The sequence below is a fragment of the Oncorhynchus gorbuscha genome, linkage group LG23, assembly GCF_021184085.1.
Source record: "Oncorhynchus gorbuscha isolate QuinsamMale2020 ecotype Even-year linkage group LG23, OgorEven_v1.0, whole genome shotgun sequence".
In the NCBI taxonomy this organism is placed as follows: Eukaryota; Metazoa; Chordata; class Actinopteri; order Salmoniformes; family Salmonidae; genus Oncorhynchus; species Oncorhynchus gorbuscha.
Genome location: NC_060195.1, coordinates 18,662,361 through 18,784,256, shown reverse-complemented (window position 1 = coordinate 18,784,256; position 121,896 = coordinate 18,662,361). Strand labels below are relative to the sequence as shown.

The 121,896-nt window shown below is 43.7% G+C and overlaps 5 protein-coding genes and 1 long non-coding RNA gene across 14 annotated transcripts; 2 read left to right on the top strand and 4 right to left on the bottom strand.

Annotated features, from left to right (window-relative positions):
• The first annotated feature begins 5,398 nt into the window (after positions 1-5,398).
• Positions 5,399-9,065, top strand: LOC124011007 (UBX domain-containing protein 1-like). Of its 4 annotated transcripts, none has more exons than XM_046323906.1 (10): positions 5,399-5,485; positions 6,142-6,204; positions 6,309-6,362; positions 6,481-6,611; positions 6,770-6,854; positions 7,032-7,223; positions 7,823-7,874; positions 7,992-8,111; positions 8,304-8,487; positions 8,726-9,065. In XM_046323906.1, the coding sequence occupies exons 2-10, from the start codon at positions 6,146-6,148 to the stop codon at positions 8,764-8,766; spliced, it is 918 nt and encodes a 305-aa protein (XP_046179862.1). In that variant the 5' UTR covers positions 5,399-5,485; positions 6,142-6,145; the 3' UTR covers positions 8,767-9,065. The 4 variants fall into 4 exon arrangements, with proteins under 4 accessions (XP_046179862.1, XP_046179863.1, XP_046179864.1 ...); XM_046323907.1 differs by having other exon boundaries at positions 5,446-5,485; positions 6,085-6,204; XM_046323908.1 differs by having other exon boundaries at positions 5,451-5,485; positions 6,099-6,204.
• Positions 9,066-9,114: 49 nt separating this feature from the next.
• On the bottom strand, positions 9,115-15,837 carry LOC124011006 (pre-mRNA-processing factor 39-like). Of its 2 annotated transcripts, XM_046323904.1 has the most exons (14): positions 15,730-15,837; positions 14,915-15,156; positions 14,572-14,697; positions 13,652-13,770; positions 13,319-13,486; positions 12,947-13,109; positions 12,654-12,758; positions 12,253-12,519; positions 12,021-12,147; positions 11,668-11,939; positions 11,247-11,431; positions 10,483-10,557; positions 10,152-10,329; positions 9,115-10,065 (listed from the first exon to the last, which is right to left on the bottom strand). In XM_046323904.1, the coding sequence occupies exons 1-14, from the start codon at positions 15,791-15,793 to the stop codon at positions 9,991-9,993; spliced, it is 2,166 nt and encodes a 721-aa protein (XP_046179860.1). In that variant the 5' UTR covers positions 15,794-15,837; the 3' UTR covers positions 9,115-9,990. The 2 variants fall into 2 exon arrangements, with proteins under 2 accessions (XP_046179860.1, XP_046179861.1); XM_046323905.1 differs by lacking the exons at positions 9,115-10,065; positions 10,152-10,329; positions 10,483-10,557 and adding an exon at positions 11,042-11,093.
• A 1,137-nt stretch (positions 15,838-16,974) lies between these two features.
• LOC124010537 (neutral alpha-glucosidase AB-like) lies at positions 16,975-47,310 on the bottom strand. 4 transcript variants are annotated; one of them, XM_046323068.1, is made up of 22 exons: positions 47,093-47,290; positions 34,612-34,722; positions 34,271-34,379; positions 33,994-34,121; positions 33,476-33,655; positions 32,217-32,292; positions 27,293-27,371; positions 26,978-27,074; positions 24,892-25,072; positions 24,590-24,743; positions 22,867-23,102; positions 22,565-22,691; positions 22,354-22,433; positions 22,136-22,276; positions 20,522-20,720; positions 19,982-20,290; positions 19,786-19,862; positions 19,592-19,666; positions 19,311-19,424; positions 19,100-19,212; positions 18,901-19,001; positions 16,975-18,673 (listed from the first exon to the last, which is right to left on the bottom strand). In XM_046323068.1, exons 1-22 carry the CDS (start codon positions 47,170-47,172, stop codon positions 18,564-18,566), a joined length of 2,877 nt encoding a protein of 958 aa, XP_046179024.1. In that variant the 5' UTR covers positions 47,173-47,290; the 3' UTR covers positions 16,975-18,563. The 4 variants fall into 4 exon arrangements, with proteins under 4 accessions (XP_046179024.1, XP_046179025.1, XP_046179026.1 ...); XM_046323069.1 differs by lacking the exon at positions 47,093-47,290 and adding an exon at positions 42,698-42,878; XM_046323070.1 differs by lacking the exon at positions 47,093-47,290 and adding an exon at positions 35,015-35,258.
• Positions 46,843-60,707, top strand: LOC124010538 (phospholipase A and acyltransferase 4-like). 2 transcript variants are annotated; one of them, XM_046323072.1, is made up of 6 exons: positions 46,843-46,900; positions 57,008-57,107; positions 57,362-57,470; positions 58,693-58,829; positions 59,645-59,776; positions 59,979-60,707. In XM_046323072.1, the coding sequence occupies exons 2-6, from the start codon at positions 57,093-57,095 to the stop codon at positions 60,108-60,110; spliced, it is 525 nt and encodes a 174-aa protein (XP_046179028.1). In that variant the 5' UTR covers positions 46,843-46,900; positions 57,008-57,092; the 3' UTR covers positions 60,111-60,707. The 2 variants fall into 2 exon arrangements, with proteins under 2 accessions (XP_046179028.1, XP_046179027.1); XM_046323071.1 differs by lacking the exon at positions 46,843-46,900 and adding an exon at positions 47,366-47,508.
• Positions 60,708-63,144: 2,437 nt separating this feature from the next.
• On the bottom strand, positions 63,145-85,746 carry LOC124011069 (N-terminal kinase-like protein). The gene is given in 19 exon segments (XM_046324042.1): positions 63,145-64,386; positions 64,509-64,587; positions 64,758-65,063; positions 65,438-65,524; positions 65,687-65,832; positions 66,679-66,885; positions 68,760-68,835; positions 71,550-71,738; positions 78,693-78,848; positions 79,026-79,139; positions 79,257-79,364; positions 79,738-79,896; positions 80,035-80,190; positions 80,353-80,443; positions 80,597-80,817; positions 83,320-83,368; positions 83,370-83,440; positions 83,752-83,892; positions 84,775-85,746. Coding segments are annotated over 19 exon segments (2,592 nt in total). The 5' UTR covers positions 84,883-85,746; the 3' UTR covers positions 63,145-64,258.
• A 26,618-nt stretch (positions 85,747-112,364) lies between these two features.
• On the bottom strand, positions 112,365-116,226 carry LOC124010464. Its single transcript, XR_006834440.1, has 2 exons — positions 114,176-116,226; positions 112,365-114,060 (listed from the first exon to the last, which is right to left on the bottom strand). It is a non-coding gene; the product is annotated as an uncharacterized LOC124010464 (long non-coding RNA).
• Positions 116,227-121,896: the final 5,670 nt, after the last annotated feature.

Genomic DNA, 121,896 nt, shown 5'->3' with positions numbered 1-121,896 from the left:
AAATAACACATGGAATCATGTAGTAACCAAACAAGTGTTAAACAAGTCCAAATATATTTCAGATGTTATATTCTTCAAAGTAGACACCCTTTGCCTTGATGACAGCTTTGCACACTCTTGGCATTCTCTCAACCAACTTCACCTGGAATGCTTTTCCAACAGTCTTGAAGGAGTTCCCATATATGCTGAGCACTTGTTGGCTGCTTTTCCTTCACTCTGCGGTCCAACTCATCCCAAACCATCTCAATTTGGTTGAGGTCGGGTGATTGCGGACGCTAGGTCATCTGATGCAGCACTCCATCACTCTCCTTCTTGGTCAAATATCCCTTACACAGCCTGGAGGTGTGCTTGGTCATTGTCCTGTTGAAAAACAAATGATAGTCCCGCTAAGCGCAAACCAGATTGGATGGCGTATCGCTGCAGAATGCTGTGGTAGCCATGCTGGTTAAGTGTGCCTTGAATTCTAAATAAATCACAGACAGTGTCACCAGCAAAGCACCCCCACACCATCACACCTCCTCATTCATGCGTCATGGTGGAAACCACACATGCAGAGATCATCCATTCTCAAATTTGGACTCATCAGACCAAAGGAGAGATTTCCACCGGTGTAATATCCAATCCTCATATTTCTTGGCCCAAGCAAGTCTCTTCTTCTTATTGGTGTCCTTCAGTCGTGGTTTCTTTGCAGCAATTCGACCATGAAGGCCTGATTCACGCAGTCTCCTCTGAACAGTTGATGTTGAGATGTCTCTCCGCCGATAACAGCAGCTCCACTGGAACCCTGAGCTATTCCATATGGAGATGCTGTTACAGCCAGCGAGCACCAGACACTGGAGCTACATTTCACCTTATCACACAGCCATAAACACACAATATTCAACAGTAAACCATTTAAGTACTGTATCACAAGTCTCTAGGAGTCATGTCATGTAGTGTGAGATTAGACTGCCTCCTGTTGGTCAAGGAGAATTACAACACAGAGCTTCAAAATTGATACATACATCATGTTGTTACTTTTTGATCTAGCTTTTTGTTCATCTTCAATACAGATTGTGTATCACTTATTATGGCAATAAAATAATGGTGATTATCTGAATGATAGAATATGACTAAAGGGCATGGTGATTATCTGAATGATAGAATATGACTAAAGGGCATGGTGATTATCTAAATGATAGAATATGACTAAAGGGCATGGTGATTATCTGAATGATAGAATATGACTAAAGGGCATGGTGATTATCTGAATGATAGAATATGACTAAAGGGCATGGTGATTATCTGAATGAAAGAATATGACTAAAGGGCATGGTGATTATCTGAATGAAAGAATATGACTAAAGGGCATGGTGATTATCTGAATGAAAGAATATGACTAAAGGGCATGGTGATTATCTGAATGAAAGAATATGACTAAAGGGCATGGTGATTATCTAAATGAAAGAATATGAATAAAGGGCATGGTGATTATCTGAATGATAGAATATGACTAAAGGGCATGGTGATTATCTGAATGATAGAATATGACTAAAGGGCATGGTGATTATCTAAATGATAGAATATGACTAAAGGGCATGGTGATTATCTAAATGAAAGAATATGACTAAAGGGCATGGTGATTATCTGAATGATAGAATATGACTAAAGGGCATGGTGATTGTCTGAATGAAAGAATATGACTAAAGGGCATGGTGATTATCTGAATGATAGAATATGACTAAAGGGCATGGTGATTATCTAAATGATAGAATATGACTAAAGGGCATGGTGATTATCTAAATGATAGAATATGACTAAAGGGCATGGTGATTATCTGAATGATAGAATATGACTAAAGGGCATGGTGATTATCTAAATGATAGAATATGACTAAAGGGCATGGTGATTATCTAAATGATAGAATATGACTAAAGGGCATGGTGATTATCTAAATGATAGAATATGACTAAAGGGCATGGTGATTATCTAAATGATAGAATATGACTAAAGGGCATGGTGATTATCTAAATGATAGAATATGACTAAAGGGCATGGTGATTATCTGAATGATAGAATATGACTAAAGGGCATGGTGATTATCTAAATGATAGAATATGACTAAAGGGCATGGTGATTATCTGAATGAAAGAATATGACTAAAGGGCATGGTGATTATCTGAATGATAGAATATGACTAAAGGGCATGGTGATTATCTAAATGATAGAATATGACTAAAGGGCATGGTGATTATCTGAATGATAGAATATGACTAAAGGGCATGGTGATTATCTGAATGATAGAATATGACTAAAGGGCATGGTGATTATCTGAATGATAGAATATGACTAAAGGGCATGGTGATTATCTGAATGATAGAATATGGCTAAAGGGCATGGTGATTATCTGAATGAAAGAATATGACTAAAGGGCACGGTGATTATCTGAATGATAGAATATGACTAAAGGGCATGGTGATTATCTGAATGAAAGAATATGACTAAAGGGCATGGTGATTATCTGAATGATAGAATATGACTAAAGGGCATGGTGATTATCTGAATGAAAGAATATGACTAAAGGGCATGGTGATTATCTGAATGATAGAATATGACTAAAGGGCATGGTGATTATCTAAATGATAGAATATGACTAAAGGGCATGGTGATTATCTGAATGATAGAATATGACTAAAGGGCATGGTGATTATCTGAATGATAGAATATGACTAAAGGGACAAAGGGCACGGTGATTATCTAAATGATAGAATATGACTAAAGGGCATGGTGATTATCTGAATGATAGAATATGACTAAAGGGCACGGTGATTATCTGAATGATAGAATATGACTAAAGGGCATGGTGATTGTCTGAATGATAGAATATGACTAAAGGGCATGGTGATTATCTGAATGATAGAATATGACTAAAGGGCATGGTGATTATCTAAATGATAGAATATGACTAAAGGGCATGGTGATTATCTAAATGATAGAATATGACTAAAGGGCATGGTGATTATCTGAATGATAGAATATGGTGATTATCTGAATGATGACTAAAGGGCATGGTGATTATCTGAATGATAGAATATGACTAAAGGGCATGGTGATTATCTGAATGATAGAATATGACTAAAGGGCATGGTGATTATCTGAATGATAGAATATGACTAAAGGGCATGGTGATTATCTGAATGATAGAATATGACTAAAGGGCATGGTGATTATCTGAATGATAGAATATGACTAAAGGGCATGGTGATTATCTGAATGAAAGAATATGACTAAAGGGCATGGTGATTATCTGAATGATAGAATATGACTAAAGGGCATGGTGATTATCTGAATGATAGAATATGACTAAAGGGCATGGTGATTATCTGAATGATAGAATATGACTAAAGGGCATGGTGATTGTGCCCGCCAGTGCAATGTTCTCAAAGGGTTGGCATCAATCAGCACCATAGGTAGTCTGGGAGTCCTGCAAAGGGGATTCAGTTATTCAACTTCAATCAATGAAATACTTTTTTTATGCATTCATGAATTAATTTCAATTACATTAATTGAATTGAGAGGATTTCAAACAGTATTGAACTTACTATGATAAACATAGTATAAATCCTAGACCTTCTCTAGTTCCAAAATATTAGGCCTTCTCTTTTTCGCTGTCCTTCCCAGAATCTTTCTAGACTTTGACTCACTGATCTTTACACCCACCCTTCCAGCTTTGCAAAACTAAAACAATAAAAAAAAATCACAAGAGAGTGACTTTGGACCCTTACTGCCTCCTTCTACTTTGTTCACCTTTCTGTCTTACATGTTGCTTTCTTTCTATATTTTTGCATTAATTTGAGTTTCTTTTTCTGATCAGTGAATTCACATATCACAAAATATAATTGTGTAATCATTTAGAATTACAAGTACTTCATCCGTTAAATCAAGTACGGAAACAAGTTCGGAAATTAGCCGACTTTCTCTGTGTCTGTCAGTTACAATAAGAGAAAACCACAAGATGAAAGGCTACCAGTGTTCTAAATAAAACTGACTATGGATGGAATGATCTATTGCACTTTACTAAATTTCTTAATCACATAATGTAGACAGGTTGATTTAAACATAAGAATTTGAAAACAAACTGAACCTACTCACCCTCAGGAACGAAAGTTCAGTAAAGGACTGGTCAAGGAAGTGAGTGAGGGCTGCTTAAGGCTGTGAGAGGGAGAGATAAATGAATAATTATATGTACAGTAAATATGTAACAGGCCCTGCCCATAAACTCTGCATCCTGTTTGAATACCTACAGGTATACAGTCATACAGTAAAACCTTAGCAAACACACAAAACCTACACACATGGGCGCGCACACACACACACACACACACAAACACGCTCACACACACCCTAAACCCAAATAGTATCAGTAAAAGCATGCTCAGGAATCTTGACTTTATATATAATACAGTGGGCAAACAAAAGTGGAGATTACCCATAATGAAACTATAATGTGTGTGTATGAATCACACAGTGTTCAGAAAATGTTAGAAAGTCCCTGTTAGTGTAGTGTTACCTGGCTACCCCATTCACATCGCTCCAGCCAACTGTTTCTTCTCCGTGATCGATAGAGCAGCAGCAATTCAATTCAGAGTGATGTCAGGGATGTGTAAGGTCCACTAGACAGGGATGTGTAAGGTCCACTAGACAGGGATGTGTAAGGTCCACTAGACAGGGATGTGTAAGGTCCACTAGACGGGGAGGTGTAAGGTCCACTAGACAGGGATGTGTAAGGTCCACTAGACAGGGATGTGTAAGGTCCACTAGACGGGGAGGTGTAAGGTCCACTAGACAGGGATGTGTAAGGTCCACTAGACAGGGATGTGTAAGGTCCACTAGACAGGGATGTGTAAGGTCCACTAGACAGGGATGTGTAAGGTCCACTAGATAGGGATGTGTAAGGTCCACTAGACAGGGATGTGTAAGGTCCACTAGATAGGGATGTGTAAGGTCCACTAGACAGGGATGTGTAAGGTCCACTAGACAGGGATGTGTACGGTCCACTAGACAGGGATGTGTACGGTCCACTAGACAGGAATGTGTAAGGTCCACTAGACAGGGATGTGTAAGGTCCACTAGACAGGGATGTGTAAGGTCCACTAGACAGGGATGTGTAAGGTCCACTAGACAGGGAAGGCTTAAGGTCCACTAGATAGGGAGGTGTAATGTCCACTAGATAGGGAGGTGTAATGTCCACTAGATAGGGATGTGTAATCTCCACTAGATAGGGAGGTGTAATGTCCACTAGACAGGGAAGGCTTAAGGTCCACGAGATAGGGAGGTGTAATGTCCACTAGACAGGGTAGGCGTGAGGTCCACTAGATGGCAGCAATGAGCTATGAATGAGAATGTTTGGAAAATGTGGTCACTTTCTTTTATCCTATCGGGCCTCCGTACTTGCATGTGGACTGTACGGTCAGAAAGCGGTGTTGTGGGTTGACTGATTCTGAACGTGAGTTGCTAACGTTAGCTAATGTTGCACAAACAAATAATGCTATTTAGTAAAGTAACGTTTATGAAATGGTTGAGCGCCATCATTTTCACAAGTGCAATGTAATAGTCACCCTATATATATTTTACAGGCCATCATCAATTTACTCTGGAAACAGTGTTCTTGTTACAAGCTAGCAGGAGAGTCTAACTGAAATTAGCCATCTCATTCCTCCATCATACTAGCTACCGTCAGTTTACAGCTAGTTAGCCCGCTAGCCAGCTATATGGGAACACAGATAATACGGCAAAGTTACTGGACACATCTTAATTGGTTTGTGAATGATTTTCATGTGATGGTCTGTAGATACTAAAATGTTTCTTGCGGGACGTTACCTAAGTGATGCTGCTTTGTTAACTTCATAGCCAGTTCAGTCCAGACAAGTACGTTAGCTAATTTAACGTTACACAACTTGCGAGCCAGCACATTCTGGACCTATGTAACAGCCCATCTAACTGAACTAGTTATACAGGTAGCATGTAAGTGGTTAAACCTGAATCACAATCATATAGACATAACGATACGTGTTTGTGGCCCTTGGATCTACTTCACATGCCCAGCTACTTGCTTACAGTATCAGACTACAAAGTGAAACTTCTTCACTGTCATATTCTCAGCAAGATGGCAGAACAAACAACATTGGACAGCCTGCTGGAAATGGGCTTTGACAGAAACAGGGCGTAAGTAGCTAACTGAATTCATGTGGCTATTCTTCTACAAACTGAAGATCACGATAAGATGATGTGATCAACTCTAATCCTGTCCATATTTATTCTGCTTGCAGGGAAAAGGCTGTGGCACACACAGGAAACCAGGGCATAGAGCGGGCCATGGACTGGTAAGTCAACTGATAGGGGCATTGGTGAGCTAGTCTCTGAGCATTTTTCATCCTCAGTAAAGTTATTCACATTGGATAACTGATTCATGATGTATCTTCTATCATGCTTCTTCCACAGGTTGATGGAACATGAGGGTGACCCAGACATTGATGAGCCCTATGTACCTCCTGTGGGGAACGTGCTTGGAGGAAGTGACCCACAACTGCCCAGTCCAGCAGCCCAGCCCACAGCAGAGGGAGCAGACCCTGGTAAGTGGTCAGTTGTCGTGACAGCATTTTGTATTATAGTTACTTATATTGTTATGATCGAGTTATAACAATGGCTTCCCATTACATCGGTTAACATGGTTGTTGGCTTGCATTGTCTTCTTGTCCCTCACCTCTTATATGTTAACTCTACCTTTTAGCTACAGATGGGGGTGACCAGATGATCAATGACGGGGATACCAAACAACCAATGACAGAGGAGGAGAAACGTGAGCAGATAAAGAGGTCAGATAATTAACCTCTACCTCTGTTTGCATACTTATCTTATTCTGTCAGAAACTGGGGTTTGGTCAAAAGGTGTTACTCAATGAGATCAGCAGAAGGGTAGGCCTTCTGTTGGAAATACAAAGAGATGGCATACAATGAAACCTGTGTGTGTCTGCCTGCGTGTGTGTGAACCAGGCTAGAGGATCTGATGCGGGTGAAGCAGGAGGAGCGGAGAGAGAGGGAGCGAGCGGAAGAGGTGGACAGAGAGAAGCAGAGGAGGAGGCAGGGCCAGGAGCTGCTGCAGGTCAAACAGAAACTGCAGGAGGATGAGATGAAGAAAATGGTCGACCTGCGCCAGAGAGAGAAGAACGATGACAAAATGGCCAAGTAAGCCATGAAGTCAATGGGCTTGTTAGTCATTTCAGTCAGCATTGCAGGTGACTGCCAATTATCTGATCTACAAAATACTTATTATATTATTTGTAGATCATTTAGTCAGTCACAATTTACCCACAATAAATCACGGATGGATTTGATGCTCTCGACATGGCCAGTGGCTGTTGTCTCAAAGCACATTGGAGGAGAGGATCCAAGGTTCCTCCCTCGAACCTCTTCCAATGAGCTTGGAGAGGAATTTAGGAAACAAAAATAGCTAGTAATGTTTTCAGACACAGCCAATAGTTACTTCTTCTAAACGGCTTCGTGCAAATTAGGTCTATTCCCACTCCACAACTCTTCCCTTGCTCCCGAGTGGCACAGCGGTCTAAGGCACTGCATCTCAGTGCAAGAGGCATCACTACAGTCCCTGGTATAAATCCAGGCTGTATCACATCCGGCCGTGTTTGGGAGTCCCATGGGGCGGCGCACAATTGGCCCAGCATCATCCAGCTTTGGCCGTCATTGTAAATAAGAATTTGTTCTTAACTGACTTGCCTAGTTAAATATATATATATTTTTTTTAATCAAATGACTGTTCTCTCTCTCAGGCAGCGGGTGCGAGACAAGATAGCACGCGACAGAGAGGAGAGAGCACTTAAGGTACAGACTGCACCTACAGCATCTGACTCGTATGCTGAACTGTTGCTGAATAACGTCTCCATGTCTTTCATATAAAGAGTTGAACGCACTAACCCGTTCTACGCCTCTCTTCTCCAGTTTGGAGGTGGTTCTTCTAGTAGAGCTGTAACCTCCCCTTCAGCAGAGGGCCCTCCCTCCTCTCCGCCCAGTCAGGGCCCGCCTCCCGCCAAGAAGGACTATAACGAGTGTAGAATCCAGGTAAGGGGCCATGGATGTCTATGGCTTAGTTCTCATTCTGTCCATACTCGCAACAGATGTACAATGCATTTGAAACAGTTGTAATACAACAGATCTTTTTTAATTAGTTTGTTTGCACAATAATCTTTAGACAACCGTTGTTTGGTGTCTCAACAGTCAATAAAGTTTATTCATTCATCCTCCTGTCCGCAGGTGCGTATGCTTGACGGCTCGGCACTGACCTCCGTGTTCAAGGCCCAGGAGCCGCTGGCTGCCGTGCGTGTCTACATCCAGATGAATGGCGACGCCCCCGAGGGCCAGGACTTCACGCTGCTGTCCCCGTACCCACGGCGCGTTTACACAGAACTGGACATGGAGAAACCTCTACAGGAGTTGGGTGAGCAGACAGGATGATGCCCTTCTTACTGGGCTTGTACAGTTACAATAGTCCAAAGTCACTTCCTCTGCACAAATCTGAAAGGACTAGAGGCCAAAACCAGCCAAAGACATATTGCTTTCTTCTATGCCGTGTTGCAGTTATAGATGAATCTAATATGAGATTGAAGGTGTGTTCTAGTTTGTGTAGCGACCAATAACATTTGATACGGTCTTAAATGTTTTGTGTCATTGTTCAGGTTTGGTGCCTTCAGCTGTGCTGGTCGTTGCGAAGAAATAAGGACCTGAAGTAATAAGATGCTTTATGAGCCAACATCATTTATCACCCCCAACAGGACAGAGACCAGGATGTCAACTATGGATTGATTCTCCTTCAACAAACACTTTGAACTTTAATCTGAATCTTTAATGGCAACACAAAATGGATGACTGTATTGATTATCATGGGGCCTAAAGTTAGACCTGGCTCGTTGACACTGTCCACTGCATTGTAAATTGTAGTTTTTCAAAGTTAAATCATTTTACAGTGGTGTTATTGCATACTCACTCAAACTTGGAATAAACTTACTTGGAGAGTAATGTGGTGGACTGAACATACTTTCCACAGAGAATGCAACAACTCAAAATGTACAGGAATAATCTTATTTTTTATGAAGCTGCACAATCCAGGGCTCCAAATCAGTTTAACAGATACTTAATCTACATACATCGAATTCACATTAAGCTGCACTGAAATGGTTTATTGAGCAATGTTAAAAGTGGAGATTAAAAAGTTACATTTTCAAAAACAGTGATAAAGGCAAAAGTTTGGTTTAAGTGGATTTTGACAAACATTTAACAGTTTCCTACTCCTAAAATTTTACCAAACATGACCAATGCTGTTAGTTTTGGAAATGTCCATTAGGTACAGCACAGCGTACATCCACTTATTACGCCTTGCTTAACCAGAGGCACTGGTACCTGCATACAACAACATGGCTTCCCTATCTTCTGTCTGGAGGACTCAACTGGGCAGAAACTTCAATGGCGATCCTCAAGATTTGAATGAGGGACAATAGATTGATCTTAACCTGCTCGTATATGAAAGAGCTCCGACTTCATACTATAAAACACCATTATGTACATTAGAAAAAAAGACTAGCCTATACTTCTGGAATGATGCAAGACTTTAAATAATACAGGACCTGTGGAGAGAGGGGTTTGCTTAAATTGAAAGGGGCTGCATGTAGAAGAGAATACAAAAATAGTTTATCGTTAAAACAATGTACAAGAGCACATTTTCAAAGACCAAACAAGTAGTAGATGTCACACCCCTGTTCCTGATATTAGTTAAATCCCTAATGGCAACCTATTCCCTACAAAGTGCACTACTTTTGACCTGGACCCTGGTCAAAGATAGTGCACTACATAAGAAATAAGGTGCCATTTGGACTCATCCGTGGAATTTAAAGTGAGGTGGTGGTGAGTTCACTGAACAATGGTGTCACAGCATTTCTCCTCCCCCTTAGCTGGGAGGGTAGTAACCCTGATTGTAGTTCCAGGGTTGCTGGTAGCCTCCGTATCCCCCGTACTGTGGTTGCTGAAAGAGAAAAAAACATTAAATCAACACTTGAGTGCAGGGGTATTCAAATCTTACCCTATGAGGTTACCCTATCCCTGTCGTACCTGATACCAGCTTCCATAGCCTGCGTAGCCTGCGTGAGCCGCACTCATGTCCCCACCCATCATGGGTGGAGGTGGTGTCGTCATGGGAACATGGGGCATTGTGGGAGGGGCCGGTGGTGGAGCCGGCACAGTGGAGCCGTCTTCTCCTTTACTCATCTTCTCTGGGTCCTCGCTGTCTCTGCAGATCAATCAATACAACAACTACGTCAATAACCAATCCATGAAGTTTATACATTTACTTCTCCATGGTTGACTGTCAAATCTCATTATTGAGTCACTACATCACACTATTTTATTGGTAATGATATTGACAGCTGTGCTATAATCTCACCCGTTCTCAGCCCTTCTCTTCTTGTTGCCAAGCTCTTTCAGCAGCTTCTGATGCTCCTCATAGACTGTTAGCACACTGCAGGTCAGAGGACAGCAACAGTAACATTTAAAACATGGTATGCTCTTCATAGACTGTTAGCACACTGCAGTCCAGAGGACAGCAACAGTAACATTTAAAACATGGTATGCTCCTCATAAACTGTTAGCACACTGCAGTCCAGAGGACAGCAACAGTAACATTTAAAACATGGTATGCTCTTCATAGACTGTTAGCACACTGTAGTCCAGAGGACAGCAACAGTAACATTTAAAACATGGTATGCTCTTCATAGACTGTTAGCACACTGTAGTCCAGAGGACAGCAACAGTAACATTTAAAACATGGTATGCTCTTCATAGACTGTTAGCACACTGCAGTCCAGAGGACAGCAACAGTAACATTTAAAACATGGTATGCTCTTCATAGACTGTTAGCACACTGCAGTCCAGAGGACAGCAACAGTAACATTTAAAACATGGTATGCTCTTCATAGACTGTTAGCACACTGCAGTCCAGAGGACAGCAACAGTAACATTTAAAACATGGTATGCTCTTCATAGACTGTTAGCACACTGTAGTCCAGAGGACAGCAACAGTAACATTTAAAACATGGTAAATTGCATTTCTCCCAGTTTCATTCATTCAATAAAATGCCTTGACGTGTTTATTTTTCTCTGGGTTCCTGATTGTATCTAAAAAGAACAAACAATCCTGTGACCCCTGACCTTTGCACAGAAGTCCCATAGTCCTCAGCGTACTGTAGGCCCCTCTGGGAAAAGAGGATCTTGGTCCGTGGGGAGAGGGGTGCAGCCAGCGCCCGGGTCACACACTGCTGCACCCCCTCGGGTGACCCTCTGGGGTCACCAGACACCTCCAGCTCCAGCAGGTTCAGGTGCAGTTTACCGTTATCCTGGGAAAGGGAGAGAGAATAGGTGGAGAGTAAGGGAGGAAAGAGAGGGACAGAGAGTTATAGCCTACTGCTTGGTCAAGAGATCATCAAGAAAGGGAGATCTGGCATCAAACCATAAGTGATATCTTCTCTGAGGTTTAGGTTAAGGCTTCATGTAAAAGTTAGAGCAAGTGATCTTCTTCCCCTCTGTACTAAAAGCTTCCAGCTGTTATTCCCTCAATCCCCCCTTCTCTCACCGGGCTAATCTCCAGCGCCTCCTGCAGGACACCCCGGGCCTTGCTGGGGTTCTTGCAAAGCTTCAGCAACAGCCGGGCTAGTTTGATGGAGTAGAATGCATGGAGGTGAGGAGTCTCTTTGGCTTGGTCCACCGCGTCCCTGAGCAGAGCTTCTGATTCATCTAGCCGGCCCGCCCGTCTCTCTAGCCCCGCCCTGCGCAGCCGGACCATGGCCAATCCTGGGATAGAGGTTTCCAGAGATTCTAGAACACGCCGTGCCTCTGTTAGATCACCTGAGAGGAGGGGAGGAGGGTGTGAGTGAGCTACAACACTGGGTGATGATATCCTGTGTTTCATGTCTCTTCCTCTCTCACCATGCCTCTCCTCAAAAGTGGCCCACTGCAGGTGCATGGTGTGTTTGTGTGCCAGGTGGATCTCACAGGCTCGCCTGAACACTCCCCGTGCCTCGTACAGACTCTGAGGTTCCAGGTACTGAACATACTGAGAAATAAGCATAAAGCATATATTAGTTACACTGACATACAAACATGTTACTGACACACACACATGCGCATCCACACACACACCCCTGCAGCCCCTCCATACCTTGGTCCAGAACTCCTCGTAGAGCGCGCAGGCAATCAGACAGCGCTCAAACAGGATCCGTACCCTCCGGTCACCCCCGGCAATGATCCCACTGCTCTTTGACCCCTCTTTTTGCTCCTCTTCCTGGCCCTCCATGGAGCCTGGTTCGGTCTCCACCTCCTTTTCACCCCCCTCTCCCAGCTGGGTGAGCTCCCAGTCCAGGTAGGAGTGCCAGGCTTTCAGCTGGGTCCGGTCCAGAGGCTTCACGTGGAAATAAGGACGCTTGATCTGGAATGGAGGGAGGAATGGGAACAGAAGAGAAGTGAGTCAATGTTTCCAACCAATGAAAGTATCACACTTCAATCGTAACTTCGGAGTTGCACATAGAAGGGATGTGTGTGTGTCTGTCTGGGGTAACTCACAGCTTCCTCAAAGTTCCACCTCTTCCTGACCTCTCCCTCAAGGTCCTGGTACACCTTCTCCCTGCGAGCCAATAGGAGTTCTCGCATCTTCGGAATCACCTCTTCCTGATTGGGTGAACCATAACATGACAGTTATAATGACAGACTTTTAAATCAGTTTAACAGAGTTAGATCCTACACCGTAACCTCACTCCACAACTTCAAATGTCTCCACTATCTGCTATTTTGGCAGCATCTGACTTTCATGTTAAATCGTCTCCAACACTAGCAGGGATTTGTTATTTGTAAACCACCTCTGTAGGTTCCTTCTCTTCCCCAGGTGGTAACTCATCTTCCCCCTCAGCCAACTCAGCCTTCTCAGTCTTGTGTATCTGTTTAGATTCCTCAAGCAACCCATCATACTCCACTGCTGAGAGGACGTCCTTGGGCCCATGAGCATTAAGATGAGTCTTGAATCTGTGAGAGAGGAGGGATGGAGAGAGTGGATACGATTCACCAGGTCATCAAATAAGAGGTCTGCATTAAGAAGTGAGCATGATAATCATAGAATTATCAAAACCTAGAATTTAATAAAATGTTAACATTTCATAATTTTGACTGATTTGAAGCTCTACTATTTCTCTTAGTAGAGAAAATGTACTGTTTGTGACTGTGTATAGTCTCACTTCTCATAGTGGCTGCTGTACAGCTGAGTGGGGACTCTGAGGATTCTGTCGTAGACTCCAGTGGCAGCCTTCATGTCTCCCTGCTCCTTCTCCCACTCGATGTACAGCTCCCACAGACGGTCAGAGTGGAAGTCTAGTCCTGCCGCTGCCACCGCCTCTTCAAATGCACTGGGGAGAAGAGACAAGAATCAGTCAATCAGATTGATAGAAACAATTGTTGAACAATAAGTACTGTATGGAAAAAGGTGGTGTTCTGGCTAGAGTTGAATGTAAAGCTGGCAAAAGAAGTAAACAAATGTGTATAAGTGTGACACTGAGTTTAAGAGTGTATACCTGCGAATGCACTGAGAGGACTCTGGCAGGTTCATGTTCAGCGTGCCCAGTAGCAGGTTAATGTAGTGGATCCACAGATCTACGCTCAGAGGGATGGCCTTCAGACCCTGAACACACACCTGGAACAACACAAAAACATTATGAAGCAATCATGTCACTTACATAATTTCCTAGTGCCAAACACTTTCAAAGAATGTAGCACTGCGGTACGTGCCCTTTGTTTAGTCAATGGCTATTAAACATAGCAGATGCTGGTTATTAAACAACTAATTGACAGACATCGGTTCAATTACTGGAATTCCATTTAATAGCGAGAGAGCGAGTTTGTGAAAGTATAGCTTATCGACTTTGAAAAACAAGTAAAATAATTGTCAGACACACTTAGGCAGGCTAGTTAAATAGGATGACTACTGACAGTTCAGTATGGGGAGCACAGAGATAACAGTAGATTGTTGGCTGGCAGGATGCTACTGCCTGTGCAGAGATTAGTCAAATGTTTTATTTAACTAGGCAAGTCAGTTAAGAACAAATTCTTATTTACAATGACGGCCTACCCCGGCATAATCCGAACCCGGAAGACGCTGGGCCAATTGTGCGCCGCCCTATGGGACTCCCAATCATGGCCGGTTGTGATTGGGAGTCCCATAGTAATTTCCTTTTTTTCTATATGGACCTGATAGAGACAATTAATATTTTCATGTTTTAGCAATTGAATGTTTGCTATTTTTGGCTTTCAAATTTCCATTAAATAGATATTTCATAATGCATTTAATGTTTTAAAAAATAATTGAAAGAGAAATCGAAAACAGTGATTGTTTTTTAAATAATCTAACCAAAACATTTTTTTTAAATCACTAATCGCTTAGCACTACAAGACACACATCCGTGTCACTTTTACCAAGCACTCTTCTTCATCATACCTCCTGAGCTTTGTTGGTGTAGCCTGCACGTCGCTCCAAGTCGGCAAACTTCTTCCAATATCCGTAGCACAGGGGGTATCGCGCCAGAAAGGCAACCAGCGCTCGACGTGATGCTGTCATGTGACTCTGGGGACCATTAGAAATCTGGGTTAGCTGCAAATTCACTAAGTAACAATGAGTTTAGTTGTCATCATTATTGATGTGAAGTGTTGGTTTAAACTTCAACACTGCATTCCTAAACAACAGTGGTACGGTTAGCTACGCATTAATTATTCATGCAGAAGATCTTTGGTTATGTCAAAATGCCAATAGGAATATTGTCTGTCCCCTCAGCTCTTCTCACCTCTTGCTCACTGTACTGCAGCAGGTCAGTCCAGCTAGAAAAATCCTGTGGATTGTCATGGGCCAGCTTCCAGAGTCGGTCAAAGTCCGCCGGCAACTCTCCGTCCTCTTCCTCCTCATTCTCCACCAGAGGCATGTTGTATGCTGTCGCAGCTGCTGCTTCTGAAGCCTCTTCTCCACCATTCTCCTCTGATACCTCTTCCATCTCTGTTGGATGATGGACAGCCTCCGTGGCTTCCGGAGCTTTCAAATGAGAAATTTAGAAAGTTACACAGGGAAGAAAACTGTTTTATCTATAACACAAAGAAATGGCTGGCCTGCTCGATAATACATAAGCAGATGTCATTTACTGACTAAATATAAATTAATGCCCTTATAAAGGAAATTTCAGTCACTGATGTTGTTTTTAGCCATTCATTCATTAGGATTTCAACATACTACACAGAGATCATGACGTCGGCAATGTCAACAAACGGCATAAACTTCCGAAATTCTGCAGGGGAACAGCGATGTATGTCTGCTTCTACAGTCGTTAGATCAGATTAACATACCATAACAAAATACTCGGGCTAGCAAGTACTAGCTAGTTGATTTACTCTGGTACTAGCTAGGGGAAAGTCAATTTCTGTTTCGCCAGTTTGCGCACCAGAAATGAATGTTAGCCATGTCGGCTAGTTAGAAAGCTAGCCATCGTTTCACATGCGTCCTTGCGACTGATAGCTGACCTGTGAAGTTACAAACGACTATTCATATGATATCTACGTCACTATCGAATAGCTTCATCAATATATTTGTATTATTTTATGTTTTTACAACCCGAAGGACCCTCCATTAGCCCGTTGCTGCTCAGGTCTTGTAAATCCGAGCCTTCGGCCGCCATGTTTGAAGATTACAGAATAACGTCACTCCTATGCGACAAGTACCTTCTGCAAGAGGTAGTCACTAGTTACCACAGCCACAAAGTAAAAACCCCACCCATTTCTAACCCAAACCCTATTTATATTATTTAAATTTTTATTTGAACCCGAACCTTAACCACTCTGCTAACCTAATGACCAGCCGTAACTTTACATTTAGACTAAAAATATGTTTGTTTTCATGAACGTTGACGATATAGCCCATTATACTTTGTGGCTGTGGTAACATTGGTCCGTGCTATCCGGGGTCCTTGGGACAGCCATACTCCATTGAAGTTGACATTTAAAATGGGTTAAGGTTAGAGTCGGTGTTAATGTTCCGGCACAAACCGTGCAGTATGAATATAGGCTAAAACTGCTTATTCAATAGAAATCCCCGATCACACTTGTAGGCGATGTCATTGCGACGTTGGCTAGCAAAGCTCATGACGTCTACCACAAGGCTGCTGAAGGGAGATCGGATCTTAATAATGGCTTGGAATGGTATCAAACGCATGGAAACTGTGTTTAATGTGTTGGATTCAATTCCATGTATTCCGCTACAGCCAGTAATATGAGCCCGTCCTCCCTAATGTAGGTGCCACCGGCCACCTGTGGTGAAACAAGTAATCGGGTCTAACGGTCGTCTCCCGTCGAACTGCACATGTGCAGTCCGTCAAATCAAAACTCATTCGATATAAAGTTGTTTTTGACGGAAATTAAAACATGTCACTTCACGAGGTTGGAGAAATAACACGTTCAATTACTTAATTGGCTCGAATCTTGGTTGTGCTTTTAGATTTCGAGAAAATGATCTTAGGGAAGAATTTTTCACTTCTCTCATTGACAACTCAAACCCCAAACACGGGCAAGTTTTTTCGGAAGTCTCGCGATGTTGCATATCTGGGTTACGGTTTAGGATAGTAGATATGTTCCTAGGTTCCCGAAAAGCATTGACCGAATACAATTGGCACCGAGCGTTGTTTTAGGGTCAGTTGACATATTTCACAAAAAGTATTCATAGGAATAATATAAACCAGCCTTTCTTAAAAACGTCCGGTATTATTGTAGTCCAAATTCGTATTCGGCAGAGACACAATTGTATTGAAAAGCTTTAAGTTTACAAAATATATTTCTTATGTACAATAAATCAACAGACATTTGATTGGGAATGTAGTTACTTTATTATTACCCCTATCTACGTAAGCTGCATGAATTCATATGATTAAAAACAACAATGCTCTCTCACATTTGGTCAAGTTTATTTTCACTTGGTCTGCCATCTTATCACATACAACTGGCCTCCTTCCTTCCTGGTTCCAACACACTTGCTGAGAATGTTGCATTAAGATTTTAATTCTCAACCACAAAATAAATCAAGAAAAACTATTCTAAAATCCTTTATCGCCAAGGACAGTAGGGAACGCAACAACCCCATAAAGAGGTACTATTATCAACCAGGACCGGTCCCTTGTCTCCAGAGTGAACTGCATCTTTGTAAACTAACTGAATATATAATTATTTCCTTAGTCACATTTAATACATTGACACATTTTATGAAAAATATTAAGAGCAAGAGACACTGGACCGTGAACCCCAACCCACAAATTAACCCCAATGCCTGACCCTAACTGCTTTGAGTTCAATCTGGGAAAAAAAAGCTCTCACCTTCCTCTCAAGTGCATTTGATAATCAAGTAAACAAATTGAACAAGTCAGAACAGAAACATGTTATTAGGATGAGTTTCCACAAAGTCAGTGGTCCTAACCCCTGAATAATTCCAATATGAGCAAACTTAAAAAGCCAAATCCTCTTCCATTAAGTTGTTACTGACCATGTGTCTGTCTTTTACCACCAGTACATAAAAACATGGCATAGTAATGACTGATGTAAGTGCACACAATCTTATCAGAAACTAATTTGGGGATAAATTAGGAGGAATGAGTAACCTTAAATTAGGGATATCAGAGGTGAGACTCAATACACCTTATGGCAATAAGAAGAGAAATGCCACGACATTTACAGATGGTCTTGGATCAGTGCTGCATTGTTGCTTGGTAGAGTTTCTAATAAAACTAAATAGAATGTGGCACGAGATGAAAGTAAAGGGAGCGGTTTGGCTATCCTGTTGATTGCTCTTCAGTAATTACAGGGGGTAATGGAATGAAAACATGAAATAAGAAGAAATAAGAATTTAAAGTCATAAGACATGGCCAGATATGGAATTATTAACACATACTAACTACACTACAGCCTCTGAATGAGTGTCTTCATTTTGTTGTCAGCAAATCTATTCAATGATCTCTTACATCTAAAGCATACTTGACGGAAAACCTAAAATAATCATCCATCAGACTTGAATGTCTTTGAGTACTTCTAAACATTCACTACAACATCATGATTTGAACTGTGAAGAATTTCCCTAAAATGCAACTAACAATAAATCTACCTAGCAACCCTTCAGTAAGTTGACCAACTGTCAGTTTGACTGAAAGCAAGATGGACATGGAAGAGACACGGTTTTAGATCTACAGGCAGTGTTTGTATGCAAGCTTGGTATGAAATATTGTGTGCTTGGTATGAAATATTGTGTGTTTGGAGAGTCCTCTATCCCCTGTCCAGGCGGTGTACCACATTAAAGCAGTTGGTCAAATATCTTGCTTGGTGCGTTACAATTGCAACCCGTGTCCACTAAGTTCCTCCATCTCTCGTTCAGTCCGGTTCAGTCATCGTCGTCCTCCCCCTTCTCCATTGTTACTGAAGCACCACAGTCCAGTCCAGCCCTGCGTTGACACCCGGCTTGCGAAGGATTAACACCGACATGGAGGCATCAAACTCAAACTCCAGCTGACTCTCCTTGCCATCTACAGAGAAAAGAGATCATAACAGATCAATAAGTCATTTGAGACAGACCTGCCATTATACACACACAGTAATCAATAACCACAAAGAATGACAGGTTATTGGCCAACTGTTTCCATCTCATAATTGCCTGGGTGTGAAAACAGGAAACATTCAAACACAATGACTTACTGGCATCTTAACTTGGTACACTAACCCATAATATGAATAAGACACTGGAAAAACTCACCAGGAGTCTTCAGAGTGGCCTTGCTGGGCTTACTGGCCCCCAATATGACAATCTTCTCAACCCAGGAAAAAGTGGTGAACTGAGAGCCAGGGGCCAGGTTCCTGCAGGGAGAGAGAATTCAGTTACATTCAACATAGACAAAAATCAAGGAGAGTAAAAACAAAAATAAACAGAATATGTGAGAAATTATTTGACAGACCTGGAGGACAGGGCGTTATTGGCAAAGGAAAATCTTCTGTGGATGAACTGCTTCTGTTTGTCAAAGTTGAAGGTGTGGCCGTCGTCTATGTAGAGCTCACCCTGGGCAAATCGCTAACAGACATAACATTTGAAAATGTTTAAAGGTCAAATCCTGAACCCATCCAAATTTGGGGCAACAGTATAAGTGACAAAGTGTGTGTTTGTGTTACCTTGGGGCTGAGAGCAACGAATAAGGTGTAGGGGTCGTGTTCCATGCATGAAGATGACCTTCGAACCCGGGCCTTCCTGGGAATAATGGAACCACCGCGTTGGAATACCGGAATCTGGTAAGGAGAGAGAGTCAGTCAGGGAGTGTCTTTCCAATCTTACCCAGTTCTCTCAACAGAACTTTCAGGATATGGTCTTAACTGCATGTGACTGTTTAACTAAGCATGTAGCCCCCTGGGTGTGACTGACTGGTTGTTAGTGAGTGTGTTGTAGAGTTTCTTACAGAGCTGATGGTGACAGGGATGTAGAGGTTCTGGGCTCCGTTGTGTTTCTGGAACGTGTGGACATCAAACCAGACCTGAAGGACACAGAACAGAGCAGCTAGGAGAGGGTTTCAATTAGACGGCTGACATATAACCTACATAAGACTGTTATAATAGTGACATAATGTTATGACAGTTCCTGAGAGAGACTCACCTCTCCTTTTCCAGGCAGGTAAGCAGTAACACCCCTAGCCCCCTCCTCAGTCACAGGGTGCACCAGCAGATCTCTCCCTGAAACAGCAGGATTGAAGGAATGTGACTCAGTCATGGTATCAGTCATAAAGGGTACATAAAGACAGGAATATCTATTGACACTGAGCTATACTAGGGAATAACACAATCTCACTCACCAAGCAGGAACTGGTCATCCATGGAGAACGTGGCCGTATCCTGAGGATACTCCACCCACAGAGGTCTCATGACGGGCTGGCCAGAGTGGTGGGCGTGGTAGAACAGCTGGTACCAGTAGGGTAGGAGGGCGTAACGCTGGCGGACAGCCTCCCTAATCAGAGCAGTGTTCTCGGGGCCAAACAGCCAGGGCTCCCTGCGGGGGTTGTCCAGATGGGCATGGGCTCGGAAGAAGGGCTGGTACGCCCCCGTCTGGTACCAACGCACCAGGAGCTCAGTACTGGGAGACTTGAAGAAGCCACCCACATCAGCTAGGAGAGGGGGAGAGAGAGGAGGATGAGGAGTGGTACAGAGATAACAATGTAGTGAGGTGTAAACAAACAGGCAACAAACCGTAATAATGTAATGTAAACAAGTCATGTAAAAAAGCAGATAACACCAAAATAAAATGTAGCAAAATATTTCTGATGTATTCATTGTTTAGCTGTGGCTTTTAGTAGAGGGGGAAATAGTGGTATTAGCTAAGATTGAGTCAGACTCACCTCCACAGAAAGAGACACCAACCAGGCCCAGACTGAGACACATGGGGATGGAGATCTTCAGATGTTCCCACTCAGCAGCGTTATCACCTGTCCACACAGCACCGTAGCGCTGGGAGCCAGCGAAGAAGGCTCTGGTCAGGACAAAAGGTCTCTCCACTCCCCCTGAGCGCTCAATCAGACCCTCTGCTGTGGCCCTTTGCTGAGGGAAAGAGAAGAGGTGGTTACTGCAAGTTCAAGCAGCAAAGCTCGGTAGAAACATTAACAGTCATTTCTTTTTTTTAAAAAGAGGTAAAATGGAGGTCCTACTACTACAGAGGGAGGCTTACTGGATATCCTGTCTAAAAACATTGACCCCTAGTGGTCTGAATATTGACTTTGATCTCAGGCCCTTCTCATGAACAATTATTCTCTCTTCTTTATGAACAAATCTAATAAATTATTATTATAAATGTGGTGGTTTGAACCCTAAATGCTGATTGGCTGACAGCCGTGGAATATCAGACCGTATACCACGGTTATGATAAGTTATTTTTACTGGTCTAATTACATTGGTAACCAGTTTATTATAATAGTAACAACGCACCTCGGGGGATATATTAGCCATGGTATATTGGCCATATACTACACCCCCTTGGGCCTTATTGCTTAAAATGTCTTCTTTCTACAGCTTACCAGCGTACACTCAATATGTTCCCCCTGTTGGTGATGCTTATTATGCATCATGGTTGAACCAAATGATTACATGGAACAAAAATGACATTGGAAACAATTAAATTAAATGTTTCTGTTATTTTACCAGGTAAGTTGACTGAGAACACGTTCTCATTTGCAGCAACGACCTGGGGAATAGTTACAGGGGAGAGGAGGGGGATGAATGAGCCAATTGTAAACTGGGGATTATTAGGTGACCGTGATGGTTTGAGGGCCAGATTGGGAATTTAGCCAGGACACCGGGGTTAACACCCCTACTCTTACGATAAGTGCCATGGGATCTTTAATGACCTCAGAGAGTCAGGACACCCGTTTAATGTGCCATCTGAAAGACAGCACCCTACACAGGGCAGTGTCCCATTGGGACATTTTTTATATATATATTTTTTTAGACCAGAGGAAAGAGTGCCTCCTACTGGCCCTCCAATACCACTTCCAGCAGCATCTGGTCTCCCATCCAGGACCAACCCTGCTTAGCTTCAGAAGCAAGCCAGCAGTGGTATGCAGGGTGGTATGTGAAATTAAATTAAACAATGTATGTTGATGCTAATATTATGTAAAATATCTAATTATGTTTCCATATGATAACAGCCTAATATATTCTATATGCTGTAACCTATTGTCTTTTAACAGTTTCACTCAATTCATTCTAATCAACTTAATAAATATGACACACCCTTCTCTATTGTCAATGGTTGCACTAATTGTATATTTTGTCTACATAACCTGATTCAAGCATTCATGACATCACCCTGAAGGCAAAATGATGCCGAGACGGTGTTTCACCCAATACATTACTGGGTTAGATATATAATGTGCTATTATTCAAGAAAAAGTCTACCATTGCAAGTCCAAGTTCTACTAGAGTGACGATGTGCACATACAACACAGGCAAACACTCACCACGTATAATCCGTAGAGGTTGTGGAGGTCACGGTTCTCCCAGTTCCCATGCAGGGCATCTTTATGCATGGTGACCTCTGGTCCATTAAACACTGACGGCTCGTTCATATCGTTCCATGTATACATGTTCTCCATGGAACCCTGAGATCAGAGATGGGGGAAGAGATATTTCATCAATAGAACGACACATAGGTCAAACCTAGGCAGAATGGACTTACCTCATACTGATCGTAGGCAAACATACTGGCCCACCAAGCTCTCATCTCAGGGTTGGTAAAGTCTGGGTAACCAGAATTACCTACAATAGAATGAGGAAAGATTAGAGGGAGATGTTCAGTAATTGCAATGTGTTTTTATGCAATGTGTAGCTGCAATTCATTTCCTTCCCTTTCTTTGATTGTGGGTCAGACCAATTTCGCCATCTCTTACCAGGCCAGCACCAGCCCTCATAGTCTCCGCCATCTTTGCTTTTGACGTAGAAGCCTTTGGAGCGGATCTCATTGTGGATCTTGTAGCTGCTGTCCACCTTGATGTGGGGGTCCACAATGGTCACCATCTAAATCGTACAGGGAGAACATGAGGGAGAAGGAAAATGGCAAAAATGAAACGAGATGACTTGTCAACGTGTCTCAGAACCTTTTACTTTCTCCATTCATCCAGTCGACAGAACCCAGAAACATCTACTACAAGGGAGCCCTGGCCAGACAGCTGTAACACATTAATGTGCTCACCTTGCGTCTCTTGTCTAAAAGACCCTGCAGCATGTCTTTGGGCTGGGGGAACTTATGAGGGTCCCAGGTGAAGTAGCGCTTGCCGTCCGTGTGCTCTATGTCCAGCCAGATGAAGTCGTAGGGGATGTCGTGGTCATCAAAGCCCTGGTCCACCGCCGCCACATCCTCCTGGTCGTTGTAGTTCCAGCGGCACTGATGGTAGGCCAGCGCAGACAGGGGAGGGAAGGCCTGGGTACCTGGTGGGGGGGAAGAGAGCTGGGTGGTCATATACAGATAGTTGTATTATGAGGGACCCTGGTGGCAGGCCAGCGCAGACAGGGGAGGGAAGGCCTGGGTACCTGGTGGGGGGGAAGAGAGCTGGGTGGTCATATACAGATAGTTGTATTATGAGGGACCCTGGTGGCAGGCCAGCGCAGACAGGGGAGGGAAGGCCTGGGTACCTGGTGGGGGAAGAGAGCTGGGTGGTCATATACAGACAGTTGTATTATGAGGGACCCTGGTGGCAGGCCAGCGCAGACGGGGAGGGAAGGCCTGGGTACCTGGTGGGGGGAGAGAGCTGGGTGGTCATATACAGACAGTTGTATTATGAGGGTCCCTGGTGGCAGGCCAGCGCAGACAGGGGAGGGAAGGCCTGGGTACCTGGTGGGGGGGAAGAGAGCTGGGTGGTCATATACAGATAGTTGTATTATGAGGGACCCTGGTGGCAGGCCAGCGCAGACAGGGGAGGGAAGGCCTGGGTACCTGGTGGGGGGGAAGAGAGCTGGGTGGTCATATACAGATAGTTGTATTATGAGGGACCCTGGTGGCAGGCCAGCGCAGACAGGGGAGGGAAGGGTACCTATATGCAAAGGCACAAGGTCTGGGGAGGATTTCAGGTTCTGACATTTGAAATGGGAGAAAAATATTCTGGGGAGTGGCCTCCCAAGACGTTGGTTGACGTTTATTGGGACGAATCTTGTCCTGAAGGCAGAGTTGAGCAGATATAGAGAGAGAGATCTATATATATTAACAAAACACAAATTAGCTTTTTTGTTCTTAATTTAAGGTTAGGTCTCAGGTTAGCAGTATGGTTAAGGTAAAAAATCTGATTTTATGACTGTGGCCATGCCAGCTGACCATCCCAGCTAGTGACTACCCTGCTCCCGAGTGGCGCAACGGTTTACCGCATCCCAGTGCTAGAGGCGTCACTACAGACCCTGGTTCGATCCCGGGCTGTATCACAACTGGCCGTGATCGGGAGTCCCATAGGGCAGCGCACAATTGGCCCATCGTCGTCCGGGTTAGGGTAGGGTTTGAAAAGCATTGTAAATACAAATATTGTTTTCTTTACTGACTCGCCTATTTAAATGGTTAACAAATAATAACAATACTTTTTTTTAACTACCCTGCAGAGCTGCCTACAGTACATGAGTCATCTCAATAAATGCCAACCTGCTCTTCAGATAGACAACTCTAAGTGGGCCTTGAAATTCGGGTGGGAATTATGCTCATTTGTAGCTAGGGCAACAAGCGGATACGGCAGCGATGTTACTGGTGACGCGTCCCATTTCCGACTGGTCCTCTCGGTCCCAATTGACGCCAGAACTTTTAGCTGGAGCGATGATACATTGCCGGAAGAAAACCGTCTGCCTAGAGAGACTAGGTGTGTGAGGGTGATGAAGGAAGTGGAAATAGACTGGTGGACTGGGAATATGAACTGGGTTTCTGTAGTGGGGAGTCTGACCTGTGAGTGAGGCGTACTGGGAGAAGACATCAGTGGGAGTGGGTCCCAGCATGATGAAGACGTCGATGATGCCGCTCTCTGAGATCCAACGCACGTCTGTCTGTGGCGTCTCACTGGAGCCCTGAACGTAGTCCAGCATCTGGCCAAACACTGTCTGCACCACCAGAGAGAACCAGCATAGGGGTAAGAGGGTGTGTGTTCTCTCTGACTGTACCCTTCAATGTCTATACACAGAGTGGCTCAGATGTGTTTGTCTCACTCAGAACCTGGAGAAAGACTGACTGTGTGTGTGTCGATCTTACCTTGCCGGCGGTGTTAGAGCTGATGTCCACCCAGGTCTCAGCAGCGTTGAGCCAGAAGATGCCCATGGTGCGCTGTGCACTGTGAGACAGCATGACAGGGATGGCACCGTACAGGGCCATAGGGTTGAACACCTCATACTGGAACACGTCTAGGTTAAACAACCGGTATGGATCCCCTCCACTGGAAAACGCATAAGTATATATATATTATTATATTATTGTATTGTCATATAGTCGGTCATTTTGTGTTATTTAAAAATCTTCAACCCACAATGTTGAAAAAGATCAAATCAAATGCATATAAGGATGTCCTGCACCGTTAGAAAATACATACACTAGTTCTTAGTTAAAACTACTGTCTCAATGTTTTGTTTTTTCCCACCTTTATTTAACCAGGTAGGCCAGTTGAGAACAAGTTCTCATTTACAACTGCGACCTGGCCAAGATAAAGCAAAGCAGTGCGACACAACAGTTTTACACATTGAATAAACAAAACGTACATATAACAAAATAGAAAAGTCTATATACAGTGTGTGCAAATGAGGTAAGATAAGGGAGGTAAGGCAATAAATAGGCCATAGTGGCAAAGTAATTACAATTTAGCAATTAAGCACTGGTGTGATAGATGTGCAGAAGACGAATGTGCAAGTAGAGATACTGGGGTGCAAAGGAGGAAAAAAACAGTATGGGGAGGAGGTAGTTGGGTGGGCTATTTACAGATGGGCTATGTACAGGTGCAATGATATGTAAGCTGCTCTGACAGCTGATGCTGAATACTCATATCTCCCTCACCAACTTCAAGCTTCAGTGATTTTTGCAATTTGTTCCAGTCATTGGCAGCAGAGAACTGGAAGGAAAGGCGGCCAAATGAGATGTTTGCTTTGGGGGTGACCAGTGAGATATACCTGCTGGAGCGCGTGCTACGGGTGGGTGCTGCTTTGGTGACCAGTGAGCTGAGATAAGGCGGGGCTTTACCTAGCAAAGACTTATAGATGACCTGGAGAGTGGGTTTGGCGACGAATATGAAGCCAGGGCCAGCCAACGATAGCATACAGGTAACAGTGGTGGGTAGTATATGGGGCTTTGGTGACAAAATGGATGGCACTGTGATAGACTGCATCCAGTTTGCTGAGTAGAGTGTTGGAGGCTATTCTGTAAATGATATTGCCGAAGTCAAGGATCGGTAGGACAGTCAGTTTTACGAGGGTATGTTTGGCAGCATGAGTTAAGGATGCTTTGTTGCAAAATAGGATGCCGATTCTAAATTTTTGGATTGGAGATGCTTAATGTGCACCTGGAAGGAGAGTTTACAGTCTAACCAGACACCTAAGTATTTGAAGTTGTCCACATATTCTAAGTCAGAACCGTCCAGAGTAGTTATGCTAAACGGGCGGGCAGGTGCGGGCAGCGATCGGTTGAAGAGCATGCATTTAGTTTTACTTGCATTTAAGAGCAGTTGGAGGCCACGGAAGGAGTGTTGTATGGCATTGAGGCTCGTCTGGAGGTTAGTTAACACAGTGTCCAAATGTAACTTTATGTCCGTCCCCTCCTCCTCTTTCCACAGCAACCAGTGATCCGGGTCAACAGCATCAATGTAACAGTATAACTGTAGACCGTCCCCTCGCCCATACCTGGGCGTGAACCAGGGACCCTCTGCACACATCAACAACAGTCACCCACGAAGCATCGTTACCCATCGCTCCACAAAAGCCGCGGCCCTTGCAGAGCACTTCAAGGTCTCAGAGCAAGTGACGTCACCGATTGAAACGCTATTTAGCACGCACCACCGCTAACTAGCTAGCCGTTTCAGATCCGTTACACAAAGAAGGGCCAGATGTATACAGAATGGTGTCGTCTGCATAGAGGTGGATCAGAGAATCACCAGCAGCAAGAGCGACATCATTGATGTATACAGAGAAAAGAGTCGGCCCGAGAATTGAACCCTGTGGCACCCCCATAGAGACTGTGAGAGGTGAATGTGGCTGTTGAGTCGAAAACCTAGGCCAGGCCGATAAATACGGCTGCACAGTAGTGTCTTTTATCGATGGCGGATTAACCAATGTCATGGTCAATGTCAGTCACTTACTCAGTGGCTTTGAGTTTGAGGCTGTCTGCGTGTTCTGGGATGCCATAGACGTTCTCCACCCCTGGCAGAGAGAAGTCTAGACTGATGGAGGAAGGGCCTAAGAGAGATAACAGCCAATCAAGATACACTCAGAAAAACACATCAACACTGACGGGTCACTGTGCCTAACGCAAGTCATAAAACTCATCCAATCATAAAATAATATCTCCAGGAGATGAGCAGTGAGTACCCAGGATCAGAATACCAAGTACTCAACTGCAAGCCGCCTCTTTCACCTGTCAATTGAAATTAGGGTCCACAGAAAAGTATACATACCATTGGGTTTGCTGTCTGTGTGCGATTTGAATGTCTCCTCCCACATTCCATCTTCCACTTTCTCATCCTCCTTCGCCTTCTAGGAAGGAAGGAACAAAAGAACAAAGGTGGAGACAGATGGAAATAATTGCAGAGGAGCCTTGTGGTGCGAAAGAGAATGGCAATGGTGACAGTAATGGTACAACAGAAAGGGGTTTGATTTCAGCCCAGAGGCAGTAATGTTATAACTAGGGATTAAATGGTTACCGGCTTCACGATAAACCATGGTAAAATTCCCGAAGGTTAGTATTACCGTTTCAAATTTTAAATAAATCATTAAAACCGTGTTTGATTATCACGGTTTGAAAAACTCACGGTAAACACTGTCCAACATCAACCAAAGTTAGCAACAGTCTGGCGCAGCATGCAACGTGGGTTTTGTTTTGTGTGATAACATGGCGGAAGGCAGTGACAGCGCTCGGGAGATTTTTCTGCCATCTAAGAGGACCAAATCTGAAGTGTGGTCGTATTTTGGGTTTTACAAGAGTGCTGAGGGAAACTTAATCGAAGATGGTCACCCTGTCTGCAGAATACGCAACAACAACAAAAATGCATATAAGGGGGCAACAATTCAAATCTATTGAGTCATCTTCGTAACCACCACCCACTACTTTATAGCGAATGCAAAGTAAGTTAAGTTTTAGCTCAATGCATGATGTAGGGACTTTGAACGGGGGAAAATGTCATGGTGTCTGTCTAACTTGCTAATAGCTTATCAATAATGTAAAGGGAAAATGTCAGTGTTTCCTACTCTTGTAAAAACACTACGCGTTGTTCTGCTGATGTATGAGCCGTGTGTCTGCAGACTATTCACCCATTGCACAAGATAACACGTTATGCAGTTTAATCACCCAGCCAACCTTTTGTTCAATTAAAATCCGTCAGTCATCGACTTGGTTATAAAAATGTTCCAAAAGGAGAAACACTATATACTCCTGTACAAGACTCCTGTATTGATGTCAATTGTTGGGCTCATTGCAATAACTACCACTGTCTTCTTAAGACTCATTTGCATTTATGTAAATTGTGGATGAGGCCATTGCATATACTCAAATGCAACACAGAAGATAGACTGTGTATGTAACACCAATAATAATACATGTGCTATTCCCTTGTTTACAGAGCGGGAGTGCAGCAGACAAACCCAGTGATGCTACTGGTCCCTCATCGACAGCCGTGAAGCTTATGCACCCACATCAAAACATGTTCAAGACCTCACTGCGGCCCTTTCATATTACATTGCAAAGGACATGATGCAATTTCAAATTGTTGAGAGGCCTGGCTTTCTGAGGCTGATGAAGGTTGCCGTGCCTCACTACAACGTGCCATTACGAACGATGTTTTCCAAGACTGAAATCCCAAACCTGTATAACCAGGTTAAAGCTGATGTTGGAAAAGGTTTGGCTCAAGGCACATGGTTTGCTGCAACTACTGACCTCTGGACCAGTGAAATCCAGGGTGGTCAACCATACATCAGCTTCACTAATCTATTACCTCACCCCAGACTGGAAACTGGAATCAAAACTGCCTGGAAACACAGTTCATCCCAGAAGATCACTCGGCTCACAGTTTGAGAATATGCTGGAAGAGTGGGGGATCAACAAGAAAGACCTGGTCTGCATAACCACAGACAACGCAACAAACATGACCCAGGCTTTTGAAGAGTTCCCAGATCAGTGGCTTGGGTGCTTTGGCCATCATTTGAACCTGGCCATCTCAAAGACTCTGAAAATTCAGAGAGTTGACACAACAGTCAAGGCCTGCTGTCATCTGGTCCAAGGCTTCTCACATAGCTGGAAGGAGAGAAAAGCAAGCTGCCCTTAACATGCCACAGAAGGCTCTGATCCATGATGTGGTGACCGGATGGGGATCTACATACAAGATGCTTGAGCGTTTCCTCAGCCAACAGCAGCCAGCCTGTGTGACACTGGCTGGAGAAAGAGGAACATGGCACCTGATGGCCATGGATGCTGACATAAGTGTCATGGAAGCAACTGTGCCAGCTCCTTGAACCTCTGAGCAAGTTTACAGATGCACTTGCCTCAGAGACATGAGTGACACTGTCAGCCATCAAGCCTGTCCTGGACCACATCACCCGTGATGTTCTGGTGGAAAAGGATATTGATCCATCCCTGACCAAGGAGATGAAAAGGGTAATGAGAGAAGAGCTTAACAACAGATACACATTAGGCAAATAGTCAGGCACATGGCTTGTTTCATTGACCCCTGCTTCAAAGGGAGCTTTTTAGGTGAGCATGAGGCTGCAAAAGTTGACACTGACAGCCGTGTTCAGGAGGCCTTGAAGCTGGCAGCTGCACAAGTCTGGGAAGAACCATAAAGCACCAGCAGCACCTCCACCACCCCCACAGCGGCATCAGAGGAGAAAGGCCTGGCTGAGTTGCTGAGAAAGATCACCTCTCTGCTGCCTTGTTGAGGTAAAGAGGGTCAGATTCCAACCTCCCCAGAAGACAGAGTGAAAGAAGAGATCAAGGTCTACCTGTCTCTGCCACCCATTCCAGCAGAAGAGGATCCACTGGTGTGGAGCCACCATGTATCATAGCTGCCTCACCTTGCCACGGTTGACAGGAAGCTTTTGTACATCCCAGCAACCAGCGTGCCATCAGTGTTCAGTGCCAGCGGGCACATAGTCTCCCCTCGCAGATCACTACTTAAACCAGACAAAGTAAATAAGCTGACATTTCAAATCCCAAGTGAACAACGATGCATACATACAGGATGTTAGGTCAGCAGCACCTTGTTTCTTTGTGGAGAGAACGGACATACAATCAGTGCTGTTCATTTGATTTGTTTACATATTTTGTGTTTAATGTCAACACCTGCACATTGGATGTGTTTACATATGGTTGTATTGGATGTGTTTACATATGGTTGTATTGGATGTGTTTACATATGGTTGTATTGGATGTGTTTACATATGGTTGTATTGGATGGGTTTACATATGGTTGTATTGGATGGGTTTACATATGGTTGTATTGGATGGGTTTACATATGGTTGTATTGGATGGGTTTACATATGGTTGTATTGGATGGGTTTACATATGGTTGTATTGGATGTGTTTACATATGGTTGTATTGGATGTGTTTACATATGGTTGTATTGGATGTGTTTACATATGGTTGTATTGGATGTGTTTACATATGGTTGTATTGTTCTTACATCCACATTGGATGTGTTTACATATGGTTGTATTGGATGTGTTTACATATGGTTGTATTGGATGTGTTTACATATGGTTGTATTGGATGGGTTTACATATGGTTGTATTGGATGTGTTTACATATGGTTGTATTGGATGTGTTTACATATGGTTGTATTGTTCTTACATCCACATTGGATGTGTTTACATATGGTTGTATTGGATGGGTTTACATATGGTTGTATTGGATGTGTTTACATATGGTTGTATTGGATGTGTTTACATATGGTTGTATTGGATGTGTTTACATATGGTTGTATTGGATGTGTTTACATATGGTTGTATTGGATGTGTTTACATATGGTTGTATTGGATGTGTTTACATATGGTTGTATTGGATGTGTTTACATATGGTTGTATTGGATGTGTTTACATATGGTTGTATTGTTCTTACATTCACATTGCTTCACTTGTGTTGCTTTTATATGCACTTTTAATTTGCTTACTTAAGGTTGTGTTCATTAAAACCTACACAAGGGAAACTTCTACCTCTCATGGCCACATGGTGCCATCTTTAATGATATTATTTAATGTTTATGCACAAAAAGTGCATAGTGCTGCTAATTCATTGTTTGTTGGTTTTCAATATAAAACTTGGTAAAATGATTTCAGTGTGTGCGAGTATCAGTACTTTCTGCACGTTTTAACAATACCGCAATAATACTGCTAACCGTGATTATTTTGGTCACTATAATCGTGATATGAAATTCTCATACCATTTAATCTCTAGTTACAACATAAAGGAGTTGATTTCAGCCCAGGGGCAGTAAGGTTACAACATAAAGGAGTTGATTTCAGCCCAGGGGCAGTAAGGTTACAACATAAAGGAGTTGATTTCAGCCCAGGGGCAGTAAGGTTACAACATAAAGGAGTTGATTTCAGCCCAGGGGCAGTAAGGTTACAACAGAAAGGGGTTGATTTCAGCCCAGGGGCAGTAAGGTTACAACAGAAAGTAGTTGATTTCAGCCCAGGGTCAGTAAGGTTACAACAGAAAGGGGTTGATTTCAGCCCAGGGTCAGTAAGGTTACAACAGAAAGGAGTTGATTTCAGCCCAGGGGCAGTAAGGTTACAACAGAAAGGGGTTGATTTCAGCCCAGGGGCAGTAAGGTTACAACAGAAAGGGGTTGATTTCAGCCCAGGGGCAGTAAGGTTACAACATAAAGGGGTTGATTTCAGCCCAGGGGCAGTAAGGTTACAACATAAAGGGGTTGATTTCCCAGCCCAACAGAAAGTAGTTGATTTCAGCCCAGGGGCAGTAAGGTTACAACATAAAGGGGTTGATTTCAGCCCAGGGGCAGTAAGGTTACAACATAAAGGGGTTGATTTCAGCCCAGGGGCAGTAAGGTTACAACAGAAAGGGGTTGATTTCAGCCCAGGGGCAGTAGGGTTACAACAGAAAGGGGTTGATTTCAGCCCAGGGGCAGTAAGGTTACAACAGAAAGTAGTTGATTTCAGCCCAGGGGCAGTAAGGTTACAACATAAAGTAGTTGATTTCAGCCCAGGGGCAGTAAGGTTACAACAGAAAGTAGTTGATTTCAGCCCAGGGGCAGGGCAGTAAAAGTTACAAAAGAAAGCAATATTTAAAAAAAACTTTAACTGCATCTTTTATTCAGTTTACTGATCCTGATCAAAAGCCTGGGGGAATCCTTCGTTACCCCTCCCATACCTCTTCCTCTCCTTCTGCCGGTTCGTTGGCAGCCTCAGTTTCTTCTTTATTCTCAGTTCCTTCTGGGTCTACCTTGCTGTGGGAGAGAGAGAGAGAGAGAGAGAGAGAGAGAGAGAGAGAGAGACATAACCTGCTGACAACTGAGTAAATAAAAATCCCAAATGGAACAAGAGGCACACATGGAAAAGAGAACAGAAGGAAAATCATGACCCCACACAGCCTTCTCACTATAATCAAAATAGTGTTCGTGTCAACCTACTTAACCTTTTAAAATTTCACTCTAATGACAAAGGGGAACAAGAGGATAACAATTCCCTACGTTGTGGTTATTTTGATGTAAACACCAAGGGACTAACCCCCAAGTGACTACCGGTACCCTGTCTTACACAGACTTCCTCAGCGAACACATACATACTACCCCTGTGAAAGCACACACTGACCAGAACAAACAAGCCTTGAGGGGAGAGACATCGTGGTCTACTCAGTGCTATGGGATTAGACTATGCCGCCTCTACATATGACATGACTGTTGGGTCAACAGTGTGGTGAAATGGCTGTATCATAAAGACATTTGAAGTCCAGAGAAATGTGGAAATGTGGGAGGAAAAAGGCATGTGAGCATCTCCTCTGAAGACCAGTAAAAGAGCAGACCAAATGGTAGTGAGCCTAGAACTTGCCTTCATGCCTAGACAGGAAAATATTTCAGAAAATGCTACCAGCCCAAGTCACCACATCCTTGAGCCATTTGGTCATGTCATTTTTGGATGTCTAAACTACAACTGAATTCCATACTCCTACATTGCCAGCACAGACAAATACAAACCTACAAAGGTGAAGGAATTTACCTAGAGAATACCCACTTGATGTTTTCCCACATCCTATTAACTTTGGTTTTTATCTTATAGGAGATGCTGAGAGGTAGAAGAGAAGAACGGGACAGAATGGAGGAAAATAATAATGAAATGGAGAACACAATAGCAAGCAGTGAAAAAGCAAGAAAACAAAGAAACATGTATAATAAGGGGTGCGTGGGATGTGAGTCGGTGCGTGGGATGTGAGTCGGTGCGTGGGATGTGAGTCGGTGCGTGGGATGTGAGTCGGTGCGTGGGATGTGAGTCGGTGCGTGGGATGTGAGTCGGTGCGTGGGATGTGAGTCGGTGCGTGGGATGTGAGTCGGTGCGTGGGATGTGAGTCGGTGCGTGGGATGTGAGTCGGTGCGTGGGATGTGAGATGGTGCGTGGGATGTGAGTGTGACTCACGTATCCTTGCGGATCCGGAGGTGCTCGAAGGCCAGCAGGCCACGGGAGTTAAGTGACAGAAGAACCTCCCGCCCCTCCATGATGTCCAATCGGAACGGCTTAGCGCTGACGATCAGCCGCTGAGAATCTGCCCCCAAAGACAGAACCACCCCGTTCTCATCCCGAGACAGGAGAGACAAACTGAAGGAGAGGGAGAACAAGATGTGTGAAATAGGTAAATTGATGGGTGGAAGAAACATAAAACACCCAACAAATAAATTATTCTGTGCCATCTTGTCTCCACTGTCTATTCACAGATGTATTCTCTCTTGATGCTGGAGGTTATGATATTATCAACTGAGAGCCAGGCAATTTATCTACTGCATGCCCTCAGGTAGTGTTTGCCTGCTTCCTCCACTAACTACATTTCCTTTTAACTCCATTGCTGGTCTCTGTCCTAACCAATTCTTTAATTCTCCCCATCCACATGGCTCAATGTCACCCATCCACTACTCCAGATAGCTCCCTATGAGACTTACGGCTCTGTGGGTGGGTCATTGATGAGCACATCGGGGACCTCAAAACGAGGCTTCAGTGGCTTCAATTCATTTATCTTCACCCTGGTCATGTTGCCCTGGAGACGATAGAGCTCAAGCAGCAGACGCACCTGAGGGAGCGGGGGAGAGGTGGGGGTTAAAAAAGACGAGACCAGGACCCAAAGGGGTTTCAGCACACCTGTTAATACATGTATGGATGGATGTACAATAACATATTATATAATCTGTGAATTAAAGTCTGTGTGTGTGTCTAACAAACCTTGTTGTTGTCATTGATGAGCTGCAGTGTGAGTTTGGTGTTGGTGAGCTCCAGGGTCTCCAGCAGGGCTCTGTATGGGGACTGGCCAGGCTTTAACGCTCGCTGACGCCTGAGTGCACAAACACACAGAGTTATAACATGTTTATTAAGGTTTGTGTTATGTCAACGTAGAAGTACATATTGTGAACACTGGACCATAAGTGTGGAAGAGAATGGAGGTAGACTTGTTGAGGACTTACATGTTACCATCAGTTACTTAGACTGACAGTCTACTCTCATTGACTGTGTACAATCTCTATGAAGGTGCTGAGTGGTGTAGCTGCGTATCATCTAGAACTCACTTGCAGAATGCACTCTGGTCACAGGTTTTGAAGTTCCCCCGGTCCACTGCCCAGGTCCCACTGAGGCAGCCAGCCAGCCACAACACTAACAGAGGCCCCATCTTGAGAGGGCTGATGAGAGAAACAGAAAATTGGAAGTAAATGTTAAGTGGAAAAATACTACATACATTCAGCTCTGTAACGTTACAGTGATAGATAACGCTGACAACAAGTCATAAACATATTCCAACTGAGATCCTCGAGTACTCCAAACAGCACATGTCTGTTGTGCCCCAAGACAAGCAGATCTGATTCTACTGGTGCACCCGATTAGACTACAATCACCACATTAAAAGGAGGAAATCATCATAGCAATCACACCCTTCACAACATTCATGTACCCCACATGTGAGATACGCGTTACCTTTGAAGTGATTCAGACAAGTTGAATCAAGTGTTTTGGTCTGGGGTTACAACAAAAATATATGTTGTACTCAAGGACCCGAAGTTGCTGCTTCCGGGTACCATATCCTGTTGTTGATTAACCTCGTCTAACTGTTTTATGAATCACTAACGTTATAGCTAGTTAACTTAGCTATATATGTTAATTAGCTAGTATGCATGGTTAATAGAAAGGCCATCTTTGGCAAACTATTATCTGGCTAACATGGCTTCTTGTCATTTGCGCTCGCTGCGTCCTAAAATGCTGTTAGAGCTATTCATCTGGCAAGCTAACGTTAACTGCTAACGTCGATTTGGTCCTGTCAAATCTGGCTAGTTAGCCAACACCGGTTGCTAGCTACCTAAATCCCCGTCGTAATACAAGATGTAGGACAGAGATACGCACATATATTTCACCGATCGAAATAGTTATCAATATATGTCCATCATTATGTTGATAAAAGGATATGTAGAAGGGTGAGCCGGTTAAGGATCGATTCAGACAAGGTGGTAGATTGTACGACAAGCGACAGATTTATTCAGAGTGAGAATATCTGGTACACGTATATACGGCTCTCCCATTCGCTCGCACAGAACAGCAGGAAAAAAAGCAAGAGTGAACCGTTACAATACAATTTATACAAAACAGAAAGTAGGTTGATTCTGGGAGATCGGATCTTTGGATTGGTTCAGCTGGGCCTTCCGTCTGTAGTCTTCCGCCATTGGCTCAGCTGGGCCGTCCGTCACTCTCGAATCCCGCCGTCACATCCGTTCAGCTAAAGGGGACTGTGTGTGTGCTGGATGGGGGTGTGTGTGCGTGAGTTATCCTGTAGGGGGCCCCACATCCTTTACTGTGAGTTGTAGCCATGCATTTAGCAGTAGGCTGATCACTTGCATAAGAGAATAGCAATTCTTTACAAAACCCTCTCTTCACGTCTCACCAGAGACGTGACACAACCTAACTAGATCCAGACACAAAGAGAAACTTCTCCCTAATGGACTAAGAAATAAGGCACGGTATTAAACAGAAATAGACATATGTATATTACCATCATGTTCTCCATTCAATCCCACTATGTACTAAGTTGGCTACCAGCCACCTAGGAACTTACAACCCTCATTCAACAGAGCGGAGAACATCTCAAAATAAAAGTAAAATGATTGTCCACATATGCCAACTTTTTCCAGCGGGAAAACGCTGTGATTCCCTCTCTTCACATCTCCTAAGAGATATGATATAGTCCAGAGACATTACTCCAAGCAAAACGAAAACATAATCCAAAAAGGAAAAATAGCCTATGCTAGGTAAGTCTGTACGGAAATGGCCCACAAAGAAAAATAATTTCCCCCTCTTCCCATCCCAGATGGGACACGACATACAATGGAGAAGCTTAATCAATATAAGCAACTGGATCCCCCTCCTAAAATGGCTGCAAACTGAAAGATGGGTCTCATGCTCCATACCATTATCTCGCACCTGGCTCCTGTTATCTAACAAAAAGTCCGCTTGTTCTCGCAACCCACACTCTGAATGTGCCCTCCCTTCTGTATTTTCCAGCATGAGAAAGTTCCATGGCCCTGATACTTTTAACAATGTTTCAAATCAGCTAGGTAGCATAACACATACATACCTCCACACAAGGCAACAGCAGATAATATTCAATCTTATATATGGTAATGGCTATAATGTAAAATAACCCCATGGGTGTGAACACAAATTCAGCAATGAATCATATAACAGTTACAAAGTTTAAACTACCTTCATGTCAAAAGAGAACAGCTCATTCAAAAACTGAACAAAAGAAAATAGTGTGAAATCTAAGTCCCCCTTTTGACACCCGCTAGGGTGTCACTCACTATCCTTTATTTCAGTAGTCATAGCATTTCATGAAAATAATAAAAAGTGTATTATTAATAAGAAGTGATATATGCCTTTGTTGTATGCTTTTGTTTCCCCCTTTTGTCACCCGCAAGGGTGTCACTTATCAAAAACAGGATAAAACTTTATTGTTATTGACATGTAAGATGTAGGATAAAACTTTGGTCATGGAAAACAGAGTAAAGAATTATTAGAAACCATCTGGTCCTCTCAGCTAATCCTATCCTGTACCAGGTGGGCTCCTTGCCACCCAGGGGCTCCAAACCTTCACAACAGCATATCATGTGTCATCCTCAGTCAGTCCCATCCTCCCTGAATCCTTCATCACATCTGTAACAGACTTCTTAAAACACAGTATGATGCAAGCAGCATATCAATAACAAATAATACAATAATTAGGGTCAGAAATCCAGTAACCATCATACCAGTGTACTTACCAAACCAGGCCAAGAGAACAGACTCCTCCACCCCCCCGTGGACCTCATCTTAGCAGATAGTGTATCAAGCCCGCCTTAGATATATCACCATCTGGACTGGTATTATGAATATACGTGCAACATTGTTTACCGAACATCTTGCAGACGTCCCCCTGACTGGCAAGAAGCATATCCAAGGCAAGTGTATTCTGTCTGGAAACCCCAAATGTGGCCTCAAGCTGTTCAGACATACCAGTGAGTGCATCACGGGAGTAATTCACCAAACGCTGTTGATTATAGTAGATATAATTAATCCATGCAGTCTGTCTAGCATCCACCATGGCTGGACCCATACTAGGTAGTAAGTGCCAGAGTCCATCATTCCTACCCAAGGCCTGAAACTCATGAGGAACCCCCACTGGCACTCCCAACAGGTTAGTGTATGTCAACTACATCCTCTGTCCATGGAGCACTACGTCTATGTCTCCCATGGGATGGAATGTTCTCAGGTCCCCTGGATACAGAACTCAGCAGCTGTTCAGCAGTAACATCAACAATGGTCAGTGGAATTATCAAACTGGTCAGACCACACGTACCTTGCCATTCTCCTCTAAGAATGGATCTCAGCACTCTTTTGGCTCCACACATCATCCACAAGTGGAATTAATGGTTATGTTACTACTGCAATCAGCTCCAGGCAATCTCCCATAATCAATGCCATTACCTGTACCCGTGATGCAACTGTAATTGCCCCCATATGCCCCAACACCAAATGGGTGTGTAGCCAGAACAGGTCTAGCATGACTACAAATAATGCAGTCCTTTATTGTCAGGGATTTAGCTGTGTACCTCATATAAGACAGCCACAAATTGTCCCTACCATCAAAACCAGTCTCAGTTCCTAATTGATCAATAGCCGAATAGTCTCTAACATTAATTATCTGAATGGTATTTTTAACACAGTGGTGGTAGAGGAGTGTGTCCGATTACCTCTGGTCTTGGCAGTACCTTAATAGAAAACACACCCATCATGTCTGTCCTCGTCCTTTGTAGTCCGAGGGTGTGAGTGCCTGCATCATAGAGCTTAATATTTTTGATGGTTAGTAGGATTTCATCACCTTTACAAAGTTCAACATTGCTCCCAGGTTTCCCCCATATCATGGAAAACCTATCCACCCTCGTGGGACCCTCTATGCTATAAGGATACCCTCTTCTCCAATCCTAGAACAGTCCGAAGTCGGTTATCATGTAATCTCTACTCTAACTTCCTGTCTACCCAGATCTAGGGATCTCTTATGTTCATTTTGGAACAAAATACACATCACTTAGCCAGAGCCAGACACATCCTCACTCCCATGGACAAAAACAGGGGTGATAGGACAGGTAGGGTTACTTCATTCGGGAGTTAGCCCCCGGAATTCTGTTAATTCCAGTTCTTCTCCCGAACTCTGTTTATTGTCCGACAGTGAAAAAGTGTCTTACCCTTCCGCCGTGCGATATGAATCTGGGCAGCTCTTTCAGCTAGCTGTCACCAGGGGTCTTCTATGGTCCCCAAGCCTCTGGGACTGGATTGAGTGACTTCACCTGTAGTTCACCTGTAATGCATAAAATCCTGGACATACAGGCTTGGTTAACAAACAATTTCTCATATGTTTTATCTGATTACATCTTTAACTTCTATGCCCAATTGTTAGCTTACATTTTTATTTTATTTTTTATTATTAGTTTCTTATCCAATAGTCCCCAAGCCTCTTTCATACCGATATTAGTCCCCGACTGAATATCAAACGTATTTCATGCACACGATTTGAGTCTCACAAATCTTCATTTACGCCAGTAAAAAACTTCAATTTACACCAGACACACACAGATCTTCATTCTCCCCAGCAAGCAGACCAGTAGGAGATGCAATAGCCCCACCTTCTGTCCATTCTCTGTACAGCTTCTCACCCAGTCTCCTCTACTCTTTGCCCTCTCTGCCTTTATTTAAATCTAGAGTGGACTTCGGCGTTCTCTACACCTTTTCCATTTCCAACGATATTCCATGTACACTACAATACTGCCAACAACCAATGTCTTTACTGAAACCCAAGTGATACCCTTTCCCTACGGCTAAATCGATCTCAAGTCCGAGTAATCAATTTAAATATCCGTCATTCACACTTGGCCCTGCCTAATACATCACGTTCGCATCATATGACTTTCTATTCGCACTTTGGCGATCACTCGTTGCTCACCACTCATACATGTAGTCCCAGACTATCCATTCAAGCTTTGGTGGCCACCCGTTACCCATCATTCATACACGTGGTAAGTGATCTCTGTTACCACCTACCAACCAGGCATACTAGTACATCCCATACACAATGCACCATTAAGTATGGTTGATCAATAATAAAATTGCTGTTGCCTATGGAGATATTACTTTCTCAACTATTTTCCAATCTCACACATCATAATAGTTTAAATTTAGTAACTTACATCAAACAGGTGTCTCACAAAACTAAATTTGTATAACTCCAATGTGCAGAACTTTAGTTTTCCACAACAGGTGTCTGCTTACCCTTTTTTAGTTGACCGGTCAGGATTTGTGAGACACACCGTCCAACGACAGTACTGGCCAATCGGCTGGCACACCAATGTCCAGCGATATCTTTTTACCAGACCACGTCAGGGTCACCGTTTGTCATGTATTGTATGTTTTAGTAATTATACATGTAGAGGGATTTGGCGCCATCTCCTGGTGGTAGCTCGTCTGTTCATCTGCCCCTCGTGGGGGAGTGGCAACCCCCATCATTTCAGGATATTTTATTTTTTAGTTGTGCTTTCTGCGCTTCTTCTATGGCCCAAGTTCCTATCTTTAGTTCCTCTTCTGCTCTCTCTCTCTGTTTGGTCCCTTGGTTCCTCAATAAATGGGCCTTGTTTCTTCCCAATTCCTTGTCTCTAGCTTCCTGCAACGTCTCCCTTAACCCACATTCCATTGTTTTCAACTGGACCCCGGTTGGCAGTCCCCCTCCTAGGTAACCTGCTTGCGTCCATCTTAACTTTACTCCCTCCCAGACTTTCTTTATATCCTTCCACTGTCTCTTTCCCCCTGATCTATATTCTATTTTTTTATCTAGGAACTCATTAAACTTCAGCTTTGGAGTATTGGGGGTCGCCATTGTGAATTTTAAATCGTAATTCAATTTTAATTCAATCGGAAATTAATCGTAATTTAATCGGAATTTTACCAGACTACTTGAATATAATTAGAATATGCTTAACCCGTCGTTAGTTAATAACAACGATGTATTCGAGGAGGCACTATTGCTCACACTCTGCCTTATCTCAGAGCTTTTCCTTGAATATTCAGTTCGAGAAAAACGATTGGGTTGGTATAGCTTTTGTGGAGCGCGCAACCAAGGGATCTATTCGACTATATAGTCACAATATTAATTATTATATTCAGATCTTATTTCAATTATACATCAGTCATTTTGTTCATGATTATACATTTTACAAAGAAGTTATAGATACATACAACATGGAAGTTTACATACAACATGGAAGTTTACATACAACATATAAGTTTCGGATTATCCAATAACCCTTCTTGAGTTCTCTCTCTCTCTCAAACCATCAACAATCTTGATGGAGACGATTACAACCACATTACATTTTATATGAACAGTTACAAATACACGTGTTCTCTCTAATCATTATCAGCCTATCTTTTGGACTACTTATCAGACTGGACTTCGACCGAGTCGCGGGACAAAGTTGCCAATCTTTTCCCCTCTCGGCGCCAGGTTTAATGAATAGTAATTAACTATCCCCTTACTGATTTTTATCCCTAATCTCTACCGTGCTGAATCCATATCCATGTCCGACCCCTATCAATCAACACCATCAGACTGGACTTCGACCGAGTCTCGGAACAAAATTACAATTTGTCCCCTCGGCGCCAGGTTTAATGAATAGTAATTAACTATTCACTTACTGACCTGTTATTAACCCCTATCGGAACTTATCTTATCCAAATCCATGTCCGTGTCCGACCCCTATCAATCAACACCATCAGACTGGACTTCGACCGAGTCTCGGTACAAAATTACAATTTGTCCCCTCGGCGCCAGGTTTAATGAATAGTAATTAACTATTCACTTACTGATCTGTTATTGACCCCTATCGGAACTAATCCAGGCCTCAAAAGTGATACCTCATCATTGAAAGCTATCAGACTGTGCTGACCGGGTCACGGGACAAAATTACAATTTATCCCCTCGGCGCCAGATTTAATGAATAGTAATTAACTACCCCTTACTGATATCTCATCAATGATTTAATCACCCGGCCGTCGCCGGTTTGTACCACATATGTTCACTTCACTGTACTTTCAACTTGTCAGCAAATTATAAATTTACACAAGAATTCATACTTACTCGGAAATACTGATCAAAATTTAGACAGACTATACGACAATATGCAAAGTTTGATTTAACAGGTTTTGCTTACCTTGTTTATAGTGCACCTTTTAGATCAGTTTCCCGAGTTGAGCAGAATTATTGTCCTCCCCCGAATTTCTTTCACCCGTCTTTTTTGGAACCGTCCTTCCGTCACTCTCCTTCTCACACCCAATCAACTCTCTTCGACCGGACCGTTATTAAACCATCCTCCCGCTACCAAATTCTGTTGATAAAAGGATATGTAGAAGGGTGAGCCGGTTAAGGATCGATTCAGACAAGGTGGTAGATTGTACGACAAGCGACAGATTTATTCAGAGTGAGAATATCTGGTACACGTATATACGGCTCTCCCATTCGCTCGCACAGAACAGCAGGAAAAAAAGCAAGAGTGAACCGTTACAATACAATTTATACAAAACAGAAAGTAGGTTGATTCTGGGAGATCGGATCTTTGGATTGGTTCAGCTGGGCCTTCCGTCTGTAGTCTTCCGCCATTGGCTCAGCTGGGCCGTCCGTCACTCTCGAATCCCGCCGTCACATCCGTTCAGCTAAAGGGGACTGTGTGTGTGCTGGATGGGGGTGTGTGTGCGTGAGTTATCCTGTAGGGGGCCCCACATCCTTTACTGTGAGTTGTAGCCATGCATTTAGCAGTAGGCTGATCACTTGCATAAGAGAATAGCAATTCTTTACAATTATCTAGCTAGATAGATAGATCATCATCCCAAAAGGTGAAAGTTAGCTGCTTAGAGAGCGCTGTCAGGCCGCTATTTCAATTAAAGGCTCGAGCTGCTAGCTAGAGACAGCAAAACGACAACTCAACCTGTCTACTCCTGGATATTGCAAGCGAATCACTGTGCATGCGAAATATTTTTCGAAACAACTAGTTAAATGTATAATTTAACCGCATAAATGCTTTGTCTTACCTTACTACGAAGGCGGCCATCTTGGTTTAGTTTAAACCTTGGCCCACCCCGGTTTCACTCAAACTAACAAATATCGTGGAGTAACAATATTTTTTTGTAGTCTTTAAATATGTAGGACGAAATTGGATGATGGATTATTTTCAGTATTTATTTATTATATATATTCAATTTTCATCGGCAATTAGATTTGAAACTGTTATTTTGTATTTATGTGTCTTCTGGAATTATTCTCCGTTTATCCCCTCCTTGTATTTCTTTATCCTCTCAGACAAGGACACGTCAGCTTGAGGTGGTCAGTTCTGGAGCAATTCTCTGTGATTATTTTGTACTATGGTTGCACTGCACTTGCTTATTTTTCCTTCAGGGACAAACACACTTACAGGCTCTACCAATATAAAACTAAATTGTGAAACATTTGCAGAGCATATGGAAGTCAGAGTCAATGATCATTTACAGATATGTAATGGCTCTAGAATGGCATGCACATTTGGGGTCAATTCAGATTAATTCAAATCCAATTAATGAATTGAAAATGTCCCATTAAGTGTCAAAGGTGTAGTGTTGATAGAATTCCCCTCTAGGTTGACAAAATAACAGTCTCAGCTTTGCTACACTCTTGCACATTTATTAGGAGATCTGGTTCAAACATAAATTGTGCTGTATGTAAAGACATTTTAAGGAATATTTGTGTGATTCATCATATACCTGCAGGCTGTGTTAGTTGATGTAAAATGATTACATTATCATTGATGTACCTTCTCATTACAAAGTTGTACTTGTTTCAATTCAAGAAAAAATAAGTTGAATTGAAATTCAGAACTGATGTAACTCGAAATGTAGACAGTCAAGTTCAAAGGCCAGATATTAGAAACAACAAAATTATGATCACTCCCTTTTCTGCTAATTTATGGTATACTACATGTTTTTATCCCCCTACAGTAACAGCTACATAAAAAAATTGTACTTAATCTATAAAAATGATACAAAACAGGAGAAAGATAAACAGTAGATATAACATGCTCAACTATGCTTCAGAGCACATACAGATATAGATTCAAGTTAGAGCAACAAACAAGAAAACAGCAAAGCAACATCTCCACAATTCCCGATCACCAACCACCCCTATCCTCATCTTTCACAAACAATTCCAACCGTCCCACTTCTTGCACCTTTTTCCTCTCCATCCCTCTATCAGTTCTTTCCTTCCCTTGTTCAGAGCTGGAAACGCCAGCATAGATGCCCCAGGCGGTCAATGTTCTTATGCAGGACACTGTGAATGGGTGCTACGTATCTCGCTACGTCTCCGTCCCGCGAGAAATCCCGGCAGAACAGGCCCTTCTCGGCACTGAAGACAAACTTCTGTGGCATGGGGCCGTTACCCCTTACATATTCCCACACAGCCAGGAGGAGAAGCCTCACTTCGAACGGCGTCAGGTAGGGGAAAGCCTCGTGGACGTTGCCCAGCACAGGGGGCAGCAGCTGGCCCTCGCCCATACAGGACACCAACATGCATGAGGCCTGGAGGTGCCACGGGGAGTCCATCGCCAAAGACTCCCTCGAAGCCTCCCAGTGGGCCAGCAGAGTGGCCAGCAGGCCCCGGAGCACCGCAGAACAGTAACAGAGAGCAGGACGCCCGGCAGCCACAACATGGAGTAAAGGGAAGAGGACAGGGTGGGCCTCGAAGCAGCGGCGGATGTGTATGTCACGCTCTACAGTTGTGCGTGCATGTTCCTCTGGCGGCCATGACAGTTCCCCGTTGGCCACGTCGGGGCAGATATACTCCACCAGCGTCACTGCCATCATTTTGGCTGCCTCAGCGTTGATGGGCGGCGGCTCGTCTGGAACGGAGGGCTGGTGTCGGGTGCCTCCACCGTTTCCGCCATTCCCGGATGTTGCACTGCAGCACTGGACGGTGACAGCCAGCAGAGTCTGGACGTTCTGTATGACACTGGCGGCGTCGGGGTGAGGCGTAGCGCTGCGCTGCTTCAGACCCTTCCCTATCACCCCAGCATGGAACACAGACCACACACTGCCAGAGAAGTTGACCGTGGTGCCGAACCTGCAGTTGATGTCCAACAGGGAGCCCACCCGGTCAGTGGCCAGGGACGGGGAGATGGGGGTGTCCCCTCCAATGTCCTCACTCTGCCCTCCGAACAAGTCAGTGTTTCCTTTATGTAGAGCTCCCTCCACCAGGTGCTGCAGGACACATTTCAGGGTTAGAGGAGAGTAACCTACCAGACGGGACAGGAGGAGCACCGAACAGTTCACCGCCTCTCCTCCCTGGCCTTCGTCTCTCCCCTTCCCTGTCTCTCCTCTCCTCCGCAGTGCCAGAAAGAAGTGTGTGACGGCAGCCCGACAAACAAGCAACAGGTGGGAAGGCAGGGCAGCACGGGGGAGGGGGCTGCTGGACAGGAGCCGCACGGCAGCGTGGGATACGGCCGGGTCACCGTGGAGGAGCAGAGGACAGAAGTCATGGAGGTGCCCTGAGACCGCTGCTCCAACCTGCACTGCCATGGAGGACTGAGGACTAGCACCTCCTCCTCCCATGCCTCCTCCTGGGCCCCTCCTCTCCTCCTCCTGTACACTCTGCATGGCAGAGCCCAGGTTGAGAAGGAGCTGGCAGAGCTGCCTGGGTCCCAGGGTGTGTGTATGGATCTGGGCCACGCAGCGGATCACTGCGGCAGGGATGAGGCCCGGCAGGCAGGCGGACAGTGGGGTGTGGAGCTGCCAGGCCAGGGCCAGCTGGTCTGGGTTCCGGGCCAGGGTGAGCAGCTGACAGAGGGCCTCCGTGGCTACGCTAGGGCCCCCATATACAGACAACAAACACAGCAGACACAGCAGCTGGTGCAGCCAGAGATGACGCTTCCTCTCCAGTCTCAGCATCTCAGCACAGAGCTCTCCCACGTGGGACTGCAGCTCCTCTAGGAAGGGGACCACACGGGGCGCCTGGGAGGAGGGAGAGTGGGGGCGGCTGTAGTAGCCGTCATCCCCTTCTGAGCGGGTGTAGACCAGCTTGTGGAGGTGCAGCAGGAGCATCTGGAGGAGGAGGTCGCAGGCCTCCCGGACCCCCTCGTGAGGGGAAGACGTAGGGCCGGAGATGATGACAGAGGCAGGGGTGGCCGTGTCAGCTAGGAAGCGGAGGATGCGTGCCCCTCCTGCAGGGCTCTGGGCGATGAGGTGGACAGCCAGCCCCAGCATGTTGTCAAGCTCGTCCCTGGGAAGGCCCTGTAGAACAGCCTGGAGCTGGAGCAAGACTGGAGGCCGTAGAGACTCCACCAGCTCTGTAGATATGGCGCCCAGAAGAGAAGGAGACAGCACCGCCAGCTGGAGAAGGAAGGGCACTGTAGCTCTGCGGAGCTGGGCTGAGTGCTCCAAGGAAGTGGACCCAGAGCTGGGGGGTATAGTCGGGGGACTGAGGCTCTCCTGGAACATCCTCAGCAGCTCCCGCCGGATGCTGTCAGAGTGCCGCGCTGCCAGGTGACCTAGGATCCCCACCACAGAGCCGATCTTAGGCACTCGGCTGCTCTTGTCTCCCTGACACTTGTCAGCTGTCCCATGGGAGCAGAAGTCTTTAAGGCCACAGGCCAGGACACGGCTGATGATGGTGCCCGGGAAGGAGGATCCGATGTGAGCCACCACCCAGTCGAAGTGGGGGGAGTGCTGCACGGAGGTGTCCAGGAGAGCATCCACACATTGGTCAGGACACCAGGCTATCATAGCTGCCAGGCACTGGGTATAGGCCTCCATGAGGGAGCGTGTAGCCGCACAGGACATCCACAGCTGCAGCAGCTCATTGAGGCTGGAGGAGTGGGGAGCTGCCCTGCGGCCAGCATGCTTGGAGCTCAGCTGCCCCAGCAGGTCTACAGCCCAGGTTGAGACAAGGGGAGCCCAGGCTCGGGGGTTGAGCTTAATGAACTCCGCCAGGACGCCATGGACCTCCGTGATGACATCCTCCAGGTTGGAGTCCCCGTCGCCATCGCCGTTTGTTTCTAGATTGTGAAGAAAGGCTGAGACGTGCTCGTTGTACACGCCCCTTAGGTGCTCGAGGACCGCCCCGCGACAGGCAGGCACAGACCGTAGTAGACGCACGGCACAGCGGGCATGCTCACGGACGCTGAGTTTACGACCCTGGGTCTGGTCCACGCCACTGATGAAGGATTTTATCTCCTGGGACAGTTCCTGGGGGCTACACACACGATAAAAGTTAAGTTTCTCTCTAAAAACAATTGGTATCAATTGTATTTTCTCTCAGACTATAATATTTATAATACTGACCACTGCATCTAACCTTAGCACAACAACAGCCTTAGAACTTGTTGGTACAGTAGGGAAGCAGCCACATAGCTACAACTACTGGCTAGCTAGCTAGCATGCTAGCTATGCTAAGCAACTCACCTAAATGCATTCTGCGGTGTGTGAGTGATAGAGGTCTGCATGGTGACTGTCAGGGAAGTCCCGTCAAACACCGCACACATCGTTCAACTTCCCAAACTGAAAATAGAACATGAAGAACTCTCCCCTTATAACATCATATTTGACGTGTAGAGTTAATTATTCGTAGCTTGTTACAAGTGCGCTCCAAAACCGGAAGTCTTTATTTTCTTATTCTATCATTGTCTTTCGAGGGGTAATTTATTGCCATCTACTGGCCTGACGCTGTACTTGGAAATCACGTCAGCACGCACGCTGCCAGGAGATACGCCCTCGGATTGGTTTGCTTTTTTTCCGAGTCAGCTGGTCGTTGACGTCTAAAGTAATTTCTGTGTTCGATGTAAAGCAATCAACATCCTAGCAACGACACGGAACTTATTGTAAGTTATAAGAAGGGTCAAGTATTTAGTGATTATCTAGACTAAAGTACTTGTGAGAATTACAAATATCTAGCTAGCTAAATGGGATCGAAAGTCTTGACAGCATGCAAACATAGTCTATGTTGTGTGCCGTTTGTGGTCAGTTACAATAACGTAGCTAAAGTAGCTAGCTATTTCCTTGCATAATTAATGTTTTTTTTACAGTAGCGATGTGTGGGTAAAATCACTGAGGAAGCCAGAAAAAAAGCCATATTACAACCTATGTGTTGTGATAATTGTGTTGTTTGCTCTATAACCTGTTAAGTAATATGTTGCCACAGTGTTATTTAGGCCTAAAGCCCGAGACAATAAGACAGTTGCAGAATAAATTCACCCAAACCTTTCTTTTATCACAAAACTGGATAGCAACCTCTGTTCGGTTTAGTCCACATAGCATATTGCATGTAATAGACAGTTACATGACCTCAAGCAAGTTAATGTTTCTGACATTTTCGGACCACTAAACAACTATTGATTTAAAACCACAGATATTTACCACAAGTTGCAAAGAAAACAGGAGTTGCCTCCACTCTTCCAACACCATTTCAACATCATCAAATCACCGCTGCTTAGTCTAATACAGTGACAACTAAAAGATACCAAAAACAATTTAGTCCAATCAAGATATATATTATGTTTTTTATTTAACCATTATTTAACTTGGCAAGTCAGTTAAGAACAAATTCTTATTTACAATGACGGCCAACCAAAAGGCAAAAGGCCTCCTGCGGGGACGGGGGCTGGGATTCAAAATACAAAATAAAATAAAAATATAGGACAACACACATCACGACATGAGAGACACCACAACTCTACATAAAGAGAGACCTAAGCCAACAACAGCATGGCAGCAACACATAAAAATACAGCATGGTGGCAACACAACATGGTAGCAGCTGTCATGACTAGAGGACGACAGATTATGCTTTTTCAACGCCGATACCGATTATTGGAGGACCAATAAAGCCGATACCAATTAATCGGCCGATTTGACATTTATTTTTTTAATAATGACAATTACAACAATACTGAATGACCACTTATTTTAACTTAATATAATATATCAATAAAATCAATTTACCCACAAATAAATAATGAAACATGTTCAATTTGGTTTAAATAATGCAAAAACAAAGTGTTGGAAAAGAAAGTAAAAGTGCAATATTTGCCATGTAAGAAAGCTAACGTTTAAGTTCTTTGCTCAGACCATCCTTTTAACATGAGTCTTCAATATTCCCAGGTAAGAAGTTTTAGGTTGTAGTTATTATAGGAATTATAGGACTATTTCTCTCTATACCATTTGTATTTCATTAACCTTTGACTATTGGATGTTTTTATATGCACTTTAGTATTGCCAGTGTAACAGTATAGCTTCCGTCCCTCTCCTCGCTCCTCCCTGGGCTCGAACCAGGAACACAACGACAACAGCCACCCTCGAAGCAGTGTTACCCATGCAGAGCAAGGGAAACAACCACTCCAAGGCTCAGAGCGAGCGAGTGACGTTTGAAACGCTATTAGCGTGCGCTAACTAGCCAGCCATTTCACTTCGGTTACACCAGCATCATCTCAGGAGTTGATATGCTTGAAGTCATAAACAGGGCAATGCTTGACGCACAAGGAAGACCTGCTGGCAAAACGCAGAAAGTGCTGTTTGAATTAATATTTACGCGCCTGCTTCTGCCTACCACCGCTCAGTCAGATACTTAGATACTTGTATGCTCAGTCAGATTATACGCAATGCATGACACGCTAGACAATATCATCAACCATGTGTAGTTAACTAGTGATTATGATGGATTGTTTTTTATAAGATAAGTTTAATGCTAGATAGCAACTTACCTTTGCTTACTGCATTTGCGTAACAGGCAGTCAGTCTCCTTGTGGAGTGCAACGAGAGAGAGGCAGGTCGTTATTGCGCTGGACTAGTTAACTGTAAGATTGGATCCCCCGAGCTGACAAAGTGAAAATCTGTCGTTCTGCCCCTGAACGAGGCAGTTAACCCACCATTCCTAGGCCGTCATTGAAAATAAGAATGTGTTCTTAACTGACTTGCCTAGTTAAATAAAGATTAAATAAAGGTGTAAAAAAATATACAGATTACTGATTGTTATGAAAACTTCCGATTAATTGGTCGACCTCTAGTCGTGACGTGACTCTCATTAATGTGATGACTGTTATTTATCAAATAATTACCTACTATGTCTAATTCTTACCAGATTAAATTAATCATGTAACAATTAACTCCTTAGGACTTTGGGGCACCACGGGAGAAATTGTTTAACGAGTTACCATCTCCCGAATTACCTAAAGGATATATATATATCAAAAACAGTCACTTATTAATCATTACCTCATATCAGTCTCATTCTGAACGTCGCAGACTTATTGAATCTGCACAAACCTGAGTCTTACTGATAATTTTGTACCACATTTATTTATGTATTTATTTACTAACACACTAAATGATAACACAGGATACACACAGACACCCACACACACAGTATAGGTTATTAATTAGAAACTTAATATGATGACAGGTACCTGGCGGACTAACACAATATGACAGTTGTTACAAAAGATGGAGAGTTAGAGAGAAAGAGAGACAACACTTGGATACTTTGGGGAACTATGCTCACAGTAACCCTAATACCTTGCCCCAAACTGCCCCAAACTGCTGCCCCTTTGGTTAAGAAGTAATGCATGTATTTATGTGTTGAAGGTCTTTGTCGTGTATCTCTGTTGGACTCAGGCCTTCGTGAAAAGGGTTCGATTGGGCCTTTGGATGGGCCTCCTTCGTTCTCAGGTGTAAGGCTCTGATCGTTCACAACAGGTCACAATGCCCTTCTTAGTTGACTTACATGCACTTGTTCTTGAAGAGTGGTCTTCTGAGGATGGCTAATCAGCCGTGTCAATGATCCCAAGTGGTGATGAAACCAGTGTAGTCGGTGATGATTTGAAAAGAGTAACCAGGTGTTCATACTCAAATTCCCTTTCTTAGATATAGCTACTCAACCGTAACATTGACTGTTAGAGGCTACTTTGTCTACTTCAACCTCATGTTGATTTTTATTGGTCGAGACCTATATGCAGCTTATGGTCCGTTTAGTCTGGTATGTTAATTCTTAACTCAATCTTTTATACCTTCTGAGTAAAAGGGGCATTTTCATCATGATGACATGCTCGCTGGGCTCCCTGGGGCGTGGCTAGTTAAGAGGCAAAGTATTATAATTACTACGATCTTGTTAGAGAACTAAAATCACAATCCTATCATCACAAAAACATTCTCTTCATCCTTGATATTTTCTACACCACGTAAAGGATGTAACCCTGATATACACAGTGTAAAAGCTCCTCAAGTTACAATTTTTTCGTTATAATGTGTTTATACCATTTTTAATGACATAAAATAAACATTAATTTTCCAAATTCCATCTTTCATCATTCCCAACATTCAGATGTTGAAATGTATTGTCCCAGTGTTCCTTGTTGGATGTTGTGGGTGGCAAAATCTTCTGTAACAAAGAGACATTCCATTCACCCATACTAGAGACCAAAAGGAGTCGTCTGCTGCCCACAATTTACGATCGACGTGAGGTGTCATAAAACCCCCCACATCAATCCCTTCCCCCCTCTGCGAGTGAGAGGGCTCTGTAGACGCTGATCCACTGTAACCTGATCTTTGGATCCTCAAAGGAGAGTCATGACACAGCACAAACTATGGTATAAACATTATTGGGCACAGACAGCACCACAAATGGCAAGAAAGTAGAGACAACAATACATCACGTGAAGCAACCACAACTGTCAGTAAGAGTGTCCATGACTGAGTCTTTGAATGAACAGATGTAGATAAAACGGTCCAGTTTGAGTGTTTTTTTTGCAGCTCGTTCCAGTCCTTAGCTGCAGAGAACTGAAAAGAGGAGTGACCCAGGGATCTGTGTGCTTTGGGAACCTTTATCAGAATGTGACTGGCAGAACGGGTGTTGTATGTTGGAGGATAAGGACTGCAGTAGGTATCTCAGATAGGGGGGACTGAGGCCTAAGAGGGTTTTATAAATAAGCATCAACCAGTGGGCCTTGAGACGGGTATACAGAGGTGGCCAGTTTACAGAGTAGTATAGAGTGCAGTGGTGTGTCCTATAAGGAGCATTTGTGGCAAATCTGATGGCCGAATGGTAAAGAACATCTAGCCGCTCGAGATCACTCTTACCTGCTGATCTATAAATCATGTCTCTGTAGTCTAACATGGGTAGGATGGTCATCTGAATCAGGGTTAGTTTGTAAGCTGGGGTGAAAGAGGAGCGATTACTATAGAGGAAACCAAGTCTAGATTTAACCTTAGCCTGCAGCTTTGATATGTGCTGAGAGAAGGACAGTGTACCATCTAGCCATACTCTCAAGTACTTGTATGAGGTGACTACCTCAAGCTCTAAACCCTCAGAGGTAGTAATCACACCAGTGGGGAGAGGGACATTCTTGCTACCAAACCAGATTACCTTTGTTTTAGAGTTGTTCAGAACAAGGTTAAGGACAGAGAAAGCTTGTTGGATACTAAGAAAGCTTTGTTGTAGAGCGTTTAATACAAAATCCGGGGAGGGGCCAGCTGAGTATAAGACTGTGTCATCTGCATATAAATGGATGAGAGCACTTCCTACTGCTTGTGCTATGTTGTTGATCTAAATTGAGAAGAGCGTGGGACCTATGATCGAGCCTTGGGGCTACTCCCTTGGTGACAGACAGTGGCTGTTTCTTATTGATGTCATTTACAATTGAAGGCTGCATATCAGTTAAAAATAGAGATGAATCCAGGGGGTACTGTATTTTAATTCAATTCAATTCAAGGGTTTTATTGGCATGGGAAACATGTCTTAACATTGCCAAAGCAAGTGAGGTAGATAATATACAAAAGTGAAATAAACAATACAAATGAACAGTAAACATTACACATACAGAAGTTTCAAAACAATAAAGACATTACACATGTCATATTATGTATATATACAGTGTTGTAACAATGTACAAATGGTTAAAGTACAGAAGGGAAAATAAATAAGCATAAATAAGGGTTGTATCTATAATGGTGTTTGTTCTTCACTGGTTGCCCTTTTCTTGTGGCAACAGGTCACAAATCTTGCTGCTGTGATGGCACACTGTGGGATTTCACCCTGTAGATATGAGAGTTTAACAAAATTCGGTTTGGTTTTGAGTTCTTTGTGGATCTGTGTAATCTGAGGGAAATATGTGTCTCTAATATGGTCATACATTGGGCGGGAGGCTAGGAAGTGCAGCTCAGTTTCCACCTAATTTTGTGGGCAGTTACCTCTGCACCAATGGGACGGGAAACTCTCCTGCCATTGTTAGGCTCAAGAGTTTTCACACCTCTCACTTCACAACTTCTGTGCAAATTTTTTTTATTTTGTATTTTTTTATTTCACCTTTAATTAACCAGGTAGGCTAGTTGAGAACAAGTTCTCATTTGCAACTGCGACCTGGCCAAGATAAAGCATAGCAGTGTGAACAGACAACACAGAGTTACACATGGAGTAAACAATTAACAAGTCAATAACACAGTAGAAAAAAGGGGAGTCTATATACAATGTGTGCAAAAGGCATGTGGAGGTAGGTGGAATAATTACAATATTGCAGATTAACACTGGAGTGATAAATGATCAGATGATCATGTACAGGTAGAGATATTGGTGTGCAAAAGAGCAGAAAAGTAAATAAATAAAAACTGTGGGGATGAGGTAGGTGAAAATGGGTGGGCTATTTACCAATAGATTATGTACAGCTGCAGCGATCGGTTAGCTGCTCAGATAGCTGATGTTTGAAGTTGGTGAGGGAGATAAAAGTCTCCAACTTCAGCGATTTTTGCAATTCGTTCCAGTCACAGGCAGCAGAGTACTGGAACGAAAGGCGGCCGAATGAGGTGTTGGCTTTAGGGATGATCAGTGAGATACACCTGCTGGAGCGCGTGCTACGGATGGGTGTTGCCATCGTGACCAGTGAACTGAGATAAGGCGGAGCTTTACCTAGCATGGCCTTGTAGATGACCTGGAGCCAGTGGGTCTGGCGACTAGAGGGCCAGCCGACTAGAGCATACAAGTCGCAGTGGTGGGTAGTATAAGGTGCTTTAGTGACAAAACGGATGGCACTGTGATAAACTGCATCCAGTTTGCTGAGTAGAGTGTTGGAAGCGATTTTGTAGATGACATCGCCGAAGTCGAGGATCGGTAGGGTTGATTTTCGATTGGAGATGTTTGATATGGGTCTGGAAGGAGAGTTTGCAGTCTAGCCAGACACCTAGGTACTTATAGGTGTCCACATATTCATATTTCAGTCAGTTTCTTTCATAGCAGCTTCGTAGCCTTATTTATTAAGCTTTATATAACAAAATTACCAAGAGATTGTGTTTTAATTTTTTGTCTTCAGAAGTAAGTTCAGACTGAACATTACTCACCTAGTTTTCTGTTAGATGGTGTTTCCATATTCCGCTGTGTTTCTTATGCAGGTTTTGGTTTGTTAGAAGTTTTTTTTCTTCTGGATAATTCTTGCTAGTAATAGTCCATTCAGGTAATTTTGTTCAAAATTAAGGTTTTAGTTATGGAATTGTGATATGGAATGAAGGTTTTGATGTCCTAGCGAAAAAATTCAAGTTTATTTACATTTATCCAACTTTTTGCAGAATAACTCAGGAGCCCATGCTCTCTCTATATATATATAAGATGCGGCTGTCCATGGTTCTGATTTCTGTTTGTGCAAGTAGAAAAATATGTTTACACCCTACTTATCGAGAAACTCCAATGCCATCCTCCTCTCTTTCGTGTTGACAAAACAGTCTATCACTCTGTCATACAGGACAGGCTTTTATTTCTTGTTGTCCTAGGCTACCTTGCTAAAATGGTTGTTTGCTAGCCTAACTTCCATTCATGGGCAATGTTAGCTAGTTTACATTAGCCTTCTACATCTAGCTACATATTGAACTTCCATCCTCTCAGGCCAGGGGCACAACAATGTATGAATTAATGGTTGGATCAGAATCACCGTTACAATCATTGGCCAGTAAGGAGAATTAAGTAAAACCACATGTTCAAATCTCTATCTCCATCCATGGCTAATTTAGGAAAGGGACAATTTTAGCTAGCTAGCTAGCCACCGGATGACAACAACACAACAAGATGCAACAATTCAAGTTGTTTCTGTCAATGACGTATGCGCTCAATGTGATTTGATAGGAGTGACACCAAAATCCAAGCTGGCTTCCCTTGACACTTTCTTTTGGTGCGCCAAGACCAATCACAGTTGAGCTTGCTCAGTTTAGCTCAACGCTGATTGGCTAATTTTTTATATGTTTTTTTTTATCAAGGTAAGCTAAATGCACGCGTGCTTCCCTTGCATTCCATTCAATGCTATGGGCGGCAACAATGTCATGCTTGTTTGAACCAGACAGCATCAGATAGATGGCCTACACATAAAGAGACAGAGGGGCACTGTTTTGGTCGCTCACATGCTTTCTCCGGTGAGATACATATGGAGCCAGATAGCTGCCAAAAGGTTGAACGTATGAATCGTTAGGATCGTAAGAAAATCCATGCGTGAAACGTAAATGTGAAATTTAATCTGTGAACATATAAACACCATGTTGTGATTACGGAGAAAACTTTTAGTCTTGAACAAATCTTGTGTTGCAATTCTGATGTACAATAATACCTTTCCAAGTTTTGGCAATTTCATCTCACCAACAATAAAAACTTGTGAGGAGTACTATGAGAACAAGCATAACACAGTATACAAAAAACGGAAGTAAGGGAAACCGGAAAGAGGTATCCTGCATGTTTTCAAGTTAAAATTCTCCATTCTATATTACTAATATTTCAATGTTTCATTTAGGCCTATCTACAAACCTGTAGGCATTGCAATTTAGGCTATCATTTTGTGTACTGGTATCTTGCAGTACTCTATTTGTGTTTTATTACTGCTTTTATTATAGGCCTCCCCTTAAAAAGAGGACCCAGCTCACAGGCCTCTAAATATAGCCTCTAAATACATTTGAAACTAAATAGTTGAAGAAGCACATGCAGTGGCTAATAGGATCGGGAAAACCAATCTGGCAATAAGAATAGGCTTGACCATTTGGGACCCCTTGGCTATTTAGCTCAGGACAGGTTATAGCTAAGACTTAATCAACATTTCTTTAATCTAATGTATTGATATGGATATAGCCTCTGCGTGATGGGGTTGTACAATGCAAATGGCTACAAGCCTACATACAGAGTGGAATTCTCAAATACAACAGTCAAAATGCCTAGTATAAGGCCTACAGTCCGTGCTCCCACATACGGGAAAAAGTGTACATGATCACCACAGTAGCCCCCACGCGGCTATAAAAAATAAATGATGCACACAACGGTATGGCATATTTAGATAGTGGAATAGGCCTAGCCTAAATCATATTTACTTTCTATTTTGCAGCTCAGGTGATTATTTTAGACAAGGGTCTTCTGTGTCTTTATAATACAATTCTCACACAAGTAATTTGCTGAAGGCCCTAGCCTGTATTACGTCATCTACTGTTATAACGTCCTTATCGAATGCTCTAGACTATTATTCTGGAAATGAAACCGGAAGCTGCAAATCAACTATAAAGTCTTGGCTAGAGTTGCTTGATTGACTAGCGATCTTTGACTAGCTACATTCGGTTCATGTCCTTTGCAGACGTCACACGTTTGTGCTTATAAAAAAAGATGTGTAACCCGAGTAAAGGGAGACGTAAAGTAAGAATGAAACGTGTAAATGTTCATCCATAGTCGTATCATAGGGTTTGTACGTTTACAGATCTAATTTGACGTTCGTATCATAGGGTTTGTACGTTTACAGATCTAATTTAACGGTCGTATCATAGGGTTTGTACGTTTACAGATCTAATTTAACGGTCGTATCATAGGGTTTGTACGTTTACAGATCTAATTTAACGGTTACGTTTTCTGTTTAAAACATGGCTTTTCTTAGGATCCTAACAATTTACAGATCTAATTTAACGGTCGATTTTGTACGTTTACATCCTTTAACGGTCGTATCATAGGGTTTGTACGTTTTAGCTTTTGGCAGCTATCTTGCTCCATAGATACATTCAGCCTCTTGGGAATGAATTGAAGAAAAATTCTGAAACAGAGACAAAAGTAATTGAAAATTCAGTCTATATGAATTGAAGAAAAATTCTGAAACAGAGAGACAAAAGTAATTGAAAATGTATATATATATATATATATATAATTTTATTTTTTTGGTGTACCCTGGCTCTCCTTGGCATCCATGAATACACTCCACTGATTTTTTATAGACACCAGAACATAGTGAAATTAGATCAGTATCTAGTTTATTGCCTAATATTTTGTTAGCTAATGTCTTAAGAAAACAGCCCCCCTAAATATAACACATAGATTTTGTTCTGACTTTACAGGGTCGAGATTAAAGCTCAGGAAAAACGTAAAGTTATTTACAAGCAGAAGGGAAATCAAAACTGTGGAAAGGAAATAACGGTAACCATGGCTCCAACATTGGTAAGTAAAGTCCAATCCAAATGTTGATTGTGTCCACTGTCTCTGTGTAATCTGTTTTTATGCAAATATTTACATTTTGTTTGTACAAAGTAGTGTTTGCACGACGAGATCTGAGCACTTTCCCTTTCAGAACGGCATACTTGGCAGTTGGTTGGCGGTTGCATACTTCAACAAGAGGGTGTCTAGCAACAACACCCCTGTATGTGGCAATACACAGATTTGCCAAATCCTACTTATTATTTCTCCCTTGACAGTACGATGAGAAGCCAGAGCCAGGGGACCTGATAGAGATATTCAGATGCAACTTCCAGCACTGGACTTTGTACGTTGGTGACGGTTTTGTCGTTCACCTGGCCCCACCCTGTGAGTTATACTGTTGAGTATGATCAAATCTTTATTTTAAAAGATATAGTGCACTCAACCATTTATATACAGTGGCCTACATACAGTGGCTTGCGAAAGTATTCACCCCCCTTGGGATTTTTCCTATTTTGTTGACTTACAACCTGAATTAAAATAGATTTTGGGGGGGTATGTATCATTTGATTTAAACAACATGCCTACCACTTTGAAAATGCAAAATAATAATAAGGTATTTCAGTTTTTATTTTTATACATTTGCTAGCATTTCTAAAAACCTGTTTTTGCTTTGCTATTATGGGGTATTGTGCGTAGATTGATATTTTAGAATAAGTCTGTAACGTAACAAAATGTGGAAAAAGTCAAGGGGTCTGAATTCTTTCTGAATGCACTGTTTTTTGATTAGAAGTATTCATCCCAGAGTCTATGTTTGAAACACATTTGGCAGTGATTACATCTGCGAGTCTTTCTGGGTAAGTCTCTAAGAGATATTGTACACTTGGATTGTACAATATTTGCTCATTATTCTTTTTTTAAAAATCCTCAAGCTCTGTCAAGTTGGTTGTTGATTATTGCTAGACAGCCATTTTCAAGTTTTTCCATAGATTTTCATGACGATTTAAGTCAAAACTGCTACTAGGCCACTCAGGAACATTCATTGTCGCCTTGGTAAGCAACTCCAGTGTATATTTGGCCCTGTGTTTTAGAATATTGTTCTGCTGAAAGGTGAAGAAAAAAAACGTATTATGTGACTTGTTAAGCAAATGTTTACCCTTGAACTTATTTAGGCTTGTCATAACAAAGGGATACTTATTGACTGAACTTATTTAGGCTTGTCATAACAAAGGGATACTTATTGACTGAACTTATTTAGGCTTGTCATAACAAGGGATACTTATTGACTGAAGACATTCAGATTTTCATTTTTAATTCATTTGTAAAAATAAAATAAAAAATGAAAAGCATCCTTCCACTTTGGCATTATGGGTTATTGTGTGTAGTCCAGTGACACAAAATCTCAATTTCTTCCATTTTAAATTCGTACGCAACAAAAATGTGGAAAATGTCAAGGGGTGTGAATACTTTCTGATAAAAACTAATGTGACAAAACTCAACTTTAAAGTCATATTTGGCACTGATGATATGTTTTATGACATGTTTTATCTGTGCACCCCCTCCGCTGGAACTTTTCCCTCTCCTTCTCCCACGTCTCTTTGCTCCCCAGCCGAGGTCCCTGGAGCCAGTTCCAACAGCCTGATGTCTGTGCTCAGTGACAAGGCTAAGGTGAAGAAGGAAACGATCTGGGACGTGGTGGGGCATGATCAGTGGTGCATCAACAACCAGCTTGATAAGGATTACCAGGTAAGTACAGTATTGTTGCGACCCAAAATAGCACCCCATGGGGCCCTGGTCAAACATAGTGCACTGTGTTAAAGTACTACTTAAGTATTTTTGGGGGTATCTGTACTTTACTTTACTATTTAAATTTTTGCCAACTTTTACTTTTACTTCACTACGTTCCTAAAAAAAGATGTACTTTTTACTCCATACATTTTCCCTGAAACCCAAAAGTACTTATCAAGAGAACATCCCTGGTCATCCCTACTGCCTCTGATCTGGCTGACTCACTAAACACAAATGCTTCATTTGTAAATGATGTCTGAGTGTTGGAGTGTGCCCTTGGCTGTCTGCGAATAAATAAATAAATAAATAAATGATTCTGTCTGTTTTATTTAATATAAGGAATTTGAAATGGTTTACTTTTGCTTTTGATACTTAAGTACATGTTATCTATTCCATTTACTTTTGATACTTAAGTATATTTAAAACCAAATACCTTTTAGACTTTTACTCAAGTAGTATTTTACTGGGTGACTTTCACTTTTACTAGAGTCATTTTCTATTAAAGGTATCTTTACTTTTACTCAAGTGTGACACTTGGGTACTTTTTCCACCGCTGGGAATAAGGTGCCAGCCTGTGTGATACTATGTGGCTCAGTTGATAGAGCATGGTGCTTGTAATGCCAGAATAGTGTTTTGATTCCCGCTGGGGCCAACCAAATGAAAATGTATGCATGCACTAGTGTAAGTTCGCTTAAGATAAAAATGTCTGCTAAATGGCAAAAATTGCTTAGCATAAAATGATCTTCTAAATGTCATGCATTATATTATTATAGGTCAGACCCATCTGTGAGATACTGAAGGACGCCCAGGCCTATGTGGACCAGGAGCTGCCCTTCTGTGTCTTCAAGGGGAACTGTGAGCACTTTGTCACAGAGCTGAGATATGGGAAGGCTGAGTCTCGACAGGTAGGTACACTGGACTGGTGCTCATCAATAGGTGTACTGTGCTCAGCATAGAGTTATCTTGTGAGCCATAATGACATTATCAAGCTATGAATGTGTGTCAAGAGAGTGTAGAGTAACTGGATTACTTGTTGTTATACATTCAAAGCATCTATGACTATTTCTGAATCAGTCATTCATTCAAATGAATGTCTTTTTCTGCCAGGTTCAGCAGGCTGTGGAAACAGTGGGAATGGCCGCAATGGTGGGCTTTGGAGTCCTTGCTGTTGCAGGTATCGCGGCAGCCATCTTTGGAGGTGGAAGCAAAAAGAAGAATAAAGGGGGAGAATATAAGTGAGCACCTGTATGATAGCTTCCTGAGCAGCCAATCACCAATAGGCCTGATAGAGATTAATTATTCAACTACAGTACTACTGCCCTCGTCACTTGAATAATTCTGTTGTTTTCAGAAGGGAGGATTGATTATTTCCGTACATCTTTTTAAAAAACTTTTACAATTACACAGACGTGATTTTAAAGCACAAAGGAAACGAGGAACAGTGTCTTGTTATAATTCCGAGGTTTAAAGCCTTGGAGGTGTCATAGCCTTGCAGGCTTCTAGCTGATTTAACAAAATAATTATCATTTACTTATAAGCTATGAAGTTTCCCTACTAAAGTTTCAACATATTTATCTAGACTGAGATAATATTATAATGGGATAAAATGGTATTCCACTGAAGTTCTGATATTTCTATCATGAATTTAATTGTCTTTAGGACTCACAGAACTACTCCTGGTTAGGGTCGGAGTGGATACGTCCATATATATTTTAAAAACGTGTGCCTGTTTTACATGTTATTTTGGCATTAAAACGTGTCACATATCAGTTTGCAAACATTGTAAAAAATTTGTTTTTTTTAAAGAATCATTGAGTTAATAAAACAAAATACAAACATGGTCTCTTTTTTTGCATTCTTGAGTAAGGCAGCTCCAAAATGGAGGTGTTTCAGCCTAGCTCAGTGCTTTCTGTGGTGGTGGGGGGCAGCCAGCAGAAAATATGGAGCGTAGGGGTTGGTAATGTTCTCCAGTTGCGCCATGATTGGCTCAGTGTTCTGTCACTCATGGGGACACTACGTCACTGCGAAATCTACGGCTAGATCTTTAAAATTCAAACCCCTTGGGTCCTGCCATAGAGTTACATTAGAAGTGCCCATCCAAGAAGGCTCAAGGTCATTGGCCACAGATAAAAATGTCAAATCACATCTACTGTAGCTTTGATTGGACTGATCATGACAACATCATACTTTAAAAATCTTAGCAAGCTAGACAAGCAGTCATCGTCATGAATTATGTAGACAATCTACTGGAAAATCCTTTTCAATCCTCGTCATATGAAGATAAATTATAGATAAAACGTATCGGTGCTCATCGGCCATTGGGCATAAACATTACACAACAGGTTGGAAATCACATATTCAACAATGAGTGGTTTGGAAGGAATCAGTGTCTAACTAACTTTTTTTTCCTATTGTGTTATTGACTTGTTAATTGTTTACTCCATGTGTAACTCTGTGTTGTCTGCTCACACTGCTATGCTTTATCTTGGCCAGGTCGCAGTTGCAAATGAGAACTTGTTCTCAACTAGCCTACCTGGTTAAAATTTTAAAAATAAAAACTGCAAGCGTTGCAAAACAATCACTAGCCTGCTATTCAGTGGAGTGGGTGTGTGGTCCAAGTCTGGGCTTAAGGGTCTCTTTTCCAAGCTTAAAATAATAAACATTCAACACCATGGGCCAGAAAAGTTGTACTACATTGGCCATGCTCTCAATCCAGCATGACTTCTGCCACGTTCAAAACAACTGGAAACTCAGAACTGGGAAATCTCAGACTTCAGTCAGTTCAATAGAACTGGGAACTCTGGAAAAAAACAAGCTCCAACTGGGAAAATACGTTTTGAACGGTCATCCAACTTGTAATTCCAAGTCAGGAACTCTGGCCTCTTTCTAGAGCTCTGACCTGAAGACCACTGAAGTCATGATTCAACCTTGTTTTTTTCCCAGAGTTCCCAGTTGTCTTGAAAGCACCATAAATCCAGAGAATGCCAGACTTTGATGACAAAATTTTCCCACAAAGACCGCCGCGTCACCTTCCTGTTCAAGTGAGCACAGCACAACAAGGTGAGTCCAAAAATTGATTTTATTCTGCTGCATAAATTATGTAATATGCCAGGGAGATTTGTATGCCGTAACTAAGAAAGTAATACTAAGTGTATGTTGTGTAGTAAGCTGTTAGTAGCCCATGTGCCTCACCTTAATAATTTGGTCCCTTTCCCCCTCATAACTTAGCCTACTGTTCTGACTTGGAGGTGTACATGTAGACTATAGCCTGTTTTAGAGAAATATAATCATTGAATATTGTAAGAGCTTTCATTGTCTGCGTATATGCCCCCATTATTTATCCTACGGTTCTGACTTGGTGTACAGAGAGAATACTGTAAGAATGGCCCATATTCTAAATTCTGTCGCTGTACATTTCAAAAGTGCAGAACAAATAGTTATGCTATGTCCATCCTAGCTCGCTCATTAATATCTTAATAGAAATTACGGATTGCCTCTTATCCGCTCTTCGTCCCCTTCTGCCATAGTTTGTACATCTCAATTGTCAGTAGGAACCACATTTGTTTAAGCAAGTCAGCCATATCAGCAATGTTTTTTTAAAGGCAGTAAATGAGGCTGAATGAACTGCTTTGCTGCTAAACAAGGCTCCACTGATAACCAGGTGTAGCGGTGGTAAGGATTCACTCCATGGTGCTGAAAAGAAAGCTCTGCTGTTCGGACAACTTTATGTAGGCCCTAAAAGTTTGTCACAGTCATAGTGTTGTGGCTTTGCAGGCATGCATCCAAAATATTTTGGGGGGAGTTTGCCCCACTGGATACATCTAATGCTCCTTATATCGCCTTGAAATGACTGACAGCGTTATGAACAAAATCTTTATTCATGAGTATACTAGCAATTTCTAGATGTTGGATTGAAAATATTTTATCTTAACCAGTGCTTGATCCGTAAACTTGTTTGCACATGAATTAAGTTGAAATATATTGATAATGAATAAACTGAATCTCGTCATCTTAGATTAGTTGATCTGGTCTTGACTGGCTCTGCAATGTAAGTTTGTACATTTTTAATAAACATGATTTGGTAAGTCGCTCTGGATAAGAGAGTCTGCTTAATGACTTAAATGTAATGTAATGTATCTAGGTTAACATACTTCTCTTAGTAAACAGAAACACCTGTTTTCCCACAAGGAATTTTCCAGTGGATTTGGATGTTGGCAGAAGCAGAAATTGTTCTGAATATATATTTGTAAAACAGTTCACACCCTTTCGCATAACACTTTGTCATGGTTTTATTTTGGGAATTGTACACAAGATTCTCTATAAAACAATGCATCTGATTTCACTGGACTTCCCTCCATCGCCACCCACAACATATTTAAACATCACAGAGCACAGTTCATCTGACTCCAGTAAACCGTGCTGCCATCAAATAAAAGGCACAAACAGAACCTTCTCTTGACCCACCCAACACTACCAATCTGACAAGATAGTTGATGGGCAGAATTATCTTTCACTTTAGGATTTCATTTTAAATAGCTAAGTGACTCCATAAATATATAGGAGGAGGAAGCTACAGATAAAATTGCATGATAACACCGTCCATGCTGAATATGAAGGCTTCAAGTCAGTCAACCCACCACCACTAATGATAACTGATTGGCTCCGAGGGGATGTAGGCCAGGTGTATATTATTCATCTGTGTACAGTGAGGTACCGTTAATCAACAGAGACACGTTCAGTTGGCAAACAAATATATAAATATCATGAATAGACTTGACATGATCCCTTATTCTATGTGAGAGGAATGTTTGTTCTACATAACATATTTCTATCAGACTGTTCCACAACATTGTGCCCTGCTGAACGTGTCCCACCATTGCCCTTCAGGGAAGTACCGTATGCCTTCTGGTAGGTCACTCATATACAGACCCATGCATGCAGACTATCAGTCTTATTTCTGCAGTGTGACTGACAGCTTATCTAAAATTCATAACCCATTTATGCGTGCGTATATGTGAACATTCAGCATATACACATTTTATATCAATATAATATAATAAAATAAAAAGTTTCAGACAAATGCACCAACTATGTACATTTCTTTACATCTTTGTTTTTATATAAAAACAATATTTGCGTTGTAATATGAATGCAATGTTTAAACCCCGTAATAGTCGATGAGAAATGTCTCAGCTTCTGGCACTCTGATCCCCTCTCAGCCAATGAGCAGCTTGTACAGTCAAGTTCAGTGTCTCTTCTTCAATCTTTTTTTTCATTATGGAATGTTGAACCTTCCATACATTCCACTGTGGGAGTCAGGGGAAAGTCATCATAGCACTCTGTCTGCTTCGCTTCCTGTCTTCCACCAACCCTCCTCTTCCTTCCAGTCAGTCAAGTTTCCGAGCACCCAGTTTGAGAGGACCCTTCACTGCCTTGCGTTCTGCCCGTTTGGCCTCCAGTTCTTTCCTCCTCTCCTCACGTTTCTTCTTGGCCAGCTCTGCCTTGCTTAGGCCTGCTTAGGAAACAAAAAGACAGACAGCTGTTATAACATGAACAGCATCTCATTAAAAGGACTCCCTGGTTTCAGATCATTGAGAGAGATGGAGAATAGAGAAGTTAGAGCAGGTTGAGACTCACCTTGACTTCCGTCCACAGACTCCCAGCTCTCCTCGGCTCCCCAGTCTCCAGCAGGCTCTGCACTCCAGCCATCGCCAGCCTAGCATGAACCAGAAAGCACAGCGCACATTAAAAACATACATTGTCCATCCATTTCCACCTCAACACCTAACTTTTACCTCCACTTTAACAAGCCTGTTTGTCAGTTCTTCAAAACACAAAGCCTACTCCTGTCAAATGTTTATTTATAAAGCCCCCCCCTCTCCTCACCGTAGCAATGGGGGTGGGCATTGCTCTCTGAGACACGTTGGCAAGGAAGTCTGTCTGCGTGGCTCCCTTACTATCCCAGTCATACTCGCTGGCTAACCGAACCCCCTCCAGCAGAGCAGCACTCTTAGTGGCCGGAGCAGTCGTTCCCTCCTCCTCCCAGTCATTGCCCCACGTCTCCTCTCCTGGTGAACTCTGACCCTGGCCGTCAGCCTCCTTCTCATTGGACCAGCTGTCGTCGGCATCCCAGCCCGAGCTGCTCCAATCAGAGCTCTGCTTTTTCACCGCCTCAGAAGTTGCTAGACCCACCTGGATGGAAACGGAGACAGCAATGAATGAATACCCCCCATGAAGTTTCAGCATGCACACGGTTTTAAATCATGGACCATTGTTCAGTAGGTTGGAACTTTCAGGAAATTGCAGACAGGAATGTATTTACAAATTAGTCATTTAGCAGATGCTCTTATCCAGAGAGAAGACAGCTAGGTGAGGCGACCACATCTCAGTCATAGTAAGTACATTTTTCCTCAATTAAGTTTATATCATCAAAGCCAGAGCTAGTAAGAAAAGACAAATGTGAGTGTTAGTTACTTTACAGAAATAGCATGACTATGCAATGTGCCATTATCTTTGACTATTCAAACATTCTGCCTCCCTGAAAACCAGATACGTACTCCTCTTACACTGGCCTTCTTTTTGACAGAAGACATTCCTGACCAATCAGAAGAGTTCCAGTCATCTGGGTCTGCTGCCTGTACCTTCTCTGGGTCCTGTGGGGGGAGAGAGAGCGCGAGGGTAGTTGAATGAGTTAACTGATCAAATAGAACATACCTCTCCAATACAAACATCACTGTTCCCCATGTTCCGTGACAGTTGACGTCCCACGGTCTCAACTGTCAAATCCCACCCCAAAACCATTCCATGCCAATTACCTCCAAACTTCCCCAGTCCTCGTCATCCCACCGGTCTCCGATTGGCTCCTCATTCTTTTCGGACACCTTAGGAGAGTCTGATTGGCTAGCAAGGCCAGAAGCAATGGGTAGAGTCATGGAGGCCGGTGGGGGTTTAACTTCAGAGCCTGGAGGAATGAGGTGAAAGGTGGCTGTAAATAGCGGATGCCATTAACTGATGGATACAGCTTTGCCGGCTCTTCCTATGTTTCTATGGGGGATGCCACCCTTATGTATAGAATGACCAAAAATCAAATCAAATTTGATTTGTCACGTGCCAAATACAACAGACCTTACTGTGAAATGCTGACTTACAAGCCCTTAACCAACAATGAAGTTAAGAAAATAGAGTTAAGTTTATATGAAATATTTTGTTAAGTAAAATACATTTTAAAAAGTTAGAATAAAACAACAGTAACGAGGCTATATACAGGGGGTGCAGGGTCAATGTGTGGGGGTACAGGTTAGGCGAGGTCATTTGAACATGTAGGTAGCGGTAAAGCGACTACACATAGATAATAAACAGCGAGTAGCAGCAGTGTAAAGGGGGGGGGGGGGGTCAATGCAAATAGCCTGGGTGGCCATTTGATTAACAATCTTATGTCTTGGGGATTGAAGTTGTTAAGGAGCCTTTTGGACCAAGACTTGGCACTCCGGTACCGCTTGACGTGCAGAGAGAACAGTCTACGACTTGGGTGACTGGAGTCTGACAATTTTTTGGGCCTCCCTCTGACACCGCCTAGTATATAGGTCCTGGATGGCAGGAAGCTTGATGTACTGGGCTGTAGGCACTACCCTCTGTAGCGTCTTACGGTCAGATGCTGAGCAGTTGCCATACCAGGAAGTGATGCAACCAGTCATGATGCTCTCGGTTTGTGCAGCTGTATAACATTGAGGATCTGGGGACCCATGCCAAATCAAAACAGAAACATATTTAAGATCCGAGTAATCCTGCAAATAAGTCAGTTCCTTACCCCCGGGTACTCCATCTATCACAGGGCTCCCAGCGCAAGGAGATGCAGTACCACCACCAACAGGGGTGTTCTCAGCCAGGCTGCCCCCCTCTGCCCCCGGGCCGGTCCGGATGAGCTTGGAGGTCAGAGAAGACACCCCCGTCACTGCCCAGCCTGCCCAACTGGCCGCTGCCCCAGCCGGCTGGGCTGATGACATCACATCCTTTTCTAGGTTGAGAAGGAGATAAGTAATATTAGACACTCAAAGGCTGCAAAAATATTCCTTATAAGGGATAGTTTGGGATTTTGGCAATGAAGGAAGTTACAGGTATACCACATGACCAAGAGTGTGGACAGCTGCTCGTCAAACATCTCATCCCAAAATAATGGACATTAATATGGAGTTGATCCCCCCTACTATAACAGTCTCCACTCTTCTGGGAAGGCTTTCCACTAGATGCTGGAACATTGCTGCGGGGACTTGCTATTAGCCACAAGCGCATTAGTGAGGTCGGGCACTGATGTTGGGCGATTAGGCCTGGCTCGCAGTCAGCGTTCCAATGTGTTCGATGGGGTTGAGATGAAGGCAGTCAATTTCTTCCACACCGATCTCGACAAACCATTTCTGTATGGACCTCGCTTTGTGCATGGGGGCATTGTCATTCTGATACATGAAAGGACCTTCCCCAAACTTGCCACCAAGTTGGAAGCAGAGAATCTTCTAGAATGTTGTATGCTGTGGCGCCAAGATTTCACTTCACTGGAACTAAGGGTTCTAGCCCAAACCATGAAAAACAGCCCCAGACCATTATTCCTCATCCACCAAACTTTACAGGTAACTTTAGGTAGCGATCTCCTGGCATCCGCCAAACCCAGACTCATCCATCGGACTGCCAGATGGTGAAGCGTGATTCATCACTCCAGAGAATGAGTTTCCCCTGCTCAAGAGTCCAATGACGGCAATCTTTACACCACTCCAGTCGCCGCTTGGCATTGACATGGTGATCTTAAGCTTTGTGCGGCTGCTCGGCCATTTGAAACCAATTTCATGAAGCTCCTAGAGTCTAGGAGCTGTACGTGCTGTTATTGTGAAATGGAAACGTCTAGGACCTAGACGTTTCCATTTCACAATAACAGCACGTACAGTTGATCGGGCAGCTCGAGCAGGACAGAAATTTGACGAACTGACTTGTAGGAAAGGTGGCATCCTATGATGGTGCCACGTTGAAGTCACTGAGCTCTTCAGTAAGGTCATTATACTGCCAATGTCTGTCTATGGAGATCGCATGGCTGTGTGCTCGATTTTAAAACACCTGTCAGCAACAGGTGTGGCTGAAATAGTCTAATCCACTAATGTGAAAGGGTGTGTCCACGTACTTTTGTGTGGGAAATGATGTAAATATATCACTAGCCACTTTAAACAATGCTACCTTATATAATGTTACTTACCCTACATTATTCATCTCATATGCATACGTATATAATGTACTCTATATCATCGACTGCATCCTTATGTAATACATGTATCACTAGCCACTTTAACTATGCCACTTTGTTTACATACTCATATGTATATACTGTACTCGATACCATCTACTGTATCTTGCCTATGCTGCCCTGTACCATCACTCATTCATATATCCTTATGTACATATTCTTTATCCCCTTACACTGTGTATAAGACAGTAGTTTTGGAATTGTTAGTTAGATTACTTGTTGGTTATTACTGCATTGTCGGAACTAGAAGCACAAGCATTTCGATACACTCGCATTAACATCTGCTAACCATGTGTATGTGACAAATTTTGATTTGATTTGATTTATATTTATATAGTGTAGTTTGCGAGCAAATGATACCGAGCTTAGCGCAATGACTGGAAGTCTTTGGGTACAGCTAACACTAGTTAGCATTGGGTCACAAAACTACCTCGAACTTCCTTCATACTGGACACAGAAACATTTTTATCCACGAGATCATAGGACTCTGGGGAAGCAGATAAAGGACTTCATTGCCAAAATCCCATACTATCCCTTTAATGTGAGATCAGTGCTTGAGGCTTTGTTGTTTTTGGCGACCTGGATGTTTGCGATTGTGTACAGACCTATTTCAGCCAGCTTGGTTGGATCTTCAGAAACAGTCTCCAGCTTCGTCAAGAAACTCTTTATTGCTTTGAATGACTGAGGGACAGAAAAAAAACATGTTTCACAAGCTAGGTTTCTATCCAATTGGCAACAACTTCTCATGCAAATATATACACTGCTCAAAAGAATAAAGGGAACACTAAAATAACACATCCTAGATCTGAATGAATGAAATATTCTTATTAAATACTTTTTTCTTTACATAGTTGAATGTGCTGACAACAAAAATCACGCAAAAATTATCAATGGAAATCAAATTTATCAAACCATGGAGGTCTGGATATGGAGTGACACTCAAAATTAAAGTGGAAAACCACACTACAGGCTGATCCAACTTTGATGTAATGTCCTCAAAACAAGTCAAAATGAGGCTCAGTAGTGTGTGTGGCCTCCACGTGCCTGTATGACTGTATGACCTCCCTACAACGCCTAGGCATGCTCCTGATGTGGTGGCGGATGGTCTCCTGAGGGATCTCCTCCCAGACCTGGACAAAAGCATCCGCCAACTCCTGGACAGTCTGTGGTGCAAGCGAGACATTATGTCCCAGATGTGCTCAATTGGATTCTGGTCTGGGGAACGGGCGGGTCAGTCCATAGCATCAATGCCTTCCTCTTGCAGGAACTACTGACACACTCCAGCCACATGAGGTCTAGCATTGTCTTGCATTAGGAGGAACCCAGGGCCAACCGCACCAGCATATGGTCTCACAAGGGGTCTGAGGATCTCATCTCGGTACCTAATTGCAGTCAGGCTACCTCTGGCGAGCACACGGAGGGCTGTGCGGCCCCCCCACACCATGACTGACTCACCACCAAATCGGTCATGTTGGAGGATGTTGTAGGCAGCAGAACCTTCTCCACGGTGTCTCCAGACTCTGTCACGTCTGTCACGTGCTCAGTGTGAACCTGCTTTCATCTGTGAAGAGCACAGAGCGCCAGTGGCGAATTTGCCAATCTTGGTGTTCTCTGGCAAATGCCAAACGTCCTGCACAGTGTTGGGCTGTAAGCACAACCTCCACCTGTGGACGTCGGGCCCTCATACCACCCTCATGGAGTCTGTTTCTGACCGTTTGAGCAGACACATGCACATTTGTGGCCTGCTGGATGTCATTTTACAGGGCTCTGGCAGTGCTCCTCCTGCTCCTCCTTGCACAAAGGCGGAGGTAGCAGTCCTGCTGCTGGGTTGTTGCCCTCCTACTGCCTCCACGTCTCCTGATGTACTGGCCTGTCTCCTGGTAGCGCCTCCATGCTCTGGACACTACGCTGACAGACACAGCAAACCTTCTTGCCACAGCTCGCATTGATGTATCATCCTGGATGAGCTGCACTACCTGAGCCACTTGTGTGGGTTGTAGACTCAGTCTTGTGCTACCCCTAGAGTGAAAGCACCGCCAGCATTCAAAGTGACAAAAACAGCCAGGAAGCATAGGAACTGAGAAGTGGTCTGTGGTTGCCACCTGCAGAACCACTCCTTTATTTGGGGTGTCTTGCTAATTGCCTATAATTTCCACCTGTTGTCTATTCCATTTGCACAACAGCATGTGAAATTTATTGTCAGTGTTGCTTCCTAGGTGGACAGTTTGATTTCACAGAAGTGTGATTGACTTAGAGTTAAACACAATGTAAGTGTGTGTGTGTGTGTGTGTGTGTGTGTGTGATATATATATATATCACACACACACACACACACACACACACACACACACACACACACACAAAAATATCTAAAAAAATAAAATAATTAATAAACGTTAAAAAAATATAAGGCATTAAGGCGGTCCTTCTGTAGCTCAGTTGGTAGAGCATGGCGCTTGTAACGCCAGGGTAGTGGGTTCGATCCCCGGGACCACCCATACGTAGAATGTATGCACACATGACTGTAAGTCGCTTTGGATAAAAGAGTCTGCTAAATGGCATATATTATTATTATTATTATTATATAAATAAAATTATGCTTATTTTCTCACCAGATATGAATTTCCATCAAATTAACTTTGATCAAAAGTCTGACGTAGCGCACATAAAAATAACTCCACTGATGGTTTCATCACCAGAAATGTTGCGCTATATAGCTAAATATATCCACTCTGGTGTTGGCACTTTGCGCTCTAGCGAACAGCTTGCAAACGCAGTGCAGGTATAGCTTACATGATGACATTATTATGGACAAAGGAGCAAAAATCATTTTTTGCTTGTCAAACGGAAGCCAAGCGTCGATCATGTCCCCAGAATAAGACCCTGGATATTTATTGGAAAGGAGCATCAAGCTCATCAATTTGTACTGTCACCACCCTGTGAAGTTCATTACGGATTTCATCTGTAGCCTAACAAACTGCATGCTTTCTCCAGTTGTAGTGAGAGGACCACACCACATGTCATCACGGGACTCAAAGTTTACTTCCATATGTTGGTTATTATATCAATATTTGCGCATAAAAGCGTTTCCACAGCCATTTCTCGCATAATATATTTTACAGACACAAAAATCCCACAGTGTCTAGCGTATTTAGTTTTTTCGACATTAGGAAAGTTTACTGCCCGTCGTGGCATTTTTATACTTCATGTGCATAAAATGGTTGGATGGAACCTTCTTACAGATGGAATGTTGCAATGTGAAATGAGAGAGTTAGGTAAAAATAGATTTTCATATGTAGATTGAGTGTTCAGGCTGAAATATTTCTAAACCTAATGCAAACTAAATGTACTAATGCAGTTATTTCAATGTGTAAGGTGTTTGTAGTGCTTCTCACCTGATCTCTAACGTTCTTGTCAGGGTCAACAGTGAGGGTACAGAGTGTTGGTAGTACCCGTGCTGCACTCTCTGTCACACTGTAGTAGTTGTGGGTCGCTGCAAAGCCCAGAACCCCAGCCGCCCGAGAGGCGGGAAAGGGGTCCTTAGTGGCCCGAGAGAATGCCGAGATCAACACTCGTTGCCGTGTCTGTGGAGGAAAGGAGGTATGAATAAGAGCACAAACGAGGGGGGAGAGTGAGAAAGGGGGAGACGGGAAGAGAAAGGGGGAGAGAGAGCGAGGAGCGAGCGAGCTAAACAGAGAGAGCGAGGGAGAGAGCTGCTCAACATGCTCTGTTCACACCTACTGTAATGGTCTGAGCCTAAACCACACAAAACACCACTAGACAGTACGGAAATCCAAGCTTTTACTATATCATGCTGGAATATACAAGGCCTGAGGTCATCTCCCTTTGGACTAAAGAGCAAGAACCTAGACTTCAAAGAAATTGGAAATACAGACATTGTCATCCCACAAGAAACATGGTAGTCCCATCCATCAAACTACCAGGTGTGAAACAGGGAAGAGACTCAAGGGGTATGCTAATTTGGTAGAGCAGACCTATCCCACTCTATTCAATTTGTCAAAACAGGAACAAATGAATAAGGAAATGATCTCAGAGAAAAATGTCCTCATGTGTGCTACCTATATCCCCCTACAGTATCCATGTACTTTAATGTGACAGCTTCTCCATCCTAGAGGGGGAGATCAACCATTTCCAGGCTCAGGGACATGTACTGGTCTGTGGCGAACTACATGCCAGAACACAAGGGGACAAACACCTACCCGGAGGTGACACCATTCCCTCCCTAATATGCCACGCTAGACACAACTATGACAAACATGGGTCACAACTCCTGGAGCTCTGTCGCACGCTGGGTCTGTACATAGCCAATGGTAGGCTTCAAGGGGACCTCTATGGTAGGTACACCTATAGCTCATCTCTTGGCAGTAGTAGTGTAGATGACGTTATCACTGACCTCAACACAGTCTCTCTCAGACTGTTCACTTTCAGCCCACTGACACACCTTCTCATGCTTTTTTTAATAAATAAAAAAAGCTGGACTCTGGCATGAGGGTCTGCTATACAAATTGATGGAAAGCCGTGTTGGGGGGAAAAACATACGACCTGGGCCACTCAAGGACATTCAGAGACTTGTCCCAAAGCCACTCCTGCATTATCTTGGCTGTGTGCTTACGGTCATTGTCCTGTTGGAAGGTGAACCGTCACCCCAGTCTGAGGTCCTGAGCACGTTTTCATAAAGGATCTCTGTACTTTGCTCCATACATCTTTCCCTTGATCCTGACTAGCCTCGCAGTCCCTTCTGCTGAAAATCCCCACAGCATGATGCTGCCTTCACCGTAGAGAAGGTATTGGCCAAGTGATGAGCGGTGCCTGGTTGCCTCCAGATATGACGCTTGGCATTCAGGCCAAAGAGTTCAATCTTGGTTTCATTAGACCAGAGAATCTGGCAAATTCCAAGTGGGATGTCATGTGCCTTTTACTGAGGAGTGGCTTAAGTCTGGCGACTCTACCATAAAAGCCTGATTGGTGGAGTGTTGCCGAGATGGGAGAACCTTCCAGAAGGGCAACCATCTCCACAGAGGAAGTCTAGAGCTCTGTCAGAGTGACCATTGGGTTCTCGGTCACCTCCCTGACCAAGGCCCTTCTCCCCTGATTTCTCACTTTGAGACTGATCTAGGAAGAGTCTTGTTGGTTCTAAACTTCTTCCATTGAAGAATGATGGAGGCCATTGTGTTCTCGGGGACCTTCAATGCTACAGAAATGTTTTGGTATCCTTCCCCAAATCTGTGCCTCAACACAATCCTGTCTCGGAGCTCTACGGACAATTCATATGACCTCATGGCTTGGTTTTTGCTCTGACATGCACTCTAAAACAATGCACCCTAAAAAAAAAATCCAGGCCTTTTGTGGCCAGTGGCCATAGTGCCCTTCTCCCTGAGCACTCCATCACGTGGTTGGGACTTTCTCACAGGCTACAAGTGAAGACAGACACATCAGGGACACAACTGTGCATGTCCTTATCGAATTACGAGGTCCATATTGAAGATTTGAAGAACTATCCACATTTACTTTGTCAGCCAACAGATGAGTAGGCCTAACGAACAGTTTAACAGCAAAAGCACTAGCCTATGTCAATCTACTAGCCTCCATAGTACAAAGTAGAGGTCGACCGATTATGATTTTTCCACGCCGACACCGATTATTGGAGGACCCCAAAAAAAAGCAGATACCGATTTAAAAATCGGCCAATTTTTAAAATGTATTTGTAATAATGACAATTACAACAACTGAATTAACACTTATTTTAACTTAATATAATAATACATCAAAATCAATTTAGCCTCAAATAAATAATGAAACATGTTCAATTTGGTTTAAATAATGCAAAAACAAAGTGTTGGAGAAGAAAGTAAAAGTGCAATATTTGCCATGTAAGAAAACTAATGTTTAAGTTCCTTGCTCAGAACATGAAAACATATGAAAGCTGGTGGTTCCTTTTAACAGGAGTCCGCAATATTCCCAGGTAAGAAGTTTCAGGTTGTAGTTATTATAGGAATTATAGGACTATTTCTCTCTATACCATTTGTATTTCATTAACCTTTGACTATTGGATGTTCTTATAGGCACTTTAGTATTGCCAGTGTAACAGTATAGCTTCCGTCCCTCTCCTCGCTCCTACCTGGGCTCGAACCAGCAACACATCAACAACAGCCACCCTCGAAGCATATAGAACTTCTCCAAGTCTCAGAGCGAGTGACATTTGAAACGCTAGCCATTTCACATCAGTTACACCAGCCTAATCTCAGGAGTTGATAGGCTTGAAGTCATAAACAGCTGCTGGCAACCGCAGGAAAGTGCTGTTTGAATGAATGCTTACGAGTCTGCTGCTGCCTACCACCGCTCAGTCAGACTGCTCTATCAAATAATACTTAGTTATAACATAGTAACACACAGAAATACGAGCTTTAGGTCATTAATATGGTCGAATCTGGAAACAATCATCTCGAAAACAAGACGTTTATTCTTTCAGTGAAATACAGAGCCGTTACGTATTTTATCTAACAGGTGGCGTCCATAAATCTAAATATTCCTGTTACATTGCACAACCTTCAATGTTATGTCATAATTACGTAAAATTCAAAGTGACACAATTTCACCTGGTTAATATTGCCTGCTAACCTGGATTTCTTTTAGCTAAATATGCAGGTTTAAAAATACATACTTCTGTGTATTGATTTTAAGAAAGGCATTGATGTTTATGGTTAGGTACACATTGGAGCAATGATACGCACCGCATCGATTATATGCAACGCACGACACGCTAGATAAACTAGTAATATCAACCATGTGTAGTTGACTAGTGATTATGATTGATTGTTTTTTAATAAGATAAGTTTAATGCTAAGATAAGTTTAATGCCTACTGCATTCGCGTAACAGGCAGTCTTCTTGTGGAGTGCAATGTAATCAGGTGGTCAGAGCGTTGGACTAGTTAACTAAGGTTGCAAGATTGAATCCCTCGAGCTGACAAGGTAAAAATCTGTCGTTCTGCCCCTGAACAAGACAGTTAACCTACCGTTCCTAGGCCGTCATGGAAAATAAGAATGTGTTCTTAACTGACTTGCCTGGTTAAATAAAGGTGTAAAAAATCTATAGTGGAAAACACCATTATCAAAAGTGACCGCAAATGCAATTATGCATGTAATGCTTTTATTATAAAGGTGCATTTATGGTGAAAATCCATCTTCCCCAAACTTGAAACTCACGCGCTGCTTATGTTAGGCTCTACACCCCTTGTAAAGCGGATTAATGTTCTTCATTTTAAGAAGTTATTTGGCCACTTTAGTTGTGATACAAACATATAGGCCTATGGGCTAGGCTACATGAGGTGTGCGACTAGGATTAGAAAAAGTCGCAAAAAAAGACTTGGTTTCTTATGCTGGGCATCATTCATAAGTGCTATATAATTCACAAGTGATAGGCTATATATTCTTGATTTAATCTCGTCTTTACATACACTAAATAATATATGTGTGAAATTAACTTGGATTTAGAATGGACCATTATCCTGCAAAACAGGGGCAGCTGGAAAAAATACATGTCACCTATGCACTTAAATAGAGAATGGAGGACGCTTTCCCGTGGTTTATTTTCATGCCAGCCTGGTTGGTTATATTTACAACAAGAATATAGCCTACATGCTTAATATTAAGAAAGCTGATGAATAAATATAGTAGACCTAGCCTATAGAAAACTGAAATAAATATAGTAGACCTAGCCTATAGAAAACTGAAATAAATATAGTAGACCTAGCCTATAGAAAACTGAAATAAATATAGTAGACCTAGCCTATAGAAAACGGATCATCATTCTCATTTTTATCATCATTTTCTCACGCAATTGCATAGCCTATTGAAATGTTGCGCAACAAATGAAATCACATTTTATTGGACACATATACACTGCTCAAAAAAATAAAGGCAACACTTAAACAACACAATGTAACTCCAAGTCAATCACACTTCTGTGAAATCAAACTGTCCAACTAGGAAGCAACACTGATTGACAATAACTTTCACACGCTGTTGTGCAAATGGAATAGACAACAGGTGGAAATTATAGGCAATTAGCAAGACACCCCAAATAAAGGAGTGGTTCTGCAGGTGGCAACCACAGACCACTTCTCAGTTCCTATGCTTCCTGGCTGATGTTTTTGTCACTTTGAATGCTGGCGGTGCTTTCACTCTAGGGGTAGCACGAGACGGAGTCTACAACCCACACAAGTGGCTCAGGTAGTGCAGCTCATCCAGGATGGTACATCAATGCGAGCTGTGGCAAGAAGGTTTGCTGTGTCTGTCAGCGTAGTGTCCAGAGCATGGAGGCGCTACCAGGAGACAGGCCAGTACATCAGGAGACATGGAGGAGGCCGTAGGAGAGCAACAACCCAGCAGCAGGACCGCTACCTCCGCCTTTGTGCAAGGAGGAGCACTGCCAGAGCCCTGCAAAATCACCTGCAGCAGGCCACAAATGTGCATGCGTCTGCTCAAATGGTCAGAAACAGACTCCATGAGGGTGGTATGAGGGCCCGACGTCCACAGGTGGGGGTTGTGCTTACAGCCCAACACCGTGCAGGACTTTTGGCATTTGCCAGAGAACACCAAGATTGGCAAATTCGCCACTGGCACTCTGTGCTCTTCACAGATGAAAGCAGGTTCACACTGAGCACGTGACAGACGTGACAGAGTCTGGAGACGCTGTGGAGAAGGTTCTGCTGCCTGCAACATCCTCCAGCATGACCGGTTTGGCGGTGGGTCAGTCATGGTGTGGGGTGGCATTTCTTTGGGGGGCCGCACAGCCCTCCATGTGCTCGCCAGAGGTAGCCTGACTGCCATTAGGTACCGAGATGAGATCCTCAGACCCCTTGTGAGACCATATGCTGGTGCGGTTGGCCCTGGGTTCCTCCTAATGCAAGACAATGCTAGACCTCATGTGGCTGGAGTGTGTCAGCAGTTCCTGCAAGAGGAAGGCATTGATGCTATGGACTGAATCCAATTGAGCACATCTGGGACATCATGTCTCGCTCCATCCACCAACGCCACGTTGCACCGCAGACTGTCCAGGAGTTGGCGGATGCTTTAGTCCAGGTCTGGGAGGAGATCCCTCAGGAGACCATCCGCCACCTCATCAGGAGCATGCCCAGGCGTTGTAGGGAGGTCATACAGGCACGTGGAGGCCACACACACTACGGAGCGTCATTTTAACTTGTTTTAAGGACATTACATCAAAGTTGGATCAGCATGTAGTGTGGTTTTCCACTTTAATTTTGAGTGTGACTCCAAATCCAGACCCTCCATGGGTTGATAAATTTGATTTCCATTGATAATTTGTGTCATTTTGTTGTCAGCACATTCAACTATGCAAAGAAAAAAGTATTTAATAAGAATATGATGAGCTGAGGACATGGCTAGGGATGCCGCCTGGGCCAGCAGCCTTGCGAGGGTTAACAAGTTTAAATGTTTTACTCACGTCGACCACGGAGAAGGAGTGCAGTCCTTGTTAGCAGCCGCAACAGTGGCACTGTGTTATCATCAAAGTGGACAAAGAAGATGTTTAGTTTGTCTGGAAGTGTGATGTCGGTGTCCATGACGTGGCTGGTTTTCCTTTTGTAGTCTGATTTCCTGTAGACCCTGCCACATACGTCTCGTGTCTGAGCCGTTGAATTGCGACTCCACTTTGTCCCCGTTTCCCAGCATTTCGCTTGTTTGATTGCCTTGTGGAGGGAATAACTACACTGAATACCAGGCAGTTAGCAAGTTTGGTAGGCTACCAATGACCATCATCAGCATCAGAGCTTGGAGAAGCCTAATTACCGTGACTAAACTGTCACGTGGAATTTGACTGCCTTCATGACTCGTGACTACCTGTGTAGCGGTAATACGGTCACCGCAACAGCCCTAGTCCTGGGGCTCTGTTCACAAACAGACCCCACAGAGCCCCAGGAGAGCAACACAATTAGAACCAACCAAATCACAAGAAAACCAAAAAAATATTCCTTGACACATTGGAAAGAATTTACAAAAAAATCAGAGCAAACTAGAATGCTATTTGGCCCTAAACAGAGAGTACACTGTGGCATAATACCTGACCACTGACTGACCCGAACTTAATTAAGGACAGCTTTGACTATGTACAGACTCCGTGAGCATAGCCTTGTGGGCAGACCTGGCTCTCAAGAGAAGATAAGTTATGTGCACACTGCCCACAACATGAGGTGGAAACTGAGCTGCACTTCCTAACTTCCTGCCCAATGTACGACCATACAAGAGACACAGATTTCCCTCAGATTACACAGATGCACAAATTTGAAAACAAATCCAATTTTGATAAACCATATCTATTGGGTGAAACATCATAGTGTGCCATCACAGCAGCAAGATTTGTTGCCACAAGGACAACCAGTGAAGAACATGCACCATTGTAAATACAACCATATCTATCTATCTATCTATCTATCTATCTATCTATCTATCTATCTATCTATCTATCTATCTATCGAGAGAGAGAGAGCAGGTGAGTTACCCCAGCGTTGAGGTAGGGGGCGATCTTTCCCAGGCACACAGTGGTGTTGCAGCGGATTGGTCCCTGCTCGTCTCTCGCCTGCAGCCGTGCAAAGTGCCTCATCAGTTCCTGATTCAGATTACTCTCATTCAGCTTGGGGGCCAGCAGCAGCATGGACTGGGAGAAGGAGAGAACAGAAAGAGGCATAAAAACCATTTAACAACAAGAACAGACCTTTGGGAACACCATTAACCACAGGGAAGGTATACTTTCAGTTCCACTTGAATAAAGAAGTGAGTGAAGCCACCTGGTCTTGTGAGCATAAGTCTGACAGAGTTGGTGAGCCAGTTATACCTTGACAGTCTGTTCTCTGATGGCTGGGTTTGTGTCTGTGAAACCGTGAACAACATGAGGGAAGATCTGCGAGTTCACCGCTGCATCGTTTAGATACTGAACAAACTGCTCCATCTGAAGGAAAGAGAGATGAGGACGGGGTTGGAAAGAGGAATAAAACAAGGGTTCTGCAGCAAACACTCATTCTGGTGTAATGGCCGCCTCTGTACTCTGACGTGTGGTACTCTGTACCTGTTGGAGCAGTCGTATCCTCATGGCCCGGTCTGTAGAGGAGAACATCTTCACAATGACAGGAATGATCTTCTGCTGGTACTCCTCCGCAGACAGGAACTTCCCCACCTGACAGAGACAGAAAGAAAGAGACATGGAAAATGTTCTGCCCTCTCGGGATCCTGAGGTGGGTTAGTGGTCTGTTGACATCCCCTTGGTGGTGTGTGGGGGGGTTATATTCTGCCTGGTTGGATGGGTATCTGTCGTGTCAACTACTGATGTAAAAAAAGGCTTTACAAAATACATTTGATTGATTGGAGGGTGGGAGATGATTAGTTGCCAAAAGCATGTTTCCCCACGAAGAAATGTCTTTAAAAGCCATTTAATGATTATGCTTAACATAGATATGACATAGTTTTCCCACTTCTGCATAAAAGAGGAGCAATTAAATGCCAGGCCGGTGATCCATTCTCCTATCTAAATCCCTCCTCAGCACACATACCTTAAAGAGAGGTGTGAGGACGACAGCACCGGCGTTGCCAAACTCAAAGGCAGTGAGTAGCTGTGGCAGCACCTTGTGCTTACAGAAGTCCTCTGGGAATGAGTCCAGGTTCTCACTCAGGTCCTGAAAGAACTGCTGCTTCTCTGCTGGGTCTTTGATCTGGATCAGATTGAATAGATAAGATAGATTTTACTGAATAAAATGTTTTATCGGTAAGTCAACACATTTCAATGAGAGCTGTGTCACCTCTAATGTGTCAAGCTTTTTCTATATCAGGACAGGGGTCCGGAATCACACCTGGATCTCCTCTAGGAAAAGGTTGCTCTCAACGAAGCTGTTGTTAAGGAATCCTCCGGGAGCTCTGCAGTTTTGCAGGAAGCGGGCTGGGTTAGGCCGGGCCCTGGCATTGGCCCCCACCAGCTCACAGTAGTGTGGCACCAATGCTTTAGGGATCTGAGGGACAAAAAACATAATATGTTTCACATCACTTCCAATTAATTCATGATCTTTGATTTTTTTTTTGACAGGAGGACATTAGAATCACTTTAGGATTTTCTTTAAATGTGTGATGCTCTGGTAAAATGTTAGAAGGTAAAGGGTGGGAGAAGAGGGTACCTTTCCGAGGGAGCGTAGGGAGGAGGCTCGGGGAAGTGGACCATTGAACACTTCCCAGATCAGACAGCCCAGCCGCCACACATCCCCAGCCCTGGAGGACAGAGATGGACTCAGACAATACAAATATGAAGTATCTTCAGACTACATCAAGCATTGAACTAAAACCTTTGTATGGGAGATCCCGGGAAGACAATTTTTCATGAAATCAGTCTTTCATTCTTAACTTATTCACTGTCCGCCTCACCATTTCTCTCCACTGTTTGGTGATTCAGGGGCGTCGTATTTATCCATTTCAGGGTGAACAGCTTTAGCGGAGGGTAGTGATGTGGAGGCGTCCCCGTTCTCTGGGGTCATGTGGTCCAGACCGCCAAGCTTCCATTCTCCGGCTCGGTCCACAAACACAGCCCAGATACCCAGGTTGTTGTGGAGGAGGTGGCAGTCATTCACCAGGAAACTAAGGGCTTTCTACAGGGGGGAAATAATCAATTAATTCCCCATAACAATGGACTAATTATTTGCCTGAATTTGATTTGGTATAGATCGATATGTAATAAACAATTTTAAGTGTAGGAAGACTCAGAGAGATGCATTCCTTTGAGGAAAGTTAGTCTAGAATCATCTGTTGTAACTGAGTACTGATGCTCTACCTTTGACCTGTTGAATGGTATGGTTAAAGTTTGATGCCATTCTGGGCCGGGGACACACTTATAATGTATCTGTGAACCTGTTTAACTCTGTAGCAGCTGATGTGACTTCCTACGAGCCTTTCGGGCTGGTGTTTAGAGAACATTCAGTACTGTGTGAGTAAGAGATTGATAGAGAGGAAGGAGGAGGATAATGGAGTAGAGGTGAAAGAGGATTGATAATTTATTAATCCATGCTTTTTTTTTTTACCTTTATTTAACCAGGCAAGTCAGTTAAGAACATATTCTTATTTTCAATGACGGCCTGGGAACAGTGGGTTAACTGCCTGTTCAGGGGCAGAACGACAGATTTGTACCTTGTCAGCTCGGGGGTTTGAACTCGCAACCTTCCGGTTACTAGTCCAACGCTCTAACCACTAGGCTACGCTGCTAGGTTAGACTACTGCAATGCTCTACTTTCAGGCTACCCGGATAAATCACTAAATAAACTTCATTTAGTGCTAAATACGGCTGCTAGAATCCTGACTAGAACCAAAAAAAATTGATCATATTACTCCAGTGCTAGCCTCCCTACACTGGCTTCCTGTCAAGGCAAGGGATGATTTCAAGGTTTTACTGCTAACCTACAAAGCATTACATGGGCTTGCTCCTACCTATCTCTCTGATTTGGTCCTGCCGTACATATCTCCCTCACCAACTTCAAACATCTGCTATCTGAGCAGCTAACCGATCGCTGCAGCTGTACATAGTCTATCGGCAAATAGCCCACCCATTTTTACCTACCTCATCCCCATACTGTTTTTATTTATTTACCTTTCTGCTATTTTGCACACCAATATCTCTACCTGTACATGACCATCTGATCATTTATCACTCCAGTGTTAATCTGCAAAATTGTAATTATTCACCTACCTCATGCCTTTTGCACACAATGTATATAGACTCCCCTTTTTTTCTTCCTATTGTGTTATTGACTTATTAATTGTTTACTCCATGTGTAACTCTGTGTTGTCTGCTCACACTGCTACACTTTATCTTGGCCAGGTCGCAGTTGCAAATGAGAAATTGTTCTCAACTAGCCTACCTGGTTAAATAAAGGTGAAATAAACATTTTAAAAATTAAAACCTACATGTACGCTACGGTCACAAGACGCAGGCCTCCTAATTGTCCCTAGAAATTCTAAGCAAACAGCTGGAGGCAAGGCCTTCTCCTATAGAGCTCAATTTTTATGGAACGGTCTGCCTACCCATGTAAGAGACGCAAACTCGGTCTCAACCTTTAAGTCTTTACTGAAGACTCATCTCTTCAGTGGGTCATATGATTGAGTGTAGTCTGGCTCCAGGAGTGGGAAGGTGAACGGAAAGGCTCTGGAGCAACGAACCGCCCTTGCTGTCTCTGCCTGGCCGGTTCGCCTCTTTCCACTGGGATTCTCTGCCTCTAACCCTATTACAGGGGCTGAGTCAGTGGCTTATTGGGGCTCTTTCATATCGTCCCTGGGAGGGGTGCCTCAACTGAGTGGGTTATGTCACTGATGTGATCTTCCTGTCTGGGTTGTCCCGTGGCGGAGATCTTTGTGGGCTATACTCGGCCTTGTCTCAGGATGGTAAGTTGGTGGTTGAAGATATCCCTCTAATGGTGTGGGGGCTGTGCTTTGGAAAAGTGGGTGGGGTTATACCCTTCCTGTTTGGCCCTGTCCGGGGGTGTCCTCGGATGGGGTCACAGTGTCTCCTGACCCCTCCTGTCTCAGCCTCCAGTATTTATGCTGCAGTAGTTTATGTGTCAGGGGGCTAGGGTCAGTTTGTTATATCTGGAGTACTTCTCCCATCCTATTCAGTGTCTTTCTCTCTTTCTCTCTCTCGGAGGACCTGAACCCTAGGACCATGCCTCAGGACTACCTGACATGATGACTCCTGGCTATCCCCAGTCCACCTGGCTGTGCTGCTGCTCCAGTTTCAACTGTTCTGCCTTATTATTATTGGACCATGCTGGTCATTTATGAACATTTAAACATCTTGGCCATGTTCTGTTATAATCTCCACCCGGCACAACCAGAAGAGGACTGGCCACCCCACATAGCCTGGTTCCTCTCTAGGTTTCTTCCTAGGTTTTGGCCTTTCTAGGGAGTTTTTCCTAGCCACTGTGCTTCTACACCTGCATTGCTTGCTGTTTGGGGTTTTAGGCTGGGTTTCTGTACAGCACTGAGATATTAGCTGATGTACGAAGGGCTATATAAATACATTTGATTTGATAAAGGACAAGCAGCACTCAACATAAAGAAACATCAGGAAATCTGAGCACTCATTTCCCCTCCAGTCTACTGACCACAGTCTGATGCAGGCCCCAGGACACCTCCAGCTCTCCAGAGCCCCCTCTCTGACTGGGCCTTCAGGTAAGCTGCCAGGGGGGTGACCTGTTCTGTGACCAGGTACAGGCTCTTCTCTGTCTGAAACACACCAGAAAGAGACAACATTAATGCATTCACAATGACATTGTTAAAATGTGCATTAGTCTTAAGTATGGTTCTATTATACAGTTAGTACACTAACGACTAGCACACTAGCTACTGTTTCTCTCTAGAAGAGACATGGGAACTAACTGATTCAGTCCTTGATACTCACCACACTCTGCATGAAAAACAATTACAAGAAAAACAAATACAGAAGACTGAGAAAATGGTGACAGAATGATTGTTTTAAATATCAACCAAATTGTGATGTTATTTGCATTTGGTAGGAAATACACACAGACACACACCTCCAAACCATCTACATAGGCCAGGATGTTGGGATGTCGGAGGGTCTTCATACGTTTGAACGCTGCCTTGGCTAGCTGGGTCTGTTCCTCTGTCCCTGTTGATACCTCGTACACAAACACCGATAGTGGTTCCCCACCCGTCTAAGGAGATGTCAAAATGTGACAATGTCATGATCCATCATTAGTATGAGAAGAGATGTTATTGAGGTTTAGCGGTGATGTTATTGTGATTTAGAGGGTATTAAGTTACAGTCTCCCTGGTGAGGCTAGACCTCAATCACGGGAGTGGTGTTGTTCGATCCTGAACCTTGCAATAAGGGTTGTTGTCATGTCACCATACGATTTGTCTCAGTCAACTAGCTACCTATATAAGGTTAAACACAGCACGACACCTACACAAGTTCGCCAAAGGTTCCACCATTGCATCTGCATGACATTGAACAATAAGTAAAAAGGAACAAACAATGCTAAAGCGGAACCTTTGACAAATTAGCCGATAACGTTAGTAGTTAGCTAACTAGCTACCAAGCAAAATAAGAATGACAGTGTGATAACGACATCATTATTTGTCATGACAGTTTGTCGAAATACATTTTGCATGAGCATGTAACGTTTTAACTAGCTGACGTTTCTAGCTCGTTATAGGTGACACCAGTGGCTAGATAGCTAACGTTAGCTAGCTAATAACTGTAGCAGAGATTGACGTGGCGATAATACGTGTCCCTGCATAAACAAAACATAGCTAACATTAACTATGCTAGTCTACAAGTAACGTTCCCTAAAGGTGTTGTTTTCACTAACGTTAGGCGATAAATATCCGGACAACGCCATCTATATATTAGACATACATCGTGATAATCATGTACAGCAATTTAACATTCAATTTCATCCCATAAATAAGAATGGTGTCCTGCCTTGAACTCAGTCATAGCTAGCTAGCGAGGCCTTGCCTTGTATCAGCTAGCTAACAAGACTGTCAAATATCTGTCAAATATATTTCTGCGCCCCCACTATTGTATTTACCTTTCGCTTGCCTCGATGCAGTGTCCATATTCCGGACTTCTCTTGCGTGTCCGGTAAAATGTCATAATTAAAGTCTTTGACTGGATCCCGAGCGAAAAAGGACCACATCGCTCCTACATCAAGCAAACAACTACGTAGCTATGGCGAACCGCAGCCTGCTAACTAGCTACTCCGGATAGATCAGATCCTTCCCTGTCGTCGATTCCACCACCTGGGGGGGCAGACGGCAGACTGGCGAGGGTCGGCAGTGGATGATTCAAATGTTGACTTCTTCTTCTATGGAATTTTGGCGATCACACAATTTAATGTGCATCCCACCACCTACTAGGCTATTACCCCCAAAAACCACTATTCTTTTGGTTATTATAAATAAAAATTTCGGTTAAAAATAAACAGATCGGATCCCTACAGTCTCAAGGGAAACCTGGGATGGCGTGTCTTCCGGCGTCAGTACCCCTTTCGATGTAAATCCTTCAGTCCCCGAAACCTTTCAACTGCAGCCACAATAATTCCTAGTTTCTTCGATTTCTTTGAGACTTGTGCTGTACAGTTTCTAACTGTGGAAATGAACTCAACAAAATCCACATTTTTAACACACAGGGTATCTTTTGTTTTGCAGCTAACATTTACCACAGGCTGTGGTGTATCCACTACCATCTCTTCACTAACATTACTTGTTCAACAAATTCATTTAATTTTAATCGCCCCCGCATAAGGGATTCGATTGACCGCTCCAACTTTTGTCACCCCAATTTACCCTGACAGGGCACTCCAGGAACTCAGGATCATGATCCCCACTACACTTGCGACCCTTTCGTCCTTCTACACACCTGTCTCCAGTATGCTCTGTTCGTCTGGACACACGATTCTTACACTGCAGTGGTTTGGGGACGAAAGCTCTTACGGCGTATGTTACATAAACAAGCTTCACATGTGTAGGTATTTGCTCTTTATCATAAAACAACAGGACCGCCACTTATTTATTTTCTCCATTCGCCCAGCAGGTCATACGCCAGTCACCAATCACACCAGCAATTCTCTTCAACTATTCAACCTGAACATCCGTCTTCACCCCTGAGATTATCCTTTTGATTATCCTCTTTCGAGGCCCACTGGGCGATGCACAAAGGTCCCAGCGTCATTCGGGTTAGGCAGTTATTCTAAATAATAATTTGTTCTTAACTGGCTTGCCTAGTTAAAAAAAGGTTACTTAAAAAAAATTAAATGTGGGAAACCCATTTGAGGTGTCGAAAATGGTGAAGAATGCGCTTGGAAGCACCGTAGTAATGATAAAATAGTAACGTAACGACACTGGGTTTATAAGCGCGGATATCGACTCTGCCGCTCGAGCATGATTTTGGGGCACAGTCGATAGCGCGCTGGACTTCGGGCTAGAAGGTCGAGGGTTCGAGGCCTGCTCCCAGCCTGTTTCGTTACAATAATAAGGATAATAAATTAAACGTGTACTCTATGTGATTTAAAAAAAAAGTTGAAATATATAAGTAAACATGGATGCATATCTATATTCACAGTGAACTGTTATAATAATAGGGGGGGGGGTGTATAATAATATGACTGAATGTGTCTCCATGAAGAATCACCTCCACTATAGGTCCCTTCGCCCTCAATGGGACATCATCCCCATCAGCCTCCCCCCACCCCTTGACCACAATAATGATAATAATATAAATGTAAATAAAAAAAATATGTATACCAATATATATACACATGTACAGTACATATTCATAGGACACTCAACTTATATCTTATCTCTTTCTGACATTTCCATCTGGAACGGAGTTGCTCTTCATCCCGAGGGAAGGCCTGCCCATTCACAGATGTTGGATAACCCGAGATGATAACATCATTTACATTCCAGCCCTTGGCAGCTCCAGATTAGACTACTTCAACTCACCCTGCTGGAATCCCTGCATTCTCAGATTCCCCTCTGTTATTAATCTCTATATTGTAATCAATAAAGTGTTTCAAAAATGCTCTACTTTTACTAACATATATGTTCATTCTTGAGAGAGAAGGGGTGTAATATGTCCAGGTGGGCATGTGGTACCCTTCCTCACCCATGCCAACAAGATGTTACTTCTTGTGGGGTCTTTGCCTTGAAAGTAAGTATGAGAGCACAAGTAATGTACAATTAACCTACTGAAAGAATACAGGCAAAACAGAACTGTCAAATTATATTATAGCTGTGTCGTTGTATAATTGCAAATTAGAATCTTAAGTGTAACATAATTTTGTTGGGAAAAACTGAAATACGCAGTGCCCTTGTTTGGGTGTAGGGCCTGATCAGAGCCTGGAGGTACTGAGTGGCCGTTCCCCTCACAGCTCCGTAGGCAAGCACCATGGTCTTGTAGCGGATGCGAGCTTCAACTGGAAGCCAGTGGATTTGTCTAATCTTAGCAATTTCTTCTTAGCTAGCTACATAGCCGTCTTTGTATCAAAGACGTTTCGTCGTCCTAACGTAGTATCTGCCCAGCAGCAAGCTAGCTGGCAAACGTCCACCGTCTACCGAATAGCAGCACTGTAGAAACTATTACACTCAACTGAACGACTTGATTAGTGTAGTGTTAGCTAGCTACATAGTTGTCTTTGCTGTCTTCGTATCCAAGATAATTGTGTAGTTTAGAGTGTGTAGTCTTAGAGTGATTATCTTAATTTACCGAGGTTAGCTAGCCAGCTATTTGTCGTCCTTAACGTAGGAGACACTGCTAGCTAGCCAACAGCTATCCAACAGCTAGCTAACAGCTAGCCAACGTCTACCAACGTCTACCGAATAGAACTCAACAACCCGGTCGCATTCCGCTCCGCTCCACAGGTAGTATCACATTTTCATTTCATTTCATTACAGTACAACGGTCTGATTTGTTTGATCGTAGCTAGCTACATAGCTAGCTACATAGCCGTCTTTGTATCAAAGATAATTGTGTAGTCTAGAGCGATTTTCTAGGTTAGCTAGCCAGCTATTGTCGTTCTTTTAACGCAACGTAACGTAATCAACACTGCTAGCTAGCCAGCTAGCCCCCGAATAGCAGCACTGTAGAAACTATTACACACTATTACACTCAACGGAACGACTTGATTAGTGTAGTGTCAACAACGCAGCCACTGCCAGCTAGCCTACTTCAGCAGTACTGTATCATTTTAATCATTTTAGTCAATAAGATTCTTGCGACGTAAGCTTAACTTTCTGAACATTCGAGACGTGTAGTCCACTTGTCATTCTAATCTCCTTTGCATTAGCGTAGCCTCTTCTGTAGCCTGTCAACTATGTGTCTGTCTATCCCTGTTCTCTCCTCTCTGCACAGACCATACAAACGCTCCACACCGCGTGGCCGCGGCCACCCTAATCTAGTGGTCCCAGCGCGCACGACCCACGTGGAGTTCCAGGTCTCCGGTAGCCTCTGGAACTGCCGATCTGCGGCCAACAAGGCAGAGTTCATCTCAGCCTATGCCTCCCTCCAGTCCCTCGACTTCCTGGCACTGACGGAAACATGGATCACCACAGATAACACTGCTACTCCGACTGCTCTCTCTTCGTCCGCCCACGTGTTCTCGCACACCCCGAGAGCTTCTGGTCAGCGGGGTGGTGGCACCGGGATCATCATCTCTCCCAAGTGGTCATTCTCTCTTTCTCCCCTTACCCATCTGTCTATCGCCTCCTTTGAATTCCATGCTGTCACAGTTACTAGCCCTTTCAAGCTTAACATCCTTATCATTTATCGCCCTCCAGGTTCCCTCGGAGAGTTCATCAATGAGCTTGATGCCTTGATGAGCTCCTTTCCTGAGGACGGCTCACCTCTCACAGTTCTGGGCGACTTTAACCTCCCCACGTCTACCTTTGACTCATTCCTCTCTGCCTCCTTCTTTCCACTCCTCTCCTCTTTTGACCTCACCCTCTCACCTTCCCCCCCTACTCACAAGGCAGGCAATACGCTCAACCTCATCTTTACTAGATGCTGTTCTTCCACTAATCTCATTGCAACTCCCCTCCAAGTCTCCGACCACTACCTTGTATCCTTTTCCCTCTCGCCCTCATCCAACACTTCCCACACTGCCCCTACTCGGATGGTATCGCGCCGTCCCAACCTCCGCTCTCTCTCTCCCGCTACTTTCTCCTCTTCCATCCTATCATCTCTTCCCTCTGCTCAAACCTTCTCCAACCTATCTCCTTATTCTGCCTCCTCAACCCTCCTCTCCTCCCTTTCTGCATCCTTTGACTCGCTATGTCCCCTATCCTCCAGGCCGGCTCGGTCCTCCCCTCCCGCTCTGTGGCTCGACGACTCATTGCGAGCTCACAGAACAGGGCTCCGGGCAGCCGAGCGGAAATGGAGGAAAACTCGCCTCCCTGCGGACCTGGCATCCTTTCACTCCCTCCTCTCTACATTTTCCTCCTCTGTCTCTGCTGCTAAAGCCACTTTTTACCACTCTAAATTCCAAGCATCTGCCTCTAACCCTAGGAAGCTCTTTGCCACCTTCTCCTCCCTCCTGAATCCTCCTCCCCCTCCCCCCTCCTCCCTCTCTGCAGATGACTTCGTCAACCATTTTGAAAAGAAGGTCGACGACATCAGATCCTCGTTTGCTAAGTCAAACGACACCGCTGGTTCTGCTCACACTGCCCTACCCTGTGCTCTGACCTCTTTCTCCCCTCTCTCTCCAGATGAAATCTCGTGTCTTGTGACGGCCGGCCGCCCAACAACCTGCCTGCTTGACCCTATCCCCTCCTCTCTTCTCCAGACCATTTCCAGAGAACTTCTCCCTTACCTCACCTCGCTCATCAACTCATCCCTGACCGCTGGCTACGTCCCTTCCGTCTTCAAGAGAGCGAGAGTTGCACCCCTTCTGAAAAAACCTACACTCGATCCCTCCGATGTCAACAACTACAGACCAGTATCCCTTCTTTCTTTTCTCTCCAAAACTCTTGAACGTGCCGTCATTGGCCAGCTCTCCCACTATCTCTCTCAGAATGACCTTCTTGATCCAAATCAGTCAGGTTTCAAGACTAGTCATTAAACTGAGACTGCTCTTCTCTGTATCACGGAGGCGCTCCGCACTGCTAAAGCTAACTCTCTCTCCTCTGCTCTCATCCTTCTAGACCTATCGGCTGCCTTCGATACTGTGAACCATCAGATCCTCCTCTCCACCCTCTCCGAGTTGGGCATCTCCGGCGCGGCCCACGCTTGGATTGCGTCCTACCTGACAGGTCGCTCCTACCAGGTGGCGTGGCGAGAATCTGTCTCCTCACCACGCGCTCTCACCACTGGTGTCCCCCAGGGCTCTGTTCTAGGCCCTCTCCTATTCTCGCTATATACCAAGTCACTTGGCTCTGTCATAACCTCACATGGTCTCTCCTATCATTGCTATGCAGACGACACACAATTAATCTTCTCCTTTCCCCCTTCTGATGACCAGGTGGCGAATCGCATCTCTGCATGTCTGGCAGACATATAATTGTGGATGACGGATCACCACCTCAAGCTGAACCTCGGCAAGACGGACCTGCTCTTCCTCCCGGGGAAGGACTGCCCGTTCCATGATCTCGCCATCACGGTTGACAACTCCATTGTGTCCTCCTCCCAGAGCGCTAAGAACCTTGGCGTGATCCTGGACAACACCCTGTCGTTCTCAACTAACATCAAGGCGGTGGCCCGTTCCTGTAGGTTCATGCTCTACAACATCCACAGAGTACGACCCTGCCTCACACAGGAAGCGGCGCAGGTCCTAATCCAGGCACTTGTCATAAAAATCAGTCTGGATTACTGCAACTCGCTGTTGGCTGGGCTCCCTGCCTGTGCCATTAAACCCCTACAACTCATCCAGAACGCCGCAGCCCGTCTGGTGTTCAACCTTCCCAAGTGCTCTCACGTCACCCCGCTCCTCCGCTCTCTCCACTGGCTTCCAGTTGAAGCTCGCATCCGCTACAAGACCATGGTGCTTGCCTACGGAGCTGTGAGGGGAACGGCACCTCAGTACCTCCAGGCTCTGATCAGGCCCTACACCCAAACAAGGGCACTGCGTTTATCCACCTCTGGCCTGCTCGCCTCCCTACCACTGAGGAAGTACAGTTCCCGCTCAGCCCAGTCAAAACTGTTCGCTGCTCTGGCCCCCCAATGGTGGAACAAACTCCCTCACGACGCCAGGACAGCGGAGTCAATCACCACCTTCCGGAGACACCTGAAACCTCACCTCTTTAAGGAATACCTAGGATAGGATAAAGTAATCCTTCTCACCCCCCCCTTAAAAGATTTAGATGCACTATTGTAAAGTGGCTGTTCCACTGGATGTCATAAGGTGAATGCACCAATTTGTAAGTCGCTCTGGATAAGAGCGTCTGCTAAATGACTTAAATGTAATGTAAATGCAAATTATTTTCCCCGGTTTGCTGAATGTGTCCTGAAGGAGTCGATTATCTTTTCAAATACGGACAAAGATGTTGACATCATGAGAGAAGAAATAGCAGTCACTCTCCTCCAAAACACTGGTATGTTCAATTTCTAATTTATTATAATTGTAGATAAAAAATATATATATATATATATTTATATGGATCTTTCAAGGTTATCTCTAATCCAACTTCTGACTAGATGGCTGCTTAACACATGTATTTAAATAATTATGTTACAAGTAACCTATACTATTCCTTTGTTCCCTGTTTGCTCAGAAAAACACATGTAGAGATGTATAGACTACTTGACATTATGTTTTGCCAGATGACCTGAGCCAACTGTGCCACTTCTGTGGGTAGGTGGACAATAAAGAGGAAGACACTAATTGGGTAATTTCCTGTTCACTTCTAAAGGCACATTTTTAGGAGTACGAATTGGTATAAGCAGTAATATTTATTTAGGTAGTATCATCTGCTTTGTCTGATAATTAAATCATTGTAATTCAAGAAAATGTATTTGTTTTAAATATATGAACCTTTTTCATCATAGATTTCAGACTGGTTGTAACCGCTGCCCACGTTGGTTCCACCAGTCCTGTATGAAAACCATCCCATCAGTGGATGATTATGTCTGCGCTGCCTGTCAGGACTAGGTTAGGCTTGAGTTCCAGGTGACAGTATCACCTGGAAAACTTTCCATAAAAAGTGAACTAAATGTTCAGACAAGCTGTTGTATCTTTCCAATATTTGTTTGTTATTTATTGTCATTTTAAATCTTATTATGCAAAGATCGAAATGTGTATTTCTTATTTAGTGTTTGTTAAAACTTCTTACGGCTGAGATCCCGCTAACGGGATCGATATGACAACAGCCAATGAAAGTGCAGGGCATCAAATTCAAACAACAGAAATCTCATAATTAAAATTCCTCAAACATACAAGTATTTTACACCATTTTAAATATAAACTTGTTGTTAATCCCACCACAGTGTCCGATTTCAAAAAGGCTTTACGACGAAAGCACACCAAACGATTATGTTAGGTCAGTACCCAGTCACAGAAAAACACAGCCATTTTTCCAGCCAAAGAAAGGAGTCACAAAAAGCAGAAATAGAGAGAGAATTCATCACTAACCTTTGATGATCTTCATCAGATGACACTCATTGGACTTCATGTTACACAATACATGTATGTTTTGTTTGATAAATTTCATATTTATATCCAAAAATCTCAGTTTACATTGGCGCGATATGTTCAGTAATGTTTTGCTTCCAAAACATCCAGTGATTTTGCAGAGAGCCACATCAATTTACAGAAATACTCATAATAAACATTGATAAAATATACAAGTGTTATGCATGGAACTTTAGACAAACTTCTCCTTAATGCAACCAGTGTCAGATTTCAAAACAACTTTACTGAAAAAGCACACCATGCAATAATCTGAGTACGGCGCTCAGACACAAAAACGAGCCATACAGATACCCGACATGTTGTGGAGTCAATAGAAGTCAGAAATAGCATTATAAATATTTACTTACCTTTGATGATCTTCATCAGAATGCACTCCCAGGAATCCCAGTTCCACAATAAATGTTTGTTTTGTTCGATAAAGTCCATCATTTATGTCCAAATACCTCTTTTTTGTTCGCAAATCAATATTCACGACGCGCAGGCCAGACGAAAAGTCAAAAATTTACGTTACAGTTCGTAGAAACATGTCAAACGATGTATAGAATCAATCTTTAGGATGTTTTTAACATAAATCTTAAATAATGTTTCAACCGGAGAATTCCTTTGTCTTTAGAAATGCAATGGAACGCAGCTACCTCTCACGGGCACACGCCTGACTGAGCTCATGGCCTTCTACCAGACCTCTGGTTGAAACAGCTCTCATTCTCTCCTCCTTCACAGTAGAAGCCTCAAACAAGGTTCTAAAGACTGTTGGCATCTAGTGGAAGCCTTAGGAAGTGCAATCGGACCACATTTACACTGTATCTTGGATAGGCAAAGAGTTGAAAAACTACAAACCTCAGATTTCCCACTTCCTGGTTGGATTTCTTCTCAGGTTTCTGCCTGCCATATGAGCCCTGTTATGCTCACATACATCATTCAAACAGATTTAGAAACCTAAGAGTGTTTTCTATCAACATATACTAATAATATGCATATCTTAGCTTCTGGGCCTGAGTAGCAGGCAGTTTACTTGGGGCACCTTATTCATCCAAGCTACTCAATACTGCCCCCCAGCCATAAGAAGTTTTAACAAACTTAACTTTCTGTGATGTTTTTTGTTATTGTGTGATAATATTTATGTATTATCATTATTTTCTTAAACATTACAAAATGTTTCTAAAATAAATCATGTTTCTTTATACTCTAATTTAGCTTTCTGTGGCACACACTACTGGTCAACATGAGCTGCCAAAATGATTCTGAAGTGTGCCAGTGTAACGTCGTTCGTCTGTTGTAAGAAGAGAGTCAGACCGAAATGCAGCGTGTAGGTTACTCATGACTTTAATGAAGTTAATCGCGGTACATGAAATAACTGAATAAATACAAAAACAACAAACGGAACGTGAAACCTATTACAGCCTATCTGGTGAACCCTACACAGAGACATGAACAAACACCCACAAAATACACAGCGAAAGTCAGGCTGTCTAAATACGGTTCTCAATCAGAGACAACGACAAGCACCTGCCTCTGATTGAGAATCGCCTCAGGCAGCCAAGCCTAACTAGACACACCCCTAATCATACACAATCCCAATAAATACAAACCCCAATACGAAACACAACATATAAACCCATGTCACACCCTGGCCTACCCAAACCTATACCAAAAACACAAAAATACAATGACCAAGGCGTGACAGAACCCCCCCCCCCTAAGGTGCGGACTCCCGGACGCACCTCAAGAGCATAGGGAGGGTCCGGGTGGGCGTCTGTCCATGGTGGCGGTTCTGGCTCGGGACGTGGACCCCACTCCATCAATGTCCTAGTTCCTCCCCTCCGCGTCCTGGGATCATCCACCTTCTCCGCCGACCATGGACTAATAGTCCTCACCCAGATCCCCACATAACTGAAGAGCAGCTCGTGACAGAGGGGCAGCCGGGACAGAGGGGCAGCACAGGACAGAGGGGCAGCCCAGGACAGAGGGGCAGCCCAGGACAGAGGGGCAGCCCGGGACAGAGGGGCAGCCCGGGACAGAGGGGCAGCCCGGGACAGAGGGGCAGCCCGGGACAGAGGGGCAGCTCGGGACCGAAGCAGCCCGGGACTGAGGGGAAGCCCGGTACAGAGGGGAAGCCCGGTACAGAGGGGAAGCCCGGTACAGAGGGGAAGCCCGGTACTGAGGGGAAGCCCGGTACTGAGAGGCAGCCCAGTACTGAGAGGAAGCCCAGTACTGAGAGGAAGCTCAGACAGGTAGTAGGCTCCGGTAAATCCTGGCTGGCTGGTGGAACTGGATGATTCAGGTTGTCTGGCCGATCTAGAAGATCTTGGCAGACTGGCACTTCTGGCGGATCTTGGCAGACTGGCACTTCTGGTGGATCCTGGCAGACTGGCGACGCTGGGCCGACTGGCGGCGCTGGGCAGACTGGGAGCACTGGGCAGACTGGGAGCACTGGCGGCGCTGGGCAGACTGGGAGCACTGGCGGCGCTGGGCAGACTGGGAGCACTGGGCAGACTGGGAGCACTGGGCAGACTGGGAGCACTGGCCGCGCTGGGCAGACTGGAGGTGCTGGGCAGACTGGCGGCGCTGGGCAGACTGGGAGCACTGGGCAGACTGGGAGCACTAGCGGCGCTGGGCAGACTGGGAGCACTAGCGGCGCTGGGCAGACTGGCGGCGCTGGCAGCGCCGGGTAGACTGGGAGCAATGGCCGCGCTGGGCAGACTGGAGACTCCGGCAGCGCAGGAGAGGAGAAAGGCTCTGGCTGTGCTAAACAGGCGGGAGACTCCAACAGCGCAGGAGAGGAGAAAAGCGCTGGCTGCGCTGAACAGGCGAGGCGCACTGGAGGCCTGGTGCATGGTGCTGGAACTGGTGGTACTGGCGCGAGGACACGCACAGGAAGTCTGGTGCAGGGAGCTGCTACCGGAGGACTGGTGTGTAGAGGTGGCTCTGGATAGACCGGACCGTGCAGGCGCACTGGAGCTCTTGAGCACCGAGCCTGCCCAAGCTTACCTGGCTCGATGCCCACTCTAGCCCGGCCAATAGGAAGGGCTGGTATGTGCCGCAGCTGGCTCTGCACCTGCACTGGAAACACCGTGCGCTCCATAGCATAACACGGTGCCTGCCCGGTCTCTCTAGCCCAATGGTGAGCACAGGGAGTATGCGCAGTTCTCCTACCTGGCATAACTATTCTCCCTTCTAGCCCCCCCCAATAATTTTTTTGGGCTGTTTTTCCGGTTTCCAACCGCATCGCCGTGCTGCCTCCTCATACCTGCGCCTCTCCGCTTTAGTCGCGTCTATTTCATCCTTGGGACGGCGATATTCTCCCGGCTGCGCCCAGGGTCCTTTACCGTCTAATATCATCTCCCAAGACCAGAAGTCCTCATATTGCTGCTCCTTAAATTAACAGGGAGAGTAGGCTCATGTCTGACACCTGACTCAGCCACTCTCTCTCTGCTCTTTCCCCGTTACTTTCGGTTTTCGCTCTGCGTCGCCGTGCTTTCCTTTTCGACTCCATACGTCTATAGCCCTCTTCGCATTGCTGTAGGGAATCCCAGGCGGGCTCCTGCACTCGCTCTGGGTCGGCCACCCACCTGTCGATTTCTTCCCACGTAGTATACTCCATGCTTCTGCTGTCCATAACGTCCTCCTTTAGATCCTGCCAGTTCACACGCTGCTCGGTCTGTGAGTGGTGGGTGTTTCTGTAACGTCGTTCGTCTGTTGAATGAAGAGAGTCAGACCGAAATGCAGCGTGTAGGTTATTCATGACTTTAATGAAGGAATTGCGGTACATGAAATAACTGAAATACGAAAACAACAAACGGAACGTGAAACCTATACAGCCTATCTGGTGAACACTACACAGAGACAGGAACAAACACCCACAAAATACACAGCGAAAGTCAGGCTGTCTAAATACGGTTCTCAATCAGAGACAACGACAAGCACCTGCCTTTGATTGAGAATCGCCTCAGGCAGCCAAGCCTAACTAGACACACCCCTAATCATACACAATCCCAATAAATACAAACCCCAATACGAAACACAACATATAAACCCATGTCACACCCTGGCCTACCCAAACCTATACCAAAAACACAAAAATACAATGACCAAGGCGTGACAGCCAGGCCTTGCAGTCCCAAGATAGAAGAGGGAAGGGGGGATTTCGGCAGGGCTTTATTTTGTGGCTAGAGTCAAATACTTTCTGTGGCACACATCAGAGTCAAATACTTTCTATAGAACAAACTTCATGTCAGGATAGGCAACCGAAAATTAATAATTAATGTATGCGTGTTATATTAAACATAGAGGAGGGAGTAAAATGTAGGCAAGCAATAAACATTTCAGAACTACTAATCGAATAAGACATGGGAGAGGTGACGAATTTTGGCAAAGAGATTTATTTATAGACTAATATACTTGAAACAAACAGCCAATGTGAAAACTGCAGACATTAGTGCCTCCCCGCTGTTATCAAACCGAAATAAAAAATAAAATGAAACGCAGCCGAACGTGTCTCAACGAGCAAAGCAATGAAGAATTGAGTGCGTGCGCGTTCACGCGAAGGGGGGATTCTGGCAGGGGGGAGCTTTTCGGCACAACGCCAGTAAATAAATCCTCTGCCTCTTCTACATGGTCATGGAACCTATTGCCCTGTCGGTTTACAATTGGCATTTTAGGAAATTAACAGACGCTCTTATCCAGAGTGAGTGCATCACAGTGCCATCTATTTTGTCACCAAAGCCCCATATACTACACACCACTGCGACCTGTATGCTCACTTCATATTTGTCACCAAACCCACTGGCTCTAGATCATCTATTAATCTTTGCTAGATAAAGCCCTGCCTTATCTCAGCTCACTGGTCACCATAGCAACACCCACCCGTAGCACGCGCTCCAGAAGGTTTATTTCACTGGTCACCGCCAAAGCCTATTCCTCCTTTGGCCGCCTTTCCTTACAGTTCTCTGCTGCCAATGACTGGAACGAATTGTAAAAATCACTGAAGGTGGAGACTCACATCTCCCTCACTAACGTTAAGCATCAGCTGTCAGAGCCGCTCACAGATCATTGCACCTGCCCATAGCTCATCTGTAAATGGCCCATCCAACTACCTCATCCCCTTATTTTTTGTGGTTGTTCCTTTGCACCCCAGTATCTCTACTTGCACATTCATCTTCTGCACATCTATCACTCCAGTGTTTAATTGCTAAATTGTAATTACTTCTCCACGATGGCCTATTTATTGCCTTACCTCCCTAATCTTACCTCATCTGCACACACTTTATATAGATTTTTTTCTATTGTGTTATTGACTGTACGTTTGTTTATTCCATGTGTAACTCTGTGTTGTTTGTGTCGCACTGCTTTTCTTTATCTTGTCCAGGTCCCAGTTGTAAATGAGAACTTGTTCTCAACTGGCCTACCTGGTTAAATAAAGGTGAAAAAAAATATATATATATATATATATTTTTTTTTTTAAGTGCACACTTCATTTCGTACTGGTCCCCGGTGGAAATTGAACCCACAAACCTGGAGTTGAAAGTGCCAAACTCGACCAATTGAGCCACACGGGACCGGTTTGTATATTTAGTAATGAATTAGAGAAGCAGTATGTAAGACTGTTCTGTGCGGTTGTACTCCTGACATGCACCATTGCCTCTGGTACTGTGCTGATCAATAACAGGCCTTATGGGGACATCCCTCCCCCTGAATTCCTTGGTCATATAGGCTTACTGTACTCACTAATAAAATAAACATTTCATGATTCAGAAAAACAATCTGGCCACTGGCTTATTTCTTTAATTTAAAAAAGCACATCGAGACATGTGTAACCCAAATAAAGCCAGAGAAATAGAAAGTTTGAATTTTAATGTTAATTGATTTAGTTCATACAGTAACACCATTTCCAACAGTTCTTTTATGTCTCGAACTGCAAGTCATGATACTCACACCCAACCAATAGACTAAACCCCCCCCCCCAAAAAAAAATCCAGTAGAAAATTCCAGTTTTTCATGACATTCAGGCATAGTTGGTTGTGTAATTCAGCAATTGTATACATGGAAACAGAGAGTTGGACAATTTATTGAAGATATGTAAAATGTCAAAACATTGATCTCTGCATATTGGAACACAAAGGTTTAATAAAGCAGATTGATATGAACTCTGTCATGAGGGGTGCATTCTAAACAGGGTTCATACTAAACAGGTTTCCTACACATTTTGACAGATGGAATTTCATTACTTTTACCCACATTGTACGTCGCTATGTACTTACAAAAAAAAGTAAGAGTAATGTTGTATTGACAGGGAGGCTGCTCTCTGATCCCATGTACCATCTCCTGCCATTATGCAAGGTACTTAACCACCCACAAAGTAGAATACCTGTTAGACAACTGTATTAAAACACACGATCAACCCTCAGTCTGGAGAGCTACTGGGTGTGTAAGCCCTTCTGATCAAGCCCTGCTCAAAGAGAGACAGTTGATCAAGGTCCGGTTGAGCAGCTAACTTCACTTATATGGTTTGTTGCAAACTGGATGCAGTCTATCACAGTGCCATCCGTTTTGTCACTAAAGCACCTTATACCACCCACCACTGCGACTTGTATGCTCTAGTTGGCTGGGCCTCACTACATATTTGTCGCCAGACCCACTGGCTCCAGGTCATCTACAAGTCCATGCTAGGTAAAGCTCCGCCTTATCTCAGTTCACTGGTCACGATGGCAACACCCATCCGTAGCACGCGCTCCAGCAGGTGTATCTCACTGATCATCCCTAAAGCCAACACCTCATTTGGCCGCCTTTCGTTCCAGTACTCTGCTGCCTGTGACTGGAACGAACTGCAAAAATCGCTGAAGTTGGAGACTTTTATCTCCCTCACCATCTTCAAACATCAGCTATCCGAGCAGCAACCGATAGCTGCAGCTGTACATAGTCTATTGGTAAATAGCCCACCCATTTTCACCTACCTCATTCCCATACTGTTTTTATACTGTTTTTTATTTATTTACTTTTCTGCTCTTTTGCACACCAATATCTCTACCTGTACATGACCACCTGATCATTTATCACTCCAGTGTTAATCTGCAAATTGTATTATTCGCCTACCTCCTCATGCCTTTTGCACACATTGTATATAGACTGCCCATTTTTTTCTACTGTGTTATTGACTTGTTAATTGTTTACTCCATGTGTAACTCTGTGTTGTCTGTTCACACTGCTATGCTTTATTTTGGCCAGGTCGCAGTTGCAAATGAGAACTTGTTCTCAACTAGCCTACATGGTTAAATAAAGGTGAAATAAAAATAAAATAAAGGGACTGGTATATAAGCCTGCACAACCATTAGCTCTCCGGGAGGATGGTTGACCGTAGGGCTGTTGCGGTGACCGTCCTACCGCCACACCCGCAGTCATGACCATAGTAAAATTCAACGTGACCACTGAGTCACTGTAATCTCCTTATGCATTCAGGACATGCGTTGGTAGTATCCAACTCGCCAATGGCCTGCTACTTAGGGCTCTATTGGCCTTCTAACATTTACATTTAAGTCATTTAGCAGACGCTCTTATCCAGAGCGACTTACAAATTGGTGCATTCACCTTATGACATCCAGTGGACCAGTCACTTTACAATAGTGCATCTAAATCTTAAAGGGGGGTGAGAGGGATTACTTATCCTATCCTAGGTATTCCTTAAAGAGGTGGGGTTTCAGGTGTCTCCGGAAGGTGGTGATTGACTCCGCTGTCCTGGCGTCGTGAGGGAGTTTGTTCCACCATTGGGGGCCAGAGCAGCGAACAGTTTTGACTGGGCTGAGCGGGAGCTGTACTTCCTCAGTGGTAGGGAGGCGAGCAGGCCAGAGGTGGATGAACGCAGTGCCCTTGTTTGGGTGTAGGGCCTGATCAGAGCCTGGAGGTACTGAGGTGCCGTTCCCCTCACAGCTCCGTAGGCAAGCACCATGGTCTTGTAGCGGATGCGAGCTTCAACTGGAAGCCAGTGGAGAGAACGGAGGAGCGGGGTGACGTGAGAGAACTTGGGAAGGTTGAACACCAGACGGGCTGCGGCGTTCTGGATGAGTTGAAGGGGTTTAATGGCACAGGCAGGGAGCCCAGCCAACAGCGAGTTGCAGTAATCCAGACGGGAGATGACAAGTGCCTGGATTAGGAACTGCGCCGCTTCCTGTGTGAGGCAGGGTCGTACTCTGCGGATGTTGTAGAGCATGAACCTACAGGAACGGGCCACCGCCTTGATGTTGGTTGAGAACGACAGGGTGCTGTCCAGGATCACGCCAAGGTTCTTAGCGCTCTGGGAGGAGGACACAATGGAGTTGTCAACCGTGATGGCGAGATCATGGAACAGGCAGTCCTTCCCCGGGAGGAAGAGCAGCTCCGTCTTGCCGAGGTTCAGCTTGAGGTGGTGATCCGTCATCCACACTGATATGTCTGCCAGACATGCAGAGATGCGATTCGCCACCTGGTCGTCAGAAGGGGGAAAGGAGAAGATTAATTGTGTGTCGTCTGCATAGCAATGATAGGAGAGACCATGTGAGGTTATGACAGAGCCAAGTGACTTGGTGTATAGCGAGAATAGGAGAGGGCCTAGAACAGAGCCCTGGGGGACACCAGTGGTGAGAGCGCGTGGTGAGGAGACAGATTCTCGCCACGCCACCTGATAGGAGCGACCTGTCAGGTAGGACGCAATCCAAGCGTGGGCCGCGCCGGAGATGCCCAACTCGGAGAGGGTGGAGAGGAGGATCTGATGGTTCACAGTATCGAAGGCAGCCGATAGATCTAGAAGGATGAGAGCAGAGGAGAGAGAGTTAGCTTTAGCAGTGCGGAGCGCCTCCGTGATACAGAGGAGAGCAGTCTCAGTTGAATGACTAGTCTTGAAACCTGACTGATTTGGATCAAGAAGGTCATTCAGAGAGAGATAGCGGGAGAGCTGGCCAAGGACGGCACGTTCAAGAGTTTTGTAGAGAAAAGAAAGAAGGGATACTGGTCTGTAATTGTTGACATCAGAGGGATCGAGTGTAGGTTTTTTCAGAAGGGGTGCAACTCTCGCTCTCTTGAAGACGGAAGGGACGTAGCCAGCGGTCAGGGATGAGTTGATGAGCGAGGTGAGGTAAGGGAGAAGGTCTCCGGAAATGGTCTGGAGAAGAGAGGAGGGGATAGGGTCAAACGGGCAGGTTGTTGGGCGGCCGGCCGTCACAAGACGCGAGATTTCATCTGGAGAGAGAGGGGAGAAAGAGGTCAGAGCACAGGGTAGGGCAGTGTGAGCAGAACCAGCGGTGTCGTTTGACTTAGCAAACGAGGATCTGATGTCGTCGACCTTCTTTTCAAAATGGTTGACGAAGTCATCTGCAGAGAGGGAGGAGGGGGGAGGGGGAGGAGGATTCAGGAGGGAGGAGAAGGTGGCAAAGAGCTTCCTAGGGTTAGAGGCAGATGCTTGGAATTTAGAGTGGTAGAAAGTGGCTTTAGCAGCAGAGACAGAGGAGGAAAATGTAGAGAGGAGGGAGTGAAAGGATGCCAGGTCCGCAGGGAGGCGAGTTTTCCTCCATTTCCGCTCGGCTGCCCGGAGCCCTGTTCTGTGAGCTCGCAATGAGTCATCGAGCCACAGAGCGGGAGGGGAGGACCGAGCCGGCCTGGAGGATAGGGGACATAGCGAGTCAAAGGATGCAGAAAGGGAGGAGAGGAGGGTTGAGGAGGCAGAATCAGGAGATAGGTTGGAGAAGGTTTGAGCAGAGGGAAGAGATGATAGGATGAAAGAGGAGAGAGTAGCGGGGGAGAGAGAGCGAAGGTTGGGACGGCGCGATACCATCCGAGTAGGGGCAGTGTGGGAGGTGTTGGATGAGAGCGAGAGGGAAAAGGATACAAGGTAGTGGTCGGAGACTTGGAGGGGAGTTGCAATGAGGTTAGTGGAAGAACAGCATCTAGTAAAGATGAGGTCGAGCGTATTGCCTGCCTTGTGAGTAGGGGGGGAAGGTGAGAGGGTGAGGTCAAAAGAGGAGAGGAGTGGAAAGAAGGAGGCAGAGAGGAATGAGTCAAAGGTAGACGTGGGGAGGTTAACGTCGCCCAGAACTGCGAGAGGTGAGCCGTCCTCAGGAAAGGAGCTTATCAAGGCATCAAGCTCATTGATGAACTCTCCGAGGGAACCTGGAGGGCGATAAATGATAAGGATGTTAAGCTTGAAAGGGCTGGTAACTGTGACAGCATGGAATTCAAAGGAGGCGATAGACAGATGGGTAAGGGGAGAAAGAGAGAATGACCACTTGGGAGAGATGAGGATCCCGGTGCCACCACCCCGCTGACCAGAAGCTCTCAAGGCAATTGAAAATCACAAACACTTTCACTTTTAAAACTCACCTCACTGCGATTGATCAATTTGAAGAAAGTTCAACAGGTTGAAAACAAGTGGAAAACATTGTCATTGCGGCTGTTGGATAGAAAACACTGTTCAAAGCCTAACAATGAAATGGACAGCGTTTTCTAAGGTTATTAATTCAAAACACCCATGTGCATATTAGATCTTATGCATATGCACAGGCCTATAGTGGCTTGTGAAAGTATTCACCTCCCTTGGCATGTTTCCTATTTTGTTGCCTTACAACCTGGAGTTCAAATTGACTTTGGGGGGGGTTTGTACCATTTGATTTACACACCATGCCTACCACTTGAAGATGCAAAGAAATAAGACAAAAAAAAAACAGAAAACTTGAGCGTGCATAACTACTCACCCCCCTAAGTCAATACTTTGTGTAGAGCCACCTTCTGCAGCAATTACAGCTGAAAGTCTCTTGGGGTATGTCTCTATAAGCTTGGCACATCTAGCCATTGGGATTTTTGCCCATTCTTCAAGGCAAAACAGCTCCGGCTCCTTCAAGTTGGATGGGTTCCACTGGTGTACAGCAATCATTAAATCATACCACAGACTCTCAATTGGATTGAGGTCTGGGCTTTGACTAGGCCATTCCAAGATATTTAAATGCTTCCCCTTAAACCACTCAAGTGTTGCTTTAGCAGTATGCTTAGGGTCATTTTCTTACTTGAAGGTGAACCTCCGTCCCAGTCTCAAATCACTGGAAGAGGTTTCCCTCAATAATTTCCCTGTATTTAGCACCATCCACCATTCCTTCAATTCTGACCAGTTTCCCAGTCCCTGCCAATGAAAAATACAAATTTTCCACCATAATTTGCAAATAAATGCATTAAAAAATCATACAATGTGATTTTCTGGATATTTTCCTCCTCATTTTCTGTCATAGTTGAAGTGTACCTATGATGAAAATTACAGGCCTCTCATCCTTTTAAGTGGGAGAACTTGCACAATTGGTGGCTGACTAAATACTTTTTTGCCCCACTGTATATATTTTTTAGGACACAACTCTGATTTGTACTTCTCCACAACTTTGTCCCTGACCTGTTAGGAGAGCTCCTTAGTCTTCCTGGTTCCCCTTGCCTAGTGTTGTTGCAGACTCTCGTGCCTTTCAGAACAGGTGTAATGTAATATAATTTACACACTGAGAACATGTGACAGATCTAGTGACATTCAAAAAAAAAGTCCATCTGTATGGAATCTAACTAATTATGTGACTTAAGGTAATTGGTTGCACCAGATCTTATTTAGGGTCTTCTTAGCAAAGGGGTGAATACATATGCACGTACCACTTTTCAGTTTTATAACTTGAAACAAGTAACTTTTTCCATTTCACTTCACCAATTTGGACTATTTGTGTATGTCCATTACATGAAATCTAAATAAAAATATATTTAAATTACAGGTTGTAACGCAACAAATAGTAAAAACGCCCAGGGGGATGAATACTTTTGCAAGGCACTGTGCGTGTGTGTGTGTATATGAGCCCACGCTTAAAAAAATACAAATATTCTGCCATTATAAAATATAAAATAGCCTAACACATTTTGCACGTTAGCCTAACACATTTTGCACGTCAGAAAAACATGAATCATCTTTGAGTGTGGACTGTATTATCATCGATACTGGATGGACGGGCTACCTTATGCTACGCGCCAAACACCCTACCCAGTAGTCTGGGAGAGAAAGTATAGGCATAGCCGTTGATTCATTGGTTGTGCAGCGCTGCTTGGTTATCCTACAATTATAGGGAGTTTGTATTTGATTAGCCTAGCAATAGGGAATTTTTTATATTTTCATAATTAATAGGCCATTAGCTACAGAATATCTCACCAATGAGTTTCCATCTCCTACCCTCATTCCCTTATTAAGCACAAACAGAAGGGCTGTCAGTTTAATTACATGTTTCATGGTGAAAACATCAATGTTGATGTTTCCAAACAGATTTCACTTGGTTTCATGCTGGAACAGTGTTGGAGAGACCATGGCATACAGAATTTGAGCAGAATATCACTCGTTGCGCAGGGAGAGGCTGCATTCTCCTCAAACAGGGTCTGAGTGAGTGAAATAACCAGAGTAGCCTACTGGCATAATTAAAAAACCAAACAAGGCCATCAGACTTAAATAGCCATCACTTAGCAGCTTCCACCCGGTTAAGTAACCCTGTACATTAGAGGCTGTTGCCCCATATACATAGACTTTATATCACTGGCCACTTTAACAAGGGAACACTAGTCACTTCATTAATGCTTAAATTGTTTGGTTTATTAATTTCACATGTATATATACACACTGTATTCTAGTCTGTCACTCCAACATTGCTCGTCCTAATAATTATATTAATTAATTCCATTCTTTCAGGTTGTGTGTATTGTTTGATACTACTGCACTGTTGGCACTAGAAACAAGCATTTCACTACACCCGCAATAACGTGTGTATATGACAAATAAACTTCGATTTGAAACAGGTGGGAAAGCAGCCCCTAGTCACTATTCGAGTGCATGGGTTATGGATGACACGTCTTTTTGACCCCATTCCTGCCCATTTGATAATTGTCTACTAATTTCAAACTAAATGTGCTTATTGGTAAAGACCATATTTCATTTAGAATAGTGTGAAGTGTGAAAATACGATCCCTTGAGAACAGCATGTGTAGCCTGACGCAAAGGAACAGAGTGCATGTTTTAATTGCACTTTCAAATCAATGCAGCTCATATGTTTTAATTTAAGACATTAATGTGTATCACTCACAACTGAAGTGGCAAGAAAAACTCCAGTGTAGCCTAATAGGATCTGTTTCAAATGATCACTTTCACACTTCATATACGCACTCACCTCAGGAATGGGGGAAAAAATATCCTTTCCATTTAATTCTACTAAATTCAATAATATTCTTCTTTAAATAAAGATAACACACTGAACAAAAATATAAAATGCAACATTAAATATAAGAGCCCATAAACTTTCAATACACACAAAGCTGCTCTACAATTTTGAGCACAAATTAGTTTACATCCATGTTAGTGTGCATTTCTCCTTTGCCAAGATAATCCATCCACCTGACAGGTGGCATATCAATATGACTAAAATGCATGATCCTTACAGGTACGTACACCTTGAGCTGGGGACAATAAAAGGCCACTAAAATGCATGATCCTTACAGGTACACCTTGAGCTGGGGAAAATAAAAGGACACTAAAATGCATGATTCTTACAGGTACACCTTGAGCTGGGGACAATAAAAGGCCACTAAAATGCATGATCCTCACAGGTACACCTTGAGCTGGGGACAATAAAAGGCCACTAAAATGCATGATCCTTACAGGTACACCTTGAGCTGGGGACAATAAAAGGCCACTGAAATGCATGATCCTTACAGGTACACCTTGAGCTGGGGACAATAAAAGGACACTAAAATGCATGATCCTTACAGGTACACCTTGAGCTGGGGGACAATAAAAGGCCACTAAAATGCATGATCCTTACAGGTACACCTTGAGCTGGGGACAATAAAAGGCCACTAAAATGTGCAGTTTTCACAACACAATGTCACAAATGTCTCAAGTTGAGGGAGCTTGCAATTGGCATGCTGAAATGCAGATATGTCCACCAGAGCCGTTGCCAGGAATGTCCACCAGAGCAGTTGTCAGGAAATTGAAAGTTAATTTCTCTACCATAAACCACCTTCAAAGTTATTTTAGAGAATTGACAGTATGTCCAACCGGCCTCAATTGCAGACAATGTGTCTCGGGTCGACTCTCTTCACTGTATACATCAATGATGTTGCTCTTGCTGCTGGTCATTCTCCGATCCACCTCTACGCAAATGACCATTCTGTATACTGTGCAAATGACCATTCTGTATACTGTACACCTGACCCTTCTTTGGACACTTAACTAACTTCCAGGCGAGCTTCAATGCCATACAACTCTCCTTCTGTGGCCTCAAACTGCTCTTCAATGCAAGTAAAACGAAATGCATGCTCTTCAACCGATCACTGCCCGCACCTGTCCGCCCAGCATCACTACTCTGGACAGTTCTGACTTAGAATATGTGGACAACTACAAATACCTAGGTGTCTGGTTAGACTAAACTCCCCTTCCAGACTCACATTAAGCATCTCCAACCCAAAGTTAAATTGGCTTCCTATTTTGCCAAAAAAGCATCTTTCACTCATGCTGCCAAACATACCTTCGTAAAACTGACCATCCTACTTATCCACTTCAGCAATGTCATTTACAAAATAGCCTCCAACACTCTACTCAACAAATTGGATGCAGTCTATCAGTGCCATCCATTTTGTCACCAAAGCCCCATATACTACCCACCCCTGCGACCTGTACGCTCTCGTTGGCTGGCCCTCGCTTCATACTCGTCACCAAACCCACTGGCTCCAGGTCATCTACAAGTCTCTGCTAGGTAAAGCTCCGCCTTAGCTCACTGGACACCATAGCAGCACCCACCCGTAGCACGCACTGCAGCAGGTATCTCTCACTGGTCACCCCCAAAGCCAATTCTTCCTTTGGCCGCCTTCCTTCCAGTTCTCTGCTGCCAATGACTGGAACCAACTGCACACACAAAAAACAATATTTAAATCACTGAAGCTGGAGACTCACCAGCTGTCAGAGCAGCTCACAGATCACTGCACATAGCCCATCCAACTACCTCATCCCCATACTGTATTTATCTTGCTCCTTGCACATCTACCATTCCAGTGTTTAATTGCTATATTGTAATTACTTTACCACCATGGCCTATTTATTGCCTTTAGCTCCCTTATCTTACCCCATTTGCACATGCTGTATATAGTTTTTCTACTGTATTATTGACTGAATGTTTATTCCATGTGTAACTGTTGTCAAACTTCTTTGCAAGTTTGCAGTTGCAAATGAGAACTTGTTTAACTAGCCTACCTGGTCAAAAAGGTGAAACTAGTGTGTATGGTGTCATTTGGGCGAGCAGTTTGCGAATGCCAACGTTGTGAACAAAGTGCCCCATGGTGGCAGTGGGGTTATGGTATGGGCAAGCATAAGCTACAGACAATTGCATTTTAGCGATGTTAAGATGAATGCACAATGATACCGTGATGAGGCCCATTGTCATGCCACTCATCCACCGCCATCACATGATAATGCACAGGCCCATGTCACAATTCCTGGAAGCTGAAAATGTCCGTTCTTCATGGCCTGCACACTCAGACGTCACTCATTAAGCATGTTTGGGATTCTCTGGATTGACGTGTACGACAGCATGTTCCAGTTCCCGCTAATATCCAGCAACTTCGCACTGCCATTGAAGAGACATTCCACAATCAGCCTGATCAACTTGATGCAAAGGACCTGTGCATGAGGCAAATGGAAGTCACAACAGACCTGATTCTCTGATCCACACCCCTACCATTGAGGTATCTGTGACTAAGATGCATATCTGTATTCCCAGTCATGTGAAATCCCCTAAGGGCCTAATGAACTGATTTTTGTTATTAACTCAGTAAAATCTTTTAAATTGTTGCATGTATATTTTATTATTAAATTACAGGACAGAATATATGGTCTGTTAAATGAACAAGCCCACCCGACTGTTCACAACCAACTCGCCTAGTTAAAAGTAGCCTGTGGCATGGCCAGAACATACAGTAGGCCAACTCAATTTGTAAATGTGGTATAGACCTGCATAAAAATCAATGGATTTATTGTGATGTGCATATTAAATTGATTTAGTTGGCTTTTATAAAATGTAGATGTTCCAAAGGCTTGCATGTGTGGAGGCCTGGAGATGCTAAACATGTTGACGGTCAATTACCATCAGACCGGTAGTCTTTTGCATGACATTAACCAGCTGACAAAATATCATTACACCCACAGCTTTATGTGACCACCTTTGATGTATAACATTGTAAACAAGTTGCATTTAGAAAAAATGTATTTCAAAGATCAACTGGTTATAAATAAATATTTATGGACTGTGATTCGAGCCCTGAACACCGATTGGTATACATTTTAAAATACAACTGCTGTCAGCCATTTGTGACATATTTGTACTTCTAATTACATTGTTACAGTTTATAATAGCAATAAGGCACAGTGGAGTTGTGGTATATGGCCAATATACCACAGCTAACAGAGTTGCATTACATAGTGATAACAGCCCTTAGCTGTGGTATTTTGGCCATATACTACACCCCCTTTGGCCTTAAATATGCAGTTGAAGCAAACGCTAAGTCTGGAAACGTACCTTTTCCAGTTAACTTATCTACGGTAGAAGTGCTTACTTTGCAGGCTATTGAGTTGTAGTCCATACACAAAATGTCCAAATAAACTGGAAGTATCTACAGAGTTGATATTTTTATTCACATCACCAAAATTGAACCAAATCTCAAATACAATGGCAAAGTCAATCATTGATTCATCGAAAAATTGTTTAAACGATTAATTAAAAAAGTTATTTAACTTCATATGGCCTTATTTGAGTGTCAATGGAACAGTTTTTTGGACATGACACGAACACTAATACATAATAGCTAAACAGTTAACAATACATGTTCTGAATTGGCTACAGTCATTTTACAGGCTAGGCCTATCTGTTACTGCAAGGTCCGACTGTCTTCCTCTCCTTGAGCAACGGCCCACTCGTCTCACACACTTGCAGGTAATGCAGCAAACACTGACGCGTTCAAGTGGCATTCTGATCCTGCCCGATATGTTGATTTATTTGAACAAGAGCCTAAAATTACACTTATTAATGAACTGAATTTCCACAACTTCCCCAAAACTGGAAGACATCATTTTTTAAATTCCAGGACTGACAGGATTTTCAGACCCTATTAACAACCTCAAGACAGGTTGGTTGTTCAGCAACGTAACAAACCAGACTAGTTTGGCTTATATTGTTGATGTCTGAAATATTTAGTCTCCAATGTTAATTGTAAACAATTAAATTTGGACTCATCTCAAATACATTGTTACAGGGTTAAGCAAGCAAATTTGTCATATTAGCATTGACATCACATCAGTCTAAACAGGATGTGGTATCAAGAAGAAACAAATTCCTTATGATTCAGACATAGCAGTTTGTCAGCTAGTAGCGCCTGGCCATCCAGAATCACAACGTTGGCCCCATTGAAGCATGCACATTGTCAGCAAACCCATCTATAACAGAATTTATTCAATACTTTAAATTGCAATCTCACTAGAACTTATTAAAGTACCTAGGTTACCCTGTTTAACTATTCCCTGACTCAGCAGCAGGTTGAAAAAGCAAAGACTTCGCAGGGAATTGAACCCCATCCTGAGGAATATCAGGAGTGCCACCACCGGAGTCTTTTGCTTTTTTTTGTTGAAGGACAAAAAGCAAAACCTGGAGGAACAAAAACCAAATGGTTTGTTCTCCCAGGAAAAGAAAAACCCTTACTACCTGCTGCTCTACACGAACCAGAGGACTTTAGCATCGTTGCGTGCCTGAAACTAGAGGAAAATAAGTCGCCCCTCCCCCCATCCCAAAAAGACTGCATTGGTACACTAATGCCACAATAAATATTCCACAACATTACTAAGTTTCAGCCATGATACATGAAACTAGATTACCGACACTCGTCCGGATTCAGAAGTTAGTCAAACTTGCGAGGATCAAGCTCTTAAATTTGAAGCTGTAATAAGAAAAGAGACAATTACACACACCCCCCCACCCCTCAACGCAGAACCCGATATTCTCTGAAATTGAAAACCTGGGTCATTTGCTGTGACCCACCAAAACAGTACAAACCGCACCCAGACAGTTTTTCCACACTGACAACTTCCTAGAACTGGATCAAATCAAGACAGACCGACTTCCTGTGACTGCAGTTGTGAGCTGTCCCAGTGCACCGTAGAAACAGAAGTTGACTCAAGAGATATCTGAAAGGAAGAAAGAAAAAGTGTTGCCCCCCAACCCTCCCTGCGTCAACCCAGACTACTGGAATGTGCCCATTTTATGCAATAGCTACATGGAACATTTGGGTTATGTATTTATCATTATGTAGAGCTATTGTGCATGCAAAAAAGGGTTGAATTACACAGCCATGGTGAGCTCAAAGTCAAAAGGGAACCAAAATGACTTAACTTTGTAAACAAGAAACTGAAGAGATGCTCAATTAGCAGCAAGACAAGCTTGTGGCTCTTCATCCGAAAGTGACTTGGTTCTCAGTGTTTCATTACGGGGCGGATCAGAGATGCCAATTCAAGGCCATTGTACTTCAGATTGAGAAATAGTCACCTGAGAAACCAAAAGGGGGAAAGGAACAAACAGCACAGAGGGAGAAGAAACTGAAGAACGTCGGGCAGGGAGGACTTTAAGCTCAAGCCAATAGAAGGAGAGATGGTAGGTACTTCAATCAGGGGACACTCATTTGCGGACAGTTCCCGGCGGCTGATAGATGCAGGAGGCGCAATCGTAGTGGACAGTGAAACGAGAGAATGATCTGAAACGAAGAGGTGTCGACAAACATTCTCCCACCACAGCACTCAACACCTACATGACGTTTCTTAACTTAGTTAAAGATGCAAAGCTTTAAGGCTCTAGGCCAAAGGGGTTGAGGTATATGCAGCTAAAAGCATTGCCTGACTATGTCATTAATGGAAATGAACAGAAATCCAGTAGAAGATGTCCATTGAATCAAACAAAAACATGACAGGGGTCTTACTAAATGAAGAGTGAAAGAGGTGAACACCTTCCTACATGTTCCAGGTTAGAAGACATCATACGTGCTTGCGCCAGGCTCACTGACTTCTGTAGAGAAAAAGTGCATAATCCCTCCCAAGCTCAACAAATACCAATCCAAAAGCAACACATTTGCGCTGCATTCAGTCCAAATTACAGCTGCACAGTTGCGCAGTGTTCCTCAGCTACCTTAATTTGGGAAAGCTGTCACACAGTTGCACGACTGCTGCAAGATCATTAAACCAAATGCTATACAGTTGAAAAGCTACTATGATACAAGAATGCCTGTGTCCTTGAACAGTTGCACAAGAGCTGGTAGCTGAGGTGATCTAATAGGTAAAGCTAGAAATGGTCTTAAATGTAACAAACGTGCTCAAACTGTCCTGCCTGTGTTGAGACGAGATCAAAGGACGGTGCGATTCCTGTGGTCACTGGTAGATGGCATTCTCCGGTAGGGCTTTTGCAATTCTGCAAGATCAAAAGCAAACAGCCAACACCCCTATACCCACCCTCACCAGAACACACATTACCCATACCCAAAGTATGCTTTATAGTTTACATAAAATGAAGGGTTTCCACCAAATCTTCCTGTTGGAACAGAAGAGATTTGCACCCATAGGGAAAGCACAGCAGTGCAACTTCTACATACCACAAGTAGCACTGAGCAGTTGCATTGCTAGGTAGATGCTTCTCTATTCAAGAATAAGGAACTGAGGCCAGAATAAGGCCCATTCAGACAGCCATGTCCCATATCTTGACTTTACCCATGATCAGACAGATATGAGCTGGATTGAACTTATCTGAAACCTTCACTTTCCACCATGTAAGAGCTGCCATCAAGCCCAGGTCACTTCCGTGCTCTAAAAGCACCAAGCTAAGACACCTGAAAAAGCACAAGAAAAGCCCCCCCAGACAAGATTCCCCCAAAGAACAAATGCATAACAAAATGTCTTCAATCACAATAAGCTATGCATTTATTACCAATTATGAATCCTTTACAGATAGCTCTGTTGAATCAATACAAAACATGACCTAATTTGCAAAGGGAGTGCAATTTATGTTTTGCCAAATGTTATGAAATATTAAAAAGGGAAATGTGAAAACATTTGTAAGTGACCTTACTTGAGACCTTGCGAGGCGTTTTGAAGCGATTGAAAACGTTTACATACAATGAGTTAGGGGGTGTTCCTGTTGGTCTTGAGTATTGAAAATGCAGGACACAGCACACTGAAAAATGCAGAAGGGAAAACAAGCCTTCCACCATTCCCACCCACACAGACAATCCCAAACAGTAACCAACCAAGACACCACAATTACAGTATCAAATTGTATTAACAGTTGCTACTATACAATGAAAATCTCAAAACCAAATGTGGAAATCCCAAATCATTAACTTTCCACACACAAAAAAACATTAAAATACCACTGGCCTCTGCTTCACCGTTTCTCCTTAAGACACACGGGGGTAGACGTGGACCTCTAGTTGTTCTTTCATTGAACGGTTGGGTCACATAATAATCTGGAAAAGTCACAATTAAGCAGTCCCCTGACCCCAGAGACCCCAAATGCAACTTTATACTCCATGACATAGAAATGTGTCAAGCTAAAGGTGACCATTACCACACTCCCTGGGAGAATACGAGTCGACTTCCCAAAACGTGGCCCGCCACTTGCTACACCCTTGTAGACACCGAGGAATCTCTACACCACAATGCGAAACGGACACCCGAAAGATGTGGACCACCCGGTTGATTCCTTGCTCCCCAAACCTCAATGCTAGCCATTTGGATCTTTAAATGCTGCTTTACACGAAGCTGTGTGAAAGAATTCTAGGAAGAAATTTGGATTAACACCCCCCCCCCCCCACAACCCAAATATGGCTGCCCAGTTCAAATGCATTGGAAGAAAAACACTTAACATAAGTATGGTAGTACATATTCAAATGTGATCAACTCACTACAGAAAACTAGCACAAAATACCTTCCTACATCACTTTAATGCCGGAGGGGTCACTTGATCCATCCTAGAATTATCATTTACGCGATGTCCCCAACTCTTTTTGATTAATGTGGTGGGTAGTACTAAAGAGGGACTCCCTTGGACGGTCAGCTTTGCTTTAATGGGCGAGCCTGTGAAAAGAAGAACTCGGAAAATGTGCCCCCCCCCCCCCATCCACAAAGGCACCACAGTTTGACCAATAATACCAGACTAAATAGAAATTCAGGGATAATCCCCTAATCACCAATATGAAGGCAAATGTAAATTTGATAGCAATATTTAGCTAGGGGAATAGTTACTCCGCATGTGATCAGATCATGCATTTAAACTCACTGCTCACTTTAACCAGCAGATGTAGCTGCTCAGCACCAAAGGGGCGTTGCGGTACGGACGTACAGAAGACCTCCCACTCAACACACTCCCATGTAGACCGCATCTTGGGGGGTAGACCTATTGAACTCAATGACAGGAGAAACTCCTCCACCCCGGGGGCACTACATCTGTGCTGCAGATGTAGGGTGAAATCCTTTTAAGACGGTCCTCCTCTCACCAGCCCACTACCAAGAAGGCCACGGGGGACTCATCACAGCAGACACTCAGCACACAGGAAAGGGAAACCAGGAAAATAAACGCTTTACCACACCATTACCTGAAAGAGGAAGAAACAAAACTTCGCGAGCAACTGTTCTTGACAGATTTAAAAAGTGACTTTTAAATTAAGACTCTTGGCCTCATTAAATGTTACCACTGCCCATCATACAAACCAAACACTTTTCCTGTGACTGGCGAAGCTAGTTGACCCTTTTACACATATGCTCTTTAAACACGTCTGCCTCATTGCTGCTGGGACCCACTGGCTGGCTTAGGGCAACAGTCGACCCGGAACTTCTCCGCGCTCGGCTCACTGCAAGGCTCGCTACCCTGCCACCTGGCTCGCTCCCTCCGATGAACACCCGGCTGCTTCCCACGACTGGCTCCCATCTGCTCCTCCCTCGATCCCCCTGGGTCCTGCCTCGCTCCCCCTGGGTCCTGCCTCGCTCCCCGCTGGGTCCTCCCAGTTTGCCCGTGGCCTGGTTCCTCCCTCTGATCCTGAAATAGTCCTTCCTTACACACTGCTAACTAGCTAAGTCCTTCCCCCCACAACTCAAACTCAGTCCATTCTCAGGAAAAAAAAGCCTTCTTTTCTTCACTAGAGCCAATTGTGTTTTGAAAAAGTTAAAAAAAAAACATCTGAGGCGTGACAACACAAGGTCACATTTGAGCCTGCGATTCCATTAATTACAGCACGTGCTCTTTAGGCGACCACTTCACTTGGATACTTAATCAGCAGCACATCTTTGACATTTTAGGTTTAAAAACGTGGTTAATTCTTGAAGTAGCTCAAATAACTGATACAGGAACCGTCAGGCCAAATTCTCTTCCAATACTTTGCTTGCCATTCAAACGAATAAGGCTTCACGTTTCATATCGTTCAGGTTTAGTAGCTTTTTTCTCACGTGTTACCTATACAGATTTTTTTCCCGACAAGCAGACAACTATCAGAACTTGTTCTTCAAGTCAAGTAAAAACGTCTTAAAAGTTACTAAAAACACATCTGATAAATGGGACCGTCACCCAACTTCCATTCTTCAATTTGTTGTTGGCTGTTCTCAAAGGCATCATATATTTTCACAAGGTATTAATTAGTCTTGAAACTTGCTTCCTACATTAACTTTCTACGATTGTCCTTACATGTAATCAACTATCAGCAGGTCCACGTATTCGTAATTTTAGGCTTAATATAACAAAAACGTCAAAATGCATCTGATATTCAACTCCTATTGCTGAATCTTATTCGGTATAAAATGTATTTCTTCCCGATATGTGATCAACTTGCAACACCACTTGAAGTTAGTTTATCTGCCTGAGACCACCGTCTACTATTCAAATATCTAGCTGGCTATTCGTATGACGTCACAATTCTTCACGAGACCGTCTAGCAACGTGCATATTTAGCTTCGTATTCACAAGGCTTCATATGATTATTTTCTTGTAACGTATTGTTCATTTGAGGAAAAAGATCAAATAGATATTGAACTAACTAACTATACTGCCTCAGATAAATGGAAACTTAATTGAATTGTAATTGTATTCTTTCGATAACGCTTCTTATACAACCTGATTATTTTCTGATCTTCGAAAATGACATTTGTAGTTTGATCTTCAGATAACTGCACCGAATCCCCAGGACATCCGTTTCTCCCTAATCGCCATTTTGAATCGGGCCTACAAGTGCGCCACAAGATCCGTCTTTTGTTTGGCAAACATTTTCGCTATGTTACTTAGCTTAGAATTAATGCCGATGCCAGTTCAGTTGAACTAAGCATACTTCTGAGGTATATTATTAGGTAACCTCCGCTGCTAAAAACAAGACCCTGCCACCTAACGTTAATCTCGTTTTTGTGGCCACCATCTTGACTTTTGTCAACTGACACGTCAGAATTCAAAAATGTCCTTAGCTAGCGAGTTGCTATGACTTAACGTCACCTTGTTTGTTTTTAAACAAATACAAAATCATGTACGATTCGTCGCTAGAAAGCGATAAATATAGATAGTAACACATCTAGGCGTCGAATGACAACTCAACAGCTAACGTTAGCTACAGTAGCATAGCTACATTATCTGGTCATCTTCACCAAGTTTCACAATACACTGCTGCTATTAAACCTGTACTGCTACAGTTAACCCTCAATCATTACGCACTAGTCAAATAAAAGAAGCAAAATACGCGATTCTGAAAATTCAAATAAAATCACAACGACCAGACAGCATCAATGCAGTGTTTAGAAGGGGTGGTTTGCTGACTGTATTTATAGTCTAGTTGTGATGCGGCCAACGTCACAATGCGAATACCTCCGACCTAGTGATTCTACGAAATAGGTCCAACTTTGTCGAGCCTTTATGAAATGACTACGTACTTTTACTTACACTTTGTTACTTTACCGTGAAACACAAGCTTACAAACCTATTCATTTTGATTTATGGTAAGGAAAAAAGGGGTTCGGAAGAAAGTAACTATGGGAGCCCATCAAAATGTGCACTTTGCTTTCATCTCATCCATGAACCAACCTATTTATATAAACAGTTTCAAACTTGCCAACCATAATACAGTACTGTACATATTGCCATTCTTTATTATAAAGTCTACTCATTTCGTTGGTCACAGACCAGACGCTGCAGTTGGAAGAGTGAGTCAGTCATTCGACATTTTCAAATAACAACAGCTGACGTCAAAGCATTTGGTGCTCGGATGAATACAGAGCTAGATGTGAACAGTCCTTACAAACCGGATGAAACTGGAAGTCACTCGTTCATTCTACCGGGTCTACTTCTCTTATACTGCATTGCTGAAGTTGGATTTGACTGATTTCGGATATTGTGTCACACGTCTTTGATTGTGTAGCCTACCAATCAAGGACTCTCACCCATATTTGAAACAATATAACAACTACACATTTGCAGAAGAGCTAGATGACAACTGTGTGGGAGAACAAACCAGTTTAATTGTCCTTTAACAAAAATAGGCGGACGAGCTGTAACATGACTCATCAGTGGCATTCAAAATATTACATCAGAACAAAACTCAAGATGGCTGCAGTAGCCCAGAACAAACCTGTGTGGTTTATATGCTGGAAAAGTGATGATTATTCATGAAGCCAACATTGGCAGCAGCCATACCAGATCCGTCAGCAGGTTTATTTGTGTCTTATAATCAGCTTTTTTAATGTGATAACTTGGCACAACAATCCGATTAAATAAAAGGGAGGAGAAAAAAAAACGTAATTATTTAATTATCTGGGCCTGTCTATTTAGACACCCAGTGATCAATATCTGCTAGCCAAGGGCATTTTGTGTCTTCAATCTAAAAGATAAAGCTGGATTCTTGAGAATCCAACAAAAGGCTCAGTTTGTGTCTTGAGTGGAAAACTACTGCCTGGATCTGGAAGGCAGAGGAATGAGTTTGCATTCACCACCAGATGGCGCAAAACGAATTCACAAAACCTTATGAGTCACTCGATTGGCAGACGTGTCATAATGAAGACCAAACTAGAGAAGGAATAGGAAGATCATCTCTAAAAGCGAACAGTAGGCCCAGATGGCGCAGAGCCTATATTTGGTTCTGAGTAGAATTCAGTCTCCATCACACGTCATCATCACAATGACATCAAGGGACAAGCCCAGATTAATGTAGGAGGTTGATGAAGGAGAGTAGACTAAATAGGAAATAGTATGGCCTGGGCCTATATAATAGAGAAGATATAAGCAAAAATACAAAACAACAAGTCCAAAGGTCAAGGAAGAACTGCTGCTTCTCTGCAAGGTTCTTTGAACTAGATCGCACACAATACAATAGAACAGGCATTCATTTGGGTGGTGTCTGAACATGTACATTTCAAATGGCACAATCTGTCCTTATTAGTCGCTCCAGGCAAAAACACTATCAGTCAATGTGTTTTTATTTTTCAAGAGCAGGGCTGGGTAGCCTGCTGCTATCACCATTGATTATGAGTGTTGCCAGCCTTCCTTTAGGCAACTAATCTAATGATTGGTGAGAGTAGGGAGTGAAGTTCTGTCCTCTGGATGTTGTTAGTTTCAGCCTCTCATGACCTCAACAGATTTAATGTAATCATGTCTTGTCTGGTGGGAGTTTAAACAGGATATAGTGTTTGTTTAGGCTTTGTTAAGTTATATGCCTCTATTTACTGTCATAGTATAGTGACTGCTTCAACAGCATTACATGTGAATTCACTTCTGTTACACATACCCTTGTTGGAAGTATAAGTTTGGGCTCACATTCAACCAGATGGCAGGCTACAAAATGGCCCCCAGTCTGCACGTGTTTCATGTGTGACAGGCCCAGTGCTTCATTTGTAAATTGGGAGGTGCAGGAACAAAAAGTGAGCAAGAGAGGGTGGTGACCTGGGAAGCTCTGAGGAACGCATGATGGAAAAAAACACCTTTATAATCAAATGTTGCATGCATATCATCGCACTTGAGTAGTGGCATTGAGCAGTAGACTAGAGGCACTTAGAGACGTTGCAAACATGGGGAACATTTTAGTAGCCTAAGGGAAATGCTGCCATATTAAAAACGCATTTAATCATATTCATCATTGTTTTACATGACGAGACTTTGGCAGAATATTTTTTAATACCGCACAAATGATCGAAATGACATGCCACTTTGACACAGACAAACTGAGAATCTTGAATCCATCAATAGTAGGCCGAGGTGTGTGGAGACATATTGTGGGCTACAATATGAGGAGAAAATTACAGTCCTAAACAAACTTGCCACTTTTACTGACTCACCCAATGATGTGCAGCTCACTCGCAGATAATGGCGATGAATTTGTGCCAAAAGCCCATATCTCGCTATTGTTTTACATTGGTTTAAAATAAATAAATAAACTATTTCACCTTTATTTAACCAGGTAGGCTAGTTGAGAACACCTTTATTTAACCAGGTAGGCTAGTTGAGAACACCTTTATCTAACCAGGTAGGCTAGTTGAGAACACCTTTATTTAACCAGGTAGGCTAGTTGAGAACACCTTTATTTAACCAGGTAGGCTAGTTGAGAACACCTTTATTTAACCAGGTAGGCTAGTTGAGAACACCTTTATTTAACCAGGTAGGCTAGTTGAGAACACATTTATTTAACCAGGTAGGCTAGTTGAGAACACATTTATTTAACCAGGTAGGCTAGTTGAGAACACATTTATTTAACCAGGTAGGCTAGTTGAGAACACATTTATTTAACCAGGTAGGCTAGTTGAGAACAAGTTCTCATTTACAACTGTGACCCGGCCAAGATAAAGCAAAGCAGTTTGACACATACAACAACACAGTGTAACACATAGAATAAACAAACATACAGTCAGTAATATAGTAGAAAAAAGTCGATATGCAGTGTGTGCAAATGAGGTAAGATAAGGGTGGTAAGGCAATAAATAGGCCATGGTGGCAAAGTAATTACAATATAGCAATTAAACACTGGAGTGATAGATGTGCAGAAGATGAATGTGCAAGTAGAGATACTGGGGTGCAAAGGAGCAAGATAAATAAATACATTATGGGGAGGAGGTAGTTGGATGGGCTATTTACAGGTGGGCTATGTACATGTGCAGTGATCTGTGAGCTGCTCTGACAGCTAGTGCTTAAAGCTAGTGAGGGAGATATGAGTCTCCAGCTTCAGGGATTTTTGCAGTTCGTTCCAGTCATTGGCAGCAGAGAACTGGAAGGACAGGTTGCCAAAGGAGGAATAGGCTTTGGGGATGACCAGTGAGATATAACTGCTGGAGCGTGTGCTACGAGTGGGTGCTGCTATGGTGACCAGTGAGATATACCTACTGGAGTGCGTACTACGGGTGGGTGCTGCTATGGTGACCAGTGAGATATACCTGCTGGAGTGCGTCCTATGGGTGGGTGCTACTATGGTGACCAGTGAGATATACCTGCTGGAGTGTTTGTCTCATAGTTTGTCTATGTGAATGGTTTGTCCTCTGACAAATCAACTGTAAATTTCGGTGTTCCTCAAGGTTCCGTTTTAGGCCCACTATTGTTTTCACTATATATTTTACCTCTTGGGGATGTCATTCGAAAACGTAATGTTAACTTTCACTGCTATGCGGATGACACACAGCTGTACATTTCAATGAAACATGGTGAAGCCCCAAAATTGCCCTTGCTAGAAGCATGTGTTTCAGACATACGGAAGTGGATGGCTGCAAACTTTCTACTTTTAAATTCGGACAAAATAGAGATGCTTGTTCTAGGTCCCAAGAAACAATGAGATCTTCTGTTGAATCTGACAATTAATCTTAATGGTTGTACAGTCATCTCAAATAAAACTGTGAAGGACCTCGGCGTTACTCTGGACCCTGATCTCTCTTTTGAAGAACATATCAAGACCATTTCAAGGACAGCTTTTTTCCATCTACGTAACATTGCAAAAATCAGAAACTTTCTGTCCAAAAATGATGCAGAAAAATTAATCCATGCTTTAGTCACTTCTAGCTTAGACTACTGCAATGCTCTACTTTCCAGCTACCTGGATAGGGCACTAAATAAACTTCAGTTAGTGCTAAATACGGCTGCTAGAATCCTGACTAGAACCAAAATATTTGATCATATTACTCCAGTGCTAGCCTCCCTACACTGGCTTCCTGTCAAGGCAAGGGCTGATTTCAAGGTTTTACTGCTAACCTACAAAGCGTTACATGGGCTTGCTCCTACCTATCTCTCTGATTTGGTCCTGCCGTACATACCTACACGTCACAAGACGAAGGCCTCCTAATTGTCCCTAGAATTTCTAAGTAAACAGCTGGAGGCAGGGCTTTCCCCTATAGAGCTCCATTTTTATGGAACGGTCTGCCTACCCATGTGAGAGACGCAAACTCAGTCTCAACCTTTAAGTCTTTACTGAAGACTTATCTCGTCAGTGGGTCATATGATTGAGTGTAGTCTGGCCCAGGAGTGGGAAGGTGAACGGAAAGGCTCTGGAGCAACGAACCGCCCTTGCTGTCTCTGCCTGGCCGTTTCCCCTCTTTCCACTGGGATTCTCTGCCTCTAACCCTATTACAGGGGCTGAGTCACTGGCTTATTGGGGCTCTCTCATGTCGTCCCTGGAAGGGGTGCGTCACCTGAGTGGGTTGATTCACTGATGTAGTCATCCTGTCTGGGTTGGCGCCCCCCCCCCTTGGGTTGTGCCATGGCGGAGATCTTTGTGGGCTATACTCAGCCTTGTCTCAGGATGGTAAGTTGGTGGTTGAAGATATCCCTCTAGTGGTGTGGGGGCTGTGCTTTGGCAAAGTGGGTGGGGTTATATCCTTCCTGATTGGCCCTGTCTGGGGGTGTCCTCGGATGGGGCCACAGTGTCTCCTGACCCCTCCTGTCTCAGCCTCCAGTATTTATGCTGCAGTAGTTTATGTGTCGGGGGGCTAGGGTCAGTTTGTTATATCTGGAGTACTTCTCCTGTCCTATTCGGTGTCCTGTGTGAATCTAAGTGTGCGTTCTCTAATTCTCTCCTTCTCTCTTTCTTTCTCTCTCTCGGAGGACCTGAGCCCTAGGACCATGCCCCAGGACTACCTGACATGATGACTCCTTGCTGTCCCCAGTCCACCTGGCCGTGCTGCTGCTCCAGTTTCAACTGTTCTGCCTGTGATTATTATTATTCGACCATGCTGGTCATTTATGAACATTTGAACATCTTGGCCATGTTCTGTTATAATCTCCACCAGGCACAGCCAGAAGAGGACTGGCCAACCCACATAGCCTGGTTCCTCTCTAGGTTTCTTCCTAGGTTTTGGCCTTTCTAGGGAGTTTTTCCTAGCCACTGTGCTTCTACACCTGCATTGCTTGCTGTTTGGGGTTTTAGGCTGGGTTTCTGTACAGCACTTTGAGATATCAGCTGATGTACGAAGGGCTATATAAATTGATTTGATTT

What these genes read in the sequence shown, in the direction of transcription:
- LOC124010538 (XM_046323072.1), top strand. An exon ending in CGTTCACCTGGCCCCACCCT is followed by an intron (nt 57,471 to 58,692) that starts GTGAGTTATACT and finishes TTTGCTCCCCAG; the next exon opens with CCGAGGTCCCTGGAGCCAGT. An exon ending in AGCTTGATAAGGATTACCAG is followed by an intron (nt 58,830 to 59,644) that starts GTAAGTACAGTA and finishes ATATTATTATAG; the next exon opens with GTCAGACCCATCTGTGAGAT.
- LOC124011006 (XM_046323904.1), bottom strand. Translation starts at nt 15,793, where the DNA reads ATGGCGGCCGAAGGCTCGGATTTACAAGACCTGAGCAGCAACGGGCTA. An exon ending in GCTAATGGAGGGTCCTTCGG is followed by an intron (nt 15,157 to 15,729) that starts GTTGTAAAAACA and finishes CTCATTTGAAAG; the next exon opens with CTCCGGAAGCCACGGAGGCT. An exon ending in TATGGGACTTCTGTGCAAAG is followed by an intron (nt 10,558 to 11,246) that starts GTCAGGGGTCAC and finishes TCTGACCTGCAG; the next exon opens with TGTGCTAACAGTCTATGAGG.
- LOC124010537 (XM_046323067.1), bottom strand. Translation starts at nt 47,172, where the DNA reads ATGTGTGCGGTGTTTGACGGGACTTCCCTGACAGTCACCATGCAGACC. An exon ending in ACACCGCAGAATGCATTTAG is followed by an intron (nt 46,884 to 47,092) that starts GTGAGTTGCTTA and finishes TCGTGTGTGTAG; the next exon opens with CCCCCAGGAACTGTCCCAGG.
- LOC124011007 (XM_046323906.1), top strand. Translation starts at nt 6,146, where the DNA reads ATGGCAGAACAAACAACATTGGACAGCCTGCTGGAAATGGGCTTTGAC. An exon ending in ATAGAGCGGGCCATGGACTG is followed by an intron (nt 6,363 to 6,480) that starts GTAAGTCAACTG and finishes CTTCTTCCACAG; the next exon opens with GTTGATGGAACATGAGGGTG. An exon ending in AAACGTGAGCAGATAAAGAG is followed by an intron (nt 6,855 to 7,031) that starts GTCAGATAATTA and finishes TGTGTGAACCAG; the next exon opens with GCTAGAGGATCTGATGCGGG.